At 44.5% G+C, this 142,900-nt stretch overlaps 2 protein-coding genes and 2 pseudogenes across 4 annotated transcripts; 3 read left to right on the top strand and 1 right to left on the bottom strand.

Annotated features, from left to right (window-relative positions):
- The first annotated feature begins 5,092 nt into the window (after nt 1-5,092).
- LOC147888965 (protein NUCLEAR FUSION DEFECTIVE 4-like) lies at nt 5,093-7,523 on the top strand. 3 transcript variants are annotated; one of them, XM_087392970.1, is made up of 3 exons: nt 5,093-5,542; nt 5,715-6,593; nt 6,771-7,523. In XM_087392970.1, exons 1-3 carry the CDS (start codon nt 5,225-5,227, stop codon nt 7,272-7,274), a joined length of 1,701 nt encoding a protein of 566 aa, XP_087249096.1. In that variant the 5' UTR covers nt 5,093-5,224; the 3' UTR covers nt 7,275-7,523. The 3 variants fall into 3 exon arrangements, with proteins under 3 accessions (XP_087249096.1, XP_087249095.1, XP_087249098.1); XM_087392969.1 differs by having other exon boundaries at nt 5,715-6,670; nt 6,776-7,523; XM_087392972.1 differs by having other exon boundaries at nt 6,776-7,077.
- Nucleotides 7,524-33,885: 26,362 nt separating this feature from the next.
- On the bottom strand, nt 33,886-34,557 carry LOC147888964 (tubby-like F-box protein 3; annotated as a pseudogene).
- A 4,844-nt stretch (nt 34,558-39,401) lies between these two features.
- On the top strand, nt 39,402-129,362 carry EDA7 (embryo sac development arrest 7). The gene is made up of 16 exons (XM_087392592.1): nt 39,402-39,732; nt 39,808-39,906; nt 40,005-40,096; nt 52,510-52,610; nt 64,822-64,912; nt 65,057-65,115; nt 65,238-65,358; nt 65,592-65,660; nt 65,855-65,907; nt 90,771-90,879; nt 111,730-111,900; nt 112,027-112,185; nt 112,267-112,359; nt 112,561-112,725; nt 118,121-118,371; nt 128,133-129,362. The coding sequence occupies exons 1-16, from the start codon at nt 39,606-39,608 to the stop codon at nt 128,455-128,457; spliced, it is 2,085 nt and encodes a 694-aa protein (XP_087248718.1). The 5' UTR covers nt 39,402-39,605; the 3' UTR covers nt 128,458-129,362.
- Nucleotides 105,156-105,876, top strand: LOC147888963 (secreted RxLR effector protein 161 pseudogene; annotated as a pseudogene).
- Nucleotides 129,363-142,900: the final 13,538 nt, after the last annotated feature.

Here is a 142,900-nt window from a genome sequence, read left to right as displayed (position 1 = left end):
CTTGATGTAGTTAGAAATTGCCCTTCATTGACTACAAGAGAAACAATGCCAAATATCCTTAGAGAAGGCATACCTTGCAAGCTATTACCAAAAAAGATAAAGGGACATACAATCAAATGGACAAATACATTGGGCTTGCTTCCATCAACTATTCCACAACTTGAACTGCATCACATGCAAAACACATTAGAAATAACCTACTATCAAATTCAACAACAAACTGGCACCAAGAGAAAACAACAACAAAACACATTGGAAACAACCGTCATATACAACAACAAGCTGGCTCCAAGAGAGAACATAAACCTTTTAAGAAGCAACAAAATGTGTATGAATTGATCACTCCCTCTTGAAACAAAAAACCCATGTCCTTGGTGTGCTAGACAATTGAAACAAAGCAAAATCCCACATTTTGCACCTTGCCCCTCTCACCAAAAACTCAATACCATTTTGAATGACAATGAAGCTTGACTTGTTGCAATACGAATACCATTCGCCCAAATCTATGAGCTAACTTATGGAGAACAATATGGCCTTTGTAGAAGCATTGTCAATGTTTTTGCAAATGTTGATACAACTCAATGCTTGCTCCCAAGGTTTTTAACCAACAATGATACCATTGTGGTTGGAATAAAGCAAAGAGTGCAAACAAACATAACTACATGTGAGGGGTTATTAGGCCTAGATTAAAAAAACATGCATTAAAAGAATTGCTTAATATGCCCTAATACAAGAAAAAAATTATTTTTAACTCGCTTTCAACTAACCACATACGTAATTTACAAGAAATAGAAACATCTAGAAGCGAAATTGACACAGTGGTACATGGAATATACACCACCCAACAAGTGGTTGAATTTTAAGACAGGCCCAACATCGATGACTTAACATATTCAAAGATATGTATTGTGAGGAGTTGGCATTTGCAATGCTGTTTTATGGATGTCCCCACGCATAGGTGGACAGGGGAAGTGAAAGCTGCAAACTCTATTCCTTTTGTAGGATGTCTTTCTATGTTTATGGGTTTGTAGGTCTCTTTGCACTATCTCAAGGTGTGTGATATCCGTTGGGATGTAGGAAATATTGTATTTGCTCATTCAAAGAGAGATTGTAGGTTGGTGCATCTTCAACCCATAGTAAACCATGGTCATGTTGGCTCCCTCTATTCTGAAACTCAATGACAAAGAAGTACTCTTCAATCTTTCCTAGGATACTGAAGTCTTGCCTCAAGAAAGGTTTTATGACTTGGAACCTATGTACATAGTATTGTGTGGTGGTGACAAGGTCTGAGCAGATAAGATTTCAAACATAAGCGAGTGAGTTATTGGCCAAAGAGCTTGTTGAGTCCCTCTACAATTTCTTCAAACAGGTTAACAAGGGGTCCTAGAGGGAACATGATAAAGAAGATAGGAGGGTGGAGTATTTAAAGTATTGGAAATATGTTTTTATTTAGTTTTTGTTTATAGTTTATAGAGGTTTGTAGTTTGGAGTGCAATGAAGTCAAAAAGTCAAATCTTTGACTCTAAAAGCTTTTTGATGTTTGTGTCTTGAGCGTCCTTGACTTGTAGTGTTTGCCTCTCATTTGAGCTTTTTGCAAGAGAACCCATTTGGATGAGAGCCCTTGTTAGGACCAAGATTTTCATTGCCTTGAATAAGTTTTTTTCCATTGATAGAGCAAAACATTTATCCTTATTTGTGAGCTCCCATCAAGCTATGTCCTAGTATGAAGTATCCGCCCCACCGCAAGCATGTTGTAGTTGCAAACACAAATCCTCCTGCCGATGGAGCATGGTACCATCGATGGCTCCATTAGAGGAAACTTCAAGAGAACCATCGAATTCTTGTTCGAATCCAAAACAACATTGTTCGACTTAGGTAGCTGCTTTCATTCGCTAGCTTTATTAGAAGATGGATACATATTGGCCTTGCGCACTAATATATCTCAACCCCCATTACACTTAAAAGACACAAACAATTTCAATCTGACCTTATCAAACTATGGGGAGTAAACACTAACATATATTTTGTCTTGAACCCACATTGAGCTGCAACACTTCATATGTTACCAATGTCGACAAGGAAACAACGAAAGCAATTCAAGATGCTCTCCAACGTAGCTTGCAAATGAATGCACTGACAAATGAGTGCGTATGCAATCTTGGCAACACTATACTAAACACCACATCACATAAGTTTTCTAACAAGCTTTTTACCTATGCCTTGCTCTACCTCTCATGATACATCAACACGAAGCCCATGAGAAGGACAAACTTTATTATTGAAAGGTCGATGGCAACTTGAGAGGATGGACCCTGAAAGCTCTGATATATTCTTTGATGCCATTATCAACAACAAATACCTCTGACAGAGACCATCACTTGCAAGCATTTACCTTGCATGCTTTGCTAGTGAATACATAGTGACAACCACACAAACTAGAAAGAGAAAGCACCCAAAATTTATCCCTTTCAACGACAAAACCCAAAACCCAAAAAGCCACTTACAGAGAACTCTGTCTACTTTACTTGCCTTTCATTGACAGTGAGCACTCATTGACTCAAGTTTTCCCTACATGGCATGACTTGTACAACCACCAGGAACATGCAATTGAGCACAACATAGAAAACTCAATAAACTCATGCATTTTAGAACTCTAGTGAACATTGGCAACAACTTGGCTTCAACATCTACACTTGATTCATCAAGGAGAAATAACACTCATGCCTTTGATCTTGGAAAGGAAAGGGACTTCCATAATAGAACTGCACAATTTCATCAACCAATGCAATTGACATATACAATGATGCCAAATGGCCCTACTATTCACTATTGAGAAAATGTTTGCTCCTAGATGACATATTACTCAGAAAATGTACAATTGCATAAGATGAGCTCCACTTGTTCTTGTTCGGTAATGTAGGCACAGGTAAAACTTTCACCCTCTTACTACGAGTCAAAGCTTTGTTACATTAACACTCACACTATCAAACTTAAGATGTAACCTTGCCTAAAGCAGTTCTCCTGGCATATCCAAGAAAAGCAGCCTACAATATAGGAGGCACAACTATACACTTGGCTCTCCATTTTCCACTCATATATTGTAATTACAGGAGCCTCATAGCAAAAAAACTACTGACACTATCCACCTCCTATAAAAACTTGGATCTAGAGTCTTCGACGAAGTCTCACTAATATGACAAAACACATTCATTGCCATAGACATGCATATGCATGAGATAAAACACAACCACCTAGAACCTTTTGGTGGTGTAGACCTTCTTCTTTGTGGTGACTTCTGTCAAGCTAGCCCAACCAAAAGCTCTTGGATATTTGTAGAGTGACCCACAACACTTGCAATGTTACATTCTTTTTGGAGGAACCATGTGCGCTACTATGAATTCAAGCAACCAATGCGGCATAATAATAGATGCTTCAAACATAATCCATATTGGTGACCTTACACATTTGAATGGATTGTGCTTGTGTGTCCCTCCTTATAAGCATCTTGTAGCACATCTTTATTACACGAACATTACGAAGGACAAGCATAATGATGATGTTTTTGATCTGCTTGATGCCCCTCCTCATGTTTTACAAGCATTTGACGTAAGACACAAAACTTGTAGCAAAACGATCCAAATTCCAAATGACCCAAAAGCAACCATTGGGCTACACCACTAACTACGCTTTAAACCTGACATGATCTTTGAAATCTGTTTAGGTAATCTAAACATAAGTGATGGACTCATAAATGGTGTGGATGGGATTTCCAAAGACTCATAAACTACACAAAAAACCCTTCGTCTCATTTGGGTCGAGTTTCATGAGACAAAGGTTGGAAAACAAACATGTGACAACAAGTTCCTCTACTCAAAAAACACCCCAACTACATAGACTCCAATCCATCCAATCACTCGAGAGTTCCAAATTGGACAAAACCATCTCAACAATGTATGTCACACCCAATTTCCCATCTATCCAGCAGTAGCAATGAGAACTATTCACCACATGCAAGGGCTTTCCATGGATACACTAGCCTTCAATGTCTTGACTACACTACTCTACTTCACATATGCAAGCCATTCGACCTTTTCTTTCTAATCCACAAACTCGAAAACAAATGCATTAAGATCGATCTAACAGTCTTGCAAGAAATTGTCTGACTCAAATCGTAATTACTTGACTGTTACAACAAATTGATTCCTCAATTCAAACAATCCATATGCCAACCCTAGGATTCCTCAATACAATATCATTCCTTTTGCACGAACAAAACCTGCTCTTGAGCAAGAGCATCACAGTGGCAACAATCCTTCACTTGCAAGAAATGCATGCACCGCTAACACAACCCACATCTCTCCCATTCTTCCATTGCGTTTCAAGAACACAAGGGCTAGGAATTGCAACATATCACAAACACAAACTCAAATTGCTCAATCAACTCTACAACGTCCAAGAAATAGTTGAATGCTTAGTCAATCCCATGATATAGAAACCCTACCTATAATCAATGTTTACAAAGCTACTACGGCCAATACATCAATTTTCCTCCAAAATCTCCATCGACTACTCATGACAATAGTTTCAACCGCTCTTACATACATTCTAGGCGACTTCAACATCAACTACAACTCGACAAGCACGACCCTCACACAACTTTATGAATTCATGTCAATCCACAATAGGATGCAACTAATTCGCAAGCCTACAACAATTCATTGATCAACATTGGACCCCATTTGGACTAACACATCCAGTGACGATAGAACGTGCGGAATAAGCTTTGCTTACTACTCCACAATCGCCAACTTGAACTCCAACCAATGAAAGCAAAGAAACTTTCTAAAACCTCCTTGTTCAAAAGTGGCATTCAAACATTCTCTTCCAAGCAGGCAAGCTTGATGACTCCTGATGTTGGGTTCACACCACTCGCCTGCTTATGGAGGAGGAAATAGAAATGGAGGATGGCCACTCGGTGTGGTGGTGCACACAAGCTGGAGTCTTAATTTATATCACCAACGTGTGATTGGTGCAACAGTTGGAGGAGGTGGAATGGGGAGATCATGGAGCGGTTGGAGGTCCCTATCGAAGCGAGTCCCTCCTAATTGCCCACAACCCGTGAAACCACCTTTTGGTGTGAACCCATCCTCATCAGAGATCATGCACTCGAGTACCCTCGGAGGGGAGAAGAACCTAGCGAAGTAGTTGACTGATAAGGCAAGCAATGATGGGTAGCAGCAGTCCATCTCCATGGAGAGTGCTGATTGCTTGTTGCTGGATTGAAGCATCAGCTGGCATCACCTATGTCTTCGGGACCTATTCCTCTGTTATCAAATCGTCTCTCCAATATGACCAGCGCCAGATCAATCTCCTTGCAGTCGCTAAGGACCTCGGCGACACCGTCGGTTTGGCTGCTGGCTTTCTCTGCAAGTTGCTTCCCTCCTGGGCTGTCCTTCTGCTTGGAGGTTTGCTCTGTTTTGCAGGCTATGGCTGCCTCTGGCTTCTCGTCTTGCAAAAAGTTGTGACTGCTCCTTTCTGGATGGTATGCTTCCCCCGCGGGCCCCCTCGATTTTTTTATATACACGACCATTTTAATAAGCTTCGGACCTTGCACGTTGGGGTAGCAATGGTCGACGTTCCTTGCCTTCTGCAAGCTGAGTGGACTATTGAAGGTTTGCAAGCTGTTAAGGAGAGCCAATGTCCGGATTGTGCAGGTTTGTATTCTCTTTTTTGCTGGAACCAATGGATGCACTTACCTGGATACAGCAGCACTGGTCTCGAGCATCCACAGTTTCCCGAGAAGCAGAGGCACCGTTGTTGGCCTTCTCAAGGGGTTTAAAGGCTTATCTGGAGCTATCTTCAACCAAATTTATACAAGTTGTTTTTCTCCTGATCAGACAAGCTTCATTCTCATGTTGGCAACGGGTCCAATAGTCGTCGTAATGGTTCTAATGTTTGCAATCGGACCAGTGTCCTCACTCAATTTCGCAGAAACGCCTACAGAGGCCATGACGTTCAAGCTACTATATGGTATTTGCTCGGTGTTAGCCGCATACATGTTGAGTGTGACGTTGATTCAGGATCTTACGACTGTGAGTGCCATCCTCAACATCCTCTTCACTATTGGTTTGTTTCTCATCTTACTTCTCCCCCCATTAACTCCTATATTGAGTGCCGCATGCTTCACTAGCGTTCCCCATAGGAGCTGCGACTACGAAAAAGCTCCACTTCTTGAGGACAGTACTACGGGTAATCACATATCAACCCCCCCAGAAGAGGGCGAAACAAGCGTGTCGGGGGAGATTCTTCTGAAAACGAGCAGTGTGCCTCCCATACTCACTCAAAGCAGTATTGGGTCCTGCCTGAGAAACGTTCTCAGTCGAAGAAATATCGGTTCTCCCCTGGAAAAGGAGAAAGCAACGGTAGGGGAAAGTAAGCCTAAACTAGGAGCTAATTTTACGTTGTTTCAAGCCTTTCAAAATGTCGACTTCTGGTTACTGTTTTTCTCGGTGTGCTTGGGGTCAGGATCCGGGGTCACTGCAATCAATAACTTAGGCCAAATGGCTCAGTCTCAAGGTTACCGAAGTGCGCAGGTATTTGTGTCCTTGACCAATATATGGAACTTTGTTGGCCGTCTCGCAGGTGGCTATGCTTCTGAATTTTCAGTCAGGTCAGTGTTACTTGAGTACAATTGTGTTAGTTTTTGTCCTCCCTGCAAGCAGGAGCCCTTGCCTTTGTGATGTGACTCGAGATTGCTATATGTTGTGTAGGGCAGAGCTTATGGGCTTCCTCGGCTCGTGGTGTTAGCTGTGGCGCAAGCCATGATGGCGTTGGGACACGTTCTTTTTGCCGTGGCTTGGCCGGGTACCATTTTTGTGGCAACTTTGTGGGTTGGTGCGGGTTATGGGGCTCATTGGGCAATCTTTCCAGCCACACTTTCTGAACTGTTTGGCATGAAGAACTTCAGCATTCTTTATGGTTTTCTTTGCATGGCCATTCCAGTAGGCTCTCTGGTATTTTCAGGGCTTATTGCTGGCACGGTGTACGATTGGCAAGCCCGGAAACAAAGGGACACGTCTGATTATGGATCTTTGGAATGCGATGGAACCGTTTGCTTTGAACTCACCTTTTTCATCATGGCGATGGTGTGTTTATTGGGTACAATATTGAGTGTAATTCTTATGCTGCGTACACGGTTGGTGTACCGTGGACTTTACAGTCACCCTTCAGAAAGCGATCGTCAAGCTGGCAGTGCATACAGGGATGACAGATGATGTCACCTTCAAGGCTGGTGTACTGGAACGAGTGTCAGATTGTAGAAAATGAGCCTCAAGGACCAAGGTGATAGCAGAGAGGATTGCTGTTACAGCTGCTCCCAACGTTTTGTCTCTGTGCAATCCACGATCATGCATGCTACACTTCCTCCCAATTTATGTTTTTGCATGCTCATGAGTTATAATTCGATTAAATACTGGTGAATAGAGTGCAGAGGCGTTTTCCTTTCTTACCCATACATACTTATATTTGAAAGTGCTTGTTTCATGATAACACATTGCCATCTAGCATCTCTTTTTCATTCTCTCTCTCGACATTGAGGATTAAGTTAATACAATGACCAGTGAATTTGAGAGATTGCAATCCTTTGTTCCCGTACTTTACTATATAGTGCAATGTATAGTTATATGTGCGTTTATGGTAGCTGCTAACACCTTTCCTATGTATGTATGTTGTCACACGTACAATGTATTTTTCCAGTGTGCTGATGGTTAAGTATGTATGTCGTCACTCATGTAGTATGGGGATCTGCTGTAAATTCAGAACGGAGTCAATTCCCTGAGTATATGGATTGATCGATGACAGTGCTTGTTACCTCATTTACAGTCTGCAACCCTTTCTTGCTCACTTGATCCTCCCACACGATCCCCACAAAGCTTATGGGCATAAAACTTCCACTGCAGGAGCTCATGGCAGTGTACATTTTACATGCTAATACTGGCTCTGTGTTCTTACTATTTTACAGGCTAGACTTCATTATTAATCATGGCCTTTGATAGTCTTATATAGTCGAACCCATTAGTGAGTTTTAGTCTGGATGATGTTGGAGGAGCAAGTAATAGTGCTGGTCGTAAATACCATGGCTGTATGAAGAAGGGCTGCTAATAAATCAGCAATCCTTGTCAGCTGAATGATTGCCTTATCATGTGCTTGACCCTTGGAGAGATCCTTGTCAACCAGAGGTCAATATGTATTACTGCCATAGAGATCCTGAAGGCCATGATGGCTTCACTGTTCAGCTTATTTATTTTCCATAGGCAACTGGTCCTCATCAAGCTGACTTACGACTGCGCGTAGAGTGAGGCCACATGGAGAGGTGGTCAGTGGCTAACACAGCGGCAAAGGTGGGCGATTCCTCCAGAGAATAGCCCGAATTCCCATGGATGGGCTTGGTGAGAATTACTTCTTCAGTTTCAGTGGGAGCCACATCCATTGCAAGGAAATGCTAGTACAGAAAGCGAGCAGGCTGTTCGATGGGACCATTTGTTAGCCCAAGTTCCCATGGATGGGTTTGAGTGTTCACATGGAGATACTTTTTCTTCAGTTTCAGTGGGAGCGACATCCATTGCAAGGAAATGCTAGTACAGAAAACGAGCAGGCTGTTCAATGGGACCACTTATTAGTCCAAGCTCCCGTGGATGTTCACATGGAGAATTACTTTTTCTTCAGTTTCAGTGGGAGCCACATCCATTGCAAGGAAATGCTAATACAGAAAGCGAGCAGGCTGTTGAATGGGACCATTTATTAGAACAATAGTTGCTTGGAGGGTGACTTTTGGACCCTCCGTTTGTTGTTCGAATGGAGGCCATGACCTCTACTGCAAGCAGCATCCACAGCCGATCATGGAGCATGTGGCTACACCTCCAATCTTCCACTCCTTTGATCTCATCCATTAAATCTCTCTCTCGATGGAGGGTTGAGATTGAGATGCCTCTTCCTTGGCAATCTAAGTTTTAATCAAGGTTTGAGAGTGGATGTTGCATGTATGTGAATGTATCCCTTGGATGGAAGCTCCTCTCTATGGTAGGGACTACAAACTCGTTATAACTTTGGGTTAGAAGAGACACAGCTCGTTAAAGAAAGCTCAACCTTTATGATTCATACAGTAATCCCATCAATGCACCTCAAAGTCTTCCTCTAATCGATTTGATTAGGAAGCAGTAATAAAGAGCCCCTTTACGATGAGTTTAGGTGATGGGTTGTTGCATCCAAGTATGTGTACTTCTATAGAAATTGTTGTTGTGGCAGAGAGGTGTTGCTTTGGTTGTGGGTGAATCACAAGTCTGCTAACTGTGGACATTAGATATGGCAACCCCATTATTACTCTCTAATATAGTAGGCAGCCATCAACCATACATATGTGGAAGTTGCTTCTAACAACTCTAGCTCATACCTCTCTAGCTAGGAGATGCCCTTATCTAGATATAAAGATGAATCTTACCTTGAATAGGGGTATTTGTTTTCGTGCCAGATCTCATGGGTTGCCAATGAGTATTACCTTGCTTGTGGATATTTGTTTCCTCAATTATTTCTTGAAAACATTATGGATGAAGACTAGCACTAAGATAAGCTACATCCTTCTATAGATGGTCAAACATAAGTGGGGTCAAAAGAAGTTTGGGAGATATGTTGTGTATTGCAAACAAATATGCCACATATTGGTCACTTAATCTAGCACAAGCAAAATTTACTTACAATAGTAGTCAAAATTGATGTACACGGTTCTACATAGTGTGTGAGGCAAATCAAAGGCATGCAATATATGATCGTGCCATTAGTGGTGGGAAGCAAAGTGTAGAAGTGGATTCCTTCACTGAAGGAATAGAAGAAATCTTCAAAGAGGTTCAATAAAAGCTTGAGGATTAGATGTTAAAATCTTGATTGCATGAAGCATCCAGATAAGAGATGAGACAACTTGTTTAAGGGGATAATCCTCTATGAATACATTCCATCAAGTAAAGATAGCTTGAAGAAGAGTACAACCACCTGAGATTGGACTATGCAAACTTTTGAACGTCGGTCAAAATGCGTACAATGTTGAGTTTCTAGCAAGTAAATCAGCTTGATTTTTAACGTTGGAGATTTGTATGATTACCATGGTATGAATGAGCCTTGTACAAGCTAGCAAGCTAGTTAAGTGGAAGGAGATGCAAACCAATAAGCTAAACAAGAAAGCAAAGAAGCAAATGATGAGCCCTCAATGTCATTGAATGGGCTTGAAGTGATGAAGATCGAGAGAGCATGAAGATGAAGAGACACCAATACACAAAATACTTAATCGAATAGGAAGGAAAAGACCCAATTGAAGGCACTGGGTACCTAACAACTAAAAATGACTTTAGAGCAACGAAAATATGGACTCCACTTTCCCTCTTTTAGGTCGGGCTATTGATTCTCTGGTACATTGTATAGTGATGTTATCTGGATTATGTTTCTAGGGCACTGGGTGGGACGCCCTTGATAAGGATACTAAAGATTATGGCATAAGGAGAGTTGGTAACATTTGTTGTAGGACCACAAAGGAAAAGTGGTGTTGAGATAGAGGGGACTTAATGACCTGGGTTGGTGGTGGAAGACGGTATTGGAGAAATATTCATAAGTTTTGTATTGCCTGTTGGCAATTCACCTCATTTACATCTTGGTCGATTTCTTTGCGTATCGCCACGATGTTCATGTGTTGTCATACGCGTGCAATTGCCCTACGAGCTCTTGAACTCCTTATGCTAAGGCGTTGAAGGCAATCGGTAAAGAGCAGGGGAATCCCAGGACCTGCAGAAGCAGGGAGGAGTTCTTGGACAACAGCAATCCGTCTAGGATTCAGAGCTCGCAATCGGTAAAGAGCAGGGGAATCCCAGGACTTGCAGAAGCAGGGAGTTGTTCTTGGACAACAACGATCCGTCTAGGATTCAGAGCTCGTAATTGACGGCGCTGGCGAGATGGAGTTTTGGCGCTTATTGTATAGTTTGAACTACATGAGGTTGAAGAGGATAAGAGGTTGTATCTCATAGATAGAGTCGCGTATCCGTATGTTTTGCTTTGGGCAGAGAGTAGTGGAAGTACAGCCGGTGGAGCTTTTAGAGCATTTTCAATAATGATGTTTGCGTGTTTGGAATGGAGGTGTCTATGGATGATAACCTTAAAGACAATCCTGGTAGCTACAATATGGAAAGTGAAGATACTTGGGGTAGCTATAATATGGAAATTGAAGATATTTGGGGTAGAAAGTTAAGAAATATTGACCAACTCTTATTTGTCTTCAGATTTAAGATACTTTAGATGCTTCTTATTGTTTGCAAGAAACATAGTTTTTGTAGGTTGAGTTTGTTCCTCGTTGCTCATGAACATATGGAAGAGTTACTTTGCAATCGCTCATGAACATATGAAGATTTGCTTTGCAATAGATCGAGGATTGAAAAAAGTAGCTTGAGATAGAGAATTACATTGTATACATTGTTATAATTCATTTTGATATAATGAACTTGTAGAATTCAAAGAATGAATCAAGAGGTGAGGTTTTGTTGTCAAATGGATAGCTCTTTTTAAACATATATGAAAACTCAAATGCTAGGAAAATAGTTTTTAAAGAGGTAGATTAATTATGATGTAAGATCTTATATTTTAAATAGGTTTTATTGTGCCAATGTCTTACCCAGCTTGATGGATTACTATGTTACCTTCAGTGCTTGAGGGTGTGTGTTTGTTGTGAAGCAACACCGCCATTATACTCAAACCCAGCAACAACTTACTGTGGAGACCTCAAAAAGATATGTAATACCATGATAAGGCTTTGTTTGCACGGTTAGTCGATGACGTCTCTATAATGAAAAGGTTAGTCAACTCGTTTTAAGTGAAGGCATGTGTTACAGAGCATACAGATTTCTTCCGAGGCATACAAAGCTTAAGTGATAGTCGGTAAACGATTGTTTACTCACACAAGGAACTTTGAGACGTTCTTTGTATAGGAAAAAAACAAGATTCTCTATATCATTAACTAGTTTAAAATGAACATAACTAGTAAGTGTGCAAACTATGGAACACTTCCTAGTTACCTTATCTAGGGAATCAATCAAAAAATTCCCTATGCAAGTCAATGCAGGGAATCATTAGCGAATTTCTCCATATAGGAAAAATTTCCTAGATAGTGAAATTCGTTAGTAATTTCCTACATAGTCTAACTAGGAAATGTTCCATTTGCCCTAGTTTGCACACTTCTTAGTTATAGTCTTAGAGAATCCTCTTTTTCTTTGTAAGACAAAGTAGGAAATTCCCCATTTTTCATAGTTTGCAAACTTCCTAGTTATGAAGTAGTAAACAATATGGAGAATCTTCTTTTTTCCTATATAGGGAAAACTCGAAATATGTGATTTTGTGTAAGTTCTATCATTATAAAAATGAAGCACTCATATTTCACATTTTTATATTTAGCAATTTGAACTTTTAAAGTACCTAGATCAATAAGGAATTGTTACTATAATTACCTTAACTCACATTATCTACACTAAGATTCAACAAAAGCATCAAAAGATTATGGAGTTCTCTTTAATATGTCTACAATTAATAAGAAGTTAAAAAGTCCATTTGTTATTACAACATTCAAAAGAAAGAGCTGAAAACTTCTACTGTAAGAAATATAAGACTACCAAAGAGAGCTAAACGAGCTCTACATAGCATGTTTGAAGAGTTATTTGAATTAAGCTAAACGTCATATCAAAATCTCTATATCTTCTAAACTAAGCACATCATATTTTCCCATGAATCTAACTTTTTGACTTTCAATAAGCCAATGCACAATGTCTCTTATCATAATGTTGCTCGCTAGTTTCTTGATGTCTGTAGAGTAGTCTGTGAAGCTACTCTCCATCATTTTAAGCTTCACAGATGTACTTTTAAAGGAAAAGTACATATCATGAATTGTGTGGACTCCCATGTGTTTCAAAAGTATCGTCTCCATAGTTTCTTCAGAAATGTCATCCACCTGAGGTCATAATAACAAAAAAAGTCACAATTTATTAACAGATTATAATCAAGCCTAATGAAGCATTGCTTTAGTAAAAGGCTCTTACATACTCTTTTATACTCGCTTGAAATCGTAGTCACCTCCATGTCTGTACCTTGAATATCTTTTAAGTTTTAATTCAAATAAAAAATTTGAGATTAATATATAAAGACTTTAAATCATAGAAAATAAATTCTAAATATAAGAATACCTCGCATCTCTTTTCCTTGGGATTTATCACTTCCTTGCATCTCTTTCCTTAGGATTTATCACTTCTTTGTACGCTCTTTTGTTCTAAGTGATCTCTCATTTTTTCACTCACCTATGAATGATAAAGAACAAGTAGTGTTAATGCCATCGGAAAGAATTATGTAAAGAATACAAGCATACAAAGTACTTGCTTTACTTTTAAAAGGTATTGCATAAACAAAAACTTTTACCTTTCTCTTTCGTTCACTTTTTCTAGACATTTCATTTGTAGAATCAATCACATTTGATATTGGATCCTAAAAATATGACAAAATTAAATTAAAACATGTCTAAAAAGAAGATGCTGATAGATTTGACATTAGTTTTAAAATACACAATTGAATCAAATAAAATAGCTTCAATCATAAGCATATCTAAAAGATAAAGACATTTAATACCTTATCTTCATTTGTAGTGATGTCACCATGAAGCATCTCAGAAAATGTCATCTCATTCATATCAACATTCGCTTCACAATAAGAATCCTGATTTAAAATATTCAAGATAGATGAATTGTGAATAACTGAATGGTTAATAATACTTTTTCAAAATAAAAGACAACTCATGATTGAAACTTACATACCTGATGAGAGTGATAATACTCAAACCCTTCGAAGCTCTTTGCCATGAAGTTATCTATCTACACAAATGAAATGTGAATAACAATTCTAACACATACAATAGCACCAAAAATCGAATATGCATAGAAACTCATGAAAAGACAAGAGGTAATCACTGGGTACAATCTCCCCCCTTTAGGTGTGTGGCTCATGATCCCACACCAAGAGTATTTATAATATTTCAATAAGAGCATGAGCCATTGATACAAAGTCATGTATTCATCTCTTAAACATTCCTTTTCCATACTTTCTCTTGAGCATCCATTTACCATACTTTTCTCTTTGTCACTCTTTTACTCATGTACTCCTCCAAAATTACATGCCAAAAGTGGAAGGCTTTTAAGCACTCTCCCTTATAAAAAATGTAATGACCCTTGGCCATTTAATACATTACATAGTGCTAGCATAAAACCATGGCATTTAGCCTTTATTCCCTTGAGCTGTTTACTCCCATCCATCCATGTCATTTCTGTACTCAATAAACCAATCCAACATTAGTCAAATACTTAGCGCAATGATATACATCAAATGATTAGCCAATCATGCTAAGTAATGGTCTTTACAAACGACTATCCATTAATGTGAGTATAAAATCCATGGATATTTGTTCCCAGGACTGTGAAGGAATAGGCAAAGGCATTAATAGTCCCGGTGTTTTTCCCTTGAAACTTTTAATCTTCTGACAAATCAAACACTCAGCAATAAACTTAGAGATATCTTTCTTCATCAAAGGCCAATGAAATTCTTTAACAATGCTTTGATAAGTTGTAGTCACCCCTCGATGTCCCACATAAGGAGGTTGATGCATTTCCTCCATTACTTGTAATCTAAATGGATTGGTGACGCAAAGTCTTTTTTCATAAAAGAAATATCCATCATTAACTAAAGAATGGTTGTATTTCAATCACTGAAATGTTGTTGTTTTGTGGTCTTTGACTTAATGCATCTGCAACCGTATTTTCTTTACCAGGTTGATATTGAATCATTGGCTGAAAACTTTGAATAAAAGAAGCCCATTTGATATGTCTATTAGAAATCAATGCTTGCGTCAAAATATTATTCAAGTCAGCCTTCTTTTCTTCTTTGGATTTGTTGCAATCCTTCAAAGATGTAGTCAATGGCGTAAAGCGAGAATACGGTTTGAACTTAAATTTATTGTCCCTCTTTTGAAAAGGAACAAAGGGTTTATTCTTTTCTCCATCCTTGGGTATCTTGATCTTTCTTTCACAATATGTAGCGAGTGATATAGCCAAACTCAAGGAATGAGGATGAAACATGTTGATCTCAGCTTTTATTTTCTCTTTTGTTCTTTCTCAAAAATCGTATCTATGGTTTGAAGTTGAATGAGATATTGCCAAAATCTCTCAACATCTAAAGCAATAATCTCTTTTTCTAGTTGATGTAGACTATCCCCTTGTTGATGGACTTTCGACTTGAATTGTGTCAGAAGAAAGTCTTTCTTCAATCTTTTCTTCAATTCCTTCCAAGTAGTTGGTCATCTTTTACTATTTTTGACCACATTCCACCATAGTGCCGCATTGTCAATAAGATGGTTAACGACACATTTAATTTTGTCTTTTTCAGGAAACCTTTCACCCTGGAAATAATCATCATGCTGACTAATCCACGCCAAAACAAAATTTGCATCTTTCTTCCCATCGTATGTTTGAAAAGTAAAAGATTTCCCACTAATTTTATTTTTTGGAGGCTATATGGCTTGATTGGGTAGTGGGAGACTTGGGGATTCATATAGGTGTACTGACATTCCATAGTGATTCCATGAGTGCTATTCAGCTTGCACAAAATTCGGTCTTTCATCAAAGACCAAACACATTGAGGTTAGGTACCATTTCATAAGAGAGGTATTTGCGGACAAGCACATAGAGCTTGTCAAGGTTCATACAGATGATAACCTTGCAAATATGCTGACAAAGAGTCTACCTAGTCAGCAGTGGTTTGAGTATTGTCATGTATTGGTGGGCATTGGATAGTATGTTCACTGGTTGCTCTCCCTTAAAGGCACATTAGCCTTTAAGTGGGAGGTTATGGGGCTTAAAGTCCACTTTGCCTTAACCCCCATTATGTTCAATACTCAAACAAATATATATATGAAAACTTGTGTGGCTCTCTCTTCTGGCTCTCCCTCTCTCTTACCTTCTTCCATTCCGCTTCCATTGTTGAGATCTCTCAAAGTTCTCTTTTGTAAGAAGTGTGAAGTAGGATTATGTCAGCAAATAGGCACTGCACACTCTCATCCATGTTGCACCATACTTGTGTTCACTGATGCATGTTGCTTTTTATGAGGTATAAAGCAGCTGATGGCTACTCCTTTGGTTTGTTTGATATATGCAACAACCACAATGAGTATTACTATGATCAAGCATTGGTAAAGCAGGTGTGTGTGAGTTTGCCACCAAATTCTACAAAGCAGACTGATGTTTTGCATTAAAAGAAAAGTTGAACTATGCTATGCATTGCAATATTGGTCCTATTACAATTTTGCTAATTAAATAGAATAATCAATTTAATAAAATATGTGCACTAATTACTTTATTATCTCTTTATTATTAGTAGTGTAATCAAGTCATATATTATCTATTGAGTATAGTTAGTATTGCATATTGGTTAGTGTTAGCAAAGTTGAATTATGTCAATAATGATGTGATTCATTTAGTACTTGTATTTTTAGATCTTAAAATGTCATTTTTATGTAATTACGATGCCTTGGTTATGAATTTAAATTTATCCCAGCCATTATTTATCACTATTATTTTTAATGTGTTTATGTATATAATTCTAATGACTTACAAAGCCTTACACATTAATTTCAAGGGAATCTTCCATATTACTTTTATCATTTTGTGGTATCCCATTATATTTATAGCTCTTGCAATCTTTTATTGTCAATTTATTTGTATTCATGGCTTTTATAAGCTCTTACAACAATTTTAATAACTCTTACACACTCTCTTTACTATGCATTCACAAATGTATAAGAGTTATCTTTTTAAATTCCTTATACAATTGACAACATGTCTTTAATTATGAAAAGCCAATAGGATGAAAACTTTTTGAATGTTGACTCCCATCTTAACCCACTCCCCATACTCTTGCTTGAGAGCAAGACCAAAATGCCAGGTTGACTATTAGAGAATAGAGGGGAACTCTCTAGCTGTTGCTCCCAAGGGTATATTTATGGTGGAACAGCCCCCCATTCAAATCAACGGTTAAGAAATGGCATTAAAACTATACATATACATATATGTATGTATGTATGTATGAAATATTTATACCTCAATCTAGGTATTCTCTAATATATAAACATATATTAAACTAATACCCTATTTGAGATACTCTCTAATGTACTAATATATTAACATACTAGTATCATTTCCATGAATACGTTGATCACTGCCCTTTTTAAGAAAAAAGCTATAATTTAAAACTGAAAGGTAAATTGGCGTTATTTTTCCTTGAAGGTTTTACGAATGATACTTGCAAAGTTTTGACGTCAACTTTCTGGGTTTTTTTTTACTTTATTTTTTTAAATAGATCTAGTAGACGACAATCTCTTCACCGATAGGCATAAAGCCCATTTGGCTGGATATTTTTTTATAGGCAAACGTGCTTTTCTGGCAAACGACTTTCTGGATAGCATTTTTTTTCCCCAACGACTTCAACAATTAAGAGGCGAATGAGCTTTAGCACTTTGCTCACAAATGAACACGTGAGACCTAGATGAGTGACCGGAAAGCTTGAGGTGACTTGAAGACTTGTAGTTGGAGGAAGCCAAGGCAATCGTTCTAGGGAGAGCTCAAGCATGGAGGGGGAGTGGAGCCATTGAATTGATTTTATAACCATGTTGGAGGGGGGTAAAAAGCACACACAAGCTAAAAGGTGAAAAGCCAATAGCCACACACAAGCAAAAAGCTAAAAAGCCAATAGCCATTTAAAAGTAAAGGTTAAGAATTTTAGGAATTCCTAATAAAAATTTCCAAAAAACTAAGAATAATCACAAAACTCCCACTCAACTCAATCCTAAAGCAATGTCTCTAGGAGAGCCAATGCTAATAAATAGTCTATTTCACTCTTAAAGAGCTCACTCTAATAGTCAAAAAACTTCATTACTTGCAAAAGATGTTTGTGTTCTTCTTCACTTTGGCTATACACCAAAATATCATCAAAGAACACAACCATAAACTTGCTTATGTATGGTTGAAGAACTATCCTCGTTAGCCTACAAAAGGTAGCAGGTGCATCAATCAACCCAATAACATAATATGATATTCATAATGTCCTATTTGCATTCTAAAGGCAGACTTATGAACGTCTTCCTCCATCATAACTTGATGATATCCTAACTTCAAATCCAATTTGCCAAATACCCTGGCATGTTTTAAGGAGTCTAAAAGGTCATCAACTCCAGGTATAGGATAGCTATTGTTAATCTTCAACTTGTTAAGAGTTCTATAGGCAATACACAACTTAAAGGTTCCATCCTTCTTTTTCACTAGAAAGACTAGAGCTCCAAAAGGCAAACTACTTGACCGAATCAGTCCTTTGTCTAGCCACTCCATAACTTGTGTTTTCTACCTCCTCGAACTCCACCTTATTCATTCGGTAAGAAGCTCTACATGCAACTCAATAGTATGATCTTTCGATCTTGAAATAAGTAACTCATGTTGATCATCGCGAGCAAGTCGATTATCGAATAGCTTAAGGATTTCTAATTGTCAAAATTCATGATCATTATGTTCAAGCGTTACTTCCCTAATGTATATCACGCTACAACTCACTTTCTTATGTATTTCCCTTTTAGCTCTACTATGAGATATGAGCTGAACATGAGGAATGTCCCGCTCACCCTTTCTCAAGTATGTTTCCTTACATCCATAGATGGTTGGAAAACATACCTCAAAGGCTTGCCTCGGCAAAGGAGCAACAAGGAAGTCTCTATGAACCTCGTACTTTTGGATCTTAAAGGGCAAGTTCTTGACTTTATAAGAACATTGCTCTTCATTGCCCCTAAAGGAACCACTAATATGCATGTCTCTAAGGGGCCATTTAATAGCCTTGACTACATTAGCTATCCTATCTAAGATGATATCATAGTTACTACCATCATCCATTAGGACAATGATACGTTCATCACCAATATATCCAACAACTTAAATAGGTCGCGTTGGCCAAAGGTGTAATACAAATTGGTATTATTGATTTTTCATTATTTTCAACAATTTTTAACAATAAGTTTCACCCTATTTCTTAGGGTGAAAGCCTCTAGATACATTTGGCTTAACCATCTTTCTCTTGAGCTCCAAACAATCATAGAATCTATGATCTCTTGTTTTTTACATCCAAAATATTTTCTTTCTTTAAACAATCGATTCCATATAAACAGAGGTTTGACACATCCACTTGGAGTAGGTTTCCCTGTTGGTTTGCTACTAATCATTTACACTCTTGCTCACCTAGGAAAACATCATCCATTTTGCAGAGAATTACCTTATTGAACAAATAGTCTACTCTTTGATGTTGATGCCTCATTTGTTGCATCTCTTCTCCTAGGTATTACTTTCCTTTCCACAGCCTCTGCTAGTCTAATAGCTTCTTCAACATAGTTGGGTTTAGTAGTTCCAACTCATGTTGAATATTTGATCTAAAGCCTGACATGTATTTATATAATTTCTCCTCCTCCATTTTGTCTTGAACTTGAGAGACAAACACTAGAAGTTTATTGTAAATTCACTACCTGTCTCCCTATCAAACTGTCATAGTCTCTTCCATCTAAATAATTGATCCTTCTCATACTTACGTCGGAGAAATGTAGCCTTTTTTCTTCAAGATTTGAGTCCATTTCCTAATCATATTGCTTTTTTATTTATGTATAGCCCACCAAAGTATCATGTTCTTTTCTAGAAGTAGAGTGGCCAATACTAACTTTTATGCATAGTGCACCAGAGTAGTGCATCTTTTTCTAGATGTAGAGTGGCCAATACTAACTTTTCTTCGTCTATTTACTCAAGTCATATGAAGTATAATTGGAAATGCTTAATCCAATCTAGGAGTTTCTCAAGTGGCCTAGCCCCTTCATACTTTGGAAACTAAAGTTGCTCTTTAGGATCTAATCTCCTTTTTTAATCATTTTCTAATAGGTATGCCTGATCCTTGAATAATTTCCTTTTGAGAGAAAATCTATCATTGAATCATATCACTTATCATGGTTGGCAATTATTGGATTGAATTGTCTAGTTGGTGAAATCATGATGGTGTTCTTTGTGGAGGTTTGGTTGGTGGTTGAGGGTTATCTAGTAATGGGTCAGGTATATTTTTAGTATATGGGAGTACATGGTGTGGTTTCCATAAGGTTAGTGTTGTTTGTGGATCTTATTTAGAACTAAATTCTTAATTATCTTCCATGTTTTTACGTTATGAAAATAGAATTAATCAAGTTTTCAATTAAGTTCATGCTATGAGTTTCAAGTGTGTGTTGTTTAATGCAATTTACAAACGTGTGAAATTTTTGAGAAAGATGTTTAAAATAAGGGGTAAGAATGGTGATACTTCCCCCTCTCTCATTCAATGAAGCGCTATTATGGATAAATTTGACCAAAGTAAAAAGGCATAAATATGAGTGTGTGCTTGTATGTGTGGCAATAGTATAATAAAATATGGAGTGCATAGGGCCCAGGGTTGAGGTGGCAGGGCATGACCATGTGCCACCCTTCCACGTAAGAGGACCCATAAGGTGTGTTGTACATAATCCATGGTAGTAATATTATAAAATGTTAAGGTGGCATGGCTCCTCCATGTGCCACCCCTCCACCTAGGCAGTCTCACGCCTGCATTTAGTGAGATATGGCCCAAAGTCCATGGGAGAAGTAATATAAAATAGGTGGAGATGGATATTATATTGGGTTATTCCCTCCATGTAGGATAGGCCCATGTGGGGGAGGTATAGAAGGTCCAAGAGTGCAAGTTAAATAATGGGGAAAGTAGGATGAGGTGGCAAGATTCCTTGTGCCAACCCTCCACTTGTCCTCCTAGATGTTTGAACGTATTATAGAATTGGGAAGAGACCAAGGGAGTATCATAGACTTGGGATATGGGAGTTGATATATGTGGAAAAATGTGGCCAAGCATTATTGCACACAATTGAGAGTGCGTAACCGCCTAGCCCACATGGGAGACTCTTCTACACACACCATGCATGTGGGAGGATGCATTTATTAGGAGAGACCCTCTCTCTTGGCTATAAAACGAGGGTCCTATTCCTTGATGGGACACTCTCATTCTTGTAAAGCCACCTAGCTAGTACTTTGATTTCCCCTTCCCTTCCTTTCAAATAAAGCATGACCCTCTTCCCTTGATGTCTCGATCCCTACATTCCTCCTCCACCCATGTACATACTCCTCTTTCCCCTCTCCCTCTCCCCTTGTGCCATAGTCTCCCTCTTCTTTCCCTCCCCTCTTAATCCCTTTTCCCCACTCATGTTAACGCTCCTCCCCTCATGTTCCCTATTCCTCTATGGCCCTTGAGCGTCGCCATACCTATCCTCTAGCCTCTTGTCTTGATTTCTTTTCCAGCTAATAGAAATGGTGTGGCTACTGGGATCAAAATCTCCACGGCTAGTGGTGTAAAATATGTTACTCCTATGACTAGGTGCGGCTCTGTGGCCTCTTTCATGCACAGTTCGCTACTTTTGCATCTCCAAACTGTGTGCGTTCCCTGTCTCTATAGCTGCAAAACCTCCCTGCTTTTGCACTTCTAGTCTGCGTACTTTCTACTCACACGGTTCCTACATGTATTCTGGCTGGCGAATCTTTTGCTCATACCGGTCGCATCTGCAAAATTGTAACATCCGTGCTCCCTCTGAGTTCATGCGCATGCATTCGTGCATCTACTATGTACACCCGCGTGCATCGTGACAGTTTTTTGGGCTCCTGTGTCTTCTGGTCGCAGACAGTTTTCTGGGCTTCTGCAAAACTATAACAGATCCCGTGCCCCCCCACTCTTCTCTTTCTCTTTCTCTTCTCCTTCTCCTCTCCTCTCCTCTCTTTTTATTAAAGATTGGGATTTGAACCCAAGACCTCCCCCTTCACAAAAGGGAGACTTATCATTGGGCTAGTAGATAAGAAGTGATGAAAATGTAATGATTTTTGCTTATATATTGAAATCTCAGGAACTATAACTCCTAACCGTGGGGAGTTTTCACATGCTGTAAAAAGCAAAAGTACTTCACTTCATGTGCTCTACTCATATCTCCTACTAGATCATAGATTCTGAACTTTTTCAAGTTCACTTCACAAACGCACGCCACATGAGGCGAGTGGATATTTATGTCACTTCTCGATGATTTTAAGGATTTGGTGCCTGGTCCTCCGTGCCTTACGGCTACCAATGGGCGAGATCTCTTTCTTGATCTTCAACAACTGATTGTACAGTGCATTGCTCAAGGAGACGATGGGTGGGATGATACACCGTGGATGATTCAAGGTGAAGAACTAGTGATACGCTAGGAGGACTTTGATTTCAATTCTACTCATTATACTGTGATCAAGCTACTTATTGCTTCGGATGTAATTAAAAGGGTTTAATGGTTTATTCTCAATATCACTACAAAGGTTTCTAGGGCTCGACTATGGTTAGTAATGTTTCGACCAAGGAATCCATTTGTACCTAATCAATCTTTTGTGCCTCATTTTGAGCTTCAAGTTGTAATTCTTTTTGGTCTAAAGATAAACTATCAACAAAGGATTGCAAGTTTATTTGGTGCTGAACATTTGGCTCAAGTATTGAATTCTCCCCACCCTCTCCTTCTACCTATCTTGGACTATCGAGAAACTTGGGATGTCCGGATTTTAGTCTTGGTGTGATGACATCTTGGATCCTTCAATTTGATGGATCTTACAAACCTTCGACCAAGGCTACTGGCATGGGTGTGAAGCTCACTTCACCGGGTGGTGAGGAGTATTGTTATAGCAAGTCTGCACCTACAAGTACTTGCAACCAAGCTGAGTACTCGACACTCATTTTTAGGCTACAAAAGGCACAAGAACATCACGTCAAGCAACTTGAGGTGCAAGGAGATTCTCAACTAGTGTGTGAACAAGTTAGTGGAAGGTGGAAGGTGCGGAGCAAAGGCTTGGTTCCACGACATCAATAAGCATTGGAACTTTGCAACCAATTTGAAGAGGTAAAAATCCAGCATATCCCTTGATCTCAAAATCTAGTTGCTGATTTCTTCGCACATGAATCTTGTACTTCAATCACGCATGAAGCGAGTAGAAGCACCACCCCAACAAAGCCGCAAGCCACGAAGGAGGAAGATCATTTGTAAAGAATCCAAAGGTTGTGGTCATCATGAAACTAAGTGTTGGGCATATTTGATACGAGTTTATCGACTTTGGAAGATCATCAAAAAGGTCCTCAAGGAAATTGCTCAAAAGAAGGATGCCAGACCACACACCCCTTGAAGAAATAGCATGGTGATTACAAGAATTGGAAGAGGCTGAAGGTGATGTGCAAGCTCTCCAACTATTGACATTTGTCATGGCATTCTTGTTTGCCTTGATGGACAACCTCATGCAACGCCGTGTCTCTAACCCTCGCTTGTAAAGATGGATGCAATATCATGAGGGTTGGTCCTTTTAAGATTGTCTATGAGCTATTCTATGCTAAAGACTCTTCCCGTGTAGTATTTTACAATACAGCAGTCACACCCTACCCTGCCTATGTATGCTTTGTGGATGTATCTTCACCTGATTTTTGGTTCAAGCTACCTCTTTCCGTTGTTTGCCCATAGATAAGCCTCGTTTCACCTCTCTCTTTTCCATCTTCTAAGCATGGATGACATTCCCGTGTTCTGTGGTCAGGTTGAAGAAAATCCAAATGAGTGTCTTGTGGCCTTCACAAGCGTCGTCGTGTTTCTCTCAACTTTCTTACTGAAGATAGATGGCTATTGGTTCTTCCCACATTTCTAGAGGGTTTGGCTCAAGTGTGGTATGAGAAGCAGGCCGAAGACGTTTGCCAAAGCTGACCAAGGTTAACAGCATCGATGATTGAGTATTTCGGCAAAGAAGAGGAGGCAGAGAATGTGTACCTACAGGTGGCAAACTTAAAGCAGTCAGAAGGTGAGATGGCATGTCGATATGTGGATCGATCGATCGTGCTCCTTGACCGTTTAATTGCCACGTAGGAGGACAATGCTGAATTTCAAGCTAGAATGACTCAACATGTGTTGGGCTACCTTGTAACAAGAGCAACTGCGAATTCCGCCTCAAGCTTAAATGGGAGAATCTAGAAACTATGGTGCTAGCACATGAGATTGCTCAAAGGTTTGATAAAGTTCAGTCTTGGACCCCACTTCAAAGAAGATGATTGCCCCCTCCACAACCCCCTCCGCTCTGGCAACAACCTGGGGGGTCCACCCCAGGGGCATAGTCCCACCCCACATTAGGGATGTATCCACCGCCTCCACCTCAAATGTATGGTCCTCCCTTAGATGCTTACCCTCAACAAGGTGTATATTCTCACCCTCCGCCTCGAAGATTTTCTCAACCTCGGCCATGAGCCCCCCTTCTTTCTACTCCCTCGGCCCCTCCAGCTAAAGAGGCCCCTCTTGCAAAAGAACCCGGAGTCAATGACCTAGCCAAGGCCCTGAATGATCTTCAGCTTGAGATGGTGGGCATGAAAAATCAAGCCAATCGCCCTCCAAGAGAACGTGCCAATGTTGTATGCTACAAGTGCCACCAGAAGGGTCATTATCGCACCGAATGTCCCAATATTCTAAGGGTGAATCTTCTAAGTGAATTAGGCTCTGAGGATTCTGATGTAGAGATCCTTGACCTCGGGAAAAGAAGTCGTACCGCCTCGGACCCCTCTCCAAACCATGGACCAGGCTGCCTCAAGAAGAAGGTCTCCTTCTCAAAGCCCTCAGATGCTGAGATGGCAGACCCACCAACAGAGAAGACTAAAAGATCTCGCAAGAGTAAGTGGTCACCCTTGGATTTTCCCATCGGCTCGAGGCAAGAGGACTATTCGGTCGTTCAGGACCTTACTCATCAGTCTTTGAGCATCACGCTCCCTCAACTAATAGCATTAAGCCCTAAGGTGAGACGTGAGCTACAGCAAGGGCTCTCAACAAGGAGGAGCAAGAAAAAGGGAAAGGTACGAGAGGTCTCTTCTATCTCTAAAGACATTGATCGGCACCCACATACAGTAGATGTCATCATAGATAATTGTCGTGTCAAAAGTGTGTGTGTTGATGGGGGAGCTGCATGTAATATCATGGTGCCTCGAATCATGAAGAAATTGAATGTGAAATGCATAAGGTGTTTCTCCACTCGAATCAAGGTAACAGATGGTCGATGACTCGCCACCTTGGGAGTCATTGAGGATTTGCCCATCACTGTCAATGGGTTGACCACCACCGTCAATTTCTATGTAGTGGACATCGAAGATACAGGCAGGAGTTACCCAGCCATACTCGGGAGACCATGGTTGAGAAAGAGTGATGCAGTCAGCTATTGGAAGACAAGACACATGTCTTTTGGTGCTTCTAAGGAGAAGATCCCGATGCAACCAGGTGCCACGGAACCAAAAGAAGAAGAGGAGCAAGACAGTGATACTCTCTCATCCTTGGTGTCTAAATCAATGGAAGAATCAGATAGGGGGGAGGAGTTCTCAGAGGAGGAAGTTTACATGATGGGGGTGTCTCCGACCCTGCCACCTATAGAAAAGGTAACAGTTAGTCCTCAACAACTTCAATCTATGCTTTCCCCAAACCTCACTCCAAGTGAGAAAGACGAGTTCCTATAAATGTTCAAAGATTTCCCTGACCTCTTCGCAACTAGCTACTGCCACCTTCGCCATTGATTACCATAGAGCACAAGATAGAGGTGAAGCCTGATGTGAAGCCTGTGGCTCAGAAGTATCGGAGATTAGGGCCCCTACAGACCAATGCTTTGTACTCAGGGCTGCAGAAACTTGTAGAAGCTGGGTTTATTGTTCCGGTTCACAATATTGAATGGGTTTCACCAGTGGTAGTCACCCCAAAGAAAAACAACAAGTGGCGGGTCTACATCGACTATAAGAAACTCAATGCGGCCACCAAGAGGGATCATCATCCTCTACCCTTTCAAGACCTCATTCTTGAGAAGGTAAGTGATCATGAGATGTATACTTTCTGTGATGGTCACTCCGGGTTTTATCAAATCAGAATTGGCGAAGAAGATGTGCTTAAAACCACATTTGCCACACCCTGGGGGACATTTGCATTCAAAGTAATGCCATTTGGCCTCACCAATGCTCCTGCTACCTTTCAAAGATTTATGCAGATGGTGTTTGCTCCTTATTTGGGGGATTTCTTGGAGGTATTTTTAGATGATTTTTGTATATTCTCATCATGTAAGGAGCACGTCATGAAGGTTAGGTTGGCCTTCCAAAGGGTTAATGATGCGAATGGCAGTCTCAACCCTGAGAAATGTACCATTGGAGTCACTCAAGGGAGGTTAGTGGGACATATTGTCTCATTTGAAGGCATCAAGCCTGACCCCGAGAAGGTAGAAGCTATCCTCAAGCTCTCCTCGCCAACAACCAAATGTCAGGTATGCTCATTTGTCAATCTAGCAGGATACTATCGCCACTTCATTGATCAATATGCTACTTTGATGTGACCCATGACTATGCTATTAAAAGATGGAGTTGATTTCTCTTAGGATGAGGATTGTGATCATGGGCTTGTACAAATCAAGAGTGCTCTGGCTTCAGAACCCATTCTATGCAATCTAGATTGGTTAAAGACTTTCTATATCAATCCTAGGTTTGGTGAGCACACTCTAGCAGGTATTCTTCTCCAGCAAGGGGAGGATCGGTTCATGTATCCTGTTTGATTTACTTCTCGACAATTGCTCGAAATTGAACGATGCTACTCTGAGGCGGACAAGCATGCCTTGTCTTTGGTGTTCTGCATTGAGAAATTTAAGCATTATGTGGCCGGAAAGTCCTTCATTATAATCTCTATCAATGGTCTTGCAAAGTAGGTTCTTCAATCACCAAATCCCATGGGCCGGGTTGGCCAAATGGTTGGCAGTTCTACAAGAATATGGTTTTTATTTCAAAATTGTAAAAGGGGGTTGTTCCAACTTGAAGAATGCTTTGATTGATTTAGAGGAGTGCCTCGATGTAACCCATGTAGCGGCCATAGAAGTTGGGGATCCACGGTATGCTGGTATCTACAGGTTTCTGACTGCTTTCTCCTTTTCTTCGAAAAGTACTAGCTATGAGAGAAAGAAGATCCGAAGATATAGTAGGCGCTACACTCTCTTTGATGGGTTCTTGTACCAGCAAGGCATGGATGGTGTACTAAGACGGGCCATTGATGCATATGAAGTGCCTAAGGTATTGAAGCATTATCATGAGGAAAGACACTTTGCTGAGGGGGATGTTGTGCTATGCTTTGATAATAGATTGGACCACCAAACGGATAAGAAGTTTGTGCCACTGTGGACCGGTCCATACAAAGTCATCAACAAGTGTTATATGGCAAGAAGGTGATCAACAAGTGTTATCTCAAGCCCTTCTTTGTGCGTGATGGCAGGCATGGAAATACTGTGCATTCCTTGCCTGGGGGGGGGAACTGTTATGGATAAAATTGACCAAAGTAAAAAGGCATAAATATGAGTGTGTGCTTGTATATGTGGCAATAGTATAATAAAATATGGAGTGCATAGGGCCCAGGGTTGAGGTGGCAGGGCATGACCATGTGCCACCCTTCCACATAAGAGGACCCATAAGGTGTGTTGTACATAATCCATGGTAGTAATATTATAAAATGTTAAGGTGGCATGGCTCCTCCATGTGCCACCCCTCCACCTAGGCAGTCCCATGCCTGCATTTAGTGAGATATGGCCCAAAGTCCATGGGAGAAATAATATAAAATAGGTGGAGATGGATATTATATTGGGTTATTCCCTCCATGTAGTATAGGCCCATGTGGGGGAGGTATAGAAGGTCAAAGAGTGCAAGTTAAATAATGGGGAAAGTAGGATGAGGTGGCAAGATTCCTTGTGCCAACCCTCCACTTGTCCTCCTAGATGTTTGAATGTATTATAGAATTGGGAAGAGACCAAGGGAGTATCATAGACTTGGGATATGGGAGTTGATATATGTGGAAAAATGTGACCAAGCATTATCGCACACAATTGAGAGTGCGTAACCGCCTAGCCCACATGGGAGACGCTTCCACACACACCATGCATGTGGGAGGATGCATTTGTTGGGAGAGACCCTCTCTCTTGGCTATAAAATGACGGGGCTATTTCTTGATGGGACACGCTCATTCTTGTAAAGCCACCTAGTTAGTACTTTGATTTCCCCTTCCCTTCCTTTCAGATAAAGCATGACCCTCTTCCCTTGATGTCTCCATCTTTACATTCCTCCTCCACCCATGTACATACTCCTCTTTCCCCTCTCCCTCTCCCCTTGTGCCATAGTCACCCTCTTCTTTCCCTCCCCTCTTAATCCCTTTTCCCCACCCATGTTAACGCTCCTCCCCTCACGTTCCCTATTCCTCTATGGCCCTCGAGCGTCGCCATACCTATCCTCTAGCCTCTTGTCTTGATTTCTTTTCCAGCTAATAGCGCCCACATTTCACACTATTCCAAAGTGTTGGAAAAATTGGTACTATTGTTGCCTTTTACCATGCTCCATGTGTTGGAGAGGGTGGGCTTCAATGTATTACTTGGTCTCTCTTTTTTTGTTTATTACCTTCTTTTTTATTGGAAATAAAGGAGATAGAGAGGAGGTTTTGTTAAGTACCAAAGTGATAGAACTTTCGAATGGGGAGAGATAAGGAGGGACATAAATCAATAAAGCTTAAAATGGGGGAGGCAAAGAAACAAGGTGACAAAAGATAGGTGGGAGGTAGAGAGCGATTAGTGAGACAGAGATAAGAGAGAGGGACGGCTTACAATGTGCGAGTTATAGGAGTGACTTAGGGCTAGTGCACGTGGTGCCCAAAATGCGACATTGGTAATGGTTTTTGGAGCATTGCACATATTTTGAGACAATGTTGGAGTGCAACTGGTGTGGAATTCAGCACCTCAATTATGGAGGGTGCCATTTCCAACAATAGTGCACCATTTTCTTAGCATCCAATAGCAAGCTAGCAGTTGGCATTGGCCCTAAGTTGTAGAGACTTGAATGCTTAGCAACTATTAGAGACTCACATGGGTGACCCAATCAAATGGTCCAACTCTTACATTCAAAGCTCCTTGCAAATACTTACACCTCCATTGAAACCAAGCTAGAGCTGCATTAAATGCTTGAAACTAGTTGAGAATTCAAAGCACGCCAACAAAATGATCTTTTGGCACCGATTATGCATTGTCTGATCATGTGCACTAGCTCTTATAGACACATGATGCGGCAGCTAAGGAGCAGTGTACACAAAACGTGATTAACACAACTCAGCAAGACAACAAGACAATGGGATTAGTGGAGGCAATTGTTGTGGTATTTCTTGACTAGACAATGACCACTATGCAAGGGAGGTTGGACTTGGGCTAGTGTAGGGGGAGATTAGAGAGCATTGCCACATAGTGGATTTTGATTTTCTTAATAAAAGAAAATCAAAATCTCAATGAATGAAAGAGGAATTGAGGGGCCCTAGACCTTTTGTATTCTCTTGTTGTGCCTTCTATGATGTCATGTCTACAACAACTTCCATGTGGCATGTCTACACAAGCTAAGGATCATTGCTCTAATACCATTTGTTAGAACCATAAATGCAAGGTGCTCATGTGTGGATAATGATGCAAATTTTGAGGACTTTGTCAATTTTTATTTCATACCTTGTACTTCTTCTTGAATGTAACATTTGGTAGCTTGTTATCATGTTAATTTATGAATATTGATGTGGTTAGGATTCATCTATTGGACTAAATTCATGTTGTTGCAATTGAGCTATAGCAATTACCATTGTTGATTTTGGTGATGAAACTCAACCGTTTAAGATTATCTTTGCATCTCTAGAGCATTGTGCTAATGGCTACTACTAGATACTTATGCATGGTCTAGTGATCTCCAAAGGACAATCAAGGCACGCCTCTTATGGATCATGATAGAATGACTCAAAGTAAATCTTTCCCACTTAGCGCATGCTGCATTGTGATGCTTAACTTTGTAAGCATAGATTAGTGTCACAAGCAAATGGCATTCAAATACTAGCATATCCTCAAGCCCTTCCACATAGTGCATCAAATTTTTTAAAGAAAAGAATTTTTGTACATTCTCCTTTTGGCATTAGCCCTCCAAATGGGGTAGAAGGTGTGCCCACATGAGTGTATTTTACTAGACTCCTACATGCTCAATCCACGCCACAATCCATATGCATGCAAATGCTCACACAACATGCCATGAATGATGTGAGAGGGTATGGCCTTTCATGCCTCATGGGGATATCCCAGTATTCTCCCGCATCCTATGACTCTTTTCTACTAGCCATCAATTAATGCAATACCCATGCAAATACTTATCTTAAATTGGCCAATTTACAATGTTACAACCATAGGGAAATCACCACATTCCCTAGAATGATCCCCTAGGGTCTAATACAAAAAACATGTCATGACACTAAGGCTTGTCGTAATAATGTATGGCACTTTTTCGGCCATTTGAGCACTTTTTGGCACTTCTCAAGCAAATTTTTTGGACCTTCAACACTTTTTAACAATCATACGCACTTTTTGAGCACCTTCAAGCTTGTGAATCTATGAAGTGAAAGTACTCAAATAGAGTATGACTTTGTTATCTATGCAAAGTTACAATCTATGTACTAAAATAAGTATGACTCTATTACACTCAAATAAATAGATATTGTACATCACCACTTCTTAGAATATTAGAATGAACTATCCTTTATGGGTGTAAAGCTCTAGATGAACAAACATAGCAATCTGTCTATGAATGTGTAAAGCCTTTTCTATCAATATGTTTTGCCTATGTGCAAGCCACACACGCACACACATATGGAGAGAGAGAGAGAGGGAGAGGGAGAGAGAGACAAAAGTGGGCCTCAAAAATTCAAGCACTAGCATTACAGCTATTGGTACCATGTGGGTGCCTTAGTCTTTAGAATCAAGGGTCCAACTTTACTATCAATCCTTGTAGCAAAGTCAAAGATTGACATTGCCAAAACTTGAGGGGATTCCAAGAGATTGAAAAAAGGTATGGAAGAAAAAGAGTCATCGAGTAGCTAGGAAGCTCCATAGGCATTGAAGCACTCCGACAAAATTGGCACAGGGATGGAACAGAAGACATAGTGCAATTGCCTTGAGACTCTTCACATTCAATTTCTATGCAACACCAGCTACATTGTAAGTATTTATTGGCACTTTTGGAGATATTGAAGCTTATGCATCTACTTGCTTGGCTGGTTGATACCACAATAGAACCATTATGGGGAGTCATATATTGTGAAATTTGCCCTCAAAAAGTTGGACCTTCAAACAAAAAAAAAGCACAAATTGTTCTCTAGCATGTTGCACAGCATGACTCTTGGCAATTTGCCCGAGAAGCCAATGACCTTTATTTCCCAACACCATATGTTACAAATTGTGGACCTGTCATGCGCATCCAAAGAGATGATGTACTATGTGTTGGCAACTCATCCAAATTTGTGAGCTACTAGATGGAATTTACTATTCTCCACCAACAAGCCATTGAGAAAGCTCGCTCTTCATGGTACCTATAGTTCCTATTGAGAGCGATTCAGAAATTGTCCCTCGCTTCTACAAAAAGACATACAACTACCCAAAAAGCTTACCGAGTAAGAGGCCACGATATAGCAAATAGGTTGAGCTCACCTAAATAAAATTCAAACAAAAAGCCCTTAGCGCATGTGAGGAAATAGGATGGCAATTGGACAAAGTGCTCCCATCCATATTCAAATATATTCTTATCCTATTCCCATCCCACCATGTGCTAATAATCAAAAGAACTCATGATGGTTAGAATCATTTCATGTGTTTAGGACGTGAGGACAAGGATACATGTCATCATTCCATGCTTTCCAATCCATAAAGAAAGATATCCCTTCTAGTTCCAATGTCTCAAGGCCATGGTCTAGGATAGGAATAATGATGACAAATAGATTCCTCTTGTAAATCCATACTAGTCACATCCATGTCTTAAGGCCTTGTTATTAATAATGGATGCGACTAGCATGGGATTAGTAGAGGAATATATTTGTAATTACTACTCCCATCCTAAACCTCATAGTCCTAGACCAAAATGCTCTAGGATTGGTTTGGGAATAGCCACTTTTTCTCCCATCTTGGACCATGGCCTCAGGACCCTTGGAATCATGATGGAATCCTATTTTTTGGGTAAAAGCAACATGGAATGATGGCACGTGTCCTTGACTCCACATCCTATAACATATGAAATGATGCCATGTGTCATTCCCACCCAACCCATCCCTAGGTCTATAGGCACATAGCAATATGGAGTGAAAATAAATTCTAGCTTGATGTTGAACTACATGTCTACTTTGCAAACCTTTGATTTATAATAATCCACCATTGCCTAGCATTAATATGGAGAACAAAAAAAAAGCACAAATTGTTCTCCAGCATGCTGCACAGCACGACTCTTGGCAATTTGCTCGAGAAGCTAGTGACCTTTATTTCCCAACACCATATGTTATAGATTGTGGACATGTCATGTGCATCCAAAGAGATGATGTACTATGTGCTTGCAACTCATCCAAATTTGTGAGCTGCTAAGTGGAATTTTCTATTCTCCACCAACAAGCCTTTGAGAAGGCGTATAGTTCCTATTTAGAGCGATTTGGAAATTGTCCCTCGCTTCTACAAAAAGACATGTAACTTCCCAAAGAGCTTACCAAGTAAGAGGCCACGATATAGCAAATAGGTTGAGCTCACCTAAATAAAATTCAAACAAAAAGCCCGTGCTCTTTTAGATGTTTCTTTGTTCCATGACATATGCCCCTTAGCACATGAGAGGAAATAGGATGGCAATTGGACAAAGTGCTCCCATCCATATTCAAATATATTCTTATCCTATTCCCATCCCACCATGTGCTAATAATCAAAAGAACTCACGATGGTTAGAATCATTTCATGTGTTTAGGAAGTGAGGACAAGGACACATGTCGTCATTCCATGCTTTCCAATCCATAAAGAAAGATCTCCCTTCTAGTTCCAATGTCTCAAGGCCATGGTCTAGGATAGGAATAATGATGACAAATAGATTCCTCTTGTAAATCCATACTAGTCACATCCATGTCTTGAGGCCTTGTTACTAATAATGGATGCGACTAGCATGGGATTAGTAGAGGAATATATTTGTAATTATTACTCCCATCCTAGCCTAATAGTCCTAGACCAAAATGCTCTAGGGTTGGTTTGGGATGGGAATAGCCACTTTTTCTCCCATCTTGGACCATGGCCTCAAACCCTTGGAATCATAATGGAATCTTATTTTTTGGGTAAAAGCAATATGGAATGATGGCACGTGTCCTTGACTCCACATCCTATAACATATGAAATGATGCCATGTGTCATTCCCACCCAACCCATCCCTGGGTCTATAGGCAGGTAGCTATATGGAGTGAAAATAAATTCTAGCTTGATGTTGAACCACATGTCTACTTTAATATCCTTTGATTTATAATAATCCACTATTGCCTAGCATTAATATGGAGAGAGATAAAGCTCTAGATAAACAAACATATAGCAATCTGTCTATGAATGTGTAAAGACTTTTCTATCAATATGTTTTGCCTATGTGCAAGCCACACACGCACGCAGACACATATGGAGAGAGAGAGAGAGAGAGAGAGAGAGAGAGAGAGAGAGAGAGAGAGAGAGAGAGAGAGAGAGAGAGAGAGAGAGAGAGAGAGAGAGAGAGAGAGAGAGAGAGAGAGAGAGAGAATGGGCCTCAAAAATTCAAGCACCAGCATTATAGCTATTGGTACCATGTGGGTGCCTTAGTCTTTAGAATCAAGGGTCCAACTTTACTATCGATCCTTGTAGCAAAGTCAAAGATTGACATTGCCAAAACTCGAGGGGATTCCAAGAGGTTGAAAAAAGGTATGGAAAAAAAAGAGTCATCGAGTAGCTAGGAAGCTCCATAGGTGTTGGAACACTCCCACAAAATTAGCACATGGATGGAACGGAAGACATAGTGCAATTGCCTTGAGACTCTTCACATTCAATTTATATGCAACAGGAGCTACATTGTAAGTATCTATTGGCACTTTTGGAGATACTTGCTTGAAGCTTATGCATCTACTTGCTTGGCTAGTTGATACCACAATAGAACCATTATGGGGAGTCACATATTGTGAAATTTGTCCTCAAAAAGTTGGACCTACAAACAAAAAAAAAGCACAAATTGTTCTCTAGCATGCTGCACAGCACGACTCTTGGCAATTTGCTCAAGAAGCTAGTGACCTTTATTTCCCAACACCATATGTTACAGATTGTGGACATGTCATGTGCATCTAAAGAGATGATGTACTATGTGATGGCAACTCATCCAAATTTGTGAGATACTAAGTGAAATTTACTATTCTCCACCAGCAAGCCCTTGAGAAAGCTTGCTCTTCATGGTACCTATAGTTCCTATTGAGAGCAATTTGGAAATTGTCCCTCGCTTCTACAAAAAGACATACAACTTCCCAAAGAGCTTACTGAGTAAGAGGCCACGATATAGCAAATAAGTTGAGCTCACCTAAATAAAATTCAAACAAAAAGCCCGTGCTCTTTTAGATGTTTCTTTGTTCCATGACATATGCCCCTTAGCGCATGTGAGGAAATAGGACGGCAATTGGACAAAGTGCTCCCATCCATATTCAAATATATTCTTATCCTATTCCCATCCCACCATGTGCTAATAATTAAAAGAACTCACGCTGGTTAGAATCATTTCATGTGTTTAGGAAGTGAGGACAAGGACACATGTCGTCATTCCATGCTTTCCAATCCATAAAGAAAGATATCCCTTCTAGTTCCAATGTCTCAAGGCCATGGTCTAGGATAGGAATAATGATGACAAATAGATTCCTCTTGTAAATCCATACTAGTCACATCCATGTCTTAAGGCCTTGTTATTAATAATGGATGCGACTAGCATGGGATTAGTAGAGGAATCTATTTGTAATTATTACTCCCATCCGAAACCTAATAGTCCTAGATCAAAATGCTATAGGATTGGTTGGGGATAGGAATAGCCGCTTTTTCTCCCATCTTGGACCATGGCCTCAAGACCCTTGGAATCATAATGGAATCCTGTTTTTTGGGTAAAAGCAACATGGAATGACGGCACGTGTCCTTGACTCCACATCCTATAACATATCAAATGATGCCATGTGTCATTCCCACCCAACCCATCCCTAGGTCTATAGGCAAGTAACTATATGGAGTGAAAATAAATTCTAGCTTGATGTTGAACCACATGTCTACTTTACAATCCTTTGAATTTATAATAATCCACCATTGCCTAGCATTAATATGGAGAGAGATAAAGCTCTAGATAAACAAACATAGCAATCTGTCTATGAATGTGTAAAGCCTTTTCTATCAATATGTTTTGCCTATGTGCAAGCCACACATGCACACACACACATATGGGGGGAGAGAGAGAGAGAGAGAGAGAGAGAGAGAGAGAGAGAGAGAGAGAGAGAGAGAAGTGGGCCTCGAAAATTCCAGCACTAGCATTACAGCTATTGGTACCATGTGGGTGCCTTAGTCTTTAGAATAAAGGGTCCAATTTTACTATTGATCCTTGTAGCAAAATCAAAGATTGACATTGCCAAAACTCGAGGGGATTCCAAGAGATTGAAAAAAGGTATGGAAGAAAAAGAGTCATGGAGTAGCTAGGAAGCTCCATAGGCATTGGAGTACTCCCACAAAATTGGCACATGGATGGAACGGAGGACATAGTGCAATTGCCTTGAGACTCTTCACATTAAATTTATATGCAACACGAGCTACAATGTAAGTATCTATTGGCACGTTTGGAGATACTTGCTTGAAGCTTATGCATCTACTTGCTTGGCTGGTTGATACCACAATAGAACCATTATGGGGAGTCATATATTGTGAAATTTGTCCTCAAAAAGTTGGACCTACAAACAAAAAGAAAGCACAAATTGTTCTCTAGCATGCTGCATAGCACGACTTTTGGCATTGTGCTCGAGAAGCTAGTGACCATTATTTCCCAACACCATATGTTACAGATTGTGGACATGTCATGGCATCCAAAGAGATGATGTACTATGTGCTGGCAACTCATCCAAATTTGTGAGCTGCTAAGTGGAATTTACTATTCTCCACCAGCAAGCCTTTGAGAAAGCTCGCTCTTCATGGTACCTATAGTTCCTATTGAGAGTAATTTGGAAATTGTCCCTCGCTTCTACAAAAAGACATACAACTACCCAAAGAGCTTACCAAGTAAGAGGCCACGATATAGCAAATAGGTGGAGCTCACCTAAATAAAATTCAAACAAAAAGCCCACGTGCTCTTTTAGATGTTTGTTTGTTCCATGACATATGCCCCTTAGCGCATGTGAGGAAATAGGACGGCAATTGGACAAAGTGCTCCAATCCATATTTAAATATATTCTTATGCTATTCAGATCCCACCATGTGCTAATAATCAAAAGAACTCACGATGGTTAGAATCATTTCATGTGTTTAGGAAGTGAGGACAAGGACACATGTCATCATTCCATGCTTTCCAATCCATAAAGAAAGATATCGCTTCTAGTTCCAATGTCTCAAGGCCATGGTCAAGGATAGGAATAATGATGACAAATAGATTCCTCTTGTAAATCCATACTAGTCACATCCATGTCTTAAGGCCTTGTTATTAATAATGGATGCGACTAGCATGGGATTAGTAGAGGAATATATTTGTAATTATTACTCCCATCCTAAACCTAATAGTCCTAGACCAAAATGCTATAGGATTGGTTTGGGATGGGAATAGCCACTTTTTCTCCCATCTTGGACCATGGCCTCAAGACCCTTGGAATCATAATCGAATCCTGTTTTTTGGGTAAAAGCAACATGGAATGATGGCACGTGTCCTTGACTCCATATCCTATAACATATGAAATGATGCCATGTGTCATTCCCACCCAATCCATCCCTAGGTCTATAAACAGGTAGCTATATGGAGTGAAAATAAATTCTAGCTTGATGTTGAACCACATGTCTACTTTACAATCCTTTGATTTATAATAATGCACCATTGCCTAGCATTAATATGATGGTTCAAATGTGCTCTGCTAGTCAACCTCACCATTCTTGAATTTATTGTACTCAATCTATTCATCCACCCCCTCCTCCTCCTCCTCCTTCATTGCCTTTGGTTCATCCTCCTCATCTCCCTCCTCATAACCAAGGAGTAGCGAATGTGATATCCATTCTTTATGTATTGAATTCATGGGTAGATTAGGTGTGCAGGGGGAGTAGGAGCTAAAGTTGTTCATATAGACAAGACGTTGTTAAGGCATATGGAGAGGCCAAAGCGTAGGTTCAAGCATGTGGAGTATGAGAACCATTGAAACTAAGAGGGGCATCATTGAAGGTTGCTAGAAGAAAGAGTGGAGTATGAAGTAGGCATCCTAAATGCAACCCCTTGATAGTTCAATTGTGTCCCTCCGCAATTATAAAAATAGATGAGTGCTTGGAAAGTTTCGTATAATAAAATATAAGGAAATAGAAGCAAAATCATAGATAGCAAGAAATGTAGTGACTCATATCCATTACAAAAGAAGAACAAAAATCATCCATCCTGACCTGGTGGTCACACACCCATCAAGTCATGGTGGAGTTGCTTGAGTAGCATGAAAAAGTGGATATATGTCAATCGTCTAATCAATCTTTGGTACCAACCGCCTCGTCCTCAAGGTACATGCAAAATCGCCAAGATAACTTACCAAATTGTCAAAGTAGACAGTAGGTGTATGAATGTTAGGGATTGCAAGGTTGATGTTAGAGTTCCATAGAACTTGGTTCAATATCTCATAGGCAAGGCACATCTGAACCAATTGTCTGATCATCCTCTCATGTAGGCCAAAATTAGTGTTCAACAACAAACTTCACATAGCTCTTGGATTCATAAAAAATCACGAGATTAGTTACCTCTTCACAACAGAATTCCATAATGAGGTAAGACATTCGAGGATCGCAGTCTGATATGGCTCCAAAGCTGCATGTAAGTATACACCATGCAGTATGGGGAGAGAACAAAAAATGACACGCAACTGCTAAGGGTGATGAGTTTGTCTGCAACTCTTAGTGTTCACCTCTTCTCACAGAGCTAGCCATTACTTAATGGTGAGCTATTGCTAAGGGTGATAAGTTTGTCTGCTACTCTTAGTGTCCAAAGCTAGCCATTACTCCAATGTCTCCATTCCCACTTCTACACTAGTCAAATTTACACACATTTTACATTCCATTAGTTTTGTTGAACTAGGACACACAAAGAGCTCACTTTTGGTCCATGACTTTGATCTTTCCACCCGCTGCCCACGTCACCATCTGTCCACAGCGAAGCACTCGCATATTCCATGTTAGTTGGAGCCATCACAACCCATTGCATTATTTATGCACTTATGTTGGACTTCACATATGTGGAGCTAAGTTTAAGTTGAAACTGCTCCCTCCACTTCAATTTCACTCTAGTGTCTACTCCACCTCTATCCTTCCACCTCCACCTCCTATTGGTTTTCTTTCTTATTATTGAGTAGATTACCGGAATGAATATATAATGGGCTGAAGGTGCTATGTGCCCAAGGAAGGGCATCTTCCTTGGTCTTATCATTTTTGGAGAGGAAGCATGCCAGCTCTCCTCCCACACAAACATGGGGTTAAATGCTGAATGCAAAGTGCTAAGACCCAAATACAAATTGCTATTTGATTGTCTAATTCAACAACATCCACTCTCATTTGTAATATTCAAAGTCAAGCTCACTTTCTTGCAATTGCAATCTTTGTCATGCAAAGTGCTATGTGCCCAAGGAAAGGTACATTCTTATAATTTTTGGAGAGGAAGCTTGCCAACAAAAACTTGTGGTATGTGCTAGATGTAAAAAGCTATGTGCAGAATGCATAATATTCCAATTATTTAACACAACAACATCTACTCCCATTTTCAATATTCAACCTTAAGCTCACTATTGTAATTTAAAGCTCACTATTGCAAAGTGCTATGTGCTCAATGCAATGCTCTCCTCACACGTTGTGGTCATGTGTTAAATGCATAGTGCTAAGTCACCTCGTGGTTATGTGTGAAATGCAAAATGCTGAATGCTATGTGCTATGTCACCTTGTGGTTATGTGCTGACTGCAAAATGCTTTCCAATTATCTAATACAATATCAAAGCTCACTTTCTTTCTTTTGAAAATTGATTATCAAAGAATACAGTGTGTTAGCACGGACACTTGAATTGGAATGGTCTCACATTAGCTAAAACCCTAACTTTTATCAGATGATCTTCTTCTCTCAAAAACTTGAATTGGAATGGGCCTATCTCTCTCCGAGCTAAAACTCTAAGAGCCCACAGCATTCCCTCTTTCATGAGCAGAGTTTTCATTAAAAGACGACACTGATTGCATTAAAACTGGCCAGAACAGTTTTCAAATAAAATGGTTGCGCAGGGAAGTATGAATGTTACATCCGTCAATGGCGTGAAGGTGTACAGTGTCTCGGGCCAACGGTCCTTCCCCTCCTGGCTTCCCCCGTCTAAGTTGAAAGCTTTGCGAAAGATTGACGGTGCGTTCAGATGCCTTTTTTTACTTACTCATCTCAATGGATTGTGGACGGCTTTTGACTGCCTTGGTCACACAGACTATTCGCGAAGGATCGAACTCATTCAGGACATGGCGTTTGAGACTGCGGCTACAAAAATGAAGACGACTCCAGATGGTGAATACGTCATCGTCTCAGGTGGTTTTAAGTATTTCAAATAGTTTTCTATCAGAAAGAGCTCTCATGGGAGGCAGATCTTTTCCATTTTTATAATGTAACGATTCATGCTTTGGCAGGTCTCTATCCACCTCAAGTGAAGGTTTATGAAGTTAGGGAGTTGTCTTTAAAATTCGAGAGACACTTGGAAGCAGAAATATTAAACTTTCAGGTAAATGATTGTATACCACCCTGAATGCCTCGGCACCCCTAGAATGCAAATCAGCAACACTTAACAATAGTATGACTTGCAAATTCTTCAATGAGAATCCTTGTATCCATCGAAAGCATTATCCAACAGTCTGCACAAGCATCTAATGTATATGTGACTCCCCACACAACCGATTTCTACATAAAAGCAAACAAGTCAGTGCATTTCCTTCACGCATGTGGATTGAGAGGTGTGTTTACGTCCATACAGTGTACAGCCCAAATAGAAATTACAGAACTGGAGGCATTACATCCAAGCATATATCTAGATGAATCCAGGAACATGCCTGAACTCATCCTCTATAAACACAACATAGTGCAGCTTCAATCTTATGATAGTCACTCATAAGGTAAACTCCATCACGCGTGGCAGGGACTAGCTACTATGACATCCCCACTGATGTCATCAGCACCGAAACAGTGGGTATAGACCATAGTATAAACATATGCTCTCACACATACAAATCCACACACCCACACATACTTGAGCATCTGTCAACAGTTCGTAGGTTAAATGATTTCATTGTAGTCTCTCCCAGATGAGCATCTAAATCTAGTTGATAGGGCACTGCACCACTTAAGATAGAAAGAATTATGTCCGAAATTTGAAAGGCAATCATTGCATGCAGAATTGGATGTGTGAGTGGGTTAATTAAGAAAAATGGTTGTTCCACAAGAGGTCGGAACAGAATATTATGTACTATTTGAGGTCTTGTTTCAACCTCTCACTGTAAGCTAATCAGGGTTCCCATGAAATTGGTGAGTAGGACAACCCCACAAGGTCCAAAATACAACTGGTAAACAAATCTACGCTGGTTGATCTAGCCATCTCCAGCACTAGATGTACTGCTTTGAAACCTCACCCCTTTTGCACTACGGTGAGGCAGCATGTCTCTTGAAGGTGTTTTCGGCTGAACTCTTCTAGGTTCTGCTACTTGTCCTCTAATTCCACCCCACTCTTTTCATGTGGACTAATAGGTGCACTTATTATAGCCATAGCTACAGGACAAATAGCGCCTTTCGAGGCAATCAAATGAACACAAAAAGTGCAAAATCGGCGCATTATTTGAAGAAGTTTCTGCTCATATTGCTTTTCAATCATCGAGGTGACTTGCTGCTGTATATCTGCAAGAACCTGTCCAAACCCGACCTGTGCATCACTTCAAAAGCTTGTGGGGCAGTGCAAACCCTAACTTTATGCACGTATCTTAAATCCCTTAAGTTTCAACCCAAGTCATGAGTCCAAGGGGCCAAAGGATACAAAGGTATGGGAAAAATGGCACATCGTAGCTAGAATGACTAGTAGGGCAATACAAAATAATCCTGCTAATCCTACTGTATATCTTGAAGCCATGCCCCGGTACATCTACCGCAATTGCGTAATCTTTATACCATTATTATGGTGTCAACACTGGTTATGAGACTTTTCTACCTAGTGTACAGGGTCCCATAGCTCTTGGTTCTGGCATTACTTTCCACATGCCATTCCCAATAAAAAATTGTTTGGTACAACCTATCCTATTGAGAAGGTCAAGATCGGGAGTCGTTCGGTAACAGGTGCACTTATTATAGCCATAGCCACAGGACAAATAGCACATAGAGCTTCTAGTTGCTCTATCATGACTTTGCCTTTCGAGGCAATCAAGTAATTGTATTCATGAATACTTCTGCAAATGAACACAGAAAGTGCAAAATCGGCGCATTATTTGAAGAAGTTTCTGCTCATATTGCTTTTCAATCATCGAGGTGACTTGCTGCTGTATATCTGCAAGAACCTGTCCAAACCCGACCTTTGCATCACTTCAAAGGCTTGTGGGGCAGTGCAAACCCTAACTTTATGCACGTATCTTAAATCGCTTAAGTTTCAACCCAAGTCATGAGTCCAAGGGGCCAAAGGATACAAAGGTATGGGAAAAATGGCACATCGTAGCTAGAATGACTAGTAGGGCAATACAAAATAATCCTGCTAATCCTATTGTAGGTACATCTACCACAATTGCGTAATCTTTATACCATTATTATGGTGTCAACACTAGTGTACAGGGTCCCATAGCTCTTGGTTCTGGTATGACTTTCCACATGCCATTCCCAATAAAAAATTGTTTGGTACAACCTATCCTATTGAGAAGGTCAATATCGGGAGTCATTCGGTAACAGAGCTCCAGTCAGAATTATTTGCAGTAGAAGCTCCAACAGCAAGTCCAACTGCATGCAAGCTTGCTATCACGTAAAGAGAGGAGGAGGTGGAGGCTCAGAGAAGGAAGGTTCGGAGATAGAAGCAAAGGAGCATGAGCTGTCCAAGACGACCTTGGTGAAGGAGAGGAAGTTACCAAGATGTATTTGAGGACCTTGGATGATTCAAGGGTCACAAACGTATGTGTGACAGTTGACAATGAGAGAGCCTAACAGTTGACAATCCTCCAGTCGTGGAAGTCGATTCCCTAGAGCTTCTGAATCAGGGTCGTCCTTCAGCAAGGTCCTTGCCTTCAGGCTCCCACACCTGTGAGCCTCCTACTTGGGCTCTGATACCATGTTAGAAAATACCCAACAGAGGGTACACGCAGCGGAAGACTTATAGTAATGCCCAGGAGCTCACACAGTGTGCAGTGGGTGTGGAATCACAAACTTCTTTACTTATGTTCGTCACATAGATGTGCAGACTCATCAATAGACAATGAACCAACCAGATAGAGAAACCACAAAAATATATATTTCCGTCCACAAATATGGACACAATACAAAAGAGACAGATCCAGAGTCCCACCAATGGTGTGGTCCTCTGATCTTACCACAAGGTCCTTCTCCTATCAGCTGGCTATCTCTAGACTCGAGTCCGCGTGCTCCACCTGGAGCTTCTGTAGATCACAACACCTTGCTGCCCTGAGAGACAGCCAAGGTTGAGCCCTTGAGAGCTCAGTCTGCAGCACACCTTCTACTCTCCTTCACCTCCAAGATGAGGCCCAAGAAAATGTCTTCTGACTGCTCCTGTCTGCTGCCGGTTCTGCTGAACTGTTGGATGATTGAATGAGGCCCAATGGCCTCTTTATATAGGCCCCAAGGGGGCTGGCAAAATACCGACCAGCCTGCAGCAGACTGGCCAACCAGACTGGCCGACCAGTCTGTGGCTGGTCCAGCCCTATAAGGGCACACAACCCAGGGCTTTTGGCCCAAACTTCCAGGGCCCTTTGGCCCTCCATTCAAGGCAAAGGTCCAGCCTATATAAGGCATGCCTACTGCTTACTGACAGCCACATTTCCTGCTCCACATCTGGGCCTGCACATCCTGCCATATCTGCACCTCTGCTAGGTCCTCTTCCCAGCCACGTGTCTTGCGCCGTACTCCTGTACATCCTGCTGTCCTGACCCGCCTGTACTGCGCCATCATCAGGGTCTGTTGCAGGCCCTTCACCTGCCCACTACCCTCGCCATGCTGATGCATCTGCAGGTTCCAATCCTGTGAGATGCTGCCCATGTGGCAGCCCCCTCTCTTTCTTCTCTCTTGGGCACATCCTCCCTAGGTCTCCCTCCCCCACGCACTCCTCATTTGGGGACTTACAGATGGGGAGGTGACCTTTCCAATGTTAGAAAATACCCAACAGAGGGTACAGGCAGCCGAAGACTTATAGTAATGCCCAAGAGCTCACACAGTGTGCGGTGGGTGTGGAATCACAAACTTCTTTACTTATGTGCGTCACATAGATGTGCAGACTCATCAATAGACAATGAACCAACCAGATAGAGAAACCACCAAAATATATATTTCCGTCCACAAATATGGACACAATACAAAAGAGACAGATCCAGAGTCCCACCAATGGTGTGGTCCTCTGATCTTACCACAAGGTCCTTCTCCTATCAGCTGGCTATCTCTAGACTCGAGTCCGCGTGCTCCACTTGGAGCTTCTGTAGACTTTCCGTCCAGATCACAACACCTTGCTGCCCTGAGAGACAGCCAAGGTTGAGCCCTTGAGAGCTCAGTCTGCAGCACACCTTCTACTCTCCTTCACCTCCAAGATGAGGCCCAAGAAAATGTCTTCTGGCTGCTCCTGTCTGCTGCCGGTTCTGCTGAACTGTTGGATGATTGAATGAGGCCCAATGGCCTCTTTATATAGGCTCCAAGGGGGCTGGCAAAATACCGACCAGCCTGCAGCAGACTGGCCGACCAGACTGGCCGACCAGTCTGTGGCTGGTCCAGCCCTATAAGGGCACACAACCCAGGGCTTTTGGCCCAAACTTCCAGGGCCCTTTGGCCCTCCATTCAAGGCAAAGGTCCAGCCTATATAAGGCATGCCTACTGCCCACTGACAGCCACATTTCCTGCTCCACATCTGGGCCTGCACATCCTGCCATATCTGCGCCTCTGCCAGGTCCTCTTCCCAGCCACGTGTCTTGCGCCGTACTCCTGTACATCCTGCTGTCCTGACCCGACTGTACTGCGCCATCATCAGGGTCTGTTGCAGACCCTTCACCTGCCCACTACCCTCGCCATGCTGACACCATCTGCAGGTTCCAATCTTGTGAGATGCTGCCCATGTGGCAGCCCCCTCTCTTTCTTCTCTCTTGGGCACATCCTGCCCTAGGTCTCCCTCCCCCACGCACTCCTCATTTGGGGGCTTACAGATGGGGAGGTGACCTTTCCAACACCCCCTCTCACCGACACATCTCGGCCCAATGCCAACACGTCGATGACGATGCTCCAGTAACTCCCTGGTTGTAGTCCTCTGGAACCTTTCGGCGTCGAAATCTTTTCCTGGCTTTTCATCCAGTGGCTCCTGCTCCACCAGGTCCGGTTCCTCTTCCGCACACCATCCTGGTACACAGGTCCATCTCTGGTAGCACCTCCTGGCACCACCATCTTCCGTCACATTCCTGCCTTCGAACTCGAGCAACCCAGCCTCCACGATTTTCCAGTTGTCCCCCCCATAATGAGTGAACAACCCGGAGTCTTCCAGGCACCATGCTCTGAGGGTCTGTTTCACCCCGTCCTTCCTTTGGCAAGGTCTGCAACCAATGAATATTTCCAGATAATCTGGACCATGAACTCTCGGTGAGTTCTCAAGCAGGTACTCTTCTGGCTTCAATACTCTTTGTCCATCACCTTCTAGCAATCTGCGTCCAAGATTTGAAGAAGCACCAATACTTCTTCTTCTGCCTTCGAAGAAGGCCAATTCCTTCCAATCTCTTATCACCTGAGACAAATGAAGAGCAGAGTCTCTCCACAGCATGCTATAAAGGCTCAAATGCAGAATATCAAATACATACCAGACTGTTGTACTGCCTAAATGTTCGCTCTGAAAGCAAACCCTCATTGAGGCACCCACCAAGCGCTTGTGTATTCCTGTACTGTCCCTTTTTGAACTCCAGCATCCATCTGACCATGAGACCCCAGGGCCTTCCATGGAATCCACCCTCGTGTCAGTGTCAACAGCCACACACCTGGAAGGTACCAAGCGCTCCATGCTGTCCTTCACCTTCACAAAGGCATCTTACTCCTCGTCGACCCACATTTCTATGTCAGACATCCTTACTGTGATTTCTGTATCAACATATCTGACCTCGGTAACACTCGGTGATGTCACCAGGAACAACTCTTCGATTACCACATTTGCTTTGGCCTTTCCCTCTGAATCTGAGTCAGACTCCTTTTTGTTTTTCAGATCCGTCTTTTTCTTTCTGCAGTCCTTTGCAAAATGTCCGGGCGTATCACAATAGAAACACTTCTTCTTGTGCTTTCTCTTCGAAGTCCCCTCGTCATTAGAGTCGTCTTTCTTGGACTTGCCACCGTTAGGCTTGCCCTTTCCTTTGCCAGAGGAATCCTTCACCAGCATCGCCTTGTCATCTTTATCCTCGTTGTAGAGCTTCTCCCGAGATTCCTCCTGTAGCAGTAATGGACAACTCCTCAAATGTCAGAGGTTTGGTCCTCTGTCTTGCTATCACAGCTATAACAAAGCTCTTGAAACTCCGAGGCAGTCTCCTTAGTACCATCAAGGCCAGATGGCATGAGTCTGTCTTCTGACCAATTGCTGCCAGCTGATCCCTCACCACCTTGACCTTCGTCAAATGGCTATGTACCGTATCTCCTTCTTCCATATCAAGATTGTAGAGTTGATGCTGAAGAAGCACAATCCGGGAGGTAGTTTGTCTCGTACAGATCCTTCAGGGTGGCCCACGCCTCTACTGACGTCTCGGCCAGCTGGATATGCGGAAGAATGGAATCCGCCGTAGTCCTTATGATTATTGCCAGAGCATGGCCATCTCTGTCTTCCCAAGCTTCAAGCTCCTCTCTGTCTACTGCCATGAGTACCTCCCCTTTACTGTCCACCATGTCCTCCGGCTTCGACTCCTCTCCCGTGGTTAGCTTCCACAACTTCCGAGCCACTAAATGACTCCGGACCTTCACTTTCCAGATCGGGTAATTAGTCCCGTCCAGTTTCCCAGACTCTCCAAAGTTAGGGATAGTGAAAGAGAGAAAACTGGGGGAGGAGGAAGGGAAAGCAGGGACTGAAGAGGCTGTAGAGGTCGACATCTTTGCTGTTTATACCACACAGCAAAGTCAACCAAACTCAATTTCAGTAAACCAGAACTTTGAACGCACCTGATTGAACCTGAGTCACCCTCCTTCTCGCAAGGGCACAATCTTCCAGTCGTGGAAGTCGATTCCCTAGAGCTTCTGAATCAGGGTCGTCCTTCAGCAAGGTCCCTGCCTTCAGGCTCCCACACCTGTGAGCCTCCTACTTGGGCTTTGATACCATGTTAGAAAATACCCAACGAAGGGTACACGCAGCGGAAGACTTATAGTAATGCCCTGGAGCTCACACAGTGTGCAGTGGGTGTGGAATCACAAACTTCTTTACTTATGTGCGTCACATAGATGTGCAGACTCATCAATAGACAATGAACCAACCAGATAGAGAAGCCACCAAAATATATATTCCGTCCACAAATATGGACACAATACAAAAGAGACAGATCCAGAGTCCCACCAATGGTGTGGTCCTCTGATCTTACCACAAGGTCCTTCTCCTATCAGCTGGCTATCTCTAGACTCGAGTCCGCGTGCTCCACTTGGAGCTTCTGTAGACTTTCCGTCCAGATCACAACACCTTGCTGCCCTGAGAGACAGCCAAGGTTGAGCCCTTGAGAGCTCAGTCTGCAGCACACCTTCTACTCTCCTTCACCTCCAAGATGAGGCCCAAGAAAATGTCTTCTGGCTGCTCCTGTCTGCTGCCGGTTCTGCTGAACTGTTGGATGATTGAATGAGGCCCAATGGCCTCTTTATATAGGCTCCAAGGGGGCTGGCAAAATACCGACCAGCCTGCAGCAGACTGGCCGACCAGTCTGTGGCTGGTCCAGCCCTATAAGGGCACACAACCCAGGGCTTTTGGCCCAAACTTCCAGGGCCCTTTGGCCCTCCATTCAAGGCAAAGGTCCAGCCTATATAAGGCATGCCTACTGCCCACTGACAGCCACATTTCCTGCTCCACATCTGGGCCTGCACATCCTGCCATATCTGCGCCTCTGCCAGGTCCTCTTCCCAGCCACGTGTCTTGCGCCGTACTCCTGTACATCCTGCTGTCCTGACCCGCCTGTACTGTGCCATCATCAGGGTCTGTTGCAGGCCCTTCACCTGCCCACTACCCTCGCCATGCTGACGCCATCTGCAGGTTCCAATCTTGTGAGATGCTGCCCATGTGGCAGCCCCCTCTCTTTCTTCTCTCTTGGGCACATCCTGCCCTAGGTCTCCCTCCCCCACGCACTCCTCATTTGGGGGCTTACAGATGGGGAGGTGACCTTTCCAACACTTGGATGATTCAAGGGTCACAAACGGAGGTGTGACAGTTGACAGTGAGAGAGCGTGTTGGAATAAGAGATCCATTGTCCCACCTGTAAGCCCCCATATGAGGGGAGCACAGGGGCAGTGTAGGAATCGGGGCATGAGAGTCTGCTTTCTGTGAATCAGGTTCCGATGCCATATGGGCAGATACAGGTTGAAAAAACATCCACAAGGCAGGTATGTGGGCAGCACTATAGGCTGCCACATGGGCTGCTACATAGTCCACTGTTAGATGTTGCAGGAGCTCTGGATTAGGGCAGACCTGTGAGCAGCAGATATGGAACTCCAGTCAGCAGGTACAAGCAGTACAGCAGCAATCACATGCCTTCCTGGGGCATCCATAGGGGAAGTGGATCAGTTGCGGAGATGCAGCCACTTTTTCTGCTGTGTAGGACTGCGCAGGTCCTCCCATAGGCTCTGGAGGAAGCATGGGCTGGTGCAGGGCCAGAAAAGCACAGACAGGTCTGGCTGACAGACTGGCCCGTCAGCCAGTTTAGAAGGGGTTCTTCCCCTAGAAAATGACCATTGTGGCGAATATCATTACTTCAGATTGGAGGCAGCCCTCGCACTCTGAGGAGCATCACTTGGTGCATACCTAAAGCCAGGAGGAGAGCAATGTGTGCAGGAGGGTGCTGTCTAAGGGACTTACACTGCAGATGGCCACTGAAGCTATCTGAGGAGTAAACCTAAGGAGTGCAAGAACAGAAGTAGGAGCAGTACATGTGCTCAACATAAAGCATCCAGGGCAGTGGATTGCTGCAGGTTTTGGGATCTCTGTGGGAGTTCTATGTCAGAAGTGTTTCACTGAATTTTGTGCAATGTACTTAAAGATATTTTGGACTGTTCTATTATTGCCTATCACTCGAGATTTTGTGGTTGTGTGCTCTCTCTTAAAGGTTTGAAGTTGGATAAAGCATTCCCTTCTCTGCTCTTGAGATTCTTCCGTTGCAGATGTCATATCTATTCCTATTTCCGCTGTGGAGAAACTAGCTAGGGGTTTACGTTTCTTCTAACAAATATGCACATTGCAATGCCTATTAAATGATCTAATCATCTCAAAATCCAACATCGGAGACCTTGACACTTATAACAAACCACACTTTTACATTTATATACATTTTTGGACTTAGTGTCCATTGATCCATCCAAGGTCATATTACATGGCAACTAGAACGTAATCTTCAGGCATCAATGCTGTTGATTCTTAAGTCTAGGAATGGTCTCCGTATCTAGAGATGTTCTAATTGTATAAAATACTACTATCAAGAAATGACTAGTAAATCTCGTATCTCTATTTGATATAAAAAAGAATCTCGACAATCCATTAGATGAAATACATCACTCAAACAAATCTAACTCTCTCATCGGCGTGGAGTAAGCCATCTCTATAACATGATCAACCACCACAAATATGGGATCATATCGTCCTTGTGGAAATGTTCTCCCATCTACTTGATGGTATTTCCAATGCTCTCCCGTATTTCCAATGTAAAAGGCCAGGTGGCTTTAACCCATTTTGTCTACTTATTTGACACGAGAACATCGTGTTTTCATAAATATGCTTTTGCATCTTTGGCCAAAAGAAATGATATTTTACAAGCTCGTGTGTCTTCTTGACACCTAGATGTCCTGGAGTTGGGCTATGATGGCACCAATGAATGAACTTTTGCCAAAGCTCATTTGACTAGGTACAACAACCTCGCCATTTCTCTTAAGCATACCATCATCATATGTATGGCCTCTCCTAGATACCAGGTCATCAACAACCATGAGTTTAATCATAGTACCATTATGTCAGTCTCTGGACTTTTTAATTTTAGTCATTAGAGTACTCTTTAATACTGTGAAACTCACAGTATGCATAATGCATGACAACGCATCAGCAACATTATCATCCTTTGCTCTTCGATCCTAAGTTTGTATATAAAATTATTGCATGAGTATTGCACACCTAGCTTGGCGGCCATTCAAATTTGGTTGTTACCAAAAATACTTCAGAGCATCATGATCGGCATCCATATAAAACTCTAAGCCATATTGATAATGCCTGCATGCAGGATGATCCCTCTTTTTATAGTGTTAGGGGTGGGCCAAGTCTCCCGTGTAAGTGGGGTGAGTTTATTCCCATGAGGAATGTAAGGGGCTGGAAAGTGCTTGAATATTAGGTGAACTTGGTGGGCTATGGCGTTGGGAAACTTGCCATTCTGATCTGGAGGATAGTGGGGGGTTTCCTTGAATATTTGTTGAATTGGATGGACACTTTGTCCATCACATATGGATGCCATGTGCCATGAGTGGCCTTGGCACTTGTGCGACCCACAGTTGCTGATGTGGCAGCCCATGCCACATTGTCAAATTGCTAATGTGGCAGTGTCAATTTGCTGACAAGGTAGTCCCATATGGCTTCCCATGCCACATGTCACTTGTGACGTGTCTGTCCATGCCATGTATCATTTACCAATTTCTAGGGTTTTCAGCCTTCTTGAAAGTCTCATATCTTTAGAGCCTCAATTCAGAATTTAATTCTGATTGGCTTTAGTATTCTTGGACTTAAGGCCTATAGGATGAGGGTCTCTGAATGTACTTTCAATTTTTAGTAGTTCTCAACTAAATTTAGTAGGTTTGTTTTTTGTTTTTCTTTACAATCTGGGCATCATTGAAAATTGACCAAAATTTAGCAGTTGCCAAAAAGATAGGTTTTTATCAGATTCTCAGGAACATTTTTCGACTGGTTAAGGTTCTCCATGTAATTTCTAAATATCATTTATCAAATTTTAACAAAATTGGTTTTTGTCTAGAGAAGTGAGGTTGTGCCTCTTTCCTTCTCAAGTCTACTCACACCATTTTGTAAGATTTAGCCACTTCTTCCCTTCGGAAGTGTGTTCCAAAAATACTTCAAAGTATCATAAAATTTGGCTGTTACCAAAAATACTTCGGAGCGTCATGATCGGCATCCATATAAAACTCCAAGCCATATAGATAATGCCTCCATGCAGGAGGATCCCTCTTCGTATAGCCTTAGGGGCGGGCCAAGTATCCCCCAAAAGTGGGGTGAGTTTATCCCCAGGAGGAAGCGGCAAGAAAGTCGTTGAATAGTAGGTGGACTTAGTGGGCTATGGCCTTGGGAAGCTTGCCATTCCTACCCTGGCAGCCTCATTTGAGCTAAGTGTGCAGCTTGTAGGTTTCCTTCACCCCATGAATATAGAAGGTCCTTCTGCTGTGGCTTCCTGCTCCTTGATTGGCTGCTCTCCAAGTGATGCCAAATGGAGGCCCAAAGGCCCCCTTATCTATTAGGGGCTGAGCTCCCCTTTTTAAAAACCGGACCAGGTAGGGCTTCCTGGTCAACTGAATCCCCCCTACCAGCTGACTGGAAGGGGAGGTCTATAAATGCCTGAAGGGGCTCCCATTTGAGGGCTCTTGCTGGCCCACCTGGCCACGTGACATTCAGCCGCTGGCCCAGGCTGTGCCAGCCCTGTTTGTCTGCCCCAAACCAGCCCATAGGCCTTCCAATCTGTTGTACTTATTCCTGCTACTCTTCCGCCTCCTGCCAGGGTCCTTCCGGGCCCTAGAGGTGCTCCTGCTGTACCTGCATGGAACCTTGCTGATGTCAGTGCCTTGTCCACGCAGTCCTTGCTTGCTGGAAACCCTGCACAGATGTGGCGTCTGGAAATGCCTCTCCCAGATCTGCCCTCCATGGAGGCTTTCCTCTGCCAGGTACTTCCTCTCTTTGTGCTGTCCCATGGCAGCCCTTGTGCTGCCCAAGTGGCAGCCCCATGGCCCTTTCTATTATCCTATGGTCCACCCCCCCGATGCACTCCTCATTTGGGGGCTCACAAGTGGGGAGTGACCAACCCTAATCCAACAAAAGTCCCCTCTCAATGACCCCCATTGCGTTGATTTTTCCCGAATTAGATTTGTGATGTTTTTATCTTGGTTATGCCACAATGAAATTGATTTATTATCTGTTAAGTGCTAAATTTCTAATTAGGTGTTGTTGGACTTTTCCACTCCCTAAGACATTTTGAAATGTTGAGTGTGCCATCACACATGCTCATAGGACTGCCTTCTAAGGATGTGAGTTTAGGAATTCAATAATGAGCAGTCACTTCCAGAATGGTCTTATTGTTTAGTGGGATAGCATACTAAGGAACCAACTACCCTTGCATATACACTCAGAACCCGCCTTTTAGGCCCTATTAGCGTTTAGGGGATAGGGAACAAGTTTCTCCATTTTATTTTTCCCTTTCACATTTGCCAAAGATTGCCTAGTAAAAGATGGTGAGTGACAAATCCCCTGGAGTTATGGTGTGATGTAAGAATCCTCCATCCATTGCATGTATCTCTGCTGATATTGCACTCTCTCTGAGGAAATATAAGATCTTAACATCGTCTTTCAATCTTGAGTTCATGTCTTGTGCTGTGATTTGTGTCAAGGAATGGGAGTACTATGCTTTTTAATGAAGGTGCTATGTTTAGTATGGGCGCCTAAGAGCAGTGGACAATGGGTAGTCGTCGTGTGACTTTGGTTGATTTGGGATGTAGGTTCTTGGAGACGACTATTCCAAAATGGCCTTTCTATGTTCAGACCGTTCTGTATGGTTGCATGCCAAATATGGGAGTCACTATCAGTTGCGTGTACCCAGGTAACTATTATAATGTACTTGTATATGTGCTTGTGTGCATGTATGTTCGCTCCTACAAGCTTGAGCTTCTTTTTTTAATGCTTGCAATCAATGAATATATAAGACTTTCAGAGACATCCTTTCCTTCTTTCTCATTATTGTTCTTTTCTTCTTTATACACTGGCTGAGAATCAATTGTGAAATTTTGAGGGCGGGGAGATAACACACAATATTGGAGAAAGCTTGAGAAGTTGAAATTAATTGCACACAACTTTGAAATCTAAAGAAACAGTGGGTTTGTAGGAAACCCTGAACCCTAGAACCGACACGTGCTCAGTGCCACATGTACATTGCAAAAAATTATTAATACACCATCATCTACTCCTTCATTGAACTAGAGTTAGATTTTTGATGTAAACTCGTTTACAACCCACGAGGGCATTATCGCATCCATATAAGCCCAACAATCTCCCTATAATACAAAATGGTTGTGGGAGATTGACTTGATTCCTAGAGATTGCATCATCATGTATGGAAAGTACCACTTCAGAACTGGAAAGAGAGCACTCAAATATATGGCCAGAACAATATGTTTAGATGTCAACAACCAAGTACAAAATTTGCCAATACATGTGCTGTCACCTACAGCATTGCTGAGGTAGAGGTAGGGTACCAATATCGGTTCTGTATGCTGTCCCGGCTGAGGCAAACTCTTCCTGTTCACCAAATGCCCTCATTATAGGCTTCAATAGCTATCAAGGCTAAGGAGTCCTGCTCCTTCTTGCATGCCACTTCTAGCTTTTTCACTGGGATGTACTTTTGCCTCTAGTGTAGGCACCTTAGGAGGCTGTAAACTGCTGCAAACAGAACTGCTTGGAATGCAGAACGAACTACCTGGAGGGATGCCCTAGAATCTCACTGACTAGGTCTTTACAGACCAGCCGACCTGGCAGTCTTTTGTACTACCGACCAAGCCCTGTCAGCCACGTATGCAGATTGTACGGCCGACGTGGTGCCTTATGTAACTGGTCTGCAGTTTGTTGCTGCTGCTGACCTGCTGCCGACCAGTACCAGGGCCTATAAATGTCCCCAGTTCCTGGCTCTATTTGTGCTGTGCTGTCCTGCCCCAGCCCATTGACTGAAGCAACCCCAAACCTGGTCAACTAACTGTCTAACCCTGGAGGGGTTCAACTTCGAACCAGAGTCCAAGGTAATGTGGGATAAACCCGCAACAACCGCATAGGGGTTCTGTGAGAGTGGTGCAGTGTGGAAGCATAAGAGAGAGAGAAAGAAAGATATGAATGTCTGCAAGAGACAAAGTACATGCCAAAAGGTAACTCATACAAGGCACTGAGGGCTGAAGCAAAGGGTTCACTTAGACCCTTGCTGAAAGCTAAAAAGTTAAAGTGCTAAAACTAATGAATCAAGTGTCGAAATGCTAGAGTAGCGAAAGCCAAATAACAGAAGGGGGGTGTCAGGTGCTCAGAGCTAGCACTCCTAGTACATGCTCAGGTTCCGGATATCCAAGTAACCTAGTGGCTCTCTAATGAGATGTGAGGAGCTCTCGAATCTGTGTCCGTCGAGCTGTATCGCAGCATGGGGGAGGGCATGGTCTCCTCGATCTTTGGATCTGGTGGGCTATGTCAAGGGTGATGCATCGCCTTTGGCGGTCGCCTCTAAGAAGGACTGAGATAGACTGAACCTCGATTGTGCATGCTCTGGTCCCTATCTGTGTCGCACGTGGAGAGAGAGAGAGAGAGAGAGAGAGAGAGAGAGAGAGAGAGAGAGAGTGGCAACTGTATATACAGCAAGAGAATCACCCAAATTTAGAGGAGAATGCTCCAAAAGATACTCAGCAAAGGAGGAGAGCAGGGCCATATATAGGCCGACTGAAACCTCTTGGTGCTCTCTTAAAGGGGAAGGGAAAGATTGCTTTGCAGATTGCGGAATATTGCTTTACTCATAGATTTGCAAGATAAAAATTAAAATGTACAATATTGCTTGAGAAAAGATGAACACATGATTAAGGGGCCAAGACGGCCCCCCCAGCTTATCAGGCTCTTTATTACAATGACATACAAGATCAGGACTAAAACTAGTAGCCGTATGCTTAGCACTATTATAGGAAAATTCCACCATTGGGAGCTTTTTTCCCCCATTAGATGGCCCTTGGAGACGTATGCTTGAAGCGTATATTCTAAGATTTGATTCACCCTTTGTTTCCCCATTAGATTGAGAATGATCAATGGAACTCATACTTAGTGTAGGCTAGGGCAAGCAATGGAAGCTCAAAAATGAAGTAGAGAAGACAAAAAACGAGCTGCTTAATGAATAGCTGCAAAACAGAGTCGAGGCTCAAGGGAGAGCCAATACAACAAAACCATAGGGCTAAGTGCCCTAACTGGACTAAGTGTCCTAACTGTTCTAAGTGGTACATGTACTAACTGTATCAACTGACCTAACTAAATGTAACTAGGCCTACAAGGCACATACCAAGGAATGAGTGGCAGCTATGGATACCCAATAGAATGGCCTACAAACTCCCCTCCATGGTATGGGCTGAAGTATCTTGGACATGGCTTAGAATACCTGAATATCTAATGTCATGGTTGCACACGTTCATCCTGTAGGAATATAGCAACCTATGACTGCACAGAGTACAACAGATCAAGTCACAAAAGGTACTAAGTTTAAAGCTTACCGAAAAGCTTCAAACTTAGGTTGAGGTAGAGCCTTCGTAAAAAGATCTGCCAGGTTGTCTTCAGTGGGAACATAAGGCAACTAAATATCACCTGTTGATAATCTCTCTCTGACATAGTGATAGTGAACCTCAATATGCTTTGTGTGAGCACGGAAAACGAGATTTCGTGCAACAGCCAAAGCATGATGGTAGGATCTGTAAGTAACTTCTGGAGCCAAACACACTCCATTGTAGCCGTAAAAGCTGCTCTGTACTCAGCTTCACAGCTAGGAGTAGTAACTGTAGTATGCTTCTTGCTGAACCAAGAGATGCATGAAGTACCAAGCATGACACAGTTGCCGCTATGTGACACACGGGTGTCCGAACAGCCTGCCCAATCACTATCAATGAATCCATGCATAACAAGCGAAGAATCAGACTCATAAAGAAGGCCCAAATGCTGAGTGCCTTTGAGATACCTGAAGACACGCTTCACGGCTTGCCAATGGTGCGTAGAGGGGCTGTGCATATATCTACTCAACTGTGAGACAACATACTAAAGATCGGGTCTCGTATGGCATAAGTAAATTCAAACAACCAACTGCCTGTTGATAGAGAGTGACATCGCATGCACTGCTGCCATCCTCAGAAGAGAAGTGAAAACTAGCCTCTAATGGTGTGGATGTTGGCTTGCAATCCTCAAACTGAAAAAGCTGCAAAAGCTGTCCAATAGACTTGGATTGTGACATCAAAATGCCCCACTCACTGCTAGCAAATTGAATGCCCAGATAGTAATGCAGAAGACCAAGATTAGACATAGCAAATGTCTTCTGCAAGTTGAGCTTAAAAGCTGCAATTTGCTCAGCATGTGTCCTAGTCACAAGCATGCCATCCACATAGAGCACTAAAATTAGCAAATCTGTCCCACTCTTGCAGATGTAAAGGGTAGCCTCTGAAGTTTGTAGGGCTGTTCGGAAAGCCGAGTGTGAGCAAATGAGCATTTATCATGGAATACCAAGCCCGGGGTGCCTGCTTCAATCCATAGAGGGCTTTCTTTAAGTGGCATACCTTACTTTCAGAACCTTCAACCTCAAAGCTAGGAGGTTGGGAAACATAGACCTCTTCTTGCAAATGCCCATGAAGGAAAGCTGTCTTGATATCAAGCTGATGTACCTCCAATCAAAGTGGGCAGCAAAGGCAATAACAATGCGAATAGTAGTGATCCTAGAAGTGGGGCAAAATCTCCTCAAAGTCAATGCCTTGCTGCTGAGCATAGCCCTTAGCAACAAGACGGGCTTTGTAATGGTCCATTGAACCATCAGGTTTCGGTTTAATCTTATAAACCCACTTAGTTCCAATGTCATTCTTGCCAGGAGGCAAGTCACATAACTCCCAAGTGTTATTCTGATAGATAGAATCCAATTCAGCTTGCATAGCCTTCAACCAAGAATCATTCTAAAAGGCATCATTATGGCATAATGGCTCTTCATTGCATGCTGTAGCAACCAATGCACAAGCAACCAAATTAGCATGCTCTTTACGGACAGCTGCTCTAGTACGGGCTGGCAGAGGAGTATCCTGTTTGCTGTCTTTTAATGTGTCAAGGAGCCAATGGGGGACCTTTTTGGGCTCCTATATTTCAGCTCTCTTTTGGTCAAGAGCCTTGTGCACAATGTCTGGATCAAGCTGAGGTATATCAGGCTGTAAATGGGGCTGAATATCATGCTGCACATGTGGTTGCAAATGACCAACAGATGTAGGAGGAGGAACCTCAGATGTGACATCGTCGTGAGCATCTGACGGAAACAAAGGCATCAAGCTGTCAAAGAGATATGGGGCATCAACGACGACTGTTTTTGACAGTAGGCATAGAGGAGGATTCATCAAACACAACATCCCTACTGACAAAACACTTGCCTGTGTGAGACTGATAGAGCTTGTAGCGCTTGCTCTGTGAGCTATATCCAATAAAAATCCATTTGACGGCTTTATCATCCAACTTTGTGCGTGTCTGATAAGGCTCATGTGCATATGCTAAGCATCCAAATGAGAAATCCCGGGCTTATGACCTGTCCATGTTAAATTACATGGCGCAGCAGAACAGAAACTGAACAAAGAATAGAGAGTACACAGCAAACTGGAGACGAACAAAATTTTCCTTCAATACTGATGTAGTACAGATGATGGCTCTGTCCACCCATGCGCTCCCACAGTGGAGCTTAGATGGTGATCTAGACAGAAAGCTACTAGCTGGAAGATCTGATCTAATCTGAACTGATGCAATGGACTGGAAAGATCGCCTCTTTATAGCTATGAGGGCGGTAGTCGGATCAACGTAGTCGGTGGAGCCGACCAGTCAACCTAGTCGATGGAGTCGACCAGTCAACCTAGTCGGTAGAACTGACTAATGGTCCATGGAATATTCAGGGAATATTCCCTATACCATGGCCTCGGGGGCTCTCACCCCCAAACCCCCACCAGGGGGGTCAACGACCCCCCTGGGATGCCCCAGTTGGGAGCCAGCTGGCCCCTAGACCCCAGCGAGAGCAAGGGGCTCCCACACAATCAAGACAAAGTTGGCCCCCGTGAGTCCCCCTAGCTGGTGGCTCCTAGACCCCAGCGAGAGCAAGGGGCTCCCACACAATCAAGACAACATGCCTCGTTGTGCTACCAGCTTACCTACCCTGCCTAGCCCATAGGCTAGACTCACATAGATCACCTTTCTACCATCAACGGTCTCATTGATAGACCTCATCTGACATGTAAGTCAGAATCCATCTAGTGTCCTGGGCTCACACATGGCTTCCTCAGATGGGGGTCTTACAACTTGAGCACCTTGGACCACTGGTGGTTACCAGGAGGGTGGGGCATTGAGCATATCTAACAGTCCAAGCCTCATAAGGTTTGATGGTCTTCAATGCCTTGGTGGGACATCTATTGAAAATGTAATTAGCACACATAACGGCATCCAACCACAACTTGTTAGACAAGTGCTTGCCTTTCAACATACACGCCATAATTGTTTCTATCTTAATCGGTGCGTTGCCCTATCAGCTAGATTTAGATGCTCGGTTGGGAGAGACTAAAATGTAATTGTTTAGACTTCACAAGCAGTTGTAGCTTGAATGAAGAGATTTGGGACTAATTTTTGATTAGCCTTCTCCTTTAGTGCTAGCCTTTGTTATGGCTGAGTCTGCCCTTCACCTCCGGAGTGCCGACAGAAACTCAGTACGAAGACTTTGTATAAATGGATGCTCAAGTATGTGTGGGTGTGTGGATTTGTATGTGTGAGAGCATATTTTTATACTATAGTCTACACCCACTGTTGGGCGCTGATGACGTCAGTGGGGATGTCATAGTAGCTAGTCCCTACTATGCGGGGTGGAGTTTATGGTTTTAATCTTATGAGTGACTATCGTGAGATTGAATCTGCACTATGTTGTGTTTTTAGAGGATGAGTTTGGAAATGTTCCTGGATTCATCTAGGTATACACCTAGCCATCTCCATGACTGATCTATTCTTTCACTCAGCCATGGGATGCTAAGGAGTGTAAGGCACAGTGCATTGATGATGTATGCCACATGAGGCAAAAAAAAACAGGAAACTTCTTGAACATATATTCACCCCTCCTATCTGTATTAATGTGAGCAATTTTCAGCCCACTCTCATTCTCAAGGCAATGAAATAGCTGAAGCATGTAAAAACTTACAGATTTGGATTTCAATGCGAAAATACAAGTATACCTGGTGAATTTATCAATGAATGTGACAAAATAATAGAATCCCCCAAGAGTTGCAATCCGCATGGGTCCACAAACATCCATATGAACGAAATAAAGCTTGCGTGAGGCACCAACTCTTCCATCCTTGGGAAATGCAAATGGTGCATCTTACCAAGCAAACAAGGTTCACAAACATGCTTTTAAGGCATATGCATTTTTTGAAGATCAACAACCATACCATCCTTATGTAGCTTCACCAAAGCCCCAAAGTTGAGGTGTCCAAACCTCTCATGCCACAAATGGGTATCTGCCATGGTAGAAGAATCAACAGCATAAGCATCTGCTTTTGCAAGTCCATCATCATCCAAGCATCTGTCATAGGCATCAAGTTTGTATAGCCCTCTAGTCAATTTCCCAGTCAATACCATGGTAAAGGCATGTGTAGCATGATAGACCGCACACCGAACACTGTAAAAAAGAACCTGATAGCCACAAGTAGCGAAGATGAGGTTCTTGCGAATGCCTGGAACATAAAGCACATTCTCTAGAGTGACTAGACCACTAGAAATAGAAGTAAGAGCAACTTTCCCAATGCCTCTCACTATATATGATGCATTATTGGCACATGTGACTGTCCCCCCCTTTGATGCATGCTCAAGTGAGCTGAATAACTTTTTGCAAGAAGTAATGTGCTTGCTAGCACCACTAGCAAAGAACCAGGTATCAGATATATCAGAAACTGTCATGAACATCATGAACATCAGGATTATACTTACATGCAACAAGAAAAGCCCAATGCTTGTCTTTTGCAAAGTTAGTTGACTCATGGTGATCATCTGGACTAGGAGAACCAGAGACTGCAAGATCAGACTCTTTCTTCTTTTCTCAGATGTAATTCTCTTCCTGCATTCAGAAATGTGATGCCCAGGTTTCGCGCAAAAGTTGCATCTCTTCTTCTTCTTCTTATCCCCCGAAGAAGAAGCATCGAGAGTGACCAACATGTGAATGAGGGGTTTACCAGGTTAAACCTTGCCTTTGCCTTTGTTTTTATGTTGTGCAGCAAAGGCTTGATCACTAGCCATAGAAGCATTGCGATTTGCACGGCTTTGTTCCTCGTGAAGTAAGAGGGCAACCAGCTGGTCAAAGGAATAATGATTGGCATTGCCACTTGCAACCAACCTCCACATAGTAGCAAAGCCTTGTTAAGAGTCAGGCAACCCATCAAGGGTATTAGAAACAAGTTGAGAATCAGGCACTACCTCATCAATATTAGCCAACTGCTCTTTCAAACATAGTTACCAAGGAGCGGGAACATTTCGGGAACGTGGGGGGTCCAAACGGGAATGTATCGGGAAGAGGGAATGGGGGAACGGGAATGGGAACGCCACATCATATGACATGTCATCAAATCACATGGAAACATACCAAAATATTCAAATAAAATGGGGGCTTGCAAGGGCTGAGTGGGTGAGAGGAGGGGCTGAGTGGTTGGAGCAAGTAGGAGCAGCAAACTACGGCCAACATCATGGCCAAAAACAGCAATTAAGTGACTTTTACCACTCTTGAGACTTGTCAGAAGCCGGAACGCGGTTTGGGAACGCCGGAACGCCATTTGGGAACGTTCCCATGGAGGTCCCTTATCCGGGAACGTTCCTGGACCTTTAGGGAATGGCGTTCCCACGTTCCAGGAAGGTGGAATGGCATTCCCTGGTAACTATGCTTTCAAATCCTTCACATTGGTAAGATAGGCATCCATGTTACCATCCTCTTCAAGCTTCAAGTCCTTGAACTGCTCGCGGAGATAGGCAGCGCCTCATTCCGCACCCAATATAAGGATGCAAGCTGATCCCACACTTGCTTTGCTGTCTTGCAAGACCAGATATGATTTATAATGACCCTATTAACTGAAAGAGCAATCAAGGCATGTGCTTTGGCATCACGACCATCCCATTGAATCTGCTCCTGTGTAGGAGGCAAAGTACCTGTAGTAGAAGATGCACTTGCTCTAGAAGTAGCATTAGACCCAACACCAGATGAGCCCGAAGCAGTGCTTGTAGTACCAGAGGCAAGAGCACCAAAAGCTGCATTACGAGTGGGCTTGACCTCAGCGCCTGAAATAATGTTCCACAAATTCTTGGCAACCAAAACATGCCCCATCATGTATGCCCACATGGGGTAATTTGTGCCATCAAGCTTGTCCTCAGCCCCAAGCTTATAGAAATCAAATAGCCCAGGAGCTCTCACATCGTGTGTGGGGAGTGGAATCATAAACTTCTTAAATTTATTGCTTCAAATAGATGTGCAGACTCATCTGACATCAATAGACAATAATCCAGCCAGATATAGAAGCTACCAAAAGAATATATTTCCGTCCAAAACTATGGACACAATACAAAGAGAGATAGAATCAAAGTCCCACTAGAGCGTGGTCCTTTGATCTTACCACCTTGTACTTCTACTTCATCTCTGCTGCTAAACCACACAGCAAAATCGAAAAGCAATTCGAAAAGCAAACTCAACCTTCTGTAGACTAGAACTTCGTACGCACCTGACTAAACCTGAGTCACTCTCCTTCTCTTGCAAGGGCAGTGTCTTCCAGTCGTGAAAGTCGATTCCCAAGAGCCTCTGAATTAGGGTCGTCCTTTAGCAAGGTCTTCCACACTTGTGAGCCTCCTACTTGGGTTCTGATACCATGTTAGAAATTGACCAACAGAGGGTACGCACAGTGGAAGACTGATAGAATAGCCCAGGAGCTCACACAGTGTGTGTGGGGAGTGGAATCACAAACTTCTTAAACTTATGTGCTTCAAACAGATGTGCAGACTCATCAATAGACAATAGTCCAGCCAGATATAGAAGCTACCAAAAGAATATATTTTCGTCCAAAACTATGGACACAATACAAAGAGAGATAGATCCGAAGTCCCACCAGAGTGTGGTCCTTTGATCTTACCTCGACTATCTGCCCGATATCTCTAGAACTTGAGCCCGCGTGCTCTACCTTGAGCATATGTAGACTTCTCCATCTAGAGATCTCCGCTTCTTGCTGCCCTAGAAGACAGCCAAGTCCCAGCCGTAATAGAGCTCAGTCTGCAGCCTTTATTGCACTCTTTTGCCTTCTGGACGTAGACCTGAAGATGTGTGCTATATTTCTCCTGCTGCTCCCACAATTGATGGTGTGCTGGATGCTATGAATGAGGCACTAGGCCTGTCTTTATAGGCCCAAAGGCCTTCTGAAATGACCGACTGTAGCTGGCCTCCTAGCTGACTCCTTGTATCCCAAAACTGCCCCCACCAAGCCCTATAAATTGGGCTGTGGGCAGCTCTTCTTGGGCTGTGTGCCCTCTGCATTTATGTGGGGGCCCTGCCCCCTTGTTTTGTGTGTGAGCTGAGTGGCTGGCTCCCTCCACTCCCCCGGGGCCAGATGGCAGACCAGATCTGGCCGACCAGCCAGCTCCATGGCCTTTTATAAGGGCAGGGTGCTGCCCTTTTGCAGCCCCTCCCTTTGCTGCTACCAGGCCCTCCTGTAGGCTTCTTTCCTGCCCATAGACCGGTGCATCCTAGGCATTGCTGTCCCTTTTCTTCTGCTCCAGATCTGCCTCCTTCCAAACCTTTTCCGGGCTTTGTACATGGCGCCATCTGTTGCAGTCTTCTTCTTTTGTGAGGTGCTGCCCATGTGGTAGCCCCCTCTGTCTCTCTTCTTTGGGCATCTTCTGGCCTAGGTCTTACTCCCCCACGTTCTCCTCATTTGGGGGCTTACAGATGGGGAGGTGACCTTTCCAACACAAGCATCCCAAACAAATCATCCTTGCTGCTAGTCATGGTGCTCAAATTCAAGGCAAATGCACAAACTGGCAAGGCAAATGAGAGAAGGGAAACCTCTCAAAATCAAAAGGCAAAATGCTGCTCAAGATTCAAAGCTTTTCACTACAAAAGACTACAGCTGTCTCAAGGTGTACCTGTTGCAAAAATTCTCCAAAAGGCAACACGAGGCCTTTCCGAAATGCAAATGAAGCAAAGAAAGGGCTGATTTGCAGAAATTGGAAAGAACTAATGCAACAAAGGCTTACCCAACGATGTGCCCGAAAATACAGCAGGAAAAAGGCTTCAAATGTGAGCATAGGATTTCACCCTTAAGGGAGAGGTGAAGAAGACAGCAAATGGTAATGAGAGATGCCAAGAGAGGGCTGGAAATGAGATTTTCGGCAAGAAAGAGTGCTCCCACGAGGAGGAGAGCACTTGGAGATGAGAGGAGGTTGATCCAATGGAGGGGAACTTGCAGCCCGAGGCAAAGGGAAGCCAATTGAAGAGGAATGGGCTCAAGGAGGGACCTCCAGATTACTTCAGCAATCTCCAAATGTCTTCTATCACGGACATGCAGCACGAGAATGCACAAAAGACCTTCAAAATGTTGGCACGAGCTTCGAGGCAGGTCAAGACAGCTGCAAATGCGTCAAATGAAGTCCGTACAGCTTCGAGGCAGGTCAAGACAGCTTCGAGGCAAAGGGAAGCCAATTGAAGAGGAATGGGCTCAAGGAGGGACCTCTAGATCACTTCAGCAATCTCCAAATGTCTTCTATCACCGACATGCAGCACGAGGAAGCACGGAAAGACCTTCAAAATGCTGGCACGAGCTTTGAGACGTCAAGACAGCTGCGAATGCGTCAAATGAAGTCCTTACAGCATTAAATCCTGATGCAGCAGGTTCGTACAATCATAAATGTGCTGCACGGAATACGTATAGGTGATAAATGCAAGCGAATCTGTTGGTACAGCCTCGAAATCACATTAAATGCTGGCAAAATACCCGTACAGCCTTTGTCCTGCAATAAATGCTGGTGCAGATTTCCGTACAGCGAATAAATGCCGTCCTGACAAGTCCGTACAGTCCATACAGCTGTACGGATTCACACGTGTGAAGCGGTTGCTGCAGAAAATGAATTGAAACAGGAATTCCTTCGTGGTAGCTGCTCCAAAAGCGCCAAATGCAAAGTTGTCGCGACAGAAGTGCTTGGAGAGGCCACAAATGTAGAAAACCAGTAAACCAACAGAAATGAGAAGTCCAAGGCTGCCAAACAGCTTGAACAAGTTGCTAATGGCTGTGGGAATGAATCCCCGACGTGCTTTGATACCACTGTAGGCCAGGGCAAGCAATGGAAGCTCAAAAATGAAGGAGAGAAGACAAAAAATGAGCTGCTGTAATGAATTGCTGCAAAACAGAGTGGAGGCTCAAGATAGAGCCAATATAACAAAACCCTAGGGCTAAGTGCCCTAACAGGACTAAGTGTCCTAAGTGGTACTTGTACTAACTGTACCAACTGACCTAACTGAGAAAAAGGTAATTGATTTTCTCCCTCTCCGGCCTCCCACCTCTCATGCAGGATCTAGTAACCAATGCCATCATGCTTGTAGTGGATATCTTGTCAGGGCAGCGGGAGTAGTTGTCTTACATTCGTGTCCATGCCATTAGCTAGGTGTGGTGACTGATTTGGCATGTAGGCTCTCCCGCTTGGAGGTATTTGCCTTATATATTTTTAACCCATCTCACAGACTGCTCTAGTCTCAGTGCAGACGTTAACAATGTAATCAATTCCCTATTGAATACAATAGAAATGTTTATATTTTATATGAGATTGTACTTTGGCAGTCTCTGTGCTGTGCAGCCTCATGTAGCTTGGCCTGTTTAGATGCATGATATGGCTATTATGTTAGGGATCTTTATATTCACTGATCATGCCATGCCAACTTTGCTTCAGCTGCTCTTTCATGCTAAAAATAGCTCCAGTAGGGTAGAGTGCTTTATTTATTGAGCTGACAAAGGAGTCTTCAGGATGGGGAGGGACCTCACCTACAATTGCTGGTGTGCTGATCTTTTGGTAGCAGCCTCTTCTCCAGAAGTCTATCGAATAAATCTGGAGCAGGTAAAAAGATCTGATCTGTGTTCTGGTATATCAATGAAAGAAGCTTTTGACTAGCAATCTCCGTAGCATTCAGTATGTCTATTTGCTTATATTTGACGCAGAAATCAAACTGTCTTAAAAGCTTGCTGCTTTTTGTTCAATTAGGGGCGATTTCTTGCTCCGATCACGACACGCTCTCCAAGTGTCAATGTCTTAGGTAGAAGGTTGGTCTAGGATTGATTTGAACAGCTCAGTTACCCATACCCGCTGATTCCTAGCTATTGCTCATTTCTCTTCTTATTATATTAAGTATGAAGATGACTAAGCCATGTGGCAATGTTTGCAGTCCAGTCCATGGTCTGCTGGCATGTGGTGGAGAGGATGGGGCACTTGAATGTTTTGACCCAAGACAAAAGGTGGCAGTTGGTCGCATCGATGCTGTTGGGCCAGCAGGGAATAACAGCCAGGTTAATCTGTTCGTCTTGAAAGTCTTGGTCTAGCATCAGATAGGCTACTTACTTGCAGTGGTTCTTCAATTTTCTGGGCTCGCATGGCCTTCTGTCTACCATGATTCATAAGCATTGTGAGATGCTGCGTAGCATCTTTAAGGAATTTGTTAATTATTACAATCTATATAAACAGAATTTGTCAATTGCATAATGTTGGAAGGGGAATCAACTCAATATTGTCAATCATGCAGGAAGTCACAGCTTTGCGCTTCGATGAAAATGAAGGTTTTCTTTTAGCTGTTGGGACTAGTTTAGGCCAGGTGAGCAAAATCTCAAATTGATTCTCTCTCTCTCTCTCTCTCTCTCTCTCTACACATGCACATGACATGTGCGTTGGCATAAAAGGGCTTGCATGTCTGCAAATAAATTTTCATGGTCTTTATAGCTTTGGTATTATCGAGGGATTTCCATTGCACATGACCTTTTCAGCAGACTTTTCTTTAAAATCTCACAGGTGCTGTTGTACGATTTGCGCTCGTCGGCTCCTATTCGTATCAAAGATCATATGTATGTAGTTCTCAATCTATGTTGTATATTTTTGCCATATGAATGGAAGCATGATGCTTTTTAAAAATGGTGGAGCATACAAAGCGTCTCTCTCTCTCTCACTCTCTCTCTCTCTCAATGTGTGTCTGCCCAGTATACTATGAGATCCGAGGGCGATATGACTGCCTCTTTCAGGAGGGGCTTGGCTTTGGTTCGCTTACATGGCTGATCCACTTTCCCGATCAGGTTTGTGTTGGAATCTATCTGATTGACACATAGATATACTGATGCAACAGACCAGAGAGCACAGGTCATTGAGATCAACTGAGCACAGACACGTGTCACAGACTTCTATGCATTTGAGTCAGCCCTTTGGGAGACTGAGGGAGAGGAGCTTGATGAGATGAGAGCATCGTGGATCTGTAGTCACTGCCACGATGCTGCCAGACAAGAGGCGCGCACTCCACACACGGCACGGAGAGCGACCAGAGCACGCACGATCGAGGTCTGGTATATCTCAGCCCTCCTCAGAGGCGACCGCCAGAGACGAGGCATCACCTTCAACGTGGCCCATCAGATACAGAGGTCGAGGAGACCACATCCTTCGCCACCTTGAGAGACAGCTCGACAAACATTGATACGAGAGCTCTACATCCCATTAGAGAGTCACCTTGGCACCTGGATATGTGGAGCCTGGGCGTGCTCTCGGAGCATCAGCTTTGAGCAGCTGATACTATTTTGTTATTTTGCTATTTGCCACTTTGCTATGTTGCTCACTAGTTTAGCATTTTAGCTCTGAGCAAGGGCCTCAGTGCCCTTTGCTTCAGCCCATAGTGGCTTGTATGAGTTACTTTTGGTTTTGCACCTTTGTCTCATAGGCCCGCAAGGCCTCGTGCAGACGTTAATATATCTTTCTTTCTTTCTCTCTTAGATGACATAGTCCTCCTCTTCTCTTCAGCAACAGGCCTTCAAAGACATCTAGAGGCCCTTCATGTTTTGGCATTGAGAGAGACTTGACAATCAACCTTGGCAAGATCAAGGTTATGATTTTCAACACCTCATGGGCAATACTCCATCGACACAGCTTCACTTACCAAGGAGAGCCGGTGGAGATTGTGTTGTCGTACACTTATCTCGAGGCAGTCTTCATGGGATCAATTTTCACGATGATTTATGCAGCTAGGGCACAGCTTACACGAGGACAGGGAAGTCTATCCCGACTAGAGCGTGCTTTCAAGCACACTTCCAAGACTCCTCAACGACATGATAGTTGCTTGATACACTGATGAGACCAACAGCTATCGATGCAGCACCGTTTTGGAGGAGTGATTTTTGGCTGATTGATTGATAGAGATTTGAGAGACTACAGGTGATTATGGGGTCCAAGATGATTCCGAGTAAGCCCCGAGTTCCTCATCAGATAGTATAGACAAAGTTCATCATGACACTACTCTAGATTGATGCCATCTTCCAGATAGTGACATATCTTCACAGGTCTGTGCTTTGCCTAGTAGTCATCCAGATGTCCATCTGAGAGAGAGGTTAGCACGGCCTAACTAACGCACACATATCTTGATGGTCTGCTAGCCAAGGTATTTTGATGGATCGACTTCCCCCTTTCAGTACTATCCCCACTGCTTCCATGAGATGAGATCACTCGTATCATACAGTTGGATCTACTCTAACTTTGTATGTTACGGACTTGAAGGGGGGCCAGGAGTTCCCCACGAAGGTGCAGTTGAGAGCATAGAGGATGAAGTGATTCTCGAACCCCAGTACTTGGAGGCTAGACGAGTCTCATATGCATCGAGGATAGCATTGGGCAGATGCTTGTCTAATCCCATCAGCCGAGGATCGAGATAGGGAGAGCTGTAGGCAAACCTAGATAGAGGGGACCGTTTGAGCCAAGGTAGCACTCTTGATATGGCTCACCGGATATAGAGATCACGCCCTTTGCCACAACTAGGGATGACTCGACAAATACAGATACGAGATATCTTTGCATCCAACTGGAGAGTCACCATGGCACCTGGTTTGAGTTTGAGTTTTTGAGCTTATTATTAGTATAGCACTCAGCAAGGGCCCTAGCTAGCCCTTTGCCTCAGCCCAGAATGGCTTGTATGAGTTACTCTTTGATTGTACTTTCTCATAGACCTGCGAGGCCTCTCAAAGACGTAAATATATATTTCTTTCTCTCCCTCTCTTTCTGTCTGAACCTCCATATGCTCAGTCCATTCTCCCTCCTGTGGGAATTTCCTCCCTCCTCCCGTGGGGCTCGTTTCCTTCTCCCTGTTGCTGTTCTATTGTCATCCCTACTGGTCGCTGTCCTCTGTGATGCTACCACGTGCTGTTTCGCTGCTCCCCCTGCTGCTGTTGTCCTTTGCCTTGCTGCCCTTCTAACAGGCCCCCATTTTGGCCCTTGTCTACCGCCAAAGGAGCCACACAGGCTGCCAAGGCCCAAAGTAAGCCTTGACCTCCCATAGGGAAGCGCTAGTTGCTAGGCGGCAGACGCACAAAAGTGGCAGGGCATACCTTGAAATCTCCCCCTTATGCTGATCCACCGCCTGCCTCTCTCCCTCTCCAACAAACCCCCCCATGAGCATTTGACAGAATTCTGGACGAAATAATGTACAGTTTCTGAAGGGGCTTTCTGAATGGCCTACCTTCATAGGCGTGGAAAGAGAACCCGCAACTAAAACAAAATAAAATTGAAGCCAAAAGAAAGTGAAACGGAAGTCCATCCATGGAACGTGAGAGAACTGCTAACTTTTCTCAATAGATCGACATTGATCTTTTTCACATAAAAAAAGCAACTACAAAGTGCCAACTGGGAAGGCACAGAAACAGCCATGGAAAAGGCTTCAAAGGCCTACCACCGGTAGACCCTAAGTGAAACAATACTAGAGACTTTATCTCTAAAATGAAAGATTGCATCTCCCTCTGCTGGACACTCAATTGCAAATGTAGGATGCCCTAAAGAGGAAACTAATGCTTTGAAGAAGACAATGGATGGACAAGCTAGATGCATTATTCAAAAGCTCTGACAGGGAGCCACTATTGGGACAGATTCTACTGCCCTAAGAGTCCTCAAAGCTTAACCAGTGAGGAAGAGTTAATGGCTAGCCAAGGGAAAATTTTGGAGGAATCCAAGAATATGGAAGAATAAATGACAGCCATGGTGAAGAGCATTTCAAGGAGACTAAATCTGTAGGAAGTCAATGTCGCCTACCTGTGAGCCCCCATATGAGGAGGACATGGGGGGGCATATGACTGTGAGGGGTGGGAAAATAAGGGACAGTTATGGGCTGCAGGACAGCAGCACAAAGGGCTGTATTGCAGGCCAAAATGAGCAGGGACAGCAAGCCCACTAAACACCCTGGTAGCCCCTTATAATGGCTGCGCAGGGGGGGCTGTTTGGGGCAGAGAAAAGCTGACTGGCAGGTTGGCCTGCCAGGCTGAGAACCGAGGCTGACAACCGACCCTTGAGTTGGCCGTTTCCAGGGCTTGCCAGCCCCCTATAGAAGGGGCCCCTTGCCCCCTTCATTCTCCATCAGCCACAGAACCCAACAAGACAGCACGGAGCAGGAGATCACATCCAAAGAGTTCCAGTTTTGTTATCCAGCCCTTGCTGGTCATCGTGCGCTCACCTTGAGCTGTGTTTTGCCCACTACTTGGTGGATGAATGAGTTCTCTCTCTCTCTCTCTCATGTACGCTGTTTATGCTCTATCTCTTGAGTGTGGTATTCATGTGTGGTTTGCATCATTAAGCGTGAGACGGAGCTGTTCCTATTCCACATAGGTTAAGAGGTTAGAGAGATTTTTTCCTTCATTTCCAACATGGTCTCAAACCATGGTTCTCAGCTCTAGACGCTCTCACATCGAAGGAAGAAGTTCTTCTACTCGAAAGCGACTACGATTGGAATTAGGTTTGTAGAGCTGTATTCAATCTACCGCAAGTTCTATTTGAAGACTGTGCTGTGTGAAAATTGCAGCAGACATGTCGAAGTCAGAAACCTCTTCAGCCATTGCTCTTCCTTCCTCCTCCTCCAATCATGTTCCCTCTTATACTATCCCCAACTTTGGAGAGTCTGAGAAGCTAGATGGGACTAATTATCCCATCTGGAAGGTAAAGATCCGGAGTCATCTCGTGGCCCAGATGCTGTGGAAGTTCACATCGGGAGGATGTTTTAGACGACAAGGGCAGGATTCTTGAGCCAATGGATAGAGATCAACTCAAAGCATGGGAGGATAGAGATGCCCAAGCGCTGGCTTTAATCGTAGGGACAACGGTGGATTCGGTGATTCCTCATATCGAGATGGCACTAGAGGTGTCGGCCACTCTAAAGGGCTTGTATGAGACAAATAACACACCTTGTATATTGAGTCTATAGCACTTGCTTTGCAATATGGATGAGGGAGAGTTGGTACGTGACCGCTTGACGAAAGTCATAGTGGTAAGAGATGAACTGGCATCGGTTGGTCAGAAGCTGGACTCTAGTCAGTGGGCATTACCGACACTTGGTATGCTACCGCGCAGCTTCAAAGGATTCGTCACCAGTGTGACAGTAGGAGAAAGGACCAAGCCCTTGACATTTGAAGAGCTTAGGCCCTTGTTACTGCAGGAAAAAGCCCGAGAGAAGTTGTACAACAGAGACTATGAAAAAGCATTTCTGGCGAAGGACAAGCCCAAGGACTCCAAAGGCAAGGTCGAAGATTCAGATAAGAAAAAGAAGGTAAGATTTTTCTAAAAAGCTTGGTCATTCTGCAAAGGATTTCCGGAAGAAAAAGGGTAGATTAGAAGAAACAGTAGTAGTCCAAGAGCAAGGAGGAGCCTAAGACAGACTCAGCCAACATCACTACAAGAGAGCTCTTCCTATGCATAGAGCACTGCTCCGATCATGTAGCGAGTGATAACACGAGGAAACATGAGATTCTTAGGGAGGAGAGGAGCCTTCGTCAACATTTTCCAACCCTACAGAAGGAAGAGCAGAAAAGGCCTATAGGTGCTTGGATTTAGGAGCACCTTGTTGCAACAAGGGCTCATCATATGATGCATATGTTGTTAGATCAAAGAGCAAACTTCGCTTTTCATGCAGGGGAATCCTTTTGGATTTAGATGGAAGGAAGAGTCAATAAATACTTTTTCTCTACTGTTGGCATGACAAAGTGTTTCTCAGCTTATTGACTCCGACAAGGTTTTGCAAAAAGGTCCCGATGCTGTCTTGTGGATTGCTACAGATTTTTATGCCTTCTTGCTTTCTACGGATCTTGAGTCACCCGCCAGAGATGATGCCAGACGTAGGTTTTGCTAGAGTATTTTGGACGCCATTCTAAAAAATGACACCTGGGACTTGGTGGACAGATGCTACAAGCGGAAGGTAATCGGTACCAAGTGGGTGTACAAGTTTAAGTTCAAGTTGGATGGGAGCTTGGACAAGTATAAAGCGAGATTGGTGGTAAAGGCTTAGCTCAGTCAGAGGGACTTGACTTTGATGAGACCTTTGGCCCCACAGTCCATATGGTCACTATTTGGACAGTGATTGCTTTGGCTGCCCATCATGGTTGGTCCATGGAGGAGTTATATGTGGATCAGCCAGCTGGTTTTCAGGGGTCCGCTTCAAAGGTATGCAAACTGAAGAAGGGTTCATTGGATGCGAATCTCTATCTCTTTTAAAAGGGGGTACAAAGGCTGGTTCTCATCCTATACGTGGATGATCTGATCCTTACAGGTGACGACATAAGGAAGATCTCTTAGATCAAGAGGCTACTCATGAAGGAGTTCGAGGTGACGGACTGGGGATCTCTCCACTCCCTCCTTGGGATCAAGGTCAAGAAGAATAAGGACATCATTTTTATCTCGCAGGAGAAGTATTGTTGGGAAAGCAACATGACTCAGGAGGAGGCGACAGTGGTCATGTGTGACAGCCAGAGTTGCATAGCCATTGCGAAGAACCCAGTGTTTCATGCACGGACAAAGCACATTGAAGTCCATTACCACTTCGTAGAAGACCTCATCATCAACAATGTCTTGGACCTGATGTATAGTCCGACCGCCGACAATCTTTCTTATGTATTCACGAAGGCTCTCCCACAGGAGCAGATGGAACAACTCATTCGACGCATGGGGATTGGGCCACAGTGCCGTCATTGGGAGGGGGTATTGGGAAGTCAATGTCCCCCACCTGTGAGCCCCCATATGAGGACATGGGTGAGGGGAGGGAACATAAGGGACAGTTATGGGCTGCAGGGAACAGCAGCACAAAACGGCTGTATGGCAGGCGAAAATGGGCAGGGACAGCAAGTGCACTGAACCCCCTGGCAGCCCCTTCTATAGGCTGCCTAGGGGGGGCTGTGTGGGGCAGAGAAAGGGCGACTGGCAGGTCGGTCTGCCAGGCTGAGAAGTGATCCCTGGTTGGCCATTTGCAGGGCTTCCCAGCCCTGTGTAAAAGGGGCCCCTTGCCCCCCTCATCAGCAGAAGCCAACAAGGCAGCATGGAGCAGGAGAATACATCTAAAGAGTTCCAGTTTTGTCATCCAGCCCTTGCTGGTCATCTTGTGCTCACCTTGAGCTGTGTTTTGCCCAATATTTGGTGGAGGAATATTATCTTTCTCTCTGTCTTGTGTACGCTGTTTATGCTCTATCTTTTGAGTGAGGTATTCATGTGTGGTCTGCATGATTGAGTGTGAGACGGAGCTGCTCCTATTCCGCATAGGTTGTGAGTTAGAGAGATTCTTTCCTTCATTTCCAACAAAATCCTAGTCACAAGTAGTAAAGGGGTCACAAATCCCTAAAAATCATCCAAGAGATTTTCGAAGAGGACACCTCGAGAAAAAAAAGCCTTGAACCTCAAGGTGGTAGGTAAGAAGTAAGATGCTCTAGAAACAGCTTGAGAATTTCTCCACACAATGTTTGATATTGCAGTAGATGAGATTAAGAATGCATGGAGTGGGGACGGATAGCACAAAGGAGAACTACTGATGATCAAATTCAAGCAGGACAAAGTCAGATAAGAGGTGGTCACGAAGAGGGGAAATCTAAAGGGGAATCCAATCTTTACCATTGAAGATCTCACACTTATGTAAGTTGAGCAATAGAAAGAGGGTATAAAAAAGGTGATGGAGGTGAGGGAAAAAGTCAAATCGACTGTATACGAAGATGGCATGGTCATCATGTGGGAAAGGAAGCCCCCATTGCATTCGAAATAGAGATGCATAGCATGCGGGACCATTAATGTTTTATCTTTTGTCCTTTGAAACAGAAATAGGACTTTATAGCCCTCATTATGCAACTTTGCAGAGACTTTCTACGGGAAGGATCTCGTCGTTTACACTGAGACACCAAAGCCCGGAGAGGGGGCTTCCTATAGTACATGGATACGCATGGCTGCCCCTATACGATTGAGACTTGTGTTGATGGAGGAGTGTTAGAAATGCTTGCTACAGCAAACACTCCTTGCAACGGAAGATAATGAAAGTGTATGCCCAGATACCACACAGTACTAATTCAATCACACTTCTTTCCTTAATGTGTACAATTGCAGAGAGAGAGATGTGGACAGTTTATTGAACTACCTCAAGAGAGTAGAAACAATAAATATTTGTTGTTTCAAAGATGTAACAAAACGTGCAAAAGGTGTGCACAATGTGCCACCGGTGGTCTAGCAGCAACTAGATATGGACCTCTGTGATCACAATACTGTTCTCCTACCTCTTCTTGGCACCGTCAAAACACTGTCAGTCTTAAGTGGGCTGCATAGTGATGCCCTGCAAGCACGCCTTCTTGCTGCTCTGGGCCTCTGTGATCACAATACTGTTCTCCTACCTCTTCTTGGCACCGTCAAAACACTGTCAGTCTTTAGTGGGCTGCATAGTGATGCCCTGCAAGCACGCCTTCCTGCTGCTCTGGTGGAAAACCAATGGTACGGCAGTGTTTGCTCCTTGAACCTTGATTCCTCTGATCGTGCTCTTCACCCTTCAATTGATCTACAGACTAGACTGCGAGTTGCGTGGCCTTCTTTGCTGCTTCAGACTGATGCACAATCTCTGGCCCACCAACAGTAATTGCTGGCCTCCCCGTTCCTCTCGTAGGCACCCTTCTGTGACGCACAAAGAGTGAATACAAATACCCAGGGCTTGGGCCCTTTTCATAGGCCTGGAAGCCCCTGAAAACTGCCCGACCAGTCCACAGACTGGCTGACCAGTCTGCAGACACACATTGGCCCAAAACAGGCGTCTGGCTACCATGTGGCGGCCTTACAGTCTGCACACTGTTCTGGATCATTTCGTGCATGCCTGGACCCGCCTTTTCTGCCCCGACCTGCTCTTGTCTCCTGTGCGGGTATCTGCTCACATGTTCATCCAAAAGGATATAGCCACCTATGAATGTACAAGGTATGCCAGATCATGTAACAAAGGGAACCAAGTGTAAAATCTGTTGAAAGACTTCAAACTTGGGACGAGGAAGTGCCTTTGTAAACATATCTGCTATGTTGTCCTCTGTGGGAAGGTAGGACAACTCAATGTCTCTTGCTGACAACCGCTCTCGAACATAATGATAGTGAAATTCAATGTGCTTGGTACGCGCATGAAACACTGGATCATGCGCAATGGCCAAAGCACTTTGGCTGTCAGTGTAGACCATAGTGGAGGATGTCTGGCGAATACCAAGATCTGTAAGTAATTGTTGAAGCCAGACACACTCTACTGTAGCGGTGAAGGCTGCCCTGTACTCAGCCTCACAGTTGGATGTGGCAATTGTTGGTTGCTTCTTGTTGAGCCAAGAGATACGTGAACTGCCAAGCAAAAAACAATTGTCGGTATGTGACACTCTAGTGTCGGAACAACTTGCCCAGTCACTATCCGTGTAAGCATGCATGGTAAGTGAACCCTGATCACCATAGAAGAGGGCTAAATCCTGAGTGCCTCTGAGATATTTGAAGACTCTCTTCACTGTCTGCCAATGCTATGAACTGGTCATGTAATGAACCTGCTGAGCTGGGATACTGCATACTGTAAGTCAGGTCTAGTGTGGCATAAGTAAATGAGACATCCAACAGCTTGCTGTTAAAGAGTGATATCACATGGTGGGCTCCCATCATGAGCTGAAAATTTGAAACCAGGGTCCACTGGAGTAGAGATGGGCTTGCAATCCTCAAACTAAAAATGATCAAGGAGTTGTCCAATATACTTTGACTGTGACATCATGATACCCCCCTTAACATGAGCAAACTGAATGCCCAAATAATAGTGCAGCTGTCCCATGTTTGACATTTCAAAAGCTTGCTGCAAATCAGCCTTGAAAGCTGCAATATGCTGAGTATCAGGGCCCGTGATCAGCATGTCATCCACATATAAAATCAGCACTAAAAAATCAGATCCACTCCCACGGACATAAAGAGTGGGCTCTGTGGGGCTATTCTGAAAACCAAGGGACAGTAAGTGTGCATGAATTTTAGCATACCATGCCCGGGGTGCCTGCTTCAAACCATAAAGGGCTTTTCTCAGCCGACATACCTTGTTTTCAGAGCCAACAACCTCAAAGCCAGGAGGTTGTGTCACATAAACTTCTTCCTGCAGATCCCCATGAAGAAAGGCAGTCTTGATGTCAAGTTGGTGCACTTGCCAATGGTGATGGGTTGCAATGGCAATGACACATCTAATAGTAGTAATCGTGGAGGTAGGAGCAAAGGTCTCCTCAAAGTCAATGCCTTGTTGTTGGGCATACCCTTTTGCAACAAGACTGGCTTTGTGTCGATCTATGCTGCCATCAGATTTCCTTTTTAATTTGTAGACCCACCGGGTACTAATGGCATGCTTGTCGGGAGGGAGATCTACCAATTCCCATGTGTCATTTTTGGCAATAGATTGTAGCTCAGCTCTCATTGCATCCATCCACTCTTTGCTGTCAAAAGCATCTTTATGGCACAAAGGCTCTTCATTGCAAGCTGTAGCAAGGAGTGCAAACTCAAGAAAATGGCCATGCATCTGTCTATTTCCTGATCTTGTCCGGGCAGCAAGAGGTTGATCTTGTTTGCTGTCCCTCAATGTGTCAAGAAGCCACGTGGGAACTTGCCTTTGCTGTCTATTGACAGCTCTTTCTTCAATCACTGCATCATGAATAGTGGGATTATTTTGTGCTGGAAGAGGAACCTGCAAATCAGCATGGGGTGCTGGCTGATCATTGCTTGTTGGAGGGCCTGCAGGAGGCTCATGTTGCTGGTCAAAGTCCCTCTTTGAGGGAAGCAGAGGTAACCAAGAGTCAAAGGCATCAAATATGTTAGGTTCTGGCTTAGCTTTGCGGTCCATAAGAGGAGAAGCCGAATGTTCAGCAAAGATTACATCTCTACTAATAATAATCTTCCCAATATTTGGTTGGTATAACCGATACCCTCTGCTCTCCTGGCTGTAACCAATAAATATGCATTTGATTGCCTTATCATCAAGCTTATGTCTCAGCTGAGATGGTACATGAACATATGCAAGAGACCCAAAAACTCTCATGTGTGAAAGTGAAGGCTTCCTGCCTTTCCATGCTTCATAAGGTGTAACAGTCCTTAATGCCCTTGTGGGTGATCTATTCAGCACATAGTTGGCACACATCACTACATCAAGCCAAAATTTATTGGCCAAGGACTTGGCCTTAAGCATGCATGTGGCCATCTCCATAGTGGACCTGTTCTTTCTTTGAGGAACATGATTATGCTGAGGAGTGTAAGGAGTAGTGCATGAGTGAACAATGCTCCGTGAAGACAAAAATGCATCAAACTCCTTTGACATATACTCTCCCCTCCTATCTGTGTTGAGGATGACAAGCTTGCATCCCGATTCATTCTCAACCATATTCAGCCACCTCTGAAAGCATGAGAGCACTTCAGATTTGGATTTTAAAGCATATACCCAGCAATATCTTGTGAAATCATAAGTTAGAGTCATAAAATATTTGTATCCCCCAATGGCATTTGTCCTCATTGGGCCACAGACATCGTCCTCATTGTCCTATGTTTCATGAGATAAGACCACATCGGATAGTTGGTGCCATCCAACTTATCATCTTCACGAAGAATGCCAAATAAATCATGATTGTTGCCAGCTATTGCAAATGTTACAAGTCAAAAAGCACTAACAAAGTGACCCAAAAGATAGCCTCAAGGCTTGCAATTGCAAAAAATAGGACTTGCTGTCCAAATCTGAACCCCCCTCCCAAAATAAGCTGTAATTTGCAAATGTGATCAACTGCCCTGTAATTTCTTGCCAAATTCACTGCAAATTTAAAAGTACTGTGCAATCTGCCTGCAATAGACCCAAAAGCCCCAATTTGTAGAGCAAAATTGAGCAAAAAATGGGGCAAACTCAGGAAAGTCCCAAATCTGCAAATTTGCAATCTACCTGCAAAATCGTAGACCGAATGCAAAAGCCCCAAATGTCACCAAAAAATTGCAGATCTGTTGCAATGTCTGCTACGGACGGTACGGAATGTACGGCCAGTACGGAAGCCGAAGTACAAAAATGTACGGAAATAAAAAATTATACGAAATCGAAAACTGTACGGAAATCCGTACACATGTACGGGGATTCGTGCAATTGTACAGACAAGCTCTGACGTGCTGTACGGATGGCTGTATAGAATTGTACGGCGGAGAAAATTTTTTCCCTGTAGTTGACGCATCGTACGGAATCGTACGGACAATAAGTCGGGGGGTTGCGTCGGAGCTGGAGCTAGGAGTAGGGAGCAGGTTTGGGAAGGAAGTGCTCTGATACCATTGTAGGCTCACGGAAGCAAAAGGATGCACAAGAGTGGAGCAAGAAATGAAAGCCGTCACATCAACTAATATGAAAATGAAAGTATAAAGTACTATAAAAGAGAACCCTAGTATCCTAGTGGTACCAGTAGTACTAGGTGTCATAAGACACTAAAAGTACTAGGTGACCTAAGTGCCAATAACTAAAGCTACATGGCACATACTAGGGCCCAGAGGGGGCTCATAGGTTGGGAGGTGACCTGGTAATCATAACAAGGAGTATGTGCATGAGGCGGAGTGGTAGTTCTCTTCCGTTCACACCCTTAGGCACATGTCATGATTATAGGCACAGTTAAGCATGCCTATTGTATACAAATCTGACTCACAAGGCCCTCAATCAGATTACACATTGACGGCTGCTATCTCCCACAAACATCGGATTATGCTAGGACAGCCTTTGGGTGGGGATAGGTTTCACCTTTCTTGGTTCTCTATGAGGAGGACATATTCCGGATGTGCATGCAACTAGGAGAGGTTCTACTCATGGGAAGTTTCAATGTCGAGACTAGGGACACGCAGGCAAAGATCCCGAGTTTCCAATAATGCTCCTTGCCATACAAGGAGAGATCAATTGCAGATCAGAGGATGTACATATTGGGTCCACGGTCACGATATGAGAGACATTTACTGGACACGTGGACCACTCACAGCCTGCTCATCTACAATGGATTATAGTATGGCTAGAATCAGAGAGACACATGCTGCCCACACAGAGGTGGCCATAGTGTGGAGGATTATGCCATGGAATCCATTGTAGTCACCTCACAGATGCCAGATCTCATAGTGTGCCCAGGAGTAGACCGTTTCCATGTATTTTTTGGTGTGACACTTTACCAATCCATCCAAGGCGCACACAGGATCTTTGCATTTATATATTAGTGGTGTCACCACGAACTCATACTAGGCTTTCTCCCTGCGGATTCCGAAAGTCCGTCTTCTGTATATCTAGCTCGTGAATCCGGATTTGGTAGTATCCACTCTTTAGAACATCTTGGCACCTGTTTAGGTGCTACAAGATGTAGTTGATCATCGACATGCGGAACCTGCTCATGGTCAGCTTGTTCAGTGCGCAGTGATCCACACACATTTGAGCTGAGCTGTCCTTCTTCCCCAGCTGGCGGACATAGAGGGGCTGCAGGCACTCTCGGGAAGATTGAGCATAATTGTTTTTTGCCACATTTACGCAGTGATGCTCACCAATATGTATCTCATTGCCACAAGCAAAGGTATCCCAAGGAAAGCTGCCAGGGTTACTCCAGCCCCTTGAGATACCGAATCAGCCTTTTGAGCAAATTAGCATGGACTTTGTTAGGGACCTTCCACCAGCTATCGGCACAAGGAACACCATGCGCCTGATCTTTGTGGACAGGTTTAGCAAATTCGTCATGCTTATTCCATGCAAGGTACCACCGATGCACAGAACATAGCTCGTCTGTTTCTTAGATTGTGGTATACCATGTGTGGCATGCCCCGTATTATTGTATTCGATAGGGATTCCGACAACTTTGGTACCAAACTTAGTTTCTCCAGCAACTTTCATCCGTGAGTTAGAAGTCTACAACCATCTATCGTCTGACATTATAAAGTGCTATGTAGCAGATGCTCACCTTGCTGGGAGTAGTACTTGCCACTAGTTCAAGGGATCTTGTTCAACACCCATTCTTCTAGTGTGGGTCGAGCTCCCTATGAAGTAGCTTTCGTCAAGAAATTTAGGTCCCTTCTCACCAGGACATCCAAAGAGGTTATACGAGGCCGATTGTATCATAGAGACCTATGAGCAGGTCATGGAGTCAGTGAAGGACCGCATTGCTAACGCCCATGAGATGACCGAATGCAAGTCAACAAGCACAGGTGTCACATGAGTTACAAGGAAGGGCAGTGGTCTATCTCTGGATTATGAAGAAGGAGATTGGGAATTGTCTGAAGCTCTCTCATCGAAGCTTTTGCCCCTTTCCAATATTCAAAGTAGTGAATGACGCGGCCATGAAATTGCAGCTACCTTCAACATGGACCATGGACTATGCTTCCCGCTTTTCATGTGTCAAGGCTCAAACCATATGTGGGTCCGGCACTAACAACAATAGCAGATGTGGAGGAGCCTGCAATTTTTGATGAGGTTGAGGTCGTGGAACCTGAGCAAATCCTACTTCATCGGTGCAAAAGGGGGACATGCAATTGACAACGCTTATATGCAGTCAAGTTCAAGCACAGGGGCTCCCACGAGGCACCATGGGTGGAAGAGGATTTTTTCACTGGTTATCCAGACCTCCTAGGAGGCCTTTTGCATACCCTAGTTCGAGTTTCAGCAGAAGGGGATGTCACGGGCATCTGCAGCCCGTAGACATGCTAAGCTGCCATGTAGGTAGCCACATCAGCAGCCACGCAGGCGGACAGCAAACATGCGACACATCAGTAGACAGCGATGATGTCAGTAGCCATGTGGCAGCTGCCACGTGCAGTCGGGTGAGTAGGACAAGTCGGTGCAGCAGGCTGGTCCAGTCGGTACAGCAGACCCTCCAGTCGGCCATTTTAGGGTGCAAAGAGCCCTATAAAAGGGCAACCTTTGGCCCTTATTCTTCATCCTCCTCAATGAGATCTAGCCCTCAGCCAGCAACAGCATTTGAGTCCAGGATCAGGCCCAGAGAAGACTCCAGTAGACCAACAGCCCATCCAGTCCTCCAGCTAGTCTTTTTTTTTGCCGAAAAAACAGTTCTAATTATATTACTTCGAGAACAAGATACAAGAGGTCAGCTTATAGCTGACGGGCTGCGTTCACAAACCGGACGCAGCCCAAAAGGTAGCATAATAAATCATACTCTCACGGAGGAATATGCTGAGTGTGAATGAACAGCCATCGGGGTGGTGAGTAGTGCCACCGAAGGCCCTGCGTAGTCTGCTCGAAGAAGAGGCTCTGTGAATCCCAAGCCTGGAGGAAGCGTCTCCGCTTCTCCTGACCAGCCCGGGAGTCTCCCTGAATCTGGTCCCACTGGCCTCTGAGGGTATGAATAATCTCACTCCAAATCTCCGCCATGATCTGGGCAGTTGATAAGGAGGTGCCACCGAGGATCTGCGCGCAGCGCGAGGTCCAGATGTGCCAACCTGTAATGCTGCTGATAATCTCCCAGACTGGCTGCCTCTCCCGAACTCCTGTATCAGCCTCTGCTAGGTGCTGTGGGATACCCTCGAGCGGCCCCCACGTCCCCTGTGTGATAAGGAAAGTGGGGTCCTGCCGGCATGCCTCGAACAAGTGATGGAGACCAGGTGCGGTGCTGCACCAATAGAACGCGCCCCAAGTGATCACTCCTAGCTCTGGTGCTGCACGAGTAAGAAGCCCGAAAGTCCACCTCCACACTTCCTGGGCGCGCATGCAGCTCCACAGGCAGTGTTTTGGTGACTCCTCATCCGCGTGGCAAATCTGACAGCAACCGTCCTGGCCTATCTGCCTCAACCAGCTCCCCACTGGAAGACCTTTGTGGGTAAGAAGCCACAGGAAGTATGAGATCTTCCGCGGCCGCCAGCTCTCCCACAAGGCCTTCCAGAAAGCCTGCAAAAAGAACCTGGAAATACCCTGTGCGTACCAGCTAGGACGCTGGGTGGGGGGGCGGCTCTGCATCCTCCCGAGAACTCGCCTGCCCAGAGTCGTGCTGTAAGCGAAGAAGGAAGTCTGCCCCTGTCCTGTCACAATCTCTGGCCACCACCACTCTCCTGGGTCCCACTCAAGCTCTGACAAGGCCCGCCCCTCCCAGAGCCAAAGACGCCAAAGCTGCAACTGGTCCTGCTCGAAACTAGGGTCGGTATGCCAGACCTTCCCCAGAAGGCCTACGACCCTAACCCTCTGCCACGGGAGTAGGGGGTCAATGAGCGCATCCTCTCTCCTGAGGCGTCCGTCACCTGAAACCGCGAAGAAGGCGATAGAGGAGTCATCCAAACGTCCTGCGACCACCAGTGGGATGCCACGGGGGGTGAACTGTCCCAGCCAGTGGGTGTCTCCAGGCATGAGGACCTGAGGCTCAGGTGGAGCCAACCAAGCGGCTGGGATCGCACCGTCGATCTCTGTGCGTCTCGCCTGGACTCCGCGTGCACCGCCCGCTGCGTCTGCCAGATCGGCCATCTCCAGATGTCTGTACGTGTCCCTCCAAACTCGAAGGGACCGGGCTGGCCCCCTCATCCAGCCATCCCACCTGATATGTGATCTCTCCCCCAGCTGAAGGCCCTCGGCGTCTCTGACCTGCCCATTCCAGACGAGCGGCTGGCGATCGATCTCCTCCTGACAGCTGGGCTGGGACTGAATGAGACTGAGCCGGAGCCGCCTCCAAACCATGAGGAGGCTACGAACGAGTGGGGAGCGGGGCTGCGTGAGCGGGGCGGAAGTGAAGATCCACCTGAAGGACGGTAGCCACTCTCCACCTCGGCGCGGGACACAAGAGCCGACTCCCTGCTGAAGTAACATCTTCCACGTCTGCCCCCCTGGGGTCAAACCGCGGATGATAAGCTTGCCTAACAAGGCCTGACTCTGAAGCTCTGGATCAATGATCCCCAGACCCCCCTCCGCCTGCGGAAGAATGACTGTCTGCCAAGCAACCCTGGCTCTGGTATCTCTCTGCCCATCCTCCCCAGACCAAAGAAAGTTCCGAACCAACCTCCTGAGCTGTGCCACGCTGGATCTCGAGAAGCACCAGCAGGAAGCCACATACCAAGCCGTGGCTAGAAGGACCTGGTTAACTACTAAAGCACGACCTGCAAGGGATAGCTTAGCAGTGCTCCAGAAAGCCAGCTTCCGTCGGATGGAATCTAGCACCGGGAGAAACTGCTGAGCTGGCGTAATGTCTAGGCCAACCTGGAAGCCAAGGTATTTAGCTGTCTGTCCACGTGGAATCCATCTGAAGCCCAAGAATCGCCCCCACTGAGAACACGCCCCCGGGTCTGTGAGAAAACCAACTGATTTGTTCCAGTTGATTTTCGCACCAGCGGCCGAGCAGAAAACCTCCAGGGCCATCCGCACCCTCTCTAGCATCCTCTCATCGTCCTGGACATAAAGGGCTGTATCATCTGCGTACTCTGAGTCCAGAAGCTCCGTGTCCTCCCGGAGTGGAAGGCGAACACCCCTGAGCCCTGTGGACCTCGCCCGAAGGTAGTAAGTCATGGCCTCGGCGAAGACGAGAAACAGATAAGGAGCCAGGGGACAGCCCTGACGTACTGATCTCTCCAAGCTGAAACGCTCACCCATCCTGCCTCCAATGATGACTCTGCTAGACGCTGTCCTGTACAAAGCTGAGATACCCTGAATCCAGCCTGCCGGGAAACCTAGTCGCTCCAGAGTCCCCTCCAAAAAGGACCAATCCACGCGATCGTAGGCCTTCTCGAAGTCGAGAAGTAAAATGGCAAGGTGTGAACCGCTGTACTGAGCCCACTCCGCCGCCTCTGAAAAGGTAAAGACATTATCCAGGATACTGCGATCCTGGACAAAGCCTGTCTGAGTGTCATGGACGAGGTCTGGGAGTAGAGGTCGAACTCTGGCACTGATCATCTTGGCGAGGATTTTGTAGGCAGTGGTAAGGAGAGTGATCGGACGCCACTGGCGGATCTCCTGTCTATCTCCTCCCTTTGGGATGAGGCAAATCCGTCCCGAGGAAAGGCTCTCTGGCATCTGACCGCTGCTGAAAATCCCCTGCAGAGCTGCAAGGAGGGGCTGATGGATCTGGTCCCAGAAGGAGGTGAAGAAAGCTCGGGATAGCCCATCCTCACCTGGGCATTTCTGCCCATCAATAGCCGTCAAGGCCTCCAACATCTCATCCGCGGTGAACGGCGCCAGCAACGTCGCCTGCATGCTGGGCTGGACCAGGGATGGAATGTGCCTCCACACCTCCTCACGGTCACGACTAGCGCGAGGGGCAAGTGGCTCCTGCTGGAAGAGGGTCCTGTAGAAGTCAGTGGCCAAACCCAGGACCTCCCCCGGGTCCGTAACAATGTGACCATCCGCTGTCCTGAGACTCCGTAGCTGATCACCTGCAGCTCTCTGGCCGTGAGTCCTGAAGAACTCCCTGCACATCCGGTCACCCTTCCGGGCCCAGAAGGAGAGAGAGGCGTGAAAGGAGAACTCGGAGCGACGCTGGAGGGTCTCCTCTAAGAGGGCTCTGGCTCGAAGGGCCTGGATCCGAAGCTCCTCCGAGCCCGGGGAAGACTGCTGAAGTCGCTGAATGGAGGCGAGGTCCCTCCGAAGAGCTCTCTCTCTGCCCCACCAATCCTGTCGAACCTGTAGGGCTGCGAGCTGGCAGATCTGGCTGGACTCCTGCAGAGCCTGCGCGACCGAGTCTACCAGATCCATGCCCTCCCCCCAGTCTCTGTCCCAAAGACTGCAAATGCTGCTACGGACGTCCACCCTCGAGAAGATGGAGTCGGGAATCCTGCATGATCGGGGGGGAAGAGTCTGGGCTGCCGAATCTAATGAGAGGAGCACAGGCGCATGGTCGGATAGTGTCGTCCCTGGAACAATGCCCGCCTGGCCACCTCTGCTGATGGCCCAATCGCTGACATAAAACCTATCAAGCCGCTCCAGGAGTCTGCCTCCTTCCCTGCGGAAGCCCCAAGAGAAATCCAGGCTCCCGTGCCAACGCCGGAAGGACGGGTCTCTCCAACTGTCCCTCCCTCCTGTCGCGAAGATGAAAGAGTCCCAAGCTGACTGCTCTGCCTGAGCCATACCTGTGAACTCCGGATCTCTACCCTGCTGGTCCTCCAAGGTCTCCAGGTTGTTGAAGTCTCCTCCAACAATCCAGGAATCCATGTCTGGAAGAATCCCTGTAAGTGTCCTCCAGAAGGTGGCTCTGCATCTGAGGTCTGTGGGAGCATAAATGTTGAGGATTCCTATCTTGGAACCCTCCAAAATCAGGCCTACCCAAAGGGCTCGTCCTGGGATCAACGTGCCGTGACCGAAAACTGACTGAGCTAGCTGCTCGCACACGGAGGTACAGACCCCCCCGCTCCTCCCCTGTGCGCCGATCGAAGGTTCCCAATAAGTGTAGGAGCGTCCAGGGAGAACCTTCCCGCAGCTCCGGGCATGAGCCGCAGAAAGCTTGTGCTCCTGGAGCAGCAGTACATCCAATCGACCAATCACTGCAGGCTGAAGTTCCTGACGCAAAATGAGCTTCCTGGGACCACGGGTACTCGAAGAGTGAAACCCGTTCACATTCCAGGATACGAGGTGTAGGCTCATGGAGAGGGATGGGGGGCTGCGAACAGCTGTCTGCTCGCAGAAGAAGTCGAAGAAGAATCAGACAGATCGGAATGGAGGCGCTGCCGCTTGTGAGAAGGTTTGGAGGGGGAGACGGGGTCGTCCTGCCCGTTCTTCAACACCTTCAGCAAAGGCGAGAGGCCTCTAGTGCCATGAACAAATGCTTTCTCGAGCCAGCTCGAGATCTCTGAAGCAGTCATCCGGTAGAAGGATCGGAGTTTCTGTTGGGACCAGGCTCTGACATCCTGGGGAAGAGGCCATGCCAGGGGGGGTCTGAGGATCACGATCAATCGGAAACGTTTGGCAACGCAACGCCACCGCAAGCGCACATCGCCCTCGGACCACTGAGTCTCGAGGAGCTGCCCACCGGACGGGCCTATCCAGGAGCAAATCTGGGCGTGTGTCTGCTCTCTGAGAGCCTCCCACACCGAGTCGTCTGTCCAGGTCTCGGTGCCATCGCTGAGGAACGTGAAGGCGAAGCTAGGGCCATCCCTGGGAGCCAAGGCACCAATCCTCCCATCCGCCCCTTTGCGGAGCATGAAGATACTAATGTCGAGACAAGCCGGGAAGGTCCCAAGGTCGGCCACATCCAGGTAGTCCCAGGGGCCAGATCTGTAAAAGTCTCGAGGGAGCTCTCTCTCCTGTAGCTGAGACCCAGCTGAGTCTGCCACTGAGGGGCTAGCGGGAAGGGAAACCTGCTCCACTGGTGGTACAGACACCGGGTGTCCTGCAAGCGGGGGAGGAGGGGGAGGAGGCTGCGGGATAGGCGACTCGGGCTCCACGGAGGCGACTGGCGGAGAAGGTGGAGGAGGTGGAGCGGAGGCTGCACTCGGCTGGGAAGGCGACGGTGCAGCTAACTCTGTAGGAGGGGCGAGGGGAGCAGGGGGGGGAGGGGGATGGGGATGCATCTGGAACTGGGGCTGAGAGGGAGGGGGAGGGGGAGGGGACTGAGGAAAAGGAGGCGGGGGCTGAAACTGCGGGGCGGACGAAGGGGGGGGAAACTGGGGAAACCGGGGAGAAGGCGGGGGGGTGGGAGAGAGGAGGATCTGAGGCTGTGGAGGGCGGGCTGCCGTCGAAGAAGAGGCTCTCCCAGGTCCCTGGGGCATCTGCCTGTCAGGCCTGTGGAGTGCTGCTGCAGGAGTGGTGACCTCTGCCTCCTTGCCTTTATCCGAAATCTTCTTGTTCTTTCCTCTTTTCCTTCGAACCTCGGTCCAACCGCCCACTACCTCTGGCCCAGGCTCCGACTGCCTCGGCTCCTCCTGACGTGGCTGTCCAGGGGGGGGAGGTGGGGGCGGAGGAGGCGGGGGCGGGGAGGGTCGAGACGAGCTGGCAAAGCGTGGACAAGCAACCGCCAAGTGCCCAAAGCCATGGCACCGCAGGCACTGACCTGGCTGTCCGGTGACTATCATGCTCTGGGTGATACTGCCGGCACCTGTAACGATCTCGATCACTGCAGGGAGAGTCGCAGGATCCGCCACAGCCACGCGGACTCGGGGAGCTCCTGCCGTGGTCACCGCGTCGGCAAAGGTGTCGTGCATAACCCAGCCAAAATGGGAGCCCAAGTCCCTGACAATCGGCCGCAGCTCAGTAGCAAGCCCTGGAAAAACGAGTGTCACTGGGTGGCGAGGTATACGGAACCGAGTGTCGAAATCCGCTGCGCTGAAGCCACGGTACCACGGGACTATCATGATGATCTTCCCATCCACCGATGTGGGGGAACCGGCAATCAGATTGCTCGCAGCTTTCTCACTGGAGAGTTTGAGCCAGAAGATGCCCCTTCCCATAAGGGCCACCTCCTCGATGTGGCCATCCTCTAGCAAGAGAGTGGACTGGAGCCAGTCCCTGATGGTAGACCTGGAGGGGGAGTGTCCAATGACTCTACCGTAAACAGAGGTACGAGCAAAGTCACTGGCTACCTCCTGAACACGAGATGATTGATGCTCTGTCAGGATAACGCGGTAGGCAACTGGAGAGGGAGGGTCCGACTGGGCCTCCGGATCCGGGCTGGGGGCCGCCATACCGCCAAGACTAACTGCAAGCTTCCGATGAAGAAAAACAGGCTGCCACCCAAGAAGAGATGAAGCGGCGGTGGAGCCTGGGGGGCGGGATGGAGCGGAGGGGTCGGCTGGAGCGGAGGGGGCGGAGCGGCGGTGAGGCGAGGATGGAGCGGAGGCGGGCGAGGCGAGGCGGGCGAGGCGAGGCGAGGCGGAGGGGGCGAGGCGAGGCGGGGTGGAGCGGAGGCGGGCGAGGATGGAGCGGAGGCGGGCGAGGCGAGGCGGGATGGAGCGGAGGCGGGCGAGGTGAGGCGAGGCGGGCTGGAGCGGAGGCGGGGGAAGCGAGGCGGGATGGAGCGGAGGGGGCGGCTGGAGCGGCGGCGAGGGGGGGGGGGAGGGGGTTGGGGCGGGGGCGAGGGGCGGGTTGGAGCGGGGGGGCGGGATGGAGCGGAGGTAAGGGGCGGGGATGGAGCGAGGGGGCGGGGTGGAGCGAGGGGCGGAGGTGAGGCGAGGGGCGGAGGTGAGGCGAGGGGCGGGATGGAGCGAGGGGCGGAGGTGAGGCGAGGGGTAGCGGGGTGAGGCGAGGTGAGGCGAGGGGCGGGTTGGAGCGAGGGGGGGGAGGAGAGGGGACGGGGGGTCGAGGGCGGACGGGAGGGGTGGAGGTGGACGCGGCGAGGGGAGGGGGGGGAGCGAAGGGGAGGTAGGGGAGCGAAGGGGAGGTAGGGAGCGAAGGGGAGGGGAGGGGAAGCTCGCAGGAGCGTCCGTCTCCTCCAGCTAGTCTACAGTAGTGCTTCGTTCACTCTTTTGTAGTGAGGGGCTCCCCTCCATACAGTACTTGTCTATTTACAGTTGTGTTCAGCCCTCTGGCCCAGGCTTTGTTCATTATTCATTTTCTTTCTCGGGAGGCCTGCTATATTCTTTCCCTCTGATTCTTACACTCACTCCACAGTTCCACGTGTGTTTTTGAGTGCATCATTCTTTCAGTTCAGATAGTATTGAGTAGGCGAGAGAGTGAGTTAGGCTATCTACCTGTTACAAGCGGAATATACGAACGTATAGAGAGCAGATCTGCGATTCGAGAGAGACAGCACACACTTATTTAGCATGGCCGATTCTAGAGATAGAGAAAGCATGAGCAGCGAACAGCCAAGTTCAGCCAAAGAACTTGATGAAGAGGCGGTAAAGGCCAAAATTCAAGAGCTAGAGGAGTTGAAGAAGGATCCCGGATTTCATAATCTATTTGTAGCTGGCCACATGGAGCAAGTGTCCAAGGATGTGTCTACCACTTATCAAAACCTATGGCCATTCCAGGAGAATTACCACCAGCATTCAAAGGATCACAACATCGAACTCCTACCCAAACCGGCCACCTGATGACTGCAACTCAGAGAGAGGAAATTATGACCGAGGTACAAGATTTACTTTATAAAGGGCTCATTAGACCTAGTTCTTCAACTATGTTGCTAGTTCAAACAAGGATGGGTCATTTCGCATGTGTAGAGATTGCAGTGCTCTTAATAGGATGACCTTAAAAAATCGTTTCCTCATTCAGTGCCTAGATGATGTGCTGGTGGATAAGTTGGAGAGAGGGTCAATATTTAGCAGGATAGATCTAAAAGTGAGTATCATGGATAGATAGAAAACACTTGGACTTTTGATGCCTCCTTGAGTGCCCCAGGCACCATGGGAAAGCATAGCTATGGATTTTAGCTTTGATCTTCCTATGTCAAAGTGGGGGAACGATGGTATATGAACTATCATTGACGGATTTAGCAAATAGGCACACTTCATACCTGCAGGAAAACAATTACAGTAGACCACATGGCAAGAGTATTCTTAGTGCAGATCTTTCTTCAAGTATCATGGGATTCTCAGATCCACAGAGACCCAAAGATGACAAAGTCAATTCTGGAGAGCATTGTTTGATAATATGGGAACAAGGTTTGAGTTTTCATCTTCTTTTCACTCTAAAATTGAAGACCTGAGTGAAATTGCTAATTCTACAGTGCTAGATCTTCTGAAATGCTATGTGGCTGAGAAAAATTCAGAATGGGAGAAATATCTTCGTTTAGTGAAGTTTGCCTACAACAACGCCACTCATAGCTCCACAAGAAGAGCACCTTTTGACGTGGTTTTATGGGAAGGTGATCTTGCCACCCATCCTAAGGACCAAAGGTGAGATATTTCTAGCCGACTAGTATGTGAGAGACTTGGATACAACTTTTGCATAGATACAGACAACAATGGAGAGATCTAGAGGAAAGCATAAGAGGGTTGCGGATAAGTAGAAAAAATTGAATTGCCAGACGTATCACTCAAGTTCGAGAAAGCAAGGCTCAGCAAGCTGAAGGGAAAGAGAAGGTGTATCCAAAGCTTTCCATAGTATTATGGACCTTTCCAAATCGATATATTCTAGTCTTACAAAGATAGATTATGGACCTTTCCAGATCACCAAGCCAATCAATGAAGCTGCATTCTGATTATAGTTGCCCGAGCACTAGAAGATTCACTATACGTTTTATGTGAGTGTTTGAAGAAGTACAAAGGAAGAGATGGAGAAGATCCTCCAACCCGAGCAGATTGTGTTTCACACAGAAAAGAAAGGGCCCCGAGGCATGGTCTCCAACTGTACCTTGTAAAGTTTAAGAATTATTTGGCACCAGATGCCAAGGGGGTGGATGGAGAAATTTTCTTAGAGTATCCACAGATTTTGCAATTGTATAAAGAGGCTTGTCAGTCTCCACATTAGTTAGTCTAATGCTGTCCATGAGTACATCATACATGGATACCATCGCCAGATTTCAGACATGTTCACACCGAGATTCTTGACGGGATCCTTATTATTGATATAGGACATGATGTGGCATGACAATAAGCGTCAGTCACATGTACATTACGTTGGAGAAAGCTGGAGTTGAATACTTGCTTCAATCACACCCTTACCGTGCTCACAGAGCTAGAACATTTATGAAGTCAATATGATCTCTGTTTTTGTGGCATTTATCCTCGCAGGCTGTAGCTCTCCAATGCTTTTGAAACAATCGTGGGAAACATTTTTATATAGAGGTTTATTTTCTGGTTGACATTTGGAAATATACCTATGAATGTTCAATGAGCATCTCAACAACAATATACATATGGATGTTTAATGAGCCTCTGCGCTACAAATTGATATGTGACTATGAGTGTGCGATACGCTGGTCGACTACCAAATGGCAGTTTTATTGCCCCACCAAGATTTTTGTTCTTGCAAATTGAAAATTGTGGTTTTGAAAATAAAGACTAACATCTTTCTACACTTCTCTCCCTCCTCATAGCAAGGGTCATATTTGAGATTTTTGCATTTGGGATTCCTAATGTCACACATGAGCATGTTGATGCAATGTTCAATAGGCTTTTTAAAAGGCTCCGATCAAAATTTCTGTTCTCTTTTTGCTAGCTGATTGGAGCCAGTGGTCCCAATGACGGCTCCCTTCTCTACGGTAGCCGCCGCTGCTGCTTTGAGTCTAACTGCAGCCATACCGATGTTACATTCTGCAAGAGTACATTTGGTCATGAAGCTGCATGTAGCATTGGAGCTAGTTTGGACCCACATTACTGAAGAAAATAGCACATTTCTACGCTAGCATGAGATTAACAATTTGGGATGTGTGATGTGAAGTGGAAGTTGTTATTGCATCTCTTGATTTTGCGTTCTATGATGAAGAATATCAGATCCTCAATCTTGAAGTTGTGCTCTAGTGTTTAGTGGCCTTCATTTTGCAGTTGCATCTCTTTGGATAGTTGGGAATTAGACATTAATTAGTTTCACTATATTAAGCTGCTGGTCGAGATGGGCATAACAAGTGTATGTAAAACTTTGCAGGTATGGCACACCTATTGTGGATATAAAATGGCATGAAAGTTTGAGCACTACAAAAAGGCACATTATCAGTGCTGATCATCGTGTTGTCAGGATCTGGGATCCTGACACGGTAAGTATAATGTGTATGCTTGAAAGTCAATCTTATTTAGTTCAGTCAAGGGTGGACATGTTGCAAGTAGTTTATATGTCACGGAACTCAGCAATGTAATGTGGCCTTTGTATAAAATGAGCTAGGGATTCCATTTTCTGTGATACTATTCCTGTTTTTTGTTTTGTAAAAGTAATCCGTATTATTGAGCTATGTTGAAGATCACAGAGGAGATAAGGTATTCATTTGAAGCTGACACATGCCAGCAAGCTGACTACCACATCATCACCAAGGTGATAAGGCACCTATTGAAACTGGCCTCAAGGCCAACAAAAGGGCGGTAAAGCATAGACAACCAGCCAACGCACTCACGTGAGCCTCATCATTTGGGCAATCGAAACTTTGAACAAGTAGCTGCTGCAGAACTGGTAAAATCTCCAATTGGATCCGAATTTAGTCAATCGAACAGCTGCTCCAAAAGTGCTCAATGAAAATTGATGCTCAGTATGGAAGAAGCATTTTGATAGCCTCCTTGGAAGTTGAGAATGAGATTACAGAACCGTGTGCTTCAACATGGGTCTATCCCTTTCTTCATATTGCTTCAACATGTGTAATTTCAAAGAAGACACAAGTGAATCTACAGGTGGCCCATTGGGTATGAGCTCATTTGCTACTCTCCGAAGGCAGAGGCCTATTGAAGCTGCCTCTTCTAGCTTCTTTTCTTCAAGCTTCCTGTGAACTTCCAGCTTCTTTTCTTCAAGCTTCCTCACAACAGCATTTCAGTTCTTCTCCATGGCTCTGATACCAAACTGAAGATACAAGGGGAGAAATCACACAAGAGGACGATGCTCAAAGAAATCACTTCAGGATGCCCAAAATTTGACAAGACAGATTCGGTAAGCCAGCTCCAACTGTGGCAAATTGGGACACTTTCCCAAAGCTGTGGAGCAGAAGACGGGTCTAGGACAAGGCGGTTCGAGAAAGGCTAGGCCGAATCCGGTAAGAGCAGAGGCAGCCAACATCATCAAGGAGGGCATGTGCTTGGCCTGAGTGATAGAGTTCTTCGTTGGCAATGACTCCGAGAGGTGAGGATTGGTATGCGGACATTGGTGCTTTGCACATGACGAAGACATGACAGTGCCCTTGCGAGAAGGAGGGTGACTCAGGTTCAGTCATGTGCGTTTAAAGTTCGCAGTCCAGGTTATCTCGAGATGTGCTTTTGTTGCAGACCTTGCCAAAGGAAGGACGGGTTGAAACAAACCCTCAGAGCATGGTGCCTAGAAGACTCCAGGGTGTTCACTCATTATGAGGGGGACAACTGGAAGATCGTGACGGCTGGATTGCTCGAGTTCAAAGGTAGGAATGACGGAAGATGGTGGTGCCAGGAGGTGCTACCAAAGATGGACCTATGTACCAGGATGGTGTGCGGAAGCGGAAGCCACTGGATGAAAAGCCAGGAAAAGATTATGACATCGAAAAGTTCCAGTGGACTACGACCAGGGAGTTACTGGAGCATCATCATCGACGTGTTGGCATTGGGCCGAGATGTGTCAATGAGAGGGGGTGTTGGAAAGGTCACCTCCCCATCTGTAAGCCCCCATATGAGGAGAGCATGGGGGAGGTAGACAAGGGGATATTGGGGCTTCCACATGGGCAGCACACAGTCTACCATGTGGGCAGCTGTCAAAATAGGAATGCATGGGCCTGCAAAAGAGGCGTACAGGTGGCAGCATAGGCAGGCTGAAAGCGCTTGCATGGCGGGCTGTCTGGCAGAAGAGATGGCGCAGAAGGGCGGGGCAGACCAGCAGATTAGATCGGCCACATGGAGGCCAGGTGGAGCAGCAAATGGGGCTGCCAGTGGGCAGTGGCATGCCTTATATAGGGCTGGGCCCCTGCCTTGATTGGAGGGCTAAAGGCCCTAGAAGTGTGGGCCCAAAAGGCCCCGGGTTGTGAGCCCTTATAGGGCTGGACCAGCCACATACTGGTCGGCCAGTTTGCTGCAGGCTGGTCGGTGTTTTTGCCAGCCCCTTGGGGCCTATAAAAGAAGAGGCTCTTGGCCTCATTTATCATCCAACTATCCAGCCAGAGCAGGAGCAGACAGGAGCAGCTAGAAGCCACTCCCTTGGGCCTCACACTGGGGGTGAAGGAGAGTGGAAGGTGAGCTGCAGACTGAGTTCCCTAGAGGCTGGACCTTGGCTGTCTTCTAGGGCAGCAAGGTGTTGTGATCATCATATCTTCTAGAGCAGCCATTCACAAGCAGGTTGGAGCAGTGGAACAGCTATCTTGGGGCCTACATTCAAGAGGACCAAGGGGACCTGTGTGCTGCAGACAAAGCTTGGCAGGGGCTGCCCACGTAGGCTGATTCACAGGCAGTAAGGTGGAGAAGAACACACTAGACGGAAAGTCTACAGACGCTCGAGGTGGAGCACGTGGGCTCGAGTCTAGAGATAGCCAGCAGATAGGAGAAGTACCTTGTGGTAAGATCAGAGGACCACACCATTGGTGGGACTCTAGATCTATCTATTTTGTATTGTGTCCATAGCTTTGGACGGAAATATATTATTTTGTTGGTTTCTCTATCTGGCTGGTTCATTGTCTATTGATAAGTCTGCACATCTATTTTATGCACATAAGTTAAGAAGTTTGTGATTCCACACACCACATGCACACTGTGTCAGCTCCTGGGCATTACTATAGTCTTCCGCTGTGCGTACCCTCTGTTGGGTAATTTCTAACCTGGTATCAGAGCCCAAGTAAGAGGCTCACAGGTGTGGGAGCCTGAAGGCAGGGACCTTGATGAAGGACGACCTTGATTCAGAAGCTCTTGGGAATCGACTTCCACGACTGGAGGACTGTGCCCTTGCGAGAAGGAGGGTGACTCAGGTTCAGTCAGGTGCGTTTAAAGTTCGCGGTCCAAGTTATTTGGAGATGTACTTTTGTTGCAGACCTTGCCAAAGGAAGGACGGGTTGGGACGGGTTGAAAGAGACCCTCAGAGCATGGTGCCTAGAAGACTCCAAGGTGTTCACTCATTATGAGGGGGACAACTGGAAGATCATGACGGCTGGATTGCTCGAGTTCAAAGGAAGGAATGACGGACGATGGTGGTGCCAGGAGGTGCTACCAAAGATGGACCTATGTACCAGGATGGTGTGCGGAAGCGGAAGCCACTGGATCAAAAGCCAGGAAAAGATTTCGACATCGAAAAGTTCTAGAGGACTACGACTAGGGAGTTACTGGAGCATCATCATCGACGTGTTGGCATTGGGCCGAGATGTGTCAATGAGAGGGGGTGTTGGAAAGGTCACCTCCCCATCTGTAAGCCCCCATATGAGGAGAGCATGGGGGAGGTAGACAAGGGGATATTGGGGCTGCCACATGGGCAGCACACAGTCTGCCATGTGGGCAGCTGTCAAAACAGGAATGCATGGGCCTGCAAAAGAGGCGCACAGGTGGCAGCATAGGCAGGCTGAAAGCGCCTGCATGGCGGGCTGTCTGGCAGAAGAGATGGCGCAGAAGGGCAGGGCAGACCAGCAGATTAGGTCAGCCACATGGAGGCCAGGTGGAGCAGCAAATGGGGCAGTGTGGGCAGTGGCATGCCTTATATAGGGCTGGGCCCCTGCCTTGATTGGAGGGGTAAAAGGCCCTAGAAGTGTGGGCCCAAAAGGCCCCAGGTTGTGAGCCCTTATAGGGCTGGACCAGCCGCAGACTGGTCGGCCAGTTTGCTGCAGGCTGGTCGGTGTTTTTGCCAGCCCTTTAGGGCCTATAAAAGCAGATGCTCTTGGCCTCATTTATCATCCAACTATCCAGCCAGAGCAGGAGCAGAGACAGGAGCAGCCAGAAGCCACTCCCTTGGGCCTCACACTGGGGGTGAAGGAGAGTGGAAGGTGAGCTGCAGACTGAGTTCCCTAGAGGCTGGACCTTGGCTGTCTTCTAGGGCAGCAAGGTGTTGTGATCATCATATCTTCTGGAGCAGCCATTCACAAGCAGGTTGGAGCAGTGGAACAGCTATCTTGGGGCCTACATTCAGGAGGACCAAGGGGACCTGTGTGCTGCAGACAAAGCTTGGCAGGGGCTGCCCACACCTAGGCTGATTCACAGGCAGTAAGGTGGAGAAGAGCACACTAGACGGAAAGTCTACAGACCCTCGAGGTGGAGCACGCGGGCTCGAGTCTAGAGATAGCCAGCAGATAGGAGAAGTACCTTGTGGTAGGATTAGAGGACCACACCATTGGTGGGACTCTGGATCTATCTATTTTGTATTGTGTCCATAGCTTTGGACGGAAATATATTATTTTGGTGGTTTCTCTATCTGGCTGGTTCATTGTCTTGATAAGTCTGCACATCTATTTTATGCACATAAGTCAAGAAGGTTGTGATTCCACACACCACACGCACACTGTGTGAGCTCCTGGGCATTACTATTAGTCTTTCCCTGTGCGTACCCTCTGTTGGGTAATTTCTAACACCAGTGCCATAGATGCAAAGCCTTTACCTCCAAGTAGAGAGGGACAAGAGGGTGGTGGTAATTTTGTATGTAATGACCTAATTATCACAATCTCGGCGTTCTTCACTATTTTCTTGGCATCGAGATATAATAGGGACAAGAAAGCACATTTATGTCGTAGGAGAAGTACTGCCTTGAGATCTTAAAGAGGTTGCAGAAGGAAAACTCCAAGTCGATGCAGTTACCTCAATGGAGTCGGGCTAAACCGAGCAAGGAGAACATCGCAGTGTCGATGGACTCAACTAGATTACGACAACTCGTCGGCAGTCTGCTGCATTGAGCTAACACCTGCACCATTTTAGATACATTGGAATGCCAAATTACACGTGCTCTAGGGTATCTTCAATTACAGAATCATGTACGAACTTCCATGAATAGTGTCATTTAGATTGGGGCGAAGATGTGGACATAAAGGTAGTCCACATGTAGATATTGCTTTGCGCTTAGTTTGGGGGTCATTATGGCGCAGTAAGATTGCAGCCCACTAGAGTGGCTTGTCCTTAATGGAGGCACAGTACCAGTAAGTGTGCATGGCATCTTACGAGTCGTTGTAAATGAGTTGGATCTTGGAAGACGTGAAGGTCTTCTAATATAGTGAATTGATGGAGAATTTTTACGAGATAACCAGAGCTGCATCGCATTTGTTAAGTACCCTTGATTCATGCAAGGACAAAGCATATCAATGTTCACTACCACTTCATCCAAGAGATGATTGTGGACGGACTGATATAACTTGTATATTGCCAGACAGAGAGAATGCGCGGATATCTTCACCAAGGAGGCTGCCAAAGTCTTGCAATCTTGCTTGTATCATATTTAATGGACTAACACACATCACAGCGAAGGTTGAAAATTCCTTGTGAAGTTTAGGCCAATGGAAGTACCTCTCAATATCAATGATCCCTCTAATGCCTTTATGTTTAGAATATGGACTCGCATGTAACTCATTCATACCGAAATGTTTTGGTTACACATATCATACGCCCAAACAGGAGGTATTCATCCTTGATGGAAAAGGCCTCTAACTTGTTAGAAATATTTATATCTCTAAGGTAGCGGCCAATGTAATAAGGGGCTAGGGGCATTTTTTCCTTTGTAAGGTGTTTTACTCCTAACCTCAGTTAAAGGTTGAGTTTGTGGGTGAGTTAGTCACCATTTTTGACCTTAGTTAGGGTCCATCCTAGGGTTTTGTCCCTATGACTACCCTAGTCTTCTCTTTCATTGTTGTTGCTGCAATTTCAGTTCAGCTTCGTGAGCTCCATTGTCTCTCGCTTCCATTTTCCACATTTGGTATCAGAGTGGTCTACCCTTGCTCCCCAGCACCACCATCGCTCCTCTATAGCAACTCTGTCACGAAAATGTAGTGAAGCCAGATCTCGTTTTGGCTATAAGCCGCTTTTTTCAACTCAAGGAAGCTTATGGAGCTTCCCTCAACATAGGCAACTTTTTCAAGGCTTCTTTCTTGCTGGCCGATGGGATTTTGGTAGAATTGGGATTGTGGAGCCAGCTAAGGGGGAAGCTGCACCTCCCAGAGTCATGATGAAGGATGATGTATAGGCCAAACAAGGTTGCAATAATAGATAACCTTATTTGATCCAATTGTGCTTTGATCTCCTCTGTCCACCCAGTAAAAGTCTTGGCTTTATCTGATACCTGCTCATATAGTGTCCGCACTGCCCAGATGATGTAAGTATACCCTAGATCAAGTAGTAGTCTGAATAGGTGGGCTCGTGATACAGTGTCAACGGCTTTGCGGAAATCCACAAAGCAATAGTAAACTCTCCACTTCCATGCTCAGGCCTCCTCAATGACAGCCGTTAGTGTGAAGAGCATGATCTCCTTGAAAGCATGCTTGCCCCATCGTTGTGTGTCCCTACACTCTGCATCTCGGCTGACATGGTGTCGAGTGCTGCTGCACGAATCTTGGACATACAATGGCTGATCATGATGGTCCCGTAGTTTTACGGATTCATGCGGTCCTTTGCCTTCTGAATCAGGATAATGGTGATAAGGGTTCCGATCTTTGAATAGCTTTGCCAAGATCGGGGCTAGGCTACGTGTAATGTACTAGGTACACTGTCCCTCATGATGTTTGGCTCAGCCATTGTGTAGCTTGTGTTTGCTATCACTAATGGTGAAGAGTGAGCAAGAGGTAGGGTGTGCTAGATGTGGGAGGTTTAGTGTAGGTTGATGAGGGATGTCATAAAGTGTGCGTGTGTGCCAAATGATCGGGTCAGTTAGAGGGGATGTGGACCTGTACTCGAGAAACTTCTACTAGAAATCCTTGGAGCTAAAACTTTTAGTATTTCTTCCGCATTTTGATGGATAAAGTCTCTCTTCTTCCGACAGACCAGATGGTGATACTCGTGTTTGGTCGCTTGGTCTCGAGTCTGAGCTGATGGTGCAAGCCTTGCACTCATTCTTGCAGGGGACTAATCTAATGGGCGGTGGATGGGTGGATCTAGTGGGGATTGGATGGCGGCAGCATGTAGGGAATGGGTGATAAGAGTGGCTTTGTCCTCTAGTAGGGAAATATCATCAAGATCCTTCATAGTGGAGAGGCGGGCGGCATTGGGGGGTAGGGGGTTAGCGTGTGGTTAAAGTGAATCTCCTAGAAAGTGGTGTAAAGGGGGTGGGAGTGGGATGGATAAGCTAAAGACAATGCATGTATGATAATCTCCATGATGAAGCGGGGGAATACAATGTATGTGATGTGAGAGGTGAAGACATGGGATCCCATGAGATAGTCAACCATGGGGTCCATCCTCCATGTAGGAACAAGTGAGCCCATTGGAAGGTGGCCGTCCCATTGGACCATTGTATATGATCAGGTCATGCATCTTACCCATCTCAATGAAGCCATGCCATATGAAGTGATCGAGGGTTGGCAACTTGCAGAAACTTGGGAGATACCTAACTCTTGTAAATCAATGTCAGGCAACATGATCGGTACTCGATGGTCAGCAGTCCTGGCGTTGAAGTCTTCAAGAATGAGAACTTTCCCGTGAGTCGATATTCGAGTATAAGACAAAGTATGGAGATGCCTCTCCCTCCTCGCGAAGCTCCATGGCGAAATGTGAGGTCTGTAGAGGGAAGTAGCAGATTTCGATGAAAGTATCTCTTGATGATGTGCTCTTGATCCGAATCTAGAGAAATCTGGGATGTGGGTCGTGTCTCCCCACGGTGATCATCCCCATGAGAGATTAGTACAAAATGGCGACTTCGTGAGATCCATGTACTTCTTTGGTTTCTCTAGTCTCATCCTAATAGGGAGACTCCCATGCGTATCCACAGACTGTGGTAGCGGATGCTTCAGAGTCCAAGCTCAGATGAGTCTCTATGTTAAAGACCATGTCTCATCTTGTGTATGACTTAGAGAAATTCCTTGGCCCTGACCATAAGGTTCCATTATAGTTCCAAATGGTACAGACCTACAGCCCACTTCCTCTCCTTATGCAAGTCTGGCTGGGCTGGTGTGTGTAACCCGGCTGACCCTAGCGTTGAGATCCTAGAGCCTTACTGGCTCTTTGCTGTTGCTCAAGCAGAGGGGCTGGTTGCTTTTGCAGGCCCACGTTTCACAACATACACCCACTCTTCAATGACCATCTCTATCGTGGCGATCCTCTCCTCTACTGTAGGGCTGCTCCTTTGGGCTGCTACCTCTTTACGGCGTCGAAGGTCGCCTCCCTCCTTCCGGAGATCAGCAGCCACTATCTAGGCTGTGAGAAAATGGCATCATAGGGTCTCTATTTGTCTTTGCTGCTCGGTCTTTGTGCCCCTCATGTGGTGCATCTGTGAGGAGCTGCTGTATGTGCTACAAGATATTTGGGTGGGCCATGGGCTGTTGTGGGGGAGATGTATAGCATGGAGGTGGTGGGCATCATATGGGCTGAAGAGAAACCAGTCATGTTCTGATATGGCACAAATATTTGAGGGGATGGGGGTGTCACGTGGGGGGAGAGGAAGACACGATATGAGTGGGAGAGGACATAGGATCGGAGATTGGGGTTGATCAAGAGTGGCTATCTGAGTGGCCTTATGGCCGAGGGTGTTGCTAGTAGGTGGGTGGGCAGAGGTGAATCCATCCTGATAGGTAGCGGTGCTATCCGCATGGTTCCCGTGCTGCGAGTGCACCTTATGTTGATGTGGTCCTTGATGTTGTCCACAGCCGCACCTTTCCCCTTTTCCTTTTCTTTCTTGTCTTTTTGGGCTTCTCCACTTTGCCTTTGTCCTTATCCATATCCCAAGCCATGAGGTGGAGTACAAGAGTCCTAATTGAGGACGAATGCTTTTTTTTGGGGTGGAGGGTTTTAAGTCCACTTATCCAAACTATAAGGATTTCAACTCACCATCGCGAATGTGGCTGTATTGGGCAGGGTTGTGAGGAAATGGGAGAGGTACGGAGAAGCTGTGGTTGTATAGCATGGCCAAGAACCATAGCCAAGTGGACGGCCGGAGCAGAGGAAGATGTCGAGAGAGGGCAATGCGGGGGAGGCAAAGGGGGCTGTTAGCAGAATGCTGGTGGAGTAGAGGGGCAAGTCGCAACAGGGAAGCATCAGATCACCAATTGCAAAGGCTTAGGCTGAAGTAGCGCAAGACTAGAGTAGAGTGCTGGAGCACATAGGTGAGGTGGAGCATCTTGTGTGGTATCCTACTGTCTTCTATCTTCTCAATCTTGGTGGAGGGAGAGAGAGAGAGAGAGAGAGAGAGAGAGAGAGAGAGAAGTCGAAATAGAATTTATTATCGTCCTTGGGGGGCCAAAAATGACCCATGGGACCTAATCCTCAGTAAAAAAAATCTCCTCCGATGTGGAGGGGTCAAGAGTTTTCAAGTTCTTGACGATACGAAAAAAGACAAGTGACAAAAGACCCCAACGTTGCTAGAGAGGCAGTGGAGAGAACTGATGAGAGCTATGTGGTGTCTACCAGTATCTTTTGGTAATCATCCCTGATATGTGCATATCTGGGGCACTGTATGTTAGCACCTATGTGTTGGGAGTGTAGGGTGACACCTTAGGTGTAGACCCGGGGCACTTTTTACTCCAACTAGTGGAGGTTTTTTCCCTCGAGTTTGGCAGGCACACTTCCATGTGACCTGCAGGGTGTGCTTAGCAAGCACAACCTTATTCATCCATGTATATGATGTGACTTTAGTCACATCTTCTGAATCAATCATTTGAGCTTTGTGTGCTTGCTCTCTCCTCGTGTGTCTCGTCTCTGCACCAACAAATGGTATCAGAGCGTTGCCTTTGACCGACGCTACGTGAAGCTTCCAGCCGCCATCCCCCGTCACCTTGCTCGTGGTGCTGCTCTCTGCTGGGCGACCTGCTGCTGTCCGCACAGAAGAGTGTGCGTGGAGCTGTTGCTTCAGAACCATCCCGTGGAAGAGAGACTTGCTGCCGATCAGCTGTGCGTGGAGCTGCCGCTAATGCCTGAGCGCTGCGCCATTGACCTGTGCGTGGAGCTGCCTGGCTGTTTTGCTTCAGAACGGGCTGACTACGCTTTTGCCTCAACAAGCAGTCACCCCTGTGGAAGCCGTCGTCTGCTCCTGCTGTCGTAGCTGTTGCTGTGCACTGCTGCCTACGCCTGTGCCTCAATAGGCCGTCGCCCTGCCTGTGGTAGCCGACACTTGCGTGGAAGCGCCGTTGCCACGTGACTTGTGCCGTCTCCACCTGATCTTCCCCGACGACCTGCTCTGCTCTAGGTCGACACCTACGTGTGAAGCCTCTTCTTGTGGAGAGCTCCCTGCACTGTGCCGTTGTGAAGACACGCTGGCTACGCCTGTGCCTCACCTGTTGCATTGCGCCATCGCCTTAGCCTTGTGCGAACGCCTGTGGACACATTGTTGGGAGGCTGCCGCTCTTGTGCGACATGAAGCTAGGCGACTACTGCCTTTGCACGGGACGGGCTACCTATGCCTGTGCCTTAACTGGCCGTAGCTCTGTCGTGGAAACGCACAGCGTGTGACCTGTGCTCCTGCTGGCGGCCACCCCTACCATCTTGTCGTGGATGCTATGCGATAGGCGATTCGTGTCCATCCGCTCCTGCTGTTCAAGCGCATTCGCCTGTGAAGCTATCGAAAGCTGTTTGTTGCAGGTCTGAGAGTGGAACTTACCTCTCATTTTTGTGGCTTTTTGGTACGTTCGTGTGCCTCGGGGTATTTCTCTTTATTTTCAGGTACATAGTCATTCAGGGCAGAATCAGAGAAGTCTGAGCAGAAGGTACATGCCTTATTGGTCTTGAGATATTTGCCTTGGGATTTGTGCATTTTGAAAAATTCTGTGCAATTGCAATGGCAGAAAGGGATGTATTTGGACTGCTCTGTGCAGAAGATAAGTTGGATGGCACCAACTATCCTCTCTGGTCGTACATGATGCGACATGTGCTTGTGGCCAAAGGCTTTTGGGGCATTGTGGATGGCACTCAGTTGCGTCCACATGCACCAAGAAATGCTCCTTTACCTAGTTCAGAGGGTGAGTCATCTCGGATTACAGAGATATCACAATCACCTACTCCAGAGCAGAGTCGATGGGATGGCCGAGATGCCAATGCACATGCCTTGATAGCATTATATGTTAAAAGAAGCATTATTCCTCACATCCGGTCATGCAAAACAGCAAGGGCAGCTTGGGAAAATTTGGCAAAGTTGTACCAAGTTAGGAATGAAGCCCGTGTGGCATACTTGAAGAGGAAATTGGAGACTCTTCCTATGCTTGATGGTGATTCCATGGAAGATGTAAACAAATCCTTTTGTGAGGTAATGTGCTTGCTAGCACCACTGTCAAAATACCATACATTGGCATCACTCACAGATAGGCATGCATCATGAATAGACGGATAACACTGCAAAAGCCCATTTCTCATCATGGGAGGATGTATAAGTGTAATTTGCAGCCTCTTTGTTATCCGACTTGGGGATATTATCCGTCACTGCCATGCTGGCCCCTTTGCTCTTTTCCTTCCCAAGCCTCTTGCGACATTCATTAATGTAGTGTCCTGGCTTCCTGCAATAGTTGCACTTCCCCTTTTTCTTGGGTTTATCACCCTCTTTTTCATACTTGCCAGATGGCTGGCCTGCATCTTTCTTGGGCTTGCTGCCCCCCTGAAATGCAGCCTTACCTTTGCCTTTCTGGCTGGCAATAAAAGCCTGATCAGCCACACGCATCACGGTCCTATGATATCTGGACTGCTCCTCTTGCAAGAGTACAGAAACAAGCTCATCGAAGGTAATTGAATTGGGATTACCCTTCATCATAAGCCGCATAGTAGTGGACACATTCTGATACGTGTCGGGGATGGCCTGCAACATTGTAGAAACCAACGAGGCATCCGGAATAATCTCATCCACAGATGCTAATTGCTCCCGTAAATCCTTTACCTTCGTGAGTTCTCATGGAGGCACGGTGACATGTGCCAACAACTCCTCCCATCCTGTGCAAGGAGTGGGAAAGATTGTACTTACCGCAGCAAATGGTGGTGCATTTACACTCTCTGATGTGCTATTGGTGCCTGGCATAAAAAAGAATTTGCTTTCAGTTTCAGCCATTGCCCGTGGTGGCTTAATGGTGAAGTTTTTGGATGAGAGATGCACCGTACATGACATTAGTGATGGTGATACAATTGTGGCTTCTGGAACTTTATGCCACGGTCTTTACAGACTTGATCACTATGAGAGTGCTTTGCATGATGCTTTATTCACCACCACCCATCACAGTTGGCAAATGCTGAATTATGGCATGCTCGATTTGGCCATCTCAATTTCAGAAGTTTGCTGCGTTTACACAGGCATGAAATGGTGTCCGAGATGCCACACATACATACTCCGACTCGCCATGTATGCAAGGGATGTATCTTGGGGAAGATGCATCGCACACCGATTCCCAAAGATGGGACTGTCAGAGCTGTCCGTAGATTACAGCTTATACACAGTGATGTTTGTGGTCCTATGAGGACTCCATCTATTGGGGGATATCTGTATTTTGTCACTTTCATTGATGATTTCTCTCGTTTCACGTGGCTCTACCCATTGAAGGAGAAGTCAGAGGTGTTTACAAAATTCAGACATTTTATTACTCAGGTTGAGAATTATGCCTCAGAAAAAGTGGGGACACTTCGCACTGAGAGAGGGGGAGAATACATGTCCAAGGAATTTCATGCATATCTTGCAGAGAGAGGCATCATCCATCAGTGTACCACTCCATACACCCCAGAGCAAAATGGGCTCGCTGAAAGGAAAAACAGGTCGGAAATGGAGATGGGTAGATGTATGCTCAAAGGCAAAGGTTTGCCCAACAGGTTCTGGATGGAAGCTCTCATGTGTGCAAATTATGTACTTAACAGATGTCCCACAAAGGCCTTGCATAATCTCACCCCGTATGAGGCATGGCATGGTAAGAAGCCTTCTGTCGCTCATCTCAGAGTATTTGGTTGCTTGGCCTATGCACATGTGCCACAGCAACATCGTACTAAACTTGATGATAAGGCTCTCAAATGCATTTTCGTGGGGTACAGTGTTGAAAGCAAAGGGTATCGGCTGTATCATCCATCCAGCAGGAGGATTATTACAAGCAGGGATGTCATTTTTGCTGAGGATTCCACTCAGCCATTGCTGTCCTGTCAAAAACAGCCTGTTGTCTACTCCAGGGATGTGTTTGAACAAATGCTGCCCATGACAACTGAAGGTCCCTCATTTTCAGAACATTCCAGTTTGATTCCCCATGCTGTTATGCAGGCCGGTACAGCAACTAATCAGCCTATTGTGGCTGAACCACATATGCCTATAGATGAGGCAAATATTGACCAGGCAGTTGATGAGGAAAGGACAGCCATTCAGTCATCCAAACGGGTGCCCAGGTGGCTGATTGAAACATTATGGGACAGCAGGTTACATACTCCTTTACCTGCGAGGACTCGTGCAAAATCTCATCATGCATCTGGGTTGTTTACTGGTTATGCCTTTCAGAGCACATGCAGTGATGAAGAACCTTTGACATTTGAGGATGCTGCAGAGGACAGTAATTGGATGGCAGCCATGCATTCAAAATATGATTCCATCATGCAAAATGAAACATGGCACTTAACTGAATTGCCTCCAGGCAAAAAGGCCATTGGTACTAAGTGGGTCTACAAGATTAAGCGGAAGGCTGATGGTTCAGTAGACCGCTTCAAAGCAAGACTCGTTGCGAAAGGGTATGCTCAACAAAAGGGTATTGATTTTGATGAAACCTTTGCCCCTACCTCTCGCATGACCACTATCAGATGCATGATCGCCATGGCAGCCCATCATGGATGGCAAGTACATCAGTTGGACATCAAAACAGCGTTCTTACATGGAGACTTGCATGAGGAGGTTTATGTTACACAGCCTCGTGGATTTGTGCAGGATGGACAGGAACACTTGGTGTGTAGGCTTCACAAAGCTCTGTATGGCCTTAAGCAGGCACCTAGAACTTGGTATGAAAAGATACACACATATTTGGTTGCCCAGAGATTCAGCAACAGTCCAACTGAGAGTACCCTCTATGTTAAAAGGACTCAGGATGTTTTTTTGGTCATTGTTTTATATGTTGATGACATGCTGCTCACAGGCCCCAATGAGCAAAATATTGCAGCCTTCAAGGCTGAATTACATTCCTCATTTGAGATGAGTGATCTGGGCCCTTTGCATTTTTATTTGGGCATTCAGTTTATACAGCGGGATGATGGTATTGTTCTGATACAAACTAAGTACATCCAGACTTTGCTTCAGCGGTTCTCTTTCCAAGATTGCAAGCCAGTTGCAACTCCTGTGGAGACTGGGATGAAATTCAGCATTGAAGATTCTGGGGATGCTTTTGATCAGACATTGTACCAGCAGGCTGTGGGCTGTTTGATTCATTTATGCAATACATAGCCAGATATTCAGTTTGGGGTCTCCTTATTGAGCAGATTCATGCATTGCCCAAGAACCAAGCATTGGCAGGCTGTTAAGCGGGTGTTCCGCTATTTGCACGGTTACTATGCACCTTGGTTTATTCTTTCCCAAGGGGGCTGATCCACAGCTGCATGCTTTCCGTGACTCCGATTTGGCAGGATGCTTTGAAACAAGAGTGTCCACTTCAGGTTTTTGCTTCTACTTTGGGCAGTCATGCATCTCTTGGTTGAGTAAGAAGCAACCCTCCGTGGCCACTTCCAGTTGTGAAGCTGAGTACAGGGCAGCTTTCACAACCACCATTGAGTGTGTTTGGCTCAGGCGATTATTTGCTGATTTGGGTATGAAACAGGAGTCTGCTACCTCTATTTTTACAGACAGTCAGAGTGCTTTGGCAGTTGCGAAGAATCCCGTCTTCCATGCTCGCACAAAGCATATTGAGGTTCATTATTATTATGTCAGAGAGAGATTGTCTACCTCAGAAATCAGCATGATCTATGTGCCTACACATGACAATGTGGCAGATATATTCATCGAAGCATTGTCTCATGAGAAGTTCGAAGGCTTTCGCAAGCTTCTGAACTTACTTCCTTTTGGTGATTGATATCACATTTGCCTTGTACACTGTCACCACTTCACTTTAGGGGGGTTTGTTAGCACCTATGTGTTGGGAGTGTAGGGTGACACCTTAGGTGTAGGCCCGGGGCACTTTTTACTCCAACTAGTGGAGGTTTTTTCCCCTGAGCTTGGCAGGCACACTTCCATGTGACCTGCAGGGTATGCTTAGCAAGCACAACCTTATCCATGTATATGATGTGACTTTAGTCACATCTTCTGAATCAATCATTTGAGCTTTGTGTGCTTGCTCTCTCCTCGTGTGTCTCGTCTCTGCACCAACACTGTAAGGCTACATGTGCCTCTGTCTCAACTGTCCAGATTGTCATGACAAGAGAAATGATTATTTAGTCAATTAATGGTCATTAGAACCTTATTACTGTTAGGCGCCAATTTGATGGTGCGGTTATATGTTTGTATTTATGATCAATCAAGCGGTGTAAATAGTACCGCCAAAACTATGTAACATTGGCCAATGGTTAGTAATAAAGATGTGCACAGGGTCAATAGGAAAGGGAAAGGGTGCATTAGAGTGCATTGAATGGTAGGTGCATGGGTCATAGGATAAGGGTAGGTGTAAATGGAAAGATGGAACTTGAGTGATCTCAAGGGACATTAATGAAAGTGTAACACCCTATCATTAATGCATTCTCTCTACCACATTGCATTCATCCGCCATCTCTCTCCCACCTTGCATGTAGGTCGAATAGAAACAAGTACTCTCACGAGGGCGCTCTTTCCCATTGGAGGGCCAATTGGCATTTAAATTCTCATGCATTGCATACATTTGTGTTCTCGAAAAGTGTGGTTTTTCACATTTAGTATCAGAGTAGTGACGTTCCACGATCGGGAGGAGAAAAGGACGAGAGGAATGCATAGAATCGTGACGGACGTGATGGGAGCACTAGTGGGAGGTTGTCGCAAACGCTAGAAGAGAAGCACAAAGAGCGTCGGGAACAGGCACGGAAGTTGCAGAAGAAGGTGCAATAGAAGGCACGACTAGGGAATGTTATGTGCAGCAGCAGAAGACACGCATGATCAAGGAACGCACGGCAGACAACGAAATGCGACGATGAAATATTGGACGGCACGCAAGCGGACAGCAGCACACGCCGTAGACAGAAGGCAGTGTACTATCCGGTTGCAAACATCCTGGCCAACCCTGAATTCTAGAGGTTTTGAAACAAGGGATTTTTCTGAAAATTTTTGGTCTTGAACGGTGAACGGGGTGTCTTAACGGGGTGACTCCCCCCCTGTGTGAATGTACCCTTAAAATCCTTAAACCGTGAGGAAAAGGGACCCCCTCATCCTCCCTAACGGAAAGTCGGATCGGAACAAGATTTTAAGGGGGTGATCCACCCATCAAGTACCCCCTATAACGGTATCTAGAGCTCCAATCCGCTCAAAACAAGTAGCCCAAACGGAGCATACCAGTTTACAGCAGAAATACAAGAAGAAAAGCCTAAAAGAGAAGGAAGAAGAGGTCATGTCAAAGGAAGAAGAGGTTCAAAGGAAGAAGAGGTCATTTTAAGTGTCTTCTCAACACAAATGAAGCGGGAGTCGGATAAGTACCACCAACTCTACAACACTTGACTTTTTCTGTAAAATAAATCCCTTTTTTGAAATTACAACAAGTCATTTTCTCTCTTGTATTACTAAAAGGAAAGAATGGAAGGGGAAGGGAGATATAACAATGAACTTATTTCTTTTCCTCCATCACCCCAAGAGAGAGAGAAAGAACACCTTCACCCCCTCCTGAAGAGGATGGATTAGGTGAGAGTTATACACATCTTGAGTATGATAACCCACAAATAGATTTACAGCAGTCTCTCCTTCAAGAACCTCTTGATAGGGAGTTCTTCTTTCGTAATGAAAGAAGAAATGAGACCAGCCAAGAACAAGGTGATGAGTTTACGCCTGCAACTCAAAACCCAGCACACGTGGATTATAATACAAGTGCAAGAGGAAGAGAGGAGACTCTTGTTGATAAGCTGATTTTTCAGCTTAGCAATATGATTGAGCAGTAAGAGGACTTCAAGCTTTGGGGATGAAGAGTTGAGTACCCCTTCTAAGAGGTCCAAATTCTAACCGCGAGAGAGAATTGAGTTGCCTAAATATGATGGGGCAAGGGAGGCTGACAAAATCCTCAATTGGATTCGCCATTTTGAGCTACACTTTGCCCATCAAGACAAGACTGAGCAAGAGAGGCTTGCTCTTGCCACATTGCATCTGCAGAAGGATGCTCTAATGTGGTGGTTTTTGTCAGAAACAGGAAAAGAGCCTATTCATGAATGGGCTAAGTTCGTGGAGCAACTGAAAGCCACTTTCATGCCACCGAGGCATGAAGAGAACCTAACCTTGCATTAGGAGAGGTTTAGGTGGTTCGATAATGAGAGCAATGCAGATTTTACAGCCAGGTTTTAGAAACTCTCTTTAGAGTTACCCGAAAAGAGTGAGGAAGATAGGCGAAAGAAGTATTTATTAGCCTTAAGCCCAAAAGTAAGGTATGAGGTTGAAATATTAAATCCGACCACGCTTAAGGACCTCACTAAGCTGGCTGAAATAGCCTAGAGGAAATTGAATCCTCGTAAACTCTTCAATAAGGAGGGTGGGTCATCATCAAAGACCAACAATATACCCACTTTTACGAAACCAAACTAGTTTAAGAATAATAAAGGGAAGGGTAAAGCTCTTGTAAGGAATGTGAACAGGCAATCACGTCCTGGATGGGTGCCATTTCCTTTTGTGACGGATGAAGACAAGAGGAAGTTGATTAAGGAAGGAAAATGTTTCAAGTGTAAGAAACATAAGCCAGGGCACGTATGGCATAAGTGTCCCGTTCTCTTGGCTAAGATTGCCAAGACGAATTCAGTAGAAGGGAAAGCCAAGGCATCCAAGTAGGAGGGTGATTGGATTTGAAATCTGGTTATCATCAACTTCGGATGAAAGCTAGAGAAGAACATAAGACTGCTTTTCGCACTCTCACTGGACATTATGAGTTTTTGGTCATGCCTTTTGGTCTAACTAATGCTCCAGCCACTTTTAGTAGGCTGATGAGAAGGGTTTTGCGACCCTACTTGGGAAAATTTGTCATAGTCTTCTTTGACGACATTTTAGTTTTCAGCCAGAATGAGGAAGAGCATAAGGATCACCTTGCTAACGTGATGGAGCTCCTAAGGAAGGATCGATTGTTCCTAAATACCAAGAAGAGTGAGTTCTTCAAGACAAGAATCGAGTATTTGGGACACATTGTGTCTGCTGAGGGAATTCGGGTTGACCCTAAAAAGGTCAAGGCCATAATTGAATGGCCAATCCTCAAAAATATAAGATCCTTCCTAGGGATGTGTAGTTATTATCGCAGATTCATTAAGAATTTTACATGTCTTGCTTCTCCACTAACAGATTTGTTGAAGAAGCATTCCTTGTATGAGTGGGGAGAGGTTCACCAAGTAGCTTTTGAGGAGCTTCAGAGAACATTGGTCTGCACCAGTGTTAATACTTCCGGACATGGACAAAGAGTTCTTTGTTGTATGTACGGATGCGAGTGGTACCTCAATTGGGGCAGTGTTGATGCAAGGAGGGCATCCCATTGTTTATGAGAGTAGAAAACTTCAAGGGGCTGAATTGAAATACATCATGTATGAGAAGGAGTTACTGGCAGTCATTCATGCTTTAAAGTTACGGAAGCATTATTTATATGGTTCTGCTTTCAAGATTAAGATTGACCATCAAAGTATCAAGCACTTGTTTTCTCAACCCATTGTTTCTTCAAGGCAAATCAAATGGGCTGAATGTAGTCAATCCTTTGGGCAACCAAATATTGAATATCAGCAAGGAAAGGAGAATTTAGTAGCTGATGCTTTGAGTAGATGGCCCCAAGTTAATCACATTTCTGTGATTAAGGAGAAATCATTAGGAGCAATGGTTGAAGTTTATCCTTTAGATGAGGACTTCGATGACATTTATGGGAAGATTTTTGGTAATGAGGTTGGGGGTTTAGAGGCTTATTCCATCGTGGATGGATACTTATTTTGGGACGTGCCATATGTGTACCCAAAACATTTCGGTATCTAGTCATGAGTGAGTTACATGCGAGTCCATATTCTGGAGATAGAGGCATCAGAGGGACCATTGAAAATATTGAGAAGTACTTCCATTGGCCTAAACTCCGCAAAGAAGTTTCGACCTTTGTTCAACAATGTCACGTATGTCAGCGCATTAAATCTGACACAAGTAAGACTGCTGGTCTTTTGCAGCCTTTGCCTATTCCCTTTGAAAGGTGGGAACACATTACAATGGATTTTGTGTTAGGTTTCCCCAAGGTTGGTCAGTTTGAGCAAATTTTCACTGTTATAGATAGGCTGAGTAAATAGGCTCATTTTATTCCCTGTAAAAAGAGGTTGTCTGCTCGTGAAACAACAAGGTTATTAATTAGGGAAATCTTTAGGTTACATGGGTTACCGAAATTTATTGTATCCAATAATGATGGCCGTATCATTAGCAACTTTTGGACAGCCGTATTAGAAAATCACAGAACCAAACTGAAATTTACTACAGCCTTCCAACCTCAAGGAGATGGACAAAGTGAGAATGCCAATCAAACCATAATCACTTTATTTCGAGCTTATGTCCATGACCAACCTAGAAGGTGGCCAGAGTTCTTACCCATGTTAGAGTTTGCTTATAATAACACTGTACATACTTCCACCAAGAAAGCCCCATTTGAAATCATCTATGGGCAATGTTTACCCACTCCAATAACACACTTGGGGGAGCGAGTTTTTACTGCTGACTAGTTTGCTGAGGATATGTCACAGGTTATTGAGCGGGTAAAAGAACATATTAAGAAGGCTCAGGTTCAACAATCCAAGGCAGCCAATAAAAAAAGAAAAGAAGTTTATTACAAGGAGGATGATTGGGTTTTACTGAAGATTGATAAAAGAAGAATCAAGTCAGTGAGAGGAAGTACAAAACATGTCAAGTTAGCACCAAAGTTTTATGGTCCATTTCAGATTTCAGCAGCTTTATATCCAGATTCGATCAAGAGCGTATGAGCTGAAATTACCAGCCCACTGGCGTATGAAGAATATCTTTCATGTGAGCAATTTGAAGAGATACCATGGCGATACTTCTGCGTTTTTGGATACTCAGCATCAAGAAGAACCTGAACTTGAAAATGGGACTGAAGTTCTTACTCCGGAACAGATTGTGTACCATAAAGAGAAGAGTACTCATGGAAAGAAGAGAGATATGTATTTACTGAAGTTTTGTGCATTAGAGTGCATTGAATGGTAGGTGCATGGGTCATAGGATAAGGGTAGGTGTAAATGGAAAAATGAAACTTGAGTAATCTCAAGGGACATTAATGAAAGGGTAACACCCTTTCATTGTGAATCTCACGTAGCATTCTCTCTACCACATTGCATTCATCCGCCATCTCTCTCCCACCTTGCATGTAGGTGGAAGTAGAAACAAGTACTCTCATGAGGGCGCTTTTCCCCATTGGAGGGCCAATTGGCATTCAAATTCTGCATGCATTGCACACTTTTGCATTCTCGAAAAGTCTGGTTTTTCACACAGATTATTTGTAGTCCTATGCTCTTTATGGAAGCCTGCTTATCCAATGGCCCTCTTCTTGGCCTCTTCTGCCCAAGTGCTGATTTTTGCTTCAAGCACCGTGCTAAAAAGTTTAACTAGTGTGGAGCTAACCATTATAGTCCTGTAACCATTATGAGAGAGAGAGAGAGAGAGGCTAGCAAAGGTATTTGAATAAACTTTTATATTTTGTGAGTTGTGCTATGTGTGCGTTATTTGATGAGCATTGTCTGGTGACAATTTACAGGGGGAGGCTATGACAAACGTGGAATCATCAGGAGGAGATATTAATGATATCTGTGTGATTCGGAATAGTGGCCTCGTGTTCATGGCCTTAGATTCTCCCCAAATCCCTGTCTATTTTATACCTGCACTTGGTCCAGCGCCAAGCTGGTGTTCCTACCTAGAGAATCTAACGGTATATTTTCAAACAGAGTTTTAAAAAATCTACTGTTCAAATAGCTTCAGTCCCAATGGATAATTCTATGCCTCATTGTGTGTTGAATCTGAGTGTGTGTATGGGTGAATTCACAAATTCTTGCAGGAGGAACTTGAGGAGGAAGGACAGAATGTCATCTATGATGACTTCAAATTTGTCACTCGTGAAGATCTTGAGAAACTGAACTTAACTAATCTTATAGGCACAAACTTGTTGCATGCTTATATGCATGGATTTTTCATGGATAACCGACTCTTCAACAAGGTACTGTTGCATGTGTATGACAGTATGAGGCGGCTTGGTTATCTAGGTTTGTTGCTTATTGACATGTGGTGTCTGTTTTAGGCAAAAGCAATGGTAGATCCCTTTGCGTATGAAACTTACAGGCAACAAAGAATTCAAGAGAAACTTGATGCAGACCGGGCTGGACGTATCACGGTGACTAATTTCTGCCATGCCTTTCTGCATGCTGTGTGTGTTTGCCCCTGAAACATGCCAGACCTTTGAAAGACATCTGCTTAGCTGTGCTTGTAGAAGTAGCCTAAATTGGCTCCACGGCCTTTATGCCTGCCTAGAGTCTGTCAATTTGGCGTATATGAGTGATTGTACTTAATTTTTTTTTGTACTGCAATTCTTCAGATAAAGAGAAGGCTTCCTAAAGTGAACAGGGAGCTAGCTGTACGTTTACTTGCTGGTGCTAGCGATAAGGCGGGGTTGGATCGTGTAGAAAACGCTGAACTGAAAACAAAGTCAGTATCTAATCTGCTTGAGGATGATCGTTTCAAAGCAATGTTCAGTGATGAGGTAAGCTTCTCATAGACAGCATGTGTGCATAGGCATGAAGTTTGTGTCCTTAGCATTGTTATCGGTGGAGGGAAAGAAAATAAGGAAGGGGCCCCGGGGGGGGGAGAGAGAGAGAGAGAGAATGGAAGAAAGAAAGAAAGAAAAAGAAACTGGATTGTAGTGTTTGGAAGACCTAAGGGTCTATGAGACTAAAGAAACCTAGATACAATAAAACTAAACGGTGGAGCACTAAAGCAGGCATCTATACCCAGACTGACATCTGAAGCTAAAAGAAAAGAACAGGTAGAGAGATACATCGTGATGTCTTTGTAGGAGGGTGACATACCATATATATCAGTCAGCAAGAGAGCCATGGGAAGTTCAGTATGGAGGAACTAAGCTGTCATCTATTCACCTAGATGTCAGATCCTCTGTATGTCGTCCAAGGGACCAAGGCCCCCAGTAGAGGATAGAGGAAGTAACTTAGTAGACAATGGATTTGGTTGAGGTTGGCATCGCTGATAAATAAGTCATCATAGTACATAGGCCGCGGCCAAAAGGGAGTAGGAGAACCGCCTTCCCTCCAAGTAATATAGAAACTAAAGCTCTCTAATTGGTCGTTAACACTGGTATCGATCTCCACATAGCAGCCATGGATGAGATTATACCTCTTCCACGCTACGTACCTCATCCAATCACATTCATTTGATTAACCAAAACACCAAACACTCGTAACCAAAAGCAGCCCACGTAATCCAAAGGTCCATAGAGGACCCCCATGAGGGTTTGCCAATATTCCACCCTAAAACTGAATTGGGGAGGGAGGGGTGAGCAGATCAACCGACACTGTAATGAAAGAACTCACAAAAGGTTGAGCTCAAACACTCAACACACAACAAACACACTGCGAACTGCTACAAAAACTAGACAGACTTGAACAAGTGCCAACCTTCAGTCTGGCATTGGCATCGTCCTCATCAAATTTTTTGATTCCAAATCACTCAATAGCTTAAGTATTGCATGTATTTCAGATAGGTACCTAGATTTTTTTTACTCTGCCATACCAAGACCAAAGAGAACTTGCTTTAAGACAGCCTTGGAATTCTTCATTTTGACAACAAAAAGGGACTCCGTGATTACCTAGTTTTGGAGCCGTCTTTGTAACGTTTACATGGTGGAAGTGATCAGAAGCGAGTGCTCTTCCTAGTACTCTAATGGCCTTCTCATTCTTTTGCGCTCATGCACTGATCTTCTCTGCAATGATGCGAAGTTTCAACCATTCAATTTTGTAATTGTGTAATTCTCCACGGCCTTCTCCGTCTTTGTCGAGATGTCCGTGTCTCACGATGACCTCAGACGACAGCCCTCAAAACCTTTAGAGAAGATCACTCAGACCTTCAACACCAGACAATACAACCCCCAGCAACTCCTCACGAACTGTTGCTGGCAGACCATCACCCACTCTGATACTAAATGCTAGAAATCGATGCATGCAACTTTTGTTTCTCTCTCACAGAATCCGAAACGAAAGCTTAACCCTCACATAAAATATTACATGAAATAATAGAAGAGCTTGCAACTTGAATTGAAAACATGTGAAGCGACATTTTAAAGACCCAAAAACAACTTTTGTATTAGCTGGACTGATAACAAAAAGACTTACAATTGATAACCTCACCCTTACCAGGTTTGTTGGCTTAAAGAACTCACTGACTCACGACTCAGATGACACGAAGGACCCTGGCAACTGGCAAGCCTCCTACCTTGAGTCGACTCTCATGCAAAGAAGTATCACAGTACACAGGCTGCGACAAAAAATGAGTAGCAGAATTGTCTTCCCATAAGTAAACATAGAGCCTCGAACTGAAGCTCTCTGATTGGTCGTCCATGTTGGTAACGATCTCCACATAGTAGCCATGCATGGCATTAGCCACCTCTTCCACGCTGTGTGTACGTTGTCCAATCACATTCATTTGATTAACCAAAACACCAAACAATTGTAAACAAAAGCAGCTCACACAATCCAAAGGTTCATAGAGGTCCCTCCATGAAGTTTTACCAACAGAGTTATCCTCGGATCTCATAGTATATGCGGTATCCAAAAGCAACGTGCTCCTTTCACTCAACATCCCGCGTGTCACCAAAGCTGCAGAGCTATCCCTCATGGGGATGCTCTATAGAGGCACATCATGTCTCAAGAGTCATCAATACGCCGTTGATGCAAGGATACGCGAAACCACCAAACTGCCCAATCAAGATGCTCAAGGCATGTGAAAGATGGATCCAAGTATACGGGAAGGGATACATATATGCATGCACACAAGTTCTTTTTTGGGTTGTTGGTAAGCTTAAAGGAAAGGAAACAGTGGACACAAACTCAGAATACTTGCATTATGGAATGAAGAAGAGTGAGGTCCTTAAGTAGGCACCTCATACATGCTCACTGACATCACTGATGACTTCAGAGCTCCACAATCATCTCCTCAATCTGCTCCTAGATTCTCTCAATCATCCTATGTGGCTCTCCACCACCTAACTGTGCTTGTGGGCACCTAACTATGCCTCTAGCACTCACACATAGAAACCAAGGTGTGCCTGAGGCATACACCTTGAGATATCCCATCAAACCCCCCCTCAAGGGAATGCCTCAGGCTATGTCAAGGATACATCTAGTCTCATAGTTTCTCATGCCATCTCATGGTGGTCAAGGATAAATCTATGGCTAGGTTCTCATGCTAGCAAGGGTTCCCATGGGTGTAAGGTAAACAAAAGGGGTACAAAAAGACCTTCCAATGGTTATCTCCCCTGCATGTACATGCACACAATGTCCGCAGGAGGTACCATGGAGCAAAACATACACACAATGTCCGCAGGAGGTACCATGGAGCAAAACATACACATGGCCTACATCATAAGGTGACCAAAGGTGTTTACAAAACACACAAAAACACAATAGTTTATTTCATTCATTTTGGAGGACTATCGAGGCTGAGTACCTTGACATAAAAAGAGAGATCTGGAGCATACATAGAGATGATTTAAAATGCATAATCTTCAAAGGATGCCTCATCTTGTGGAGGCTCATCAACTGAAAGTAGATTTGCATTTTCTGTCTTTGCTTTGGCTCTGCAAAACTTCTCATTATGGTTGTTCTTGCCACAGTGTTTGCATGGATTAATTTTGAAGCAGTCTTTTGAAAGGTGATTTGTCTTTCCACAGTGATTGCAAGGGGTAAACTTGCCCTTCTGGACTTTTATAGCATAAACAGTGTCATTGCCTTTCCTGAGCTCCATATGCCTTTCTTCTTCTTGGAGAGCAGAGATAATACCTTCAAGATTAGGATTAGGAAGATTTTTCAAAGTGGTAACTATGTGATCATAATCTTTAGGCATACTCTTAAGTAACACTGCCATAGCATCATCTGGAGTAATAGGAGAGTTGATAGAAGCTAATTGAGTCATAAGACTCCGCATATAGTTGACATGAGCTGCCAAAGTAGTACCACTAACCATCTTCAATTCAAAGAAAGAGATTTTAAGTGATAATTTAGAGATGTGAGAGCTAGCACCAAAAATCATGTCAAGCTTCTGCCAAGCTTCTGAAGGAGACTCTAAGTCAGAGATGTGGTGAATATAATCATCTCCTAAAGCAAGAGCAATGATACCATATGCTTTCTCCTCTCTAGCGGGATCCCTTGCCGGGCGTGTCGGAGTTGAGGATTCTCCAGCATTGGAGGCTGTAGAAGAAGCGGTTGGAGTCGGTTTGACAAGTCCTCAGAGGTTCTCTCTCATCAATGCAAATTTCACCTTCATCTGCCATGTGTGGAAGCCCTTTCCATTGAACTTCTCTAGATTTAATAGGGTAGCCATGATAGGGTCTAACCCAGATATTGGGCAGTGTCTTTTTCTCTTACAAGGCAAAAAATAACTGAAAGGCTTCCAAAATATAAGCACTTGATGTAGCAAAGACTAGTGACCAATATTCAATCAATGTTGCTTCTTCTTACATGCTTCATAGAAGTGGCTAAAATGAATACTTTCCAATCAAAACCAGGTCTAGCAATTCAAAACAAAACTGAAGCCACACTTGTACTGATGTTATTGAAAGTTTCAAAAAACCAGAAATGCTAGAATAGCATCTTATGTAGCATCTTCTTCAAAAACTTGTCAAAACTGTCAAAACCAAAAGGCTGAACTTGGAGGGCTTGTAGCTTACTCTTCAGAGCAAAGGAAAAGGGTGTTTAAGGCAAAAGAGAGCTGATATACCACAGAAGATCCTCTGGGAAGAGAAGGCGCAAAAACGTGTCAGAACTCCATAGCTTGCCCCTTCAAAGTCGACTGATTTTACACTGATTTCTCCTTGAATATGCAGCCATTGCTGCTCAGATTTCAGCACAGGATAGCCCAAGGCATGGAGAATCTACCCCTGAAAGGAATTAGAGGAAGATGAAGTATGCTGAAAGAAAACGCAGAAGCAAAAATCGACGATATTCGTGTAATGGCAACGAAACGAGGGCGTCTTTCTCTGATTCCTTTCAGCCAGGGGTTCGCCCACAATAGATGTGAGTGTTCTGCTTCTGGCATAAGAGTTTGGACTGTGAAGTCTAAGATCTGTGAGGTGAAGGCAGGGGATCCCATAAAATGGTCTACTACATTGTGGCCCCCTCTACGTGGGTAGCATCTCTCTCTCTTTGTCCCCTTACTTGTGACTGTGGATCCCTCTCCAATCACATGTCTGATTAGAGACTAAGGTAAAATGGCATCCTTGTAAAAATTCGAGATCTTTGCATGTTTGTCACTCATCCTCACATTGAAGGCTTCAAGGAGTTAGATCTCTGCCAGTTATGTATAACTCTGGATATCCTCATAAAGTGCCAGGAACAGTGAACAGACTATGCCTTGCATATCCCCTCCCTGTTATAATCCTTAGTGAATCTGAGACGTGCGCTGGGACAGAGAGGGACATAGGAAAATAGCTGTGAGCAGAGGCAGGCACTGTAGAGGCTTGGTTTGGTAGGTTATACACAGGGGGACGAGCACGTAGCAGCGAATGGGGGATGGCAGCATGGGTTTTTGTGGGTGCAGTACTGCCCTTAGTTGGGACTTGTGTGTGTGTGTGTGTGTGTGTGTGTGAGAGAGAGAGAGAGAGAGAGAGAGAGAGAGAGATGTGTGACCTTTGTCTCTTAGAAAATCTTGGAGACGAGGTATGTGTGTCTGAATACAATTGTGTGATGAATGATCTTCATACATGTCATTTGAGGTTGCTGGAATGCTTATCACATGAGCAGTGTTTTTTTATTTTGGATGATGCTTTAGTGAAGACTAGTGAAGTCCAAACACAAGCTTGTCTGTTGTTTGTGATACCATCTTTGGGAGTAATATTTGAACTGGATGGGTTATTTATGTATGTGAGACAGGCCTTTGAAGTGGATGAAAAGTCAGCGGAGTATAAGCTGCTACATCCAAATGTGAAAAAAAACAAGGCTTCTCTTTTACAAGAGCATTTCAATCAAGTGTATGAAAGTGACAATGAACATCAAAGTGAGAGTCATGACACAAGTGAGGAATCCTCCGATGAAGAACCGATGTTGAGGAAAGAGAAAAAGTCACAGTCAAGAAGCAAAAGGGTAGATAAGAACGGCATGAAGTCACCATCTTTAAAATCAAGGTAAATGATCATTTATAGTTTAGTTTGTTGAAATCTTCAATAAGCAACACCTTCTATTGATTGAAATAGCAGACACAAGGCTAATGCAGAAAATAATATTCTTTGCCTTTATGTATGTCTATCTTTCAGCTTTTGTATAGGTGTATCTCGGAATTTCTATAACTTGCCCTTTTGTTGTTCTGCTTCTAATTAATAAGCTGATGTGGTTGCTTTGTTATTTTTACTGATTAATGTAAGGATTAGGTGCTTGTGTTTTCTGACTGATTTATAGTGAGGATACTGAGATAAGAAACTTCTGTTTGGTAAGATGCTAAAGATTCAGCCCAAAAGCTGTTTTAAATAACAACACCTTATGTTTTGCTTTGGACGTCATAAATTGAATTGGATGCCATTTTTTTTGGGGCTTAAGGTATTTAAGCATTACAAGCAGCTGTTGTTGAAACAGAATGCAGCAGACTTGGATCTGTTCTGAACCATTTGCACATCACAACAATTGGTGGTCGACCTATATTGAGAATTTCATTTTGCTGAAGGAAGCGCTGCAAGACTTGTTTTTTAGTTCATTTAGTGAGACAAATTCTTATCAATGCCCAAGAATTATCTACCATCTGGGCTTCAAAAGATTCAAAATATGGGAAAGGCTGAGTGAAATTTTAGAGCTGCTGCTCCTCCCCGCTCCGGTACTCCCACCCACCATTCCGATCGGGCCATGCACCAACCAGGTCATTCGAGAGGATCTCCTGCAGCTACACACCTTTAGGACCTGGTTGGAGCCGAGGGAGCTTCCAGTGAAGCTGAGTTTCTACAGAGATTACTGTCTTCGTATTTCGGAGGAGGGATTCATCACACCACCGGGGTACACTGAGCTTCATATGCTTCACTCACTACGGATCTCCATCGGATAGTTTTGGGTATCATCACACCTGCCTCCGCATAGAGAGTAGCAGAGCAGAGGGGATCCCTAGGGAGCATTGCATATGGACACTGTGCGACTGTCAGGAGGTTGAGTCAGAGGAGCATTCTATTTTCAGGTGCCCAGTGTACTACGAGATCAGAGGTTGCTACCACTGGCTCCGGGCTCCTTTCCAGATTCCTCGCCTACCCAGATCAGAGATGCCTCGCGGCCTTCATTCACGAGGGGGTCCAACACAAAGAGTACTTACTCAGGTGACGGGGCTTGGCCACACCATCAGACACCTCTCAGAGCAGGATCACAGAGTTCTTCCCATTGAGTGACATTAATCGTCCAGTCTCTAGCCGCAGACGTGACAAAGACCCCGACCCGACGACCGCAGCACGACACACGAGACATCGAGGGGACACACAGATCACTATGGGGGACCTCCCGTCATTGTTTAGACCTGAGACATGTCCCACGAGAGTCACGGTAGCTCTAGCCTTGCGTCGAGCCTCCTCCAGGAGACCGAGATGCACGGCACCACTTGACGGACGCCAGCGTCCCATCACCGGCTATGCACTAGCCAGGGCGACATGACATACAGAGGATTTCGCTCTACTCCTATCTTTTTTTTTCTTTTCATTGTCACACCCAGATGTATTTGATTATGTATGATCAGACATAGGACTCAGCACGGGTGATGATGCTCGTTTAGTAGCCTCACCCTTACTGTGATTTGTATCATGTTTTCTTTTAGTCTCATAGACCCATCGGTCTTCCGAAGACTCTAATCAATTTTCATTCATTCTTTCTTTCTTTCTACCCGCTCTCTATCCCCGCCTCTACCTCCCTCTCCTCTGCTCCCTTCTCTCCTCTCCCGCTCAGCCCGCCCCCCTCCTCTCCCCTCTCTGCCCGCTCCCCCTTCCTTGCTCCCCCGCTCCCTCTACCCCACTCCTTACCCCCGCTCCCTGCCTCAGTCCTCCCTCTATCCCGCTCCCTACCCCCCGCCTCTACCCCTCTCCCCTCTACCCGCTCCCTCTCCCACGTCTCTCCCTCCCGCTTCTACCTCCCTCCCCTCTTCTCCCCTCTCCTCTACCCCGCTCCCTCCCCCCCGCTTCAGCCCTCTCCTCTACTCCCTCTCCTCTCCCCCTCTCCCTCTCCCTCTCCCCTGCTTCAGCCCTCTCCTCTACCCCGCTCCCTCCCCCCCCGCTTCAGCCCTCTCCTATACCCCCTCTTCTCTCCCCTGCTCCCTATCCCCCCGCCTCAGCCCTCTCCTCTACCCCCCTCCTCTTCTTCCTGTCTCCCCCCTCTTCCTTCTCCCGTAGCGTTTTTTGGAGCGGACGGAGCCTCAAAAGTGTTCGAGTCGGCCTTCTCACCTCGATTGGCGATGGATATTCCGTCAGTCAATTTTACTCCACCTCCATCGGCCGCGAAAACTATTACTTTTTCTAAAGAGGAGTTGCAGCAGTGTAGAGATTAAATGCTCTACCATGTTGCTCGCGCACGTCTTCGGTTCTCACTCTTCTAGATCCCAAGCCATAGACTGGATGATTGCGGCTCTCCCCCCAGACCTCATTCCACGATTGTTAGATGTTCGTCTTCTGGGATGAGGTTTTTTCTATGTTGTTTTTGACACTCCAAAGACTGCGAGCACAACAGTGATCAAAGCTGAGTTTTTATACCTAGGACACATGAAGATCTTCTTTGACGCCTTTGATATTGGTTTCGACCCAGTGGAGGCAGACAAGGAAATCTTTTCGCTCTTCATCAGATTTCCCGGGCTTCCCCACTTCTTTCTGTTATTGGGGAGCATTTCGGCGTGGTTGTTGAAATCCCACCCCTCCCTGGGTTGCCATTGACTGCAGTAGAGGCAACCAAGGCTGATGGGGTACCTAGAGTTAGGGTCCTCCGTAAGGACCCCAACCTCACGATGGACCATGTTATGATCCAGTGACCAGATGGTTCCTTTTTTCGCTAGAGAGTAGAGATTACAGGCAAGCAGGACCAGTGCAAGATATGCAGGACCATTGGACACTTTGCCAGGGATTGCCCCAGGAAGAAGAAAAGGCCCAAGAAGCCCTCTGGTACAGCCACCGTCCCACAGCCTCGACAGAGGGGTGGTACAGGTCCAGCACTTGCTCCTCGGTCTCAACAGGGGGGTGGTACATGTCCAGCACCTGCTCCTCGACCTCCACATGGCGGTCCTTCTCAGGGTGGTGGTACAGCTCCTACTCGCCAGAGTGCTCGACTGAGCGCTCCTTTGGTACCGCCACCTTCTACCTCAGGTGCCTCATGACCTGTAGGGGCACCGGCCACATACCAGTGGGTTCCGGTTCGTGTGCAGATTCATGTTGCTGAGAACTATGCTGATCTAAAGAGCTGAAAAAAATCAAATACAAATTGAAGCATGCTGAGAGCTGGGACTCAAAATTCGAGGCCCAGCAATGTGGTGGCTCGTCTTTGAGCGGTGAAAATATCTTGTGGTGATTAGGGGGGCGAGGTGTGGTCTCCTCGATCTCGAAACCCACTGGGCTATGTTTAGGGTGATCCCTCGTCTCGGGCGATCTCCCCCTGAGGAAAGCTGTGATAGGCCGGACCTCAATAGAGTGTGCTCTAGTCACTCTCCGTATCGCAGGTGGTCTCTGCGTCTCTCTCTCTCTCTCTCTCTCTCTCTCTCTCTCTCTCTCTCTCCCTCCTACATAGGTCACAACATAGTCTTTTATACAGAGACACATCAGAGTCCAGAGCGCCCACTACCAGTAGTCAACGGGTATACATGGGAGTTTGCCTACAGAGATGAGACGAGGGATAAAGAAGGGGTTCGAGGGTCAGGAGGAGTTGCAGTTCTTTACAGATCCACACTTTTGGGGGCCATCTCAGTAGAGCAGAAGAGACATTCCAGGTTCCTCTGGATCCGGATTCGACACATGGACAGCCGGGATCTGTTTATTGCCGTTTGCTATCTCTCCCTTGAGACCTCCCACTTTGCCAGAGATATTCGAGGTGAGGATGACAAACCCCCATTTGCTGCTCTTTATCAGTCCATTGTTGACTTCTCTAACCGCGGAGAAGTCCTCTTAGTTGGGGACTTCAACGCGAGGACAGACGCTCGTCAGGCACCACTCGTCGACTTCAGGGATGATTCTACTCTATTGCTAGACAGTGACCTTGAGGAGGCAGGTATGCTACGGGTTTCGATTGACAAATGAGGATTTTTCACATCCTATGGGTAGACCCTATTAGACCTCGGCAGGATACATGATCTCTTTATTTATAATGGCCTTGATAGATGGCCCGCATCAGGTGGTTTCACGTGCTTCCCACATGGGAGAGGCTCCAGTGTTGTGGACTACATTATGGGATCCTCTGCCTTCACATCTCGTATCACTGACTTTACCATAGCACCTCTCCCTCCAGGGGTTGATCACACCTATCTTTTCTTTAGCATTTCTACTCCCCGTCGCACAACACTCTCCATCCTGCTTAGCTCTTACTCCACCTACCATGATATACGCTTTGATCGCAATCACTCACCTACTTACTCTGGCCATCTATACTTACTTCTCACCTACATTGACTTTATACCCCTTTTAGAGGACCGTGCTGCCCTAGTCACCTGCTCACTACACGAGGCTGCTCTCCACGCTTTTCTCCACACCACCTACCCCCTGGGACCGTACCCTGTAATAGCTGGTACGATGATGAGTGTAAGGCTTTACGTAGTCAGGTCAGATTTAAAATAAAAAACAATCTTTCAAGCGAACCAGAGACGCTATGCGAGTACCGTCGACTGGTACGCAGAAAGAAACTAGACTTTGTTCGTCGAAATGAGGAGGAGCTACTGAACATCCTTTTCAATAACAACTCTAAGGACTTTTGGCGGAGATTTCTAGAGGGGTGGTCCATCTCACCACTCATTGACACTCAGGTGTGGTATGATTATGCATGCACACTCTATGATATCCCAAATCAGCCAATTCCTAACCTCTCACATATGCCATGCCCCACGTCTTGCATCCTCTTCACTAGGAGGGGGGTAAAGGATGCGATAATGAAATTTCATAATGGTCGAGTGAAGGATCATGAGGGACTATGCATTGAGTTCCTTGCATATGGGATTAACCTCCTAGCCCCGATCTTAGCAAAGCTATTTAATGAAGCTGCTTGTTTGGGGTTTCCACGCACCTGGACCATCAACACTATCTCACCCATTCACAAGGCAGGGGATCCCATGAGCCCGGAGAACTACAGAATCATTATGATTGAACATGTCATGTCCAAGATTTATGCATCAGTGCTTGATTCTGAGGTCAGCAGATTTGCAGAGTGTCAAGGACTTAGAACAGCGGGACAGGCCGGATTCAGACGTGATCATGGGACCATGGACCACATTCTCATGCTCAGATGTATCATTCAGGAGGCGAGGGCACGGAAGCAGAGAGTTTACTGTTGCTTTGTGGACTTCTGCAAGGCATTTGACACGGTTCCGAGAGCCCGCCTCATATGGCGCCTACAGGATTTGGGTTACAACCAGGAGATCATTTGGGCTGTCATGGCACTCTATGAGCGAGTTTCAGGCAGAGTTCGGGCAGGATCTGGGTGGACTGACGAGATCATGAGCACTATTGGGGTTAAACAAGGGTGTCCATTATCACCTACCTTGTTTGGTCTCCACATTGACGAGCTTGAGATAGTGATGCAGACACAGGGGAGGTAGGTTGATCTCTTGCAGGCATGCCGATATTGCTTTACGTAGATGACATGGCTCTCTTGTCTTCCTCGGCAGAGGGGCTCTAGAGACACCTTGACTGACTACAGTTCTTTTGTGAGTCTCATGATTTGAAGGTCAACCTGGGTAAAACCAAGGTTATGATCTTCAGTACATCTCGAGCCGTTATGCGCCAAGAGCAGTTCGCATTTAATGAGTCACTTGTTGAGGTAGTTGCATCATACACTTATCTTGGGGTCATCTTTTCCGGACCCATCTTCACTATGAGACCTGTGATGGAGGCATGCACACACAGAGAGATGGTTTGGAGGGCTGGGGCTCCACATGGACAGACTACCTCCATTCCAATACAGTATGGATGCTCCGTTTTCTCCCCTCCTATCACACGAGGTTAACCAGGTTATCCGTGAGGATCTACTACAGCTACACACATTCCGGTCCTGGTTGGGCCCGAGTGATCTTCCAGTGAAGCTAGGCTTCTACAGAGATCATCACAGTGGAGGGTTTCATTGACCCACCAGGATACATGCAGATTCACCTACCCCACTCGCTGAGGATCTCTCTTGGGCAGTTTCGGGTTTCCTCACACAGACTCCGTATCGAGAGCGGCAGAGCAGAGTGACTACCCAGGGAGAGGCGCATATGCACATTGTGTGACATGCATGAGGTTGAGACAGAGGAGCATTGTGTCCTGTTTACTATGAGATCCAAGGGCGTTTCTACTGCCTCTTTAGAGATAGCTATGGGATTTTGGCCCGTTTCCTCTCCTACCCAGACCAGCGATGTTTGGCAGGTTTCATTCATGAGACACTTAGACACCGCGAGAGGATACTCCGAGCATGGAGCCAGGATCAGACTTCTTTCTCCGGTGATCCCTCTCAGAGCTCTATCATGGAGTTCTTTCAGCCAAACCACGTAGACGCCCGCGGGACCGAGGCCTCGACATGACCATGACCCAAAGCTGGAGATCCGAGAGCTTAGACAGAGGATTGACACACAGATCACACTGGGGGACATCTCCTCCTTGTTTAGAGTTGGAGCCCGACCGACAGGGGTCACAATGACCTTGGTTAGACGCAGAGCTACGACCAGGAGATGTGCCAGGACTGCACCTTTGAGGAGTTGACATCACTCTATTACCAACCTCATGCCTCCACTATCTTATCCATCCTGACGTCTTGCGGTTGATGATGCTGAGAGTGATATATAGTTGACTACCGACATGACTATGTTGAACTTAGGACTTAGTACTGCCATTTTGCATTTTTTGCATTTTGCATTAGTGTGGATGCTCGTTTAGTAGCTCCACTACCACAGCTCATTGTATCAGGTTTCTCACAGTCTCATAGACCCATCGGTCTTCCGAAGACTTTAATAAACTTTCTTTCTTTCTTTCTCTATCTCTCTCTCGGTGACACTGTGTCAACTCTCTCTGCTAATCCAGGCTGCCCGCATATCAACTAGCACCTCCTTCACCCCGCTATGGCATGGAGCTGACTCAAATGCATAAAAATCAGTGACGTGTCATTGTGCTCATTCAACCTATGTATCATGTGGTCCGGTCGCTTCCTCCTGCTCTCTAATCTGTTATAGTAGAGTCTCCCTGTGTCGGCGCATCTCAAGAAGATAGAGCCCAATGCAGACGTGATCATAGAAGTGGATCAGTCGTGAGAGCGGGCCAAAGCCACGTAAGTCCCAAACTCTATGGATGATTTTCATTGTGTGAAAGATGGCATCCACCTATAGAGGTGTCATGGCGAACTCTACCTGTACTATCTCATGTGGGACTAAGGGCTTACTTTGAATCATCTTGGACCCCATAGTCACCTGTAGCCGCTCAAATCTCCTTCACTCTGTCTTCGGGAGATCACTCTCCCAGAAGGATGTTGCATACATGGCCATCGGCCGCACTAACGTGTCAAAAAGCTAGCCTTAAGACTTTTTGGTGTCTGGACCTCATCTCCTCAATGATAGCCCTCAGAGTGAAGATGTGATCTAGAGTAGAATGCTGCCTCCGGAATCCTGCTTGTCCTAGTGTCGGCTGCCCTTGAGCCTCTGTATGACTACTAAGCTTCCTCTCTAATACCGACCCATAAATCTTAGCTAAAGTGTGGCCAGTCATGAGGGTGCGGTAATTCCCAATATCAATATGGTCCTCAGCTTTGTGTATCGGCACGATAGTAGTGCTCCAAGCAGGTGGGAAGCCGTGGCATACAATTTGGTTGAACATCTGTGCTAGGACCGGAGCTAAGACCTCCTGCCCATGTGCAAACAGTGTGCTCTCTGATTGTGTAGCCGACGTAGTGCAGCTCGTATTTTCTGTGTAGTAAACAAGTGACAGGTAATTGGTCAGGGCATAGAGGACATGTCAGGTGGTGTCTGCATATGGGCATCATAGAGGGAGCATAGGTGTGCCACACACCTGGGTCAGTGATGGGAATAGGTGGCTTCCCCTCCGATAGAAACTCCCATCCAGTGGTCGGATGTCCTTCTCGAAAAATCTCATCCTTCATGTGTGTGAGGAAGGTCCGTCTCTTACGGCGACAAATGTGGCTTCCCCTCTGATAGAAACTCCCATCTAGTTGTCGGATGTCCTCCTCGAAAAGATCCGATAATCTCATCCTTCATGTGTGTGAGGAAGGCCCGCCTCTTACGGCGTGTCAATCCTCGAAATATCCGCTTAGCCTCAAACGATGTCAAATGGCCCAAGGTCCGCTTTCGTGTCAGGTGGGTTCTCTCCTCTCTGCACTCGTCGTCAAACTAGGGGTTTTGAGGCATCTTCCCATCTCGGGCCCATGAGGTTCTGGTCGTGGGAAAGGATCTGGTGGTAGCGTCCTATATGATTGACACAAGGGTGTCCTAGGCGCGGGCGAGGTCCATATTGTCTCCAAGTAGGGACGAAAGGTTTCTGACCAAGTGACTTACATACAGTGGGTCAAGGGCGGTGAAAGTGGATCTGGACATGTGCGAGTGCAGGAAGGGCTCTCCGTGTGGCTGGAAAAATAGCAGAGATATGGAAGGCCAGGTATGAGTGGTCAGCTCCGAGTGGAGAGGGGTACAATAAAGTCGTGTACCTGGAAGACAAAGGCTAATGGGCCTAGTAGGTAGTCCACTGTACTTGTCGCACCACCATGTGGGAAACAAGTGAGTTTTCTAGATGGTGGCCATCTCTGAATGCTCCCAACTCAAGTAGATGTCGCCCATACTCTATCACATGTGGGGCATCTGCAAATTGCCTCAGTATCCCGAGCTCAGTTGCATCTAGCTCTGGAACTATGTCTTGCTGGGCCACCTGTCTATCTCTTGTCCGTGCATTGAAGTCACCTAGAAGGAGGGTGTCCCCCTGTCTGGAGAACTATATGATGTCATCATGTATTGTCTCATATGAGCTGTGTCCGTCTGTGGTGACCTCATGTGCAAAGGATGACGTATCTAGAGGAAAGGAGCACACTGCAATAAAGATCAATCAGGCATCCGGTAGTGGGACTCGTATCCACATGTGTCTATGCATGTTCCTCTCTCCGTCCATGGATATCAGTGGTCTAAGATGTGATTTGAAAAGGACAGCTATTCCCCTAGAGCCTCGTACTCCGCTATCTCTCCTCAATTCCCTTCTGTTTTTTGGTCTCATTCGTTTCTTGATTTGTTCGTTTATTTTTACTTAGTCACCTTCTTCCTTTCTTCTTTATTTATTGTTATCTTTCCTTTTTATTTGGCGTATTTTAGTAAGCATTGGGTTTGCCCAAGAGACGTGAGGCACCCTTAATGGACGCTCGATAATTGTAGTAGGTGTAATTTCTTGCATTCAGCTGGTGCTATACTAACTTGCAGGAAACTACCAAAAGATGGTTGTGACTGCTGCATCTGCATTCCGTTGTACACATTTGATAAGAATATTCCGTTGTACAAATGAATATTGTTTGATAAGAAATGTGAATCCTGCTTGGAATTTCAATCGTTCAGATGATACTTTTAGTGATTGACGCGTCAGGTGGACAAATGTGTCATTTATATACATGTTTGTCTCATGAAATGGGAAACTGGTCCTGAAATTTGTCTATCAGCCTTTCTACTGGTTGATCCTCAATGTGGTACTGTTGTCATGTGATGATTTAAATAGAGTTGTGTCCGCAGGTTTTATGAAGCCAAGGACGAAGTTCATGCCGAGGCCTTCAGGAATAGAGTTTCTCTGGCTGCAGAACAGACTTTACCTTTGGAGAAGCGCATTTTAATTGCTGAAAAAAAAAGATCAGTCGGCAATCAGGGAAAATGGAAAACTAAAGGTCATGGAGGAGGGCGGGAGATTTCTTTTACAGCAGGGAGTGGGCTTGGAGATGTTTCTACAAAGCCCCACATCGAAAAGCGTGGTGTCAAATCCTTGGCTGTGAGAACTGGCAAAACAAAGTTTATACAGAGGGGTAGAAGCCAACATGGGTTCAGAAAGAAGGGCGGCTATTAGATTCAGAAATTTTTGAAAACCCATGTGATGCTCATGCTATGTGTTTTCACAATCGGCCTGAGTTCAAAATATATGCTCAGCAAGCAATTTTAAACACAGATCAACAGTGATCACAAGTTTTATACATATTGAGCACCAAGGCACATGACATAGCAGTAGCATTGGTCTTCCGAGGACTGTTGGCTGGGCTTGAATGTATTATGTGCTACCCTCTAGATCTCTGTCAGAAGCGTGAACTGGATACCATTGACAAAGGACTTTGCCCACCAAGGCGCACCATAAAGAATGCTTGAGGCTAGAGAACGGTACATTAACATGATTGTTCATATCAAAAGGATTGGATCAATACATCTGTGTCGGTCTTCATGAGCAGCAAAATTTACTTTGGTCACACACGATCTCAGCTTATAAAGTTGTAATGCAAGAACTGTAATTGAGGCTCCTTGATGTGGCCTTTTGGCATTAGTCCTCAAGGGCTTATATTGCCCTGCAGCAGTGCTGTCATGGTTTGATAGAGATCTTAAAGATGCAGTGTGATCTCAGTCCTTGCCTGAGTATTCCCGGTTGGAAGGCAACTTGAGCACAACAAAGTACTATGATGTGTTGTCGACCCTCAAAATTCAAGGCTGTATGTCTCTTGCCCCAAATTGCTTGTCATGCTATCATCAAAGTTTTTGAAGTCGTGCTATCATAGAGAATCTCTTAAAGGTTTAGGTACATAAGGAGGTGCCTCTAGTGAGACATTGTAGGGACAGAAAGACATGATGTCATGAGTTCTTTTCTAAGGAACTTTTATACTTCCAAAATGTGGTAAGGTTTTTTATTCTATCTGTAACACATTATTCAGAAGCCACTTTGGTCCAGTTTAGCAGTCCCCCTCCACATGTTTGTAGCTGGTAAAGTCAAACTAATGACATTTTCAGGGCAAATAACAACTGCTGGTAAAATGCAATGAGAATGGCAGAAATGTGGTTATGTTTTAAAATTCCAGGTGTTGGAACTTCAGCAGTTTCCTAGCAACATAAGATTTCTCCCAACTATGAACATTAACAAGCTCTTCCGGCCCGTTTGATGATACTTGCGGTACAGGTGGATGCAACCTCAGCAAGATACTAGGGAAACTAAAATCTGTACATGGGATCGGTCAACATCCATGTTAACGTTGCATGTTATATAAGTCAAAGCTCAATCTGGACTAAGCCATTGTCCATCGACTGGAAAAAAACTATTTGTAGAAATGCCACCTTCCTTCCTAAAGGTCAACCAAAGTACAAAGATTTATTCGTATATCACTACAGCTTATGTTTGTATTTTTTATTTTACTTTAGAGGGTATCAAAACAACTGTACAGCATACTTTATCCTTGTGTGTACTATTAGTAGCTCACTAACAGGACCTTATCTATACTACCAGATGCTTGAAAGAAAAAAACAGAGAGTTTGGTTTTTTATGTGACCGTTGACGACAAATGCAGACCTTAATAACAAGAAAAATGAAAATAAATAGAGTTTTTTTAGTATGGCCAACAAAGCTTCAGACTGCACACAGTCTAAACTTAAAGGGGAGACTAACCCGCAAACATACAGACTGATTTTCGTTAATTACTTCTTTGTAGGTTTCCCATGCAACCTCTTGTTCCATTCAAGGTGCCATAGCTTCAATCTTCAGCAAGCTCATAATTTCAGCTCCAATCTTCTTCCTTTCTTCAAGAGAGAACTTACCAACGGAATGCACAAGGGAAACAAGCCCCAAGCAAGCATATACTCTTTGACTATGAAAGCATTTAAATCACTAATTGAAAAGAGAAATTGTGAGTTGAGTCTTATTAATTAGGCCCATTGAGTCTCACCATATGAAATTAGCTCCAAGTTCTTTTACCTTAAATCCACACCCGAGAAACCTTGAACACTAGACCCTAAATTGCTAGCAACAATTATATTGATTTGAGCAGAGTTTGTGTTGAACCCAACTTCTTGTTGCTATGAGAAATACGTTGGATCTTTCATCAATCAGCACAACCTCATGCTTGAATCAAGAGATTCTTTAATTTAAGCAAAAAGGTGTGTTTCACTCCAAGGTGTCCTTGGAGCAACAGCTTTATGCAACAAAACATAGAGACAACCCCTTGCATGAGTTGCCTGAAGAACAAGTAGGTATAATACAACCTATCTCTCAACATGATATCAAAGCTCTAGCACTAGTATTGTATGTTCTCGTCCTGTCTAGCCATGCACAATTCGTCTTGTGTTCTAAGATAGTCGCTTATCAAGTCTATCCAACTATAGTGCACTCTTTAGATCCTATTGTGTTAAAAATTTCCATGTTTGTAGCCCCTAAACTAGAGTGTTGTAGGCCACGTTATGAGGTTATGAAGTTTTTTGTTTCAAGTGAGAAAGAGGGATTTTTATCAATTTTGTGTTGGTTTTTATCAAGTTTCTCATATTTTCTATTTTTTTCTAAATATATCGCTTTAGCCTTCCTTGCTCTATCAATTTCTATCATTATAGTCCATAAGCCTAGTTTATCTCACTATGGAATAGACTAGTTTTCCGCATAATGAAAAAAGATGCAAAGAGCAGATAGATGACGCGATACCCAATGCAAATATCTTCGGTATGTCAATGTACAAAAGACAAGCACAAGAAAATAATGCATCTCTCTCCTTCTAAAGTACTTATGTTCTAATCTTCTCAATATTTGTGATACATTGGAGAGTGAAAATTTCCATGTTTGTGTGCTACTTAGATCTTTCATAGCTGATGCGAATAAAGAAAAAAGTTCTTGTTCAAAGTGTTGCCAAGTCTTAGAATAGGTGATAGGTAATGGGGTTTAAAGAAAAAAGTATTATTCAAAGTGTTGCCAACTTCTTGAAAGAAGATTTCCTAGGGAGTCAGTATTGTCCTTTAGTGACCCAACTTAATTTAATTAGTGTGTTTTGATGTGTAGCAAGCTCACCACACTATGATAGCCTACCTAGCGCATAGTTTGTGATGGATGATATTTGTGGTTGAAGGGTTCGAACACGCACACACACACACACACAAAATTTTCTACAATGGTTCTCACAAGATGTTTCTAACTCTTTTCTCACTCTACAATGGAATTTTGGAAACAAAAGACGCAAAGGTCTAAGAAAGTAAGAGGGAGGGAGATATTGAGAGTACACCATAGAAGCTTGGAATGTGCAACTCTATGGAAAAATGTAGGAACACACATCTATACAATAGGAATAGGGTTAAAGTTGCTCCCCATTTCCCCTAATGTGGAACTTAGTCAAAACCACTCCACTCTTGCACACGATTAACAATGTTTGCAAGAAGATTTCCTAGGGAGTAACTATTGTCCTTTGGTGACCCAACTCAATTTAGTAAGTGTGTTTTGACGTGTAGCAAGCTCACCACACTAGGATAGCCTACCTAGCGCATAGTTTGCAATGTATGATATTTGTGGTTGGAGGCAGACACACACGTGCGTGCGCACAGTTTTTTAGCATGGCTTTCACAAGACGTTTCTAACTCTTTCCTACTCTACAACGGAATTTTGGAAGCAAAATAAGTAAAGTTCTAAGAAAGTAAGAGGGAGGGCGAGTGTGAGAGTACACCATAGAAACCTAGAATGTACAACTCTATTGAAAAATGAAGGGATGCACACCTATACAGTCTGGAATAGGGTTAAAGTTGCTCCCCATTTTCTCTAATGTGGAACTTTGTCTATACCAATCTATCCTTGCACACTATTAACAATATTTGCAAGTGGTATTTGCATGATGTTAAGATTGTTAACACCTTCCCTCAAGATCAACATCATGAAGTTGGCATTCCCTCAAGATAATGATTTTAGCAATTTTTGAAGGACTAGGCATTACTTCCATCACTCCCTCTTAAGGGGAATGTCTTTTTTTAATTCAAACCAAGAGCTTGTTGGTGTCAAATTTAGTGCCTCTAATGTATCTTATTGCTCTTATGTATTTTAATAATCTGTTGTATCTTAATACTCTTTTTTGGTTGCACTCCAGTGCGATTGTTTTGTCTTTGCCATAAATTGTGCCAATGACTCGACAACAACTTATATCAACTTTTGTGAATATCGGGTATATCAAAGTTCTAATAAGTTCTCTATAGTACCTTTCATTCAGAGTTGGTTTTTCTATGTCTTTTGCTAGCTCCATATTTTGTTTCGTTCGAGTTGTTGCAATCTTCCATATGGAACTTTTTAGTGCATTGTCTAAATACAAATATTTACTCATTAATGTGCTATTTGCGTCTTTTCAAAGTTCTATGCTTAGACTATAGTGCATGAGTCCAAGAGATCTCATGTCAAATTTTGCAAATAGATCTTTCTTTATCTTTGTGATAAACTGTTCATTACTACTTACCATTATACATACAAAAGCATGTTGGTTATGTCTTCCCCATGAACTTTGTATGTAGATTTGCATTGGATTTTCTATATTATAGATTCATAAAATATTTGCCAATTTTGCTATACTTTCTATTGGGTGCTTGTTTCAAGCAATATAAACTCTTCTTCAATTTGCTAACTTTCTTGTTTGTTCCTTATTTCACATACCCTTGTGATTGATGCATGCATGCGTCTTCATCTAGGTATTCATTTAGAAATGCTTTTTTGACACCTACTTGGTGCAAATTCCACGTACTATTGATTATACATGATAATCAAAATCTTATGGAATCCTCTTTTGCTACTAGAGCATACATTTCTTCATAGTCTTCTCCATACTATTTGTGCAAATCCTTTTGCAACTAGTGGGCTTTGTACCATTCAATGGTTCCATCTACATGATAAGCATTCATGTAAAGTTTTGCATGTAGGAAATGGGAAGGAAAATACTTTGAAAATGACTATGATGGGGTTATGCTCTTCTTGGTAAATCAATCATCATTTCTTTGAGACTATATAGAGCATCTTCTCTCCCAATTGCAAACCTTGCCCATCCTTTTTCCTTTTTAAAAAATTATTAGAAGCACTAGTGTGAAGCTGTATGAATGTATAACCAACAAAGACAAATTTATTCAAACCAATTGGAAATTGGGTAAAGTCACTCATTTGAGAATAGTAAATCTTCTCTTCATTTGTGTTATTCATTCACATTATTTTCCCTTCCTAGAGAAGTCATGAGCACTGTGAGTGTAAAGTTGTGTGCACTTACGATAAGGACAATAAGGCCAAGGTAGCATGTGCCTAGTGGGTTCTAAGAGTGCTATAGAAACAGTTGTTAGCCATGTGAAAGAGATGCATGGATGGTAATTGTGGTGATAGGAGGTATATATATAGAGCTAGGAAGAGAAAGAAGGAGGCACATGAGTGATTGAGTTGAGAAAATGAGAAAGAGACCATAAGAGGGGAACTTATGTTACTCTTAATGCAATTTCAAACTGAACTCCTTCCTTCTCTTGCATGCTTGATTGTGAATGTACAAACCCTAGATCATCAATTTTCTCCTATATCAAAGGGTGTTGGTATGTGATGTGCTCATATCCCATCACAATCCTCCAACACACTCCAAAAAGGACTTAATTGTCTACTCAAATACTAAAGAATGAAAAATAGAAGCTCTATTATTCATAAGGAGGGATCGCACGATGAAAACTTAGAATAAAGTTGCTAAAAGCTCATGAAATATTCAGTGCTAGATGGGCACAAATAAGCCATCCACAGCAGCAAAGATCCAATGTTGCAATAGGATTTTTAATCTTCTTTTGAGTTCTTTCTTTGGGTGAGCTAAAACTTCAAATAAGGCACTTTTGGTTTAATTTAGCTCTCTCTCTCTCTCTCTCTCTCTAAGACATTTCTAGTTTCAGTGTTATAATCGATTTCTCAGTTTCATAATCCAATTTCTAGTTTTGTTAGTTGCATAACGGTTTTTGGGCTTCAAATTGTGAGCTTCATAATATTATTTCCACATGCAACAAAAACCTTACAAAGGCAAGATCGCAAGCTTTGTAAGTAATGCTTGTGCATGTTCTTTGAACAAGCAATTAAAACCTTGTAAAGGTTAGCTTGCCACCTTTATAAAGCAAGGTCAGTGCATAACATAGCATAGTGAGAAACTAAGGCATTTGCAAAGGCTTGAGCTATTAGTGCTATTATAACAACTAGATGGTTGCTCATAATTAGCATGGCTTGCGAGATGGAAATGCAACAAAGATTGTCCAATGAGTAACAATGCAAGGCCTTGCATAACAACATGTAATCAAGGTGACTATTGCATACGATGGTGATAAGCATAAGGCTTCTATAGAGTTGTGTAGACTCCTTCCATAACCTACAAGTGATGACCTTATAAATCAAGCCCAACCTCCAATGCCTCACACGTGTCCTTGTATCCCACTATTGAATACAGCATGGCTAAAAGTATCAGGCACATAGGTCACACTTTGCCTTACCTTCAACAAGCGAATCGCACAGTCGATGAGCAAGCAAAACACAACATGTAGAGACTAATAAGTATAATACCACACAACATTAATGAGGCTTTCAAAGAAGCGATGGAGTTGAGCACCACCTTCTTGACTCCCATCAAGTCTATTTTAGAGTTCATTAGAATTTGGGTATTTGATGGTAGCAATGTAATTAAGCTTATAGCTTTAGATCCCAAGCAATGAAAGAAAGCAAAACAATAGAAAAGGATGCAAAGGAAAAAGAAAGCGATGGTGAAGTAAAACAATAAAAGAGGATGCAACAAATAAAGGAAGTGATGGCAATCATAAAGGAAGCACAGCCTCATTTCCCTGAAGAGGAAAATCAAGGGTATACAAACAAAACAATAGCTGCTATTTAGTGCCACAGGGTTGTCTACCACATAAGTAGCATCTGTACAATGCCACATGCTCCTTGCCATGTTGGTAGCCTCCATACAGTGCCACATAATCACCGTACATCTGTCATGTGTCCTGTGTGCCACATCAACACCTCGTTGTGCTGTCCATGTGGCCTGGATGCCACATTAGCATCTTCAATGGCTGTATGCTACCTCTGCATGCTTCTAAATGCATAGAGGTGATCTTAGCAACCATATGTTGTTCTGAACATGCAGTCCATTTCATCAAGATCATGGATGGCTACAGACAGATGCATATGCTACCCCTCCATAGAATGGGCATAAGCACGCTTGGGTCCAAAGCATGGCCAAAAATACAATCTTTGAGAAAAGATCAGGGTCCATATACAATAATCTCCCACTTGGAGACTGATCATAATAACTCCACTATTACTACACTCAGTGAAATTCTTTGGATCTGGTTGTCCCTTATACTGTTCCTCATTCTCTTTAAGACCGATTGAAATTGAGCAAGAGCTTAACTTCTCCCTGATTACCACCTTAGTCAACATGCCTGCAAGATTCTGGCTAGTGTGTATCTTTTCAACTTCGACTGTCCATCCTCCAAAACAAATTGGATGAGATGATATATGTGACAAAATATGAAGAGGGGAGAGGAGAAGAGTGGAGATGAGGAGAGAGGGCACAGCTAGAGAGCACACCACAAATGACTAACTATAGATTTAGTTGAAAAAATAGAATATATACAAACCCTTTTAGGGTTAGGGTTAGAGGATCTAACCCTTTCCTTTATAGCACTCTATAAGGTTAGTGCTATGCACATATGATCACGTGATGGTGCTATGCACACATGATCACATGATGTTGAGTGTGAACTCTCAACACCTTCCCTCAAGATCAACATCATGAAGTAGGCCTTCCCTCAAGATGATGATTCTAGGGAATCGAAGAAGGACTGAGCATTACATTCCATCACACGCCTTTAATGGGAATGTCCTTCCTCTACGTCAAACCAAGAGCTAGTCGGTGTTTCTCAAATAGCTCTTTATCGAGTGGTTTGGTAAAGATGTATGCAACATTTTGTTTGCTATCACAATGCTGCAGTGTGATGTCACCAAGTAACACTCTTTCTCTGATGAAGTGCTCTCTAACATCAATGTGCTTTGTCCTGGAGTGATATACTGGATTTTTGGCCAATGCTTGAGCCGATTGATTATCACAGTATATTGTTGTTGGCTTTGACTCATCAAAGTAATCTGTTTCTGACAATAGTCTTCTGAGCCATATAGCCTCACATGCATCTGTAGTGAGTGCTCTATATTCTGCTTCAGTCGAAGACAAAGAAACAGTTGGGTGTTTGTTTGACAACCATGATATAGCACCTTGACTAAGGAAAAATGCATATCCCTGTGTCGATCTCCTGGTCTCATGATCTCCAGCATAGTCACTGTCACAGTATCCATGCAACCGTGGATGACTTCCTCTGTATTCTATCCCAAACTATCTTGTATCTCTGATGTATCTCAAGACTCTTTTGGCTGCATTCCAGTGAGACTGTTTTGGATTTGCCAGAAACTATGCTAGTGAGCTTACTGCATAACAAATATCTGGCCATGTGATTGTCAGATATATAAGAGATCCGATGAGCTGCCTGTAGTATCTGTCATTGACTGTAGGCTTTTCTGAATCTTTAGTAAGTTTCAAACTCTGTTCCATGGGAGTGGCTGCAATCTTGCAATCTGCCATATGAAACTTCTTCAGGAGACTGTCAACATACTTGAGCTGACTCATGAATGTGCTATTTGAATCTCTCCAGAACTCAATTCCAAGACAATAGTGCATAAGTCCAAGATCTTTCATGTCGAACTCTACAGATAAGTCTTGTTTCAATTTTCTGATGAAGCTATCCTTGCTTCCTGTCACAATCAGATCATCTACGTACAAAAGTGCAATAGTAATGTCTTTCCCTTGAACTTTGTAGTAGAGAGTATGATCTGCATTGGATTTCATGTATCCAGATCAGCAAAATACTTGTCAATTTTGATGTACCAACTTCTGGGTGCTTATTTTAAGCTGTAGAGACTTTTCTTGAGATGGCAAACCTTTTTCTCCTTTCCTGGTTCAACATAACCTATGGGTTGTTGCATGTAGACTTCCTCATCTAGATAACCTTTGAGAAATGCATTCTTGACATCGAGCTGATACACATTCCATTTACTGAGTGTCGCTAGTGATATCAAGAAGCGTATGGAATCCATCTTTGCTACTGGAGCATAAGTCTCATCATAGTCTTGACCATATTGTTGTGCAAATCCTTTTGCAACTAATCTGGCTTTGTATCTCTGAATACTGCCATCTGGATTGTACTTCACTTTGTATACCCATTTGTTGGCTATGGCCTTCTTTCCTGGTGGAAGGTCAAATAATTCCCAAGTGTTATTTTTATACAAAGCATCCATTTCTTCATTCATAGCAGTTTGCCATTCTAGCTTGTCTATTGCATCTTCGAAGTACGCTGGCTCTTCTGTAGCCATGATGGTAGTCATAAAAGCATAGTTGGTGGTTTCCACTGAATTGCTTTGCCTTTCTGAGCATATGTCAATGTGGCTAGTGGTTTGCTTTTCCCTTGTCAGTTTGCTTACGGATTCTTTATTTTTTACGTAGCAAAAAAGAGATTTCTCATAGGGCCCCAAAATGAGTTCTACATTCTCCTAATGGCAGGTCTTATTTCAAAGTGTCCCCTATATGGCGATCTAGTCTACTCTGATCTAGATCTAAACCAATCGTCGCGATCAATGAAAGAATAGCAAATAATTCCTTTTCTTTTGTTCTTTTTAAATGCTGGGTCAGCTACGTTGATGTAGAGGCAAATGTGTGTGAAGGAAGTGGTTTTGTCGGCGAGGCTCAAATGTGAGTGTAACTTGTGCCGAAATGTGCGCATGATGTGATGCGCGTAGAGCACGAAAAAACGAGTGACTTTCCTTTTTGGAGCGCCCTCAAATTCTTCTTGGATCAAGAGATATGACTTGATCTAGGTGGAGGGGCAAAAGGAGTGCAAAGGGTGCTCAATGATGATGTGTCACTGTGAGTCACATGCAGTGATGATGTGGCACTGTGCTTAGCAAGAGGTGTTCCAGTGAAGCCCTGTGTTGAGGTGGCAGGACTGGTCACATAAAGTGCCTGTGGAGCACTGTGTGTGCCTACAGAGGTTAGTGCTGACTGGACTGCTGAGGTGGCACAGATGATGTTAGCAAGGTCACGAGACAATGTTGACGTGGCAATCGTGATGATGTGGCACTAATGATGTGGCAAGATGATGTGGCCTACTTACGTGGCACTGATGATGTGTCACTTGAGCTAGGTTGCTGACGTGGCAGTCGACTGACGTGTCAGCTGACGTGGTAATGGGATAAGCTGATGATGTGGCACCCGATGGTGACATGGAAGATAAGGTTTGCCACGTGGCAGACTGTGAACCAAACCAATGTGTGGTGACATTGAGGGTAGAGTTGGTGATAAGGTCACGTGTCAGAAGGAGGGCAACCAGAATCTAGGAAAGATTCCGATGGAATCTCTAGAGATTCTATCGACGGACTTGATATCAAATGGACGGATATCTATAACAGAAATCTCTCTCTCTCTCGGATTAAGAGAAAACAATTCTCAAGAGTGAAACTCTCACAATAAGAAGAATAGATCTCTCTTTTCTCTCAAATCTTTCTCAATGAAGAATCTCTCTCTCTCTCTCAACTCAAGAAACACTCAAAGGAGATGAACGGACGGAAATTCCTCTCACATGAACGGAAATCTTTCATCAACAGAATGAAAGATAGAAACCTCTCAATCTCTCAATCTCCCTCGCACTCTCAAGAATCGCAATGCCTCAGCGGAAGGCAAGGGTGCTCTGATACCATGACAAAATATGAAGAGGGGAGAGAAGAAGAGTGGAGATGAGGAGAGAGGGCATAGCTAGAGAGCACACCACAAATGACTAACTGTACACTAGATTTACTTGAAAAAATAGAATATATACAAACCCTTTTAGGGTTAGGGTTAGGGGATCCAACCCTTTCCTTTATAGCACTCTATAAGGTTAGTGCTATGCACATATGATCATGTAATGGTGCTATGCACACATGATCACATGATGTTGAGCGTGAACTCTCAACAATCTGATCTGTATATGTTTGGTTCTTGAATGGAAGGCTGAAGGAGATGAATTGCAAACACTCTAGCTATCACTATACAAGCTGTAATTTTCTTGCTTCTTCCCAGGATCCTCCATAAACCTCTACAACCAAATCATCCCTTTACTAGCCTCTGTAACTGCAACATATTTTGCTTCTGTTGTAGAATGTGCAACGACCTTCTGCAACTTTGAAACCCAGCTTATTGTTGTTCCACCTACAATGAAAACGTACCCGGTGGTGCTTCTTCTTCCATCTTTATCACCTGCCATACCTGAATCAACGTATCCTTGTAGAGAAATGTTTGAACCTTTACAACATAATGCATGAGAAGTCGTATCTGAGAATCCACTTTATAGCCATCCAATGTTCTTTACCTAAGATTATTCATAAATCTACTCACAACTCGCATTGCATGTGCAATATATGTCCTTGTGTATACCATTGCATACATCAAGCTACCAATTGCTGATGCATATGGAACCCTTGACATGTAGTCAATCTCCTCCTATGTCTTGGGACACATATCCTTGCATAGTCTAAAAAGATTAGCCAAAGGTGTAGAAACAAGTTTTGCATTTTGCATTTCAAACCTTTCCAACATCTTCTTAATGTACTCACTCTAAGACAATGTCAACTTTTTGATAGCTTTTCAATGTACTCACTCTGAGACAATGTCAACTTGTGGTTTTTCCTATCTCTTGTTATTCTCATACCAAGGACTTGCTTTGCAACACCCAAATCTATCATTGCAAAAGTATTTGCCAACTTACTCTTGAGCACATTTATATCCTGCATGTTAGAGCCTGTAATAAGCATGTCATCAACATACTATAACAAGATCTAATTGAAGTCATTTTAACAACAGAAGAGAATATTTCATCAAAGTCTATACGTTTCTTCTATGCAAACCCCTTTACCAACAAGCCTTGCCTTGTACCTTCTTTTTCCTCCATCTTCTTCCTTCACCCTCTGTAAACCCATTTATTCCTTAATGATGTTTTTCCCATAGGCAAGCAAACCAAATCCCAACTTTAGTTTTGTAGCAAAGAGTCCATTTCCTCTTCCATGCCTTGCTCCCACTCCTTTTTGGATTCTACATGCATTGCTTCTTCATATGTTTTTGGTTCACCAGAATGAGTCAACAAAACATAATTGAAAGAAGGAGAAAATCACTTACCCGGTAGACCTTCCAAGTGCACCTGGAGGAATTTGAGGTTCTTGCTACTATTGTTGCTGCACATTCTCATTTTCTGCAACCTTTGGAATTTCATCTTCTGTGATTTCATCAAGAGTTGTGTATTTTGTGTCTGCATTTTCTTTCTTCCTTTTCAAGTGACCTTTATACATAATCTTCTCTCTATGAATTCCATTGTATGAACAATAACTATCAAATTCTTTAATGTAGTATTCACCTCCATTATCAGATCTAAGTGCCTTCGACTTCTTTCCTACCTCATTCTTAGCCAAATATTTCCATTTCTTAAAAGTTTCAAAGACATCAGATTTTCTTTGAATGCAATAAACCCAAGTTTTTCTAGTTGCATCGCCAATAAAAGTAACATAATAGTGAGAACCACCAAGAGATGATACATCAGCAGGACCCCATACATTTGTACGCACAAGCTCTGATTTTTCTCTCCTTTTCTTTCCCAACTCCGAGAAATATGACTCTCCTCTATTTTCCATAAATACAATTCTCACAAAAATCCAAATCAACCTGCTTCAAACCTGGCAGCAACATTCTTGAGTGAAGAATCTACATCTTTTCTCACTAATATGTCCAAGCTTATGATGCCACAGAGCTGTATCTACTCCTATAGAAGCTAAAGCAATAAAAGAGTAAGCATTACCGATACATATATATAACGTACCTACCTTGAGTCCTTTTACTATTACCATTGATCCCTTTGTGACCTTCCACAAATTTCTTGCAAATGTGGTTTTGTAGCCTTCATCATCCAATTGTCCTGTTGAAGTTAAGTTTCTTTTTAAACAAGGAGCATGCCTTGCCGCCTTCAACAACCATTGGTTACCATTCTGAAATTTTATTAACACCTTGACCTTTTCAACAACCTTCAACGCTTCATCATCACCCAAATGAACAACTCCAAAATCGCCTTGAACATAATCTTGAAAATATTTCCTATGAGGTGTAGCATGAAATGAAGCCCCTGAGTCCACTACCCCTAAGGCATCTTGCAACACACTACCTGCTACATTTTCTTCTTGCATATTCTCTTGTTGTCCATCTCCTTCCTTTTTCTTTCGTGATCAACGGTCTTTCTTTAGGTGTCCTTTCTTCCCACAATGCCAGCACTCCAGGTTCCTTTTGGATTTGGGCTTCTTCTTGACTTGTCATGATGTCCTGGGCTCTTTCCTCTCTCCCTTTGTCTTCCTTTGTTTCCAAGAGTCAAAGCATTACTTGATGTTTCACCCGTGCTTTTCCGACGCGTTTCCTTGCTCAGGAGAACACCACCAACATCATCAGACTTTAACTTGTCTGACCTAGAAACAGAGTTACTCACAGCCCCATGACCAAGCTATCCCAACTTTCTAGCAATGAGCACAAAATTAGGAGACCTCGAACCTCATCATCAAAGTTTACTCCTATAGACCTTAGTTGGCTTGTATTCGTATTGAAATGATTCAAATGATCAGGTATAGACCCACCTTCTGACATCTTCACATTGAATAAACGCTTCATAGGAAATACCTTATTAGAAGCTAATGGTTTTTCGTACAATGTATCCAAAGTTCTCATCAAGTCCTTTGTTATCTTCTGTTCAAGAACATTAAAAGCCATTGATGCTCCCAAACACAGTCGTATCGTTCCTAGCGCCTTTATGTTAAGAACCTCCCAGTCTTCGACTGACGCAAGCTTCTTTACGATCCCACCTACTGGCAAGAAAAGGTCCTTTTGTTACATATAATCCTCAATTTGCATCTTCCATGCTGGTAGTTCTTGCCATTGAACTTCTCATTTTTTAATGCCTTCTTCTGTCTCATTGCTCCCACTTGAACCAAGAACCTCCTTCCTAACAAGTCAACGGACGTTGCTCAAACAAAAGCTCTGATACCAATTGTTAGGAGAAACACGATAACGGAGCAACAATGGGAGAAGCAAAGTGCATAGAACACACAATACAAAAAGCACACAGAATGGAAGAGACATGATACACATGATTCAGCCAGTGTGGACTATGTCCACGTAGAAACAGCTAGTCCTGCATCTTTCTTATCCAACAAGTGAGAAGATACAAGATACAAGCAATATATCCATTGCTCTCTTGCTGTGTGAGCCACACCCTTATCTTACAATTGTCACCACACAACTCATAAGCAACTCATGCACCAATTTTCATGTATATTCGGCCTTGGCGACGTCCTAGGGGAGGCAGTGCCTCCCCCTAACCCCCTTGTTGATAGAATGGATATAAGCTTGCCTGGGTCC

Source organism: Dipteris shenzhenensis, chromosome 21 (assembly GCF_047967505.1).
Source record: "Dipteris shenzhenensis isolate YYH24624 ecotype China chromosome 21, Dip_SZ_1.0, whole genome shotgun sequence".
Classification (NCBI taxonomy): domain Eukaryota; kingdom Viridiplantae; phylum Streptophyta; class Polypodiopsida; order Gleicheniales; family Dipteridaceae; genus Dipteris; species Dipteris shenzhenensis.
This window is presented reverse-complemented; position numbering and strand designations above follow the sequence as displayed.

Coding starts and splice junctions, on each gene's coding strand:
- LOC147888965 (XM_087392969.1), top strand. CDS start 5,225: ATGATGGGTAGCAGCAGTCCATCTCCATGGAGAGTGCTGATTGCTTGT. Junction 5,543..5,714: donor TGACTGCTCCTTTCTGGATG/GTATGCTTCCCC, acceptor CGGATTGTGCAG/GTTTGTATTCTCTTTTTTGC. Junction 6,671..6,775: donor GCTTCTGAATTTTCAGTCAG/GTCAGTGTTACT, acceptor TGTGTAGGGCAG/AGCTTATGGGCTTCCTCGGC.
- EDA7 (XM_087392592.1), top strand. CDS start 39,606: ATGGTTGCGCAGGGAAGTATGAATGTTACATCCGTCAATGGCGTGAAG. Junction 65,359..65,591: donor CAGCAGGGAATAACAGCCAG/GTTAATCTGTTC, acceptor TCAATCATGCAG/GAAGTCACAGCTTTGCGCTT. Junction 118,372..128,132: donor TCACCATCTTTAAAATCAAG/GTAAATGATCAT, acceptor TTGTGTCCGCAG/GTTTTATGAAGCCAAGGACG.